General features: G+C 42.2%; 1 protein-coding gene across 1 annotated transcript; it reads left to right on the forward strand.

Annotated features, from left to right (window-relative positions):
* Window positions 1–7734: 7734 nt before the first annotated feature.
* Window positions 7735–62457, forward strand: IRS1 (insulin receptor substrate 1). The gene is made up of 2 exons (XM_080409928.1): window positions 7735–12537; window positions 61392–62457. The coding sequence occupies exon 1, from the start codon at window positions 8900–8902 to the stop codon at window positions 12512–12514; it is 3615 nt and encodes a 1204-aa protein (XP_080266054.1). The 5' UTR covers window positions 7735–8899; the 3' UTR covers window positions 12515–12537; window positions 61392–62457.
* Window positions 62458–144179: the final 81722 nt, after the last annotated feature.

Below are 144179 nucleotides of genomic sequence, written 5' to 3' on the forward strand. Positions count from 1 at the left end.
TTACGTGCAGCCCAATCCTGTAATTAACTATTTGCAAATCATGAAGTTTTTGAGATGGACTTATTTTGGTTCTTACTGGCTAGGAATGAAGGTTAGTAGATTGTGCTTCCTGACCAAGAAGAAGCTGAAGCATTTGAATAATAAGTTAAAATTTTAATACATTTAGATTACTAATCCCCATTGTGTGCCACGTGAATTTTCATTAAACTAAGCCCCAAATCTAGTCCTGCAGTCGCCTTCAATTGATGGTCCAATTTTGTTAATGCAAATTTTGAGTCAAATAGTAGCTCACAAGTAACAGTAATTCTTACAGACTGTCAAACTATAGGAGGCTGTGCACAGACTACATTGTGGAGAGCGTGAAGAGTTATTAAAGAACTCTTACAGGATCAAGTGAAATGAATCTTAAAAGCATAAGCAGGTGTGTGCTGCATCATCACAAGGTCCACCTAGGCTGCTATTTGATGACAGAGGTATGTACAAGAGTTAAGACCCGTTAATAGTGGCACTCACCCAGAACACACTCGCAGCTTCTGCAGATCTGTACCTCATGCAGTTCCGGAGCTGGCTGTGGTTCTTTGTATTGCATGGACAGACTTTCCCCAAGTATTTGCACACTGATTTTTCAAGTCTCAGCATCCTGTGGCAATGATTTCACAGGTTCATTGACATTGTCTGAAGAAGTAACTTTGTATTTGTTATAAACCATCTAGTTTTAGTCCACCTCTTTTATCTTTTATGTTGGAACAATTAATGCTTTTTTACCTTCTCCATGCCAGTAATTATATTTCTGGATATCTGTCACAGCCTGCTCAGGTACTCTTCCAGCCTGAAAAATCTTAATCTGCTAGCTCGGTTTGAGCTATCTTTGATATCTTTGATCATTTACTCTTATCTTTTTCCAATTCTTTAATATTGTTTTCAAGATCAGAAAGTAGAATTTTTTCCACAGTAGGCAAGGACAAGGTGCACAATAGTTTATACAGCTAAAAAATTTTGTTCTTTTTTTTTTTTCTCTCCTTTACATAATTCCTAATGTTCTGTTTGTTTTTTGACTGCACAAGAGTATCAAGGTGATGCTTTCAAAGAGCTACCTCTTACAGTTCCAAGAGCTTCTTCAAAAGTAGCCGTAATATACTCAGTGACAGGCTCTGAGTTACTAAAGTCAGAATTGCTTTTTCCTGCATGTGTTTACGCTTATCATTTTATTGCCCAGCATCACATTGTGTCATGAAGCTTTTCTGCAACTCTTTGAACCTTTCATAATTCTTTGCAGAGACGAAGAAAAGTACATTCTGTTTATGATCAGCAGGCCATGATTAAGCTTGATCCTATCACACAAGTGGAAGCTCAAGGAACCCTGAATCACGGCTGGAGCCTGTGAAATGAGTCCATGCCTCCCCAGGTCGATAAAAATCAATAAATTTTGTCTGCTATCACTGGACATAAATCAGGTCCTTAGATAAGCTCAACTGCTAAACTCTTGGGGAAAAAAACAAAACCAACCAAACAGTAATACTTCTTTTTCTCTAGTAATGATCGCTTACTCTTTTGTTCTGTTATCCCGTTTTGAGTCCCCCATTCCTGATTAACACAATTGATAAATCAGTAATGATCAGACACCAGCAGCACATCCTGCTTGAAAGCTGTCAGCCCTAAGACCAGACTGCAGCACAGACCAGCAGCAGCCAGGCAGTCACAGGCAGCTGCCTTTGACCATAAGGAAGGATCTTTGGCTTCATGCTACATGCTTTCCAGGCAGCTTCTGACACGGTGGACCCCAAAGCACACTTCACCTACCTCAGTGGCATGTACTAGGAGCAGATGGGTCAGCACAGCCTGGCTCCATTCACACCTCTCCAGCAGAGCAAGCAGGCAAGGAGCTGATTCGGAAGGCTCTCACCCATGGGGTCCCGTAGGGATCAACACATTTTCTCCTTTTGTTCTGTAATTGCTAAATAGCACTGCAGGCAGTAACACACACATTACCTTCTGCTTTATCTATCATTCATGGTTGAACACTGTGACACCTAAAAGATGAAATAAAGCTGACTCTGAGCAAGACCAAGACTTGCTGCAATCACCAAGTAACCATGGGCAAAACCTTCTATTTGGCTTTTATTTTCATACCTGCGTGGACTTTGCCACAGTGGTAAAAAACAAACCCAAACCCAATGGACTTACAAAACTCCCTTCCTCAGTCAAAAACTGCTTGAGATCATTGCTTTAAGCCATGAACAGACAAAAATTATTATAAATTGGATAAAAGATTCTGTAACTTTCCTTTTGAAATCTATGCTCCAGGCAATTTTGTCTGTGGTGACGGAGACAAAATTAAAACACACACACACACACAAAAAGCCTGTAAAGTATTGAAACCTTTTCTGAACATATTACAAGATGGAAATCTGAAGATAATAGATGCAGAGCTGAAGGTTGATCAGTGTAGTCTGGGAATTATCCAAAAGTATTGCTTAGCTTCCTGTTGGTTTAGTGATACTTCAGTGGGATATCCATATTCCCCAACGGAAAGCATAGGAATGGTGTTTCATCTTTTCTGGCTTCTTTAAACAGAGACATATGAAGGTACATAGGGAGGTAGAAAAAAAAATCATCTGTATGAATTAGTGGTGTGCTTTTTTCAATATGAAAGCTGCTTAATTGATCACTAGAACATAACTTCGATATTTCATATAATTAATGCATGTGCTCTGTCTAAATTCTGATACAAGTAAAACTGTGTGAACTGGGGAATATACTATAGAAACAATGCTAAGAAGTGGGGTATGGAAATGATGACTTAGGCTTTTCTAGTTCTCATTACTGTGATACAGTGGAATACAGCTGCTAACAATCAGATACATTTACTGTTCGTAATGTAATACATTTGAAGATTCTAATTAGTCATTCCGTCTGTGTTCTTGATTTGCCTCAGAGAGATGACAGGAGTCGGGGATGCAAGATCTATTGTTTTGCATTTATTTCCACTGTAATCATGATATTACTACCATTCCTTTAACAGAGAAATTAAACAAGTTGTTTACTTAAGTAATGATTTAACTAGTTTAGTCAGCCGCACTGTTTTTGAAGGAGGAGTTACGCAAGTTTCATCCTTACTGTTGAATGTAGAAAAGTAAATACTACAAATGAGCTTAAGCAAATAAAATATGCAATCAAATCAACCTTGGAACGAGGGCCAGAACATAACTGCTGATGTGATGGGAGGGACAGAGAGCTGGGCTCTTCTCTTTGGTGCCCAGTGTCAGGACGAAAGGCAGCGGGCACAAATTGAAATACAGGGAATTCAGGTTTAATTGTAAGGAAAACCTTTCTGGCTGGCAGGGTGGCCAAACATGAGCAGGCTGCTGAGGGAGGGTGTGAGAATCTCCATCTGTGGAGGTGTTAAAAACCTGACTGGACAAGGACCTGAGCAACTTGCTGTTCTTTACCCTGCTTAAAAGGGAGCAGGGGGCAAGCTAGACAATCTCCAGAGGTCCCTCCCAACCTCACGTATTCTTGTGATTCTGGTTTCTGTCAGTGGCTTGCCCTGCTCACCTTGTTTGGGTACAGCAGGAGTGGGCTGCTACTGGGGAGGTCGCTGCCCACCTGCCTCACTTGCCCCTTGGCACCACGCTCCCCTTCCCTGGCAAACTCATTCTTCCTGCTCCGGGGCAACTTGATTTAAATTCGAAAGAAGTTGAAGAAAATAATGTTCAGAAAATGTTGATTTCCTGACTTGTTATTTTTTCACGAGATTCTGCCCAGAACTGGAGGGGTTTTTACAACTGTTTTAACTGAAGAGTTGGATGTAGGAGATGAGATCAAGTGTTTTTGGAGCAGCTGGGAGTGGGGGTTAGAGTAAGAGACTTGTCAGTCAGTTGGGTCTGGAAGGTGAATTGACAAAGCTGATGAACAGGAGTCATGCTGCTTTTCTTACAGGCTCACAGTGATGTAACCACCACTGGGGAATGTTTCTTTTGGTTTGTGTCCTTGTGAGAGAGATTTTCAGTGGGCCCTAAAAGTCTAGAAGAAAGTAATAACAGGACTAACACCCTTTTAACGGAGCAGGCAGGTACACAGAAAAGTGAGCAAAGTGCATAGAGATGTGTCAGGGTGAGAAAGGTTGGGGGAAAAAAAAGAGTAATAAAAGCAAGTAACAGCAGAGGCAAAGATCAACAGCATATGACAGTCACCTGAAAAAAATGAAAAGTGGCAGGTTTTTTGTACTGTATTAAGGGTGCATATTTAGTTTTAACTCCTAATTTCATTCAAATGTGAAAAAAAAAAAAACCATACAAAAAAACCCACCCCAACCAAATCAAAACCCCACAAGGAGCTAGAAATATAACTTACCCAAACCCACTTCTTTGCAGCTAGCTGAAGGTCTGTATGTGAAAGGTAAAGGTGGCTTCGAGAGAAACTAGTCTTCATTGTAATTTAGAGCAGCACTACATCTTTAATTAATTTTGGATGCTTGCAGTGGCCTTCCTGAGATGCTATTCCATCATTGCAGCATTACCAAAACACAAGTTTTGATTATCTCATGGTGCTCGCCTATTTGCTCTGCCAGGTTCAGTAGTGACGTGATAGGAACTAGTTGTTTCAAGCACTTTATGCCTTGTGGAATTATCCTATGCTAAATTAATCTTCAACCACTTACTAAAGCAGATTTAAAAAATGGGAACTTTGATCCTTATATCTGTTCTATTATACTCCTTTCACTTCTCCACATGAAATACTTATATTGTCTCCAGAAGAATGGTTTGTTTCAGTATGTTCTGAGGTGTGTGATCTGAACATGGGGAACATGAAGGGTACTGCAGAAACTCGATTGTATGGAATTTGGGGTTTGGACACAGGTACTAAAACAGCAACCTCCACTCTGTTCATGTTTATTGAAACTGAGTATCTCGTATAGAGAGAAAGCAATGTAGTATGATAGCCATGGGTATTTATACGGGGAATGAAATGTCTTGTCTTCGTTTTCTGCCAGGATGTTCTAGTATGTGAACCCCTTTGCAATTAATTGCACAGCCTAAATTCTCAATAGCTCACTGTCAAAGCAGGGTGAGTTATCTAAATGGAAAAAGCAAGGGTACATTCTTCTCTTTGGTGCGCGGTGTGCAGAAGTGCAGTACTTCAGATCTTTGGAACCGAACAAGCAAGAAAATGATGCAAACTGTATTGAAAAAATAGAGTTTTCAAATTATGCTGAAAGTATTAGTTATTGCCTGTTGTTTCTGCTGGGCGAAGGACATGGATCTGTACATGGAGTTTGAAAATGCTTCTGGGACATTTACTGAATCTCCTTGAAAACAAGAACAACCAAATCTCATTGTATCTGCAAAATCAGTTGTTTTTTAAAACACATGTTCCCAAGATGAATGCAGCACACTTAAATACACTCTCTGCCCACATACTCTGGACAGAACATGGTATAATTGGAATGAAGCTGTGTTGGGGGACGTTCAGACTGGACATTAGGAAAAGGTTCTTCCCAAGGAAGTGGTCGTGACACCAAGCCTGTTGGAGTTCAGGGAGTGTCTGGACAATGCTCTTAATCATATGGTTTAGTTTTAGGTAGTCCTGTGAGAAGCAAGGAGTTGGACTTGATGATCCTTATGAATTTCTCCAAACTTGAGATATTCTCTGGTTCTAGGACTGTTTCCTGCTATTACCCTCAAATCCATGTTCCTTTGTGCAACACAGTGCAAATCAGGTATGTTATTATTCTCCCATCGAGACATCATTCCACTTGCATGTGGATATCAGTGTGCCACTTGCCAAGGGAAAGAACAGGGCAGAGCAAATACAGGTAGTTATTTAATATTAATAACATTACCTACTAAGTGCAAAAATTTTAATTAAAAATGTGCTACACATCATCAGTTCACAAACATTCATTCCCATGCTTGTGGAGGGACAGGGAGAGGAGGTTTAGGAGCTCTCCTCTTGCCACCTGCTGCCTTTTTAACATGCACAGTGCAACTTGTGTGTATGGTGATGGTGCTGTCTGCTCACAAAACATACCTTGGCCTTAATGACACCCACCATAGCTGATCTTAATATGCCTTGAGGCTGTGATGCTGGCCCATGGGTTGGATGAGCAATTTCCTGTCATTTTACTTGTTGAAGATGGAAGTATGTTTGGTTTGTGGCAAGCTTTTATCTCAAGGTATGTATAATGGATTCATTTTCAATGCAAATACTTGCTTTTCACATGATAAACCACAGTGTGAGGTAGAGGAAAGAATAAGATAGCAGTATAGGTTATTGTAGTGTGGACTTAACTGTCTTCTTATTTTTAGTGTCTTGCCTGTTAGACTTAACTAACTCCTAGGTTACAAATTGCCATCCTGTGTTTGGTGACCACTTGGAAACAAGGCTGTGTTTTATGGTGCGGTCTAGAGGATAAGAGGAGAGGATGCCTTGCCATACTGTGTGTTGTCTTTTCTGGGTTCTTCACGTTCTCCTGCAACTGTTTCTGGGGCATTTTTCACCTTTTGACCAGCTGACTTCTCACCTCAACTGTACCAACACGAGCTCTCTGACAACCACCTTTGTAACGCAGATGCTTTAGAAAAAACCCTCCAACTTATTTGTTCTATGTTAGGGCCTACATAAAACCAGACAGAAGTACCCTTTTGTGTCGTGTTTTAGCCCGAAGCGGGTATGCGAGCAGTGCTGTGGTGCCTGCCCTCGGGCCGGCTGGGGCGCAGGCTGCGCTGCACGGGACCCCCGGAGTCACCTACCGGGAGGCATGGCGCTCGGAGGGGGGGGGGGGGGGGGAAACAAACCAACCCCCCCCAAACCAAATAAACCATACACACAGAAAAAAACCCCAATCCAACCAGAGGCAAACCTACAAGCCGGCCGTCCCTGCCGAAAGCGGATGCACGGGGCCCGCGCCGGGCCGCCCTGGAGGTGGCGCCATTGAGCAACGTACGTTCCCGCTCGGCTGGCGCCGCCGGTTCCCTGCCGGAGGTACGAGTTACGCGTGCGGCGCGTTTCGGGCCCGCATGCAGCGGCTCCCGTTGGATGTTGGGTTTATTGTAGCACGTACCGATTGCGGGGAGCGCAGCCGGCCGCCCCAGCCCGCCCGGGGCTGTCTCTGCTGGGCTTCCCCACACCCCCTCCCCCCGGCGCCCCGCAGCGCCCGGCCTCCCGCTCCGCGCCTGCCCCTCCCGCGGGACCGGCCGCACCGGCAGCGCGGGGTACGCGCCCGTGCGGGCCACGTATCAGCCGGAAGCGGGTCCCGGAGCGAGCCCGGGGAGGGAGACACACACATACACACGCGGGGGGGACGCGCCCGCCCGGCGGCCTGCCGCCGCCCGCCCCGGGAGCCGCCCCGCCGCCGCTCCCCCGCTCCCGCCGCCTCAACCCTGAGGGGCGGCGGTGCCGCGGCCGGACCTGCTCCGCCGTGCGGGGCCAGCGCCGAGGGCTGCGGGCGGGAGGCTGCTCTCCGCCCGGCCGGGCCCACCGCGGCCACAGCCGCCACACTGCAGCGGGTGCCGGCGGCGGTTATAAATAACACGCCGCTGAATGGCGTCTACGCCTCCTTACTACGCGCCGCGCCTCAGCCTGGCCGGGCGCCGCCGCCGCCGTGACGGACAGGCGGCGGCACCAATGGGGGCGCGGCCCCCGGCGGGCGGTGCGGGGTGGCGCGGCGCGGGGCCGGGCCCGGCGGTGGCGGCCCCCGCGGCCGCGCTGAATGAGGGCAGGGAGGGAGGGCGGGGAGCGCCGGGGCGGGCCGCGGGGCCGCGGCGCTGGGCTGGCCGGGAGCCTGGCGGCGGCGGCTCCGGGGATGGTCCACGCACTGGCGCCGTCACGTGTTGTTCTCCTTGGAGTGAGCCTGAGCCGCGGCGGCGGCGGGCGGAGGGGGCTGGACTGGCGAGCGCGGCCCCCGCCGCCTGTTTTGGTGCGGGGCGCCGGGAAACTCCGTGAAGAAGCCGGCGGAGAGGGAGTCGCCGCGGCCGTGCCCGCTCCCCCGCCGGCCTGGGGCACGGGAGGGGGCCGCGCCGCCGGCCGCTGAGGCGCTGCCGACTGGAATGAAGAGGAGGAGGAAGAGAGGATGTTCCTTCGGCACTCGGGCTGCCTCCCCTCCCGCCGCTGCCGGGCTGCGCCGTGTGTGGAGACGGCACTTTCTCTGCCTAACGAGATGGGACTGAATGGGGTCGCCAGCCTCCTCCGCACGCACGAGCGGGAGCAGCAGCAGCAGCCGCCTCGGCGCTGATATTTGGGGAAGGGGGGGGTTGTGTTGCGGACGGCTCTTTTTTTTTCTTTTTTTTCTTTTTTTTTTTTTTTCCTTTTTTTGGGGGGGAGGGGGGAGAGGTGGTGTTGGTGGGGGAAGCAGCGTGTATTTTTGGGTGCAAACCCCGGACTTTGCAAAACAATCTCCGCCCCCAAGAGGATATTTAATCTGCAACAGAAATCGCTACTCGCGGAGGCAAACTTGAGACGGGGAAGGGGTGCCGAGCGGAGGAAGGGGACCCCCGCCCCCCGGCCGGCCCCGCGGAGCCCGAGCCCCCCGAGGGAAGATGCGTTTCTGTTTCCCGGCGGCTGCTCTCGGGACGAGACTTTCGCCTGGACTGATCGGGACTGGACTTTTTAAGGACGCGCTTCCCCATCTAAGGGCGATTTGGGCATAAACAGCGACGCAAACTCTGATTTGGTGCTGGAAGCTGCCTCTGCCACTGAACAGCTGCTCTCACCCTGCTTCTGGCCCTCCCCTGTCCCGTTCTCAAAAGAGGATCCTGAGCTAGTTTGCTTTTTCTGTTTGATTGTTTTTTAATTGTTGTTGCATGAATTTTATTTTAGGTGGTTGTCTTTCCCGGCTGGCTTGGCTGTTTTGGGGTCTTGCGGACTGCTAGCTGCAGTAACAGCTCCACCGCCTCTCATCATGGCTAGCCCCACAGATAATAACGAGGGCTTCTTCTCAGATGTCAGAAAGGTGGGTTACTTGCGCAAACCCAAGAGCATGCATAAACGCTTTTTCGTGCTGAGGGCAGCCAGTGAGTCTGGACCCGCCCGGCTGGAGTATTATGAGAATGAGAAGAAATGGAGGCACAAGTCAGGGGCCCCCAAGCGCTCCATCCCACTAGAAAGCTGCTTCAACATCAACAAACGGGCTGACTCCAAGAACAAGCACCTGGTGGCCCTCTACACCAAGGACGAGCACTTTGCCATTGCAGCTGACAGCGAGCCTGAACAGGAGAGCTGGTACCAAGCGCTGCTGCAATTGCACAACAGGGCCAAGGGCCACCACCACCTCCACCACCATCACCACCACCACCACAGTGACGTCACCTTCGGAGGCAGCAGCGTGGGGCTGGGGGAGGCAGGTGAGGATAGCTATGGTGAGGTAGCCCCTGGCCCAGCTTTTAAGGAAGTTTGGCAAGTAATTCTGAAGCCTAAGGGCCTAGGCCAGACAAAGAACCTGATTGGCATCTACCGCCTGTGCCTGACTAACAAGACCATCAGCTTTGTGAAGCTGAATTCGGATGCGGCTGCTGTGGTGCTGCAGCTGCTCAATATCCGCCGATGTGGTCACTCTGAGAACTTCTTCTTCATCGAGGTGGGGCGCTCGGCTGTCACTGGGCCTGGTGAGTTCTGGATGCAGGTGGACGACTCGGTGGTGGCACAGAACATGCATGAAACCATCCTAGAGGCCATGCGAGCCATGAGCGAGGAATTCCGGCCCCGCAGCAAGAGCCAGTCCTCGTCGAACTGTTCCAACCCCATCTCTGTGCCCCTTCGCAGCAGGCACCATGTCAACAACCCTCCGCCCAGCCAGGTGGGGCTCAGTCGCCGGTCCAGGACCGAGAGCGTCACGGCCACCTCTCCTGCTGGTGGTGGGGGTGGAGGTACGGGTGGCAAACCCAGCTCTTTCCGGGTTCGAGCATCGAGCGACGGGGAAGGCACGATGTCAAGGCCTGCTTCTGTGGATGGTAGCCCAGTTAGTCCCAGTGCCAACCGGACCCACTCGCATAGGCACCGTGGCAACTCCAGGCTCCATCCTCCGCTCAACCACAGCCGGTCCATCCCGATGCCTTCCTCACGCTGCTCTCCTTCGGCCACCAGTCCAGTCAGCCTCTCATCCAGCAGCACTAGCGGCCACGGCTCCACCTCGGATTGCCTGTTTCCACGAAGGTCTAGTGCTTCGGTTTCAGGCTCCCCTAGCGATGGTGGATTTATTTCTTCTGACGAGTATGGTTCCAGCCCGTGTGACTTCCGCAGCTCTTTTCGCAGCGTGACTCCGGATTCGTTGGGGCACACCCCGCCAGCTCGGGGCGATGAGGAGCTCAACTATATCTGCATGGGGGGAAAGGCCATCTCTTCTTGCTGCAGCCTGGCAGCCCCCAATGGCCACTTTGTCCCACGCAGCTGCCACCCGCAGCAGCAGTCCCGCTACCCTGGTACACCGTGCTGTCCTCGAGGCGGTAGCGAGGAGGTTGCCGACTTGGAGAAGGCGTTCAGGAAGCGGACTCACTCAGCAGGCACTTCGCCCACCATCTCCCACCAGAAGACACCCTCGCAGTCTTCGGTGGCCTCCATCGAGGAGTACACGGAGATGTTGCCTTCGTACCCCTGTGGCAGCAGCCGGCTGCCCTCCTACCGGCACTCGGCCTTTGTGCCCACTCACTCCTACCCAGAGGAGTGCCTGGAGATGCACCACCTGGAGGGCGGCCATCATCGGACCAACTCCGCCCCGCACACAGATGATGGCTACATGCCCATGTCGCCTGGCGTAGCCCCCGTGCCCAGCGGTGGGGGGGCCCCCAAGGGCGGCGACTACATGCCCATGAGTCCCAAGAGCGTGTCGGCCCCCCAGCAGATCATCAACCCCGGCAGGGGGGGCCGCCACCCTCCAGCCACGGTGGACTCCAACGGCTACATGATGATGTCTCCCAGCGGCAGCTACTCCCCTGATGGTGGCTCGGCGGGCTATGGCAAGATCTGGACGAACGGTGCCGGCCACCACCCGAAACTCTCCGTGGAGAGCAATGAAGGGAAGCTCCCCTGCGGCGGCAGCGACTACATCAACATGTCCCCGGCCAGCGGCTCCACCACCAGCACCCCGCCAGACTGCTACTTCGGGGGCGCGGGGCAGCCGGGTGTGGAGGAGGCCGCCGCCACCCACCACCACAAACCCATCTACTCCTACTTCTCGCTGCCGCGCTCCTTCAAGCACATGCACCGGCGGGGCGGCGGCGGGCCGGCGGCGGCGGGCGAGGAGGGCAGCCCCCAGCCCCGCATCGCGCTCGGCTCCGGCCGCCTCCTCTACGCCGCCGAGGACTCGTCGTCCTCCACCAGCAGCGACAGCCTGGGCGGCGGCGGCGGCGCGGAGGGCGGCCCCCCGCAGGCGCAGCCCCCGCGCAAGGTGGACACGGCGGTGCAGACCAAGGGCCGCCTGGCGCGACCCACGCGGCTGTCGCTGGGCGGCTCCAAGGCCAGCACCCTGCCGCGGGCCCGGGAGCAGCCGCCGCTCCTCCTGCCGCCGGAGCCCAAGAGTCCCGGCGAGTACGTCAACATCGAGTTCATCGCCGGCGAGAAGCCGGCCTTCCCCGCGGCCGCCCTGGGGCTGGGGTTGCCGCCGCCGCCGGGCGACGAGGCCGCCGAGGAGTACATGAACATGGAGCTGGGGCCGCCGCGGGGCCCCTGCCCGGCCGGCTTCGGCGCGGCGCGGGCGGCCAGCGCGGCCCGGCCCGGCCGAGGCGCGGCCCCCGGCGGCCGGGACTACGTGACGATGCAGCTGGGGGGCGCCGCCGCCGGGGGCTCCTGCCCGGACTGCGCCGACAGCCCTTCCCCCTGCTCGCCCGCCCGCCTGCTCAGCTACGCCGACGTGCGGGCGGGCCGCTCCGCCGCCGAGAAGCCCCCGCCGGCGGCGGCGGTGGCGGCGGCCTCCCCGGAGCTGCCGCGGCCGCCGGCCGAGCTGTCGGCGGCGCCGCCGCGCTCCTCCTCCCTGCTCGGGGGCCCCGGTGCGGGCAGCGCCTTCACCCGCGTCAGCCTGAGCCCCGGCCGCAACCAGAGCGCCAAGGTGATCCGCGCCGACCCGCAGGGCGGCCGCCGGCGGCACAGCTCCGAGACCTTCTCGTCCACGCCGAGCGCTGCCCGCGGGGCGGCGGCGGGCGGCGGCGGGGGGCTCGGGGCGCCCTTCCCCTGCGGCGGCGCGGGGGGCGCCGAGGAGGTGAAGCGCCACAGCTCGGCCTCCTTCGAGAACGTCTGGCTGCGGCCCGCCGCGGAGGAGGCGGCCGGCGCCCCCGCTGCCCGCCGGGAGCCGGGCCCCGCGCCCGCCCTGGAGAACGGGCTCAACTACATCGACCTGGACTTGGTGAAGGACTTCAGCCACCGCCGCCGCCACCACCTGCACCCCGCCGCCGAGGGCGCCGCTCTGCCGGGCGGGAAGCAGCCGCCGCCGCCGAAGCCCCCGGGCCAGCCTCGCGGGAGCGGCCACTCCAGCGACGACCTAAGCGCGTACGCCAGCATCAGCTTCCAGAAGCGGGAGGAGATGTAGGAGCCGGGCGCCCGCCGGGGAAGGTGAGCCGGGGTGTGTGTGTGTGTGGGGGGGTGAGCCGAGGGGCCGTCGGGCCGAGGTTTGTCCCCTCGGACCCCTGCCGGCGCCTCCGGGCAGGCCGCAGCCCCAGCCGCCGGCCGACGTGACGCCCCGGGCTGGGCCCGTAGCGCCTGCTGGCCCCGGTGTCTGCGGGGTGGTTCCGTGGGCAGGCAGGGCCCCGGGAGCGCACGTCCCCGCGGGTGCCCCCGCCGCGGGTGCTTGGGGTGCCCCCCTTCGCGCGGGGGTTCGGTCCTGTGCTTCCGCCTCGCCGCATGTCTCTGATTGTCGGGATTAGGTGTGTGTAGGGGGGAAAAGTGAGCTATAGCGTAGGGCGGGAAACGGGAAACTGCCGTTGGAATCCGAGTTTGTGGCTCATGTGGCCAAGGGTGAGGCAGGCAACCGTGCCAGCTCTTGCTTTGCCACGGGCAAAACAGAGTTAACGGCATCTGCCTCACCGGGCTGCGATGGGTGTAAATTCAGTTTTGTTTAGAAGGTGGTTTGAATCAGAAAAGAGACTTCAGAGCATCTCACCTGTCACTTGTTTCGGCGTGCCTGTATCCTGCATGAGAAACCGGTGGTGTGAACTGTGGCTTTGGCATTGACCGATGTATCAGGTTTTTCCTCAAAACTTTTCATTTTTAATCTGGGAAAAACTTCTGCCAGGCTGCTGCACATTGATTACAGGCGTGTAAGGTGAGCAGGAGTATTGTTACAAGCAGTGTGATGTTTCTGCTGCATGGGAACTTCATGCGGCACATAACCGAAATATTTTGTTGAGAGCTCATGAAGTACAGTGCACCTGTGCAAGTCCTTTCATTAAAGGTGAAGGTGATTTGGCTGCAGACAAGCCCTGGTAGATGGCTACCCAGTTAATCTTGTTATGACCCTTGATTTTAGTAGTTTTCTACGTACTTGAGCAGCAGCCATCGTGGTGGTTTAAATAGTTGTGATGGATATGTGCAACAACATCAGGGGATGAATCTCATAGCACTGTTTAAGTCCTAAGTGTAATAAACTTTCTATGTGTATTGCTGGTCCACTCTGCTCAAGGGAATGCTGAGGGCTGGTCTTAGTACAATACCTGGGATAATATGTTGTTTTATACTTTCCATCCTTACAACCTGAAAAAAAGTGAAACGGTCTCTTTGCAGTTGCTACTTAGCACTGGCTGCTGTTGCCTGTTAGAGGAAGGCAGTATTAGGTGTTAGTCTTATGTGACCTGTGAATACCAGGTTAATTTCAAAGTTTGAGGTAAGGTTCGACATTAGCACAGATATTGCTGGTCTGGTTCAAATGGTAACTGGTAGGAAATGATTATTTTTGTGGATATCTGACAGGAGCGTGTACTGGCTGTCACACTGCCTTGTCTGTGAGCAGACTTACACCACCACAGCCGTTCTGTGTTCTGGGATGTGCTTGCAAAAGCGTGTCTAGACTGTCTTCGAGGTACCTCTCATTACCCTGGGGATCTGTATCTGTCTAGGGCAGTGTTGGTGTTACAAGCTCTTCAGGAGGGTGTTTATGGCAGAGGAGGCAGCATGTTGTGCTGTTAAGTCGCATTGCTAGGAGCATCACTTTCCCCCTGCCTGCCCCCTGTTGTGTGCTAAGATTGGGGGAGCAAGCGTGAGAGAAAACCCTCTGTCAGCATGTGGATAAATAATAAACATGTGCAAGAGTATGAGAATGCAGGTCTGGGGGGGAGCAGTGTCATAATAGTTTGCTTGCGTAGTTTTCTTCAAATGCACTACTTACTTTTGCTATAGACAACTTAATTAATTGATCCTGTGTATCATCTTTAACATAAAAGCTGTGGCAATGTTCTCCCATCATGGTGGTAGGCAGGTACCTGCTATGATTATGCTGTTCAGTGGAGGATCAGGACGCGGAAGACCTGATACAAGAATATGCTGAAAATTAACACACAGATGTGTTTCAGGGCGGTGTTGTGAAAGGTAGTGTCTAATAAAGCAATTGCTGTTTGAAGTCGGTTCTTATTTCTCGAAATTAGGATTGGACCGAGCAAGCACAGCTTCTTCTGGGAGGCAGGGGAAGTCAGGCTATAATTATGTGGGCAGTTTGTAGCCATGGACATTCCCTTTCCCTTCCCACTATAAAGCTCTGTTAGTTGCTTGTAGCTTTCTCAGACATTAACCCTTTGAACTCATATTTCCCAGGCTAGATTTCTCGCTGTCAGCTGAAACTTTCCTTGCAAAATTCTGCCCAACTAGCTCATCCGTTGTTGAGCGTGTTACAGGAAAAACCCCAATGTTTTATCTGTGTTAAACCATTCTTACAGCTGTTTTTTGATACATCCTTGTACCTTTTTTTGCTTTGGAGGTGGAACTTAGGTTTGTTTGGCAGGGAAATTGGCCTGTGTAGGTTATGCCTTATGCCGTTCTTGAGAAAATCTGCCTGGAGGTGAGTTGATTTACAGGCCTGCAAACAGTGTGTTTGCACATGCCTGAAAAAGTTGTTGAGCACCTTCAGCTAAACCGTTCTCCTGAAAACTCCCATGGGTGAAGAAGGCGCTCCAGTTCCCCAAAGCTTTGCGTGCCCTTTCCAAGAAGCAGCCAAGTGGGCTGTGCTGCTTTGGCCAGCGTTCCCTTGAGCTCCTCCTGGCAGGTGAGGCTGTTCAGGCTGTGGCTGAGGGCAGGGAGGCTGCAGTTGGTTTTTTTCTGTTGCTGTCTGAGCAATATGAAAGGAAGGAAAAGCTACTTGGTTATGTTTGCAGGTATGGTGGAGAGGAGAGAATGGCCTGGGAAGGGAGAGGTGAAGCTGCAGGTATCACAATGAGATGGGGAACGGTCCATTAAGTATCTTTTCTTTGGTCTCCATCTCTTTTTTTGGGGTTACTAATTTACACTTTTAATCTCGGAAGTTGCAAAGGAATGTATGTGCACTCTTGATATTTTTGGTTGTTTTTTTTTCTCATCTTCTCCATAGAGAAGGCTTCCACTTCACCCCGAAGGCCAATCTGGGTAACTCCCATTCCAGAATTTTCTTGTGTTCCAGACTACAAGACAAGGACCCAGATGTTGGCCGTTCATCTCCTAATGTGTAAAATGATTGCTGCTGCTTTGCTGCAAACTAGCTAACTCCTCTTCCCTGCTCCTCTGTCCTCCCCAGCAACCACCTCCCAAGTTGCTCAGGCATTACATTCTGAAATATTTTTAACTTCTTTCAAGTGTACTTATTTCTCCTAATGTTAAAGATACTGGCTGAAATAACCATGTTGTTTTCCAGATTTAATTAAAAACCATTTCTCTCGCACCCACAGCATTCCTCTGCACTCTCCAGTCCCATTGCCTTCCCTGTCATACATTCTTGGCTGTTGGCTACCAGCTGGCCCTGCCCTGGCCTCTTTAGCTCTTCTCTCATCCTGTTAAAAATGTGGCAGTTTCAGCGCAGTCCTGCGTGCTCCCCTGCCCAAATGCTTACTTACCTCTGCTTCAGAGAATGGGGTGCTGTTGTGTGTGCCTGGCCGAGCTGGCAACTCTTTGGTGCTTGGTTCCTCGGATGAGTGGATTTTTCTGCTGTGGCTGGAAGGCTACATTGCTGCAGTGGCCAAACCGTACCAGGAAAGACCAGCCTATGACATGGTGAAAGCGAGGTGAGAGCTAGGGAGGGGGCAGAGCAGTGTTGCTGTAAGGCTTTTTCATCCTGCTTAGAGTTTGGCACACACAGATGTGGTGGGTTGACCCTGGCAGGATGCCAGGTGCCCACCGGAGCTGCTCTATCACTCAGCTGGACAAGAGAGAGAAAAAATACAACGAAAGGCAGAAAGGCTCGTGGGTTGAGATGAGGACAGGGAGAGATCACTCACCAGTTACCCTCCATGGGCAAAACAGACTTGCCTTGACAAAACTACTTATTTATTACTAATCAAATCAGAGTAGAATAACGAGAAATAAAAACTAAATCTTAAAATACTTTCCCCCCACCCGTCCCTTCTTCCTGGCCTTAACTTCACTCCCGATTTTCTCTACCCCCCACTCCTTACAGCAGCGTGGGGAGTGGGGATTGCAGTCAGTTCACCACACGTTGTTTCTGCCGCTCCTTCTCCCTCAGTGGGACGACTCCTCACACTCTTGCCCAGCTCTAGCAGGGGGTCCCTCCCACGGGAGACAGTCCTCCATGAACTTCTCCAATGTGAGTCCTTCCCACAGGCTGCAGTTCTTCATGAACTGCCCCAGCGTGGGTCCCTCCCACAGGGTGCCGTCCTTCAGGAACAGGCTGCTCCAGCATGGGTCTCCCACGGTGTCACAGGTCCTGCCAGCAGCTCTGCTCCTGCTGGGTCTCCTCTCTCCACAGGGCCACAGGTCCTGCCAGGAGCCTGCTCCAGCTTGGGTTTCTCATGGGGTCACAGCCTCCTTTGGGCATCCCCCTGCTCCAGCTTGGGACCCTTCCTGGGCTGTAGGTGTGGATCTGCTCCACCATTAACCCCCATGGGCTGAGGGGCACAGCCTGCCTCACCGTGGGCTTCACCAAGGGTTGCAGGGGAATCTCTGCTCCAGTGCCTGCAGCACCTCCTGCCTCCTTCTGCACTGACCTCGGGGTCTGCGGTCCTTTCTCCCACATACTCACTCCTGTCTGTGGTGGCAATTGCTTTTGCGCAGGTTTATTTTTCCTCTGTCTTAAATACATTACCCCAGAAATGCTACCGGCTGTCGCTGGTGGGCTTGTCCTTAGTGTCAGCTGGTGTTGGCTCTCTGGACATGGGGGCAACTTCTCACAGAAGACACTGCTGTAGCCCCCAGCTACCAAAACTTTGCTGTGCAAACCCAGTACAACAGATAAGCAGATGTTGTCCATAAGCTATGGGTCCTGCTTTTGGGATTGCTGTGCCAAGAGAAGGCTCCTAGAATGAGCAGGGGGTTTGAAGATGAACCGCTGTGTTCTGTATGTAGTAAAAGAAATATTCCAAAAAGGAAACCATTAGACATTGGTTCTGGAGAAACAGGAAAGGCTGTAGTAGGATAGTAGCGTGAATCCAGGTATGTGGCTTTGATCTCCAGAGCTTCAAAGCAAAGCCATTACTCGCCTCCCTCATTTCCATTTTGTTGATGAGTCTGAGAACTCGTCAAAGTGAGTGCTAATAACACTGAATAGAGTATGTGTCCTTCGAGCAAGTGGTAACTTGGCTCACTCGCAGCTTTAATGATGCCTGTTTTACCCAGTGCATGGGTGGTTTGGGGGTTTTTGGTGATGTAAGAAAACGGAATACAGTACATCTGTATTCATCTATACGGTTGTTATGCCTTTTGTCTGGTACCAGTTAAAGCAAAGCACTACTAAGGGGAAGAGCTAAACGTTTGGGTCTCATGAAAATGCACACAGAAAATTACACATGTAATTCTTACATAATCTACATGGATTTGGGGCGGGGGGGGGGGAGGGCATTGCTTTTTCATTTTATTTCTTCAGTAGTTTTCAATAGCTGGTTTTGTTTCCTTAAAAACTCAGGGTGGAACAGAAACACAGCAAATAGCAAAACGAGACGTGTACAATTAAATTAAGCTTTTTTGGGGGAGGTTGTTTCCAGAACTGAAAGAACAGAAGTTTCTGTAGTTTTGGGTCAGCACCAAGGTAAATACCAGTAAGTTATGAAAGTTTTCCATGCTTTATGGGTATTACTGTAGACAAAATAGTGCACACACCAGTTTTTCCCCATACCTAATTATTTGCCAAAATTGAGCCTGTGTCTCTGCATACTTGTGTATTTGCAGTTCTCCTATTTAACAACCACAGGCTTATAATTAATGTTTTTAGTTTTTTGAGGGTTTGTTGGATTTTTTTGTAATTTAGACAGTAGATTAGTTCCTTTAATCCAGGTACATTAAATTGTAATATTGATTATTTCCCCACCCCAACCTTGATTTTAATGACAAGTTTCTTGGGACTTCTGTTCTCCTGGCTTAAAAATGATTATATCATATATGATTATATGATTTATAAACCAATTCAGTCTATTATTAAGTACTATCTGGACTTCTTTAGCACACAGGTTTCATGTTTAGTCAATGTTTAAACTGATTTCTGAATGTGGTTTAAATTTGAGAATGAAACAGGACATTGCAAGGCAAGGATGATGGTCATTTTCAGCTAGCAGCTGTGGAGAGATCCTATGTTTCCTTAGGTAACACTCATAAATGGAGAGTTAGAAGTCTTAAATAAAATGCAGAAGGCAACTGTGGAGGGGAATGTTACTTGACCAGTATCTTCAGTGTGTTACATTGTTTCAGGAGTGCTTTATAGTAGCTGAAATTTGGATACTCATTAGGACTATACAGTTTTCATGATTTTATAAATACAGGAGTGCAAGTACTGGAAGTAAAATGTACTTCAATATTCTTTTGAGCAAGTTGCAGTAACTGTATAATAGCTTGTTTGTGAAGAAAGTGGAGTGTTTTTTTCCAGTTTATTGAAGCTCTGAAAGTGCAAGTCATTGTGTGAAGTCACTAGTGAACATAAGCTTTAAAAAAATGTGTTTTGGTGTCCAGTGATACGGAAGATAGATAGATATTCTTCTCCAAATCTAATTTGACACTAGATTTAACCTCTGTGCCAGGTTTCATTGAAAACTAATTATTGCAATTGAATGACAGTTAGGAAATACCTTACTCTTAAGATATCAGAGGAAAAAGCAGGGAAATGCTGTTCACAGGAACCATGCTGTGGCTAGAAGAGAGGCTATAGGATGCTGACACGAGATAATGGCGACTTAGAGGTGCAGGCTAGGGAGCAGTTGTAGAAACTGGTATGGGGACGGAATGGAAATGAGAGAGAGAAATTACTTAGGGGACACAGAGAAACTGTAGTGTGATGACATGGGTGGAGAGAATTGCAAGGTGTTGGTGATCTGAAGGGAATTGGGATGGTGGTGTGTGAAAGTTTGAGGATGAGTATAGAGAAATGCAGAGAGCCTTGAGATATACACAGCGGTCGTTTTGCTTGGTACTGCAGTTTTCTGAAGGTGTTTTTCCTTCTGAATTTTTCTTTTGGTCTTTATTACTGGGATAGACACTCAGTTTAGAAAGCACTTGTGTTCCTTGCTTATGGGTAGATTTATTTATTTATTTATTATTATTACTTGGGTATTCTGCTGACCTTAAGAGGATGATGTGCCTTGTAAGGTAAGCACAATTTGCTTCTGGCTCTTCTTTCCTGAATTCTTTGTCTTGTAGCATCCCAGTCACGACCACAACTGTAAACCACAGCTAGGAATTGGAATTACGTACAAGATAAATAAGAGTGAGTGAATTTTAACTTTAAAAAGCCTTGGTTTTATAAAAGACATACAATGAAAGGAGAGCTGTATTCACACAGGTTTTTTTACCTGCAGTATTTTCTTCATTACACTCTACTACTTGGACAGTTATAAATTTGATTAAAACTGAGGTTCATTAGTTTCATAATTTGTTTTATGGATTAGTAAGTATAGGTTCCCTTAACATTGTTTAAAGAATTCTTGTAAAAGAAAATTTCAAATGGCAAAATTATTTTGGCTTGATACAGCAGATCTTGTGTTTTTCAATCTGTGGTAAGAGGTGCAACACAAACATATTAATATTAACAAATACGTCTGAATTCCCAATTTGTGAGAATGCTAAAAGGCTCCTTTTGGTCATCTGTGTTGAGTACCTGTTCATAAAAGCAAACAGCATTATTGTATTTTTACATGACTCTGGGTTTTTGATAAATTGTCATCACAGTGATTATTATTTTGAATACGTGAGATAAATGTAGTAAAGGAGAGATGTCAGTAACTTAAGAAAAAAAAAGATTCTGAAGTTTAACAGCTTTACTCTCCACTTACGGAAATGATGGGTAATATAACAAAAGCCTAGGTATGAACAGATAAAGGAGATTTAAATAAGCCTGGCACTCTTAACTAACTAGAAGATGTCTTGATACGTATCTCTCTGATCATGTTTGACATATCTAGGTCATGTTCTCTGAAGACTATTATTAGAGATTTAACCTTGTGTAATTGCAAAGTGTATTTTTTCTTCAGAGTAGTTTTTGATCAGGTAGGTGAGACAGTGAAAGTTTGTGTGTGTTCAACTGTTTGTAATAATTCGGGAGTCTAGTTACAAGATGTGGTGCCAGCCACCTGAGCCGTAAGGTGAAACGTACTGTTCCCATGGTGTACCACAGATTTGCCTGTGTACATTTTGTCAACTGTTGTAAAATTCCGGGTTTTTTGGAAGCTGGGGATGTGGAAGAAATGACCTGTTAAATTTTCAGATAAGATACGCTTCAGGAAGAATGGAATTACATTGTACACTTTACAGTGAGTAGAGCTGTTGAAGTGTACTCGCACATTTGAACTGCCTGATGATATATGGTACAAAATGCAGGAAGGTAGTAGCCTGGGAACATCTACTGCTTTAATTGACTGTGTTTCTCCCCGCCCTGAGTCTGTGTAGGTTGGGTATTTGTAACCCACTACGGCACCTAAGCATTGAACGTACTTTCTTTGAAATATAGAGTGTGTGTGAATAGAAAAAATGTGAATTATCTATCAGCCTTTGTTCTTGCCCAAGTGGTCTGGCTTTCAGTGTGGTGCACAAATATTTGTTAAGAAATAACTACGGGGCAGGAACTCTGTATGCTGGCTTTGCCAGTCAATAGAATATGTAACTAGTCTGTGCATGGGAGCTCTGCTTTGATGGCACAGTTCCCTGAAGGAGTAAAAAACTCAAATGTGGAGTTGAGGAGACTGAGCCAGTGATTGTATGGGTTCCTTCTGCCCTTCCTTCACTAAATTATAGACTAAAAAAAAAGAAAACAAACAAACAAACTAAAACCCTACAGAAAACCCCCAAACCCCTTTCGTCCTCCTCACGAGACAGTGGATGTCTGTACTTCACTAGTAACATCCATGTTTAAACGCGGTGCCCAGAAGAGCTGTGAGGGCGATGTGTCTTGGTTGAGAGAGTGAAGGAGCCTCAGGAATGCAGATGCGGGTAGAAGATTGAGTTTGTTGCTCCTCTTACGGCATATCTCCGTTGGGGTCTCACTGTTTTATCAGTTTTTAAGTGACAACAGAGGAGTGGAAAGGAGGTGGGGAGCTCAAAACGCCGTGGCTGGAGCTGTGGCTTGCTTGCTGCAGTTCTGACTGGAGCTTCCCATGCCCTGCGCTGGGTGTGAGAGATGCAAAAAAACATCTAGAGCAACAGCTGACGCGTATCAGTGAGGGGATCTTTTAGATTAAAGCACTGGCTGGTAACCATCTTCAGCATAGCTGACCTTTGTTTTGAAGAGAAGATTGCTGTGTTAGAAAAGGAAGATTTAACCTGTAGTGAACAGGGAGCAAGCGACAGGGAAGACCTCAGCTCCAGAGGCAAACTCGGAGCTTGGAAGGCCTCTTGTATGACTGCACACCAGGGGAGTGCTGGTGCCCAAGTGTAATGTTTAGTCACTTTGCTGAAATACCTTGAAAATTACTAGAACAAGGAGTCTATGGTCTTCCAGTAACTTCCCGGTTTAGTTTGATGATTCCTGTGCAAGTGGTCAACAAAGTGTTCAGGAGTCAGTGCCAGCACTGATGCCCGTGGTGTGCAAGAGCCTTCATACTGATCCTAGAAACTGGGGGCGGGCGGGCAAGTATTCGCTTTCCTGGAGAAGATACAGGTGCACCAGAATGTCCTTCGCATGGCTGGCAAAGGCTGCTGCTTTCCCTGGCCTGGTACAACATGCTTTTTCATTTACTCATTCTCTAATGGTAATACCAGAGAAATAAAGTGTGGGCACTTCTGCTGAAATGATGGCTTCTGTTCCTTTTCTGACTCTTGAGGCACTGTAGGTAAATGATGGAGACATTGGCTGAACAGTCTCTGAAAGGCAGGATTAATTTTCATTCCCTCAAAAAAGCTTGTGCTGTCATAATTACTGGTTCCTCTGACCACAAATTCTGAATTACTTGTTACTTCAAAATAGTGGAAAGTTGCATTTATGGAGTGGAATGTTATGGAATAATGAGGAAATAGACTAACAAGTTGTTCAGTCAGTTGAGGCTAAGACAATGTTCTGATTTTTTTTTTTCTACTATGAAATATATCCATGAGGATTTTCCTTTTGTAGTACACTTGTATTTCATGGAAGTGGCCAAGGGCAGGTAGCCCAGCTACACAGTTCTTGAAAGAGGTAGAACAGCTTGACTTGCCCAGAGGTTTTGAAATGACTCATAGATGTCAGTAAGCTGATGTTTTGCTTGTTTTGGTGGGAATGAAGATCTGCATAAAGGGAAAAATGAGCAATACTCACCTTTTTGCAGTGACGGTAAATTCAGACTGAACCTTTTTCTTCTGGTGGAAATTAAAGCAACTAATTGAAATCCTTAGGAGGACAAAAGTAGATTTTGGACAGGTAGAACCTCTTCTGTTTAAAATGAGAAAATGGTCCCTTTCTAACCTGCTACATTTACCCTATTTCTCTTTTTTGACTTCTTTACTTGCAAAGCACAGGCACAGTATACCATCCCTTCATGCTTTGCTGGGTTATGGTGTTTTCAGCACTTGGTCCACATTTTGTGTTCTGTATTGCAGAACACGGTTGATTTTTAATAATTTTTTTTTAACTAGTGGCAACTAAACTGCAGAATAATAAATACTTTTTGCCCTTTGAAAAACAAAGGGAAGTGCAAGAGTACTGAAGTTACTTGCTTGATCACGTGCATAAATAAAATACAGGTAAGGAAACCCTGGCATTTCTAAAGCTTAGGTGTACTGAAAACCATTACAAACAAAGGAAACTTGCTGTCTACTTACTGTATGTCGTTCAGGAATCTCAAAAAGCAGGCTGGCTGGCACATCTAGGGTGTGTTCCTGCAAGATGTTTGGGCAGTTTTAAACAGCTTGCTTTACTGAAAAGGGTGGTCTCACCTCAGCCGCCTTTATTCTCATTTGCATACTCCCACTGTTTCACTGTGCTGGTTCCGTGCAAGTAAATGACAACTAGGGTTAGGCAGACGTATTATTTTGTAACTGTTTATATTTCCTCTTTTTGCATATAACGGCATTCAGATTTCTGAGCAACAGCACAATAGAATGGGTAAAGAGGAATTTAGTTTGTTTAAGAAACTGTAGGTTGAAAACTATAAATACTTTCCTCATTGAAAGTTAATATTTGTTCTAGTGTCAGTATTTTGGAAATAATCTTGTATTTTGTTGACTTTATCATCATCTGGTGAACATGATGCAGAGCGTTCTTGAATTCCTTGGGTATCTTCATATGGGCAGATAGCTACGTGGGATTTAAATCTATTTTACCAGTCTGAGATGAAAACAGAGGCAGATGACACTAAATAGAAGAGCAGCGATGGAAACCACTCAGCTCCAAACCATCCCTCTTCCTCATACAACAGCTGTGCGCACTCCTTCCTCCCACGGCTGCTTCTTGGGAGTAGAAGTTAAAGAACGGGTACCTGCTAGCATTGGAGTATGAACATTGTAGATTAAACATGCAAATGGTGGAACTTTATTCTAAAATGGATTGATATAGAAGACCAATTTATATGCAAGACAGTCTTGAATACTTTAAACTAAACAATTTAAGGGTACTTGAAAATGAAACAAAACTCTCAAATACATTTAATTCTTTTCTGTCTGAAACTTTGTTCCCTAGCAAGCTCTGATACGAGGGAAAAGCCCTTCTGAAGGTGTGCAGGCATGTAGCTAGGGCATGTTTTTTCAGGCCTTTGAACTAGGTTAGGAATGTGTCTCAAGATGGAAGAATGAATAGTTACTTGGTGCTTTTAGCCTCCAGGCTTGAAACTTGCAAGAGGAATGTTATTGTGTGTTCAAAGCCTGTTTCACACAAGCCTTTGTTGAGCAGGAACTTGGAGAGTCTTTGTATTATCATGCACACAACAAAAACAGCCAGCCACCCAACTTGATCTAATTGGGCGGTGGTGGTGAGATGTTTCTTCTGTCAGAAGGCTCTGGAAAATGGGGTGCACATTTTTAATTAGGAAATACCCTTTAGAGCAAAGGGATTGCCTACACAGACATTTACCAGCTTGATAAAACTGTCTAATTATACTGATGCAGTTCCCCATGCGCACATCCCCTCTTTCCCCTCCTGTCTATGTAGCGCTTTCCCAGGAAGAGAGCAAGTATTTACATTTCTTTAAAATTCTTTTTTGACACTGAGGTGGTCGTAGCACATCCCTAGAGAAGGCAAACTGAGGTTGAGAAAGTGGGGTGGTTCAGGTTGAAGTAATTTTTGTAATGCTTTCTTAAAAATAAACATGTATGCCGGACTAAATATGCTGCACCAATTCTAATGTTACCTAAGTTAAGACAGACCTTTCCATCAACATAACTATCAAGAGGAAATAAAACCATTGCCTAGAGAACATGGTTGGTGAAGTATCCAGAATTGGGATTTGAAGTGCTAAAATCTCATTTTTGAGAACAGTAGCTGCTTCAGTAGATATCCAGAGAAATTTATTTTCTTTTAAATATATGACTCGCCTAATGACCTGAGTAGTTTATTCCCAGTTGAGTGAGATGAGTTGAAACTGAAAAGATGGGAAAACAAATAACCTTTCTGACATTTTTTAGTTAAAAGAACGTTATGAACTCTACTAAATGTGAAATGTTGAAGTCTATAGTAGCCAAGTCCACTCAATTTCACGTATTAAATAAAGAGGAGGCTTAAAAAAAATGAATTCTCTTTAAAGGTAAGGTTTATTTTGTTCAGCAGCTTCCTCATCTGTTCAAGATATTTTGTTAGTTCTTAGTTAACTGATAACTAAATACAGAGCATACTAGTTTATGGTTTCATCCTGATTTTCATTCAAACACAACTTAGTGTCATAAATACAAAACTTAACCAGCTAGTAAGTAGTGACCTGTATTGGCTATTAATTTTATGTCAAGAATCTGCATAAATATACACTCAACATTATTATCTAAGTAGGGACCATACCAAATGCTAAATTAAAAGGTTACATTGCAGATCAGTGTGATTTAGTGGTTATCACTCATTGAGAATTCTCAGAAATAAACCTTTGAGAATGACCATTAAGAACATAAAAAGATAAGTTTCCTCATTTGGTAATCTAAATCTGATTATTTTAATCACTTTAATTTGAATTAATGCACCGTGAAGCCAAGTGTCAGTATATACATGATAATTAAATATATTTGAACTGATATGATCGTGCAGAAATAAAGTGTATGCACAGAAAAGACCTGGTTACAGGACCTCATCTGATCCAGGGGAGGAGCAGATGATACATGAAAGGATAGGAAGTTGGGAGGGTGAGAGGAGAGGACAAAACCACAAGTACAGGGAACTGGTGGTTAAATGTATTGAAGGATAAGAGCTTTGAAAATTGGCAGGCCAGTTAGTGGGTCTTTGGTAAGAGAAGTTTCACAAGGTTAGAGAAGGGAAAGTTGTGTGGGAAGGGCTGCAGGGGCTGAGTGAGCAGAAGGAGAAATTGAAATAATGCTGGGAAGCTCAGATTTCAGTTGATGTAATTGGGTTTTAATGGCTTGAATGATTCATAATCTCTTAGCTTGATAGGGTGGTATAAAATTTTAAACATAGGTATTAATGAAGTTACTTATGCTGATAACATTGTGGGGTTGCAGCAGTGGAAAGCGTTGATGTGCCAAGAATTGTTAGAGGAAAAAAATTGTATAAGATGTTGGTAATATTTGTGTAGACGTATTTTGGAGAAAGATTTGAATGATGATCCTTGTGCATGAGTGTACTATGAAGTATTTTTTGTCTTGGTGGGGAAAGGGAGGAATCTTCAACTGATGTAAATTGCTGCAGTAGGCTTCTTTTTAGAATGTGTCTAACTTTTTTTTACAATTTTTGTCTGTAAACTATTACTACACTGTTCTGTTTGAATTAATAGCAAGTCCCCAGTAATTTTAATTAGCTATAGAAATGAGTTAGTTCTTAAAGTGCTACAAAATGATCTGTAATTCAATGTCTAATTTATCTCCTACCTTGGGAATTTCATCTTTTCCAAAAATTCTTCTCCTGAAGGCTGGCAAGATGTTTGATCTGTCTTGATTCAAGTTTGTTTACTTCTATGTTTGTTAGAGTAGCTCGTCAGCTTTTATTCCTTTATCAAATAACTTCTGTGATGTTAATTATGCTTTATGGATTTGGGTCACATTTCAGCATTTGCATTTAGGTTGAAAAAACAGGTAAAAGCAAACGATTGTTAGCAGGACTGCTATATTCTTAGAATAAACAGGACTATAGAACACCTAAAGATGGCCTTTGCGTTATAGGACTCCTGTTGTTTCTAAAGCTTTGCAAGCTGTATTTTTAATGATTAGACCCCTCATAGTAGCTTCTTACTGATACTCACTGTAACTTTCTGAAGGTTTTTGCTTTGGTTTTGTGAAGTTGAAAGTGATTGAAGTCAAAAGTGATTAAAGTTACTGCCTGGAATCTGTTTTCAGGCCCCTGGCTTTATCTGCATATCCTAGAGTCATACTTGGAACTTACACCATCGTAGTGCCTTTCTCTGTTCTGAGTCTTTAGGCTTGGTTCACACAGGTACGTAGGACAGATTTAAGGCTAGAAAGAGCTGTGGTAAGTACAGGTAATTGTTCCACTTTAGAAGCAGAACACAGGGCACAGCTTTGCCATCAGCTTAAAATAACTGAAGGCCGTCCTTTTATTGCTGTCTCCTTGACCCATGTATTCCTCTGGAGAGTTGGCTTTGGCATCACCTGTGGTTGCTTGTGGTTGATGGTGCAGGGAAGCACTTGGAAATGTGTTTCAGAGGGAATGCTGGACCATTCCTCTAGGCAGCAGCTTGCTGCTAGTTTTGGTTAAAACCAACTGTGAAACCTCATCTGCCATATTCTTTCAAGCAGCATTTAAACTTCTCCCACCCCCCAGCCTGGACTTGGGTGGGTTATTTCAAACTTCAAGTAGGACACCTTATGTGATTAGTGCCTTATATTCTCGTTGAAACCACAGTTGTCTTGGCCTACACTACTGCTGCCTCTGGTCTGGGTTATACTTCTGCCGACTGCAAAAACTGTTTGAAATTGAAGTTGCTGTGAAATTGTGCCTTTAGTTGAGGTGGAATCCTGCCCAGCCAGGAGTTGGCCAGAACTGTCTGTAGCACCAGTCCCTCAGCCCCAGAAGCCTTCGCAGGTATGCTGGGGTAGAATCAGAGAGGGTTTGTGGAGATGGGTTTGCTTCTTCACTCGCCCTGGAGGTACTACTTTTAAGTGTGGAGGCACCAAAGGTTTATTTGTGCTGTTAAAAAAAAAAAAACCACCAAACGCTTCTCCATTATGTTTTTTTTCAGGTAAAAATAGTAAATTGTATCTGAGAAAAGACATCTTTTATTGGCAGACCTGCACCTGCTGCTTTACTATTCATACCAGTTCAGCTGTCTGTGTTAGTCATCTTCTCAAACAAACCTTTGCTGCCAAAACCAAAATCCACATTGACAAATTAGCCTCCCTAGTTTAGATAAGGTCATACATATGTGGAAAACGTTTTCAAGTGAAAATGAAAAATACATATAATGGCTTCAGACGGCTGTTTTTCAGACCTGATATAGTTACTCAAGATCTCGTACGAGAAATAGGCAGGGTTTCCACCTTTCAGCCCCCAGTTCTCATTCAAATCTAGTGATTATAGGAAGGTTTAATAAGTATCTGACTGTAATAGAAGGAAGCATCAGTTTCCCTGAAACATTTCCTACTGATCTCATAGCAACTCAGATGAGTCTGTGAAAGAAAATTTTTGTTCTTTTATTAAAAAAATATTTTGTGTGTTGTCCCCTGTGGTGTGATACAAAACTGAATGCATGTTGTTCAGCAGATGCGTGATTGTAAAACAAAACTTAGGTTTAACTATTCATTGAACTTCTAGAGTTCCAATTTATGTTGGAAAGTAACCTCTTAAAGGTAGCTCTGCCTTTCTGCTGCTTCCCGCAATGTTTCCAGATGTGTTTGAGTACAGTTGGAGGATTAAAATGCTCCAAGAGCTACTACGGTCATCTGTAGCTTGGCTTCAGTTTTCTACAGCTTTCTATGTTAACCCTTATTTATTAAGAAGTGTTACTGTGTTCTGGGTTTTTTTTAAACTGCTATGTCATTTATTTGGCGGGAGAGTGGGAAGGTAAAAGTTCCTCCTTTCCTCTCCTCCCATGCCCCCAGTGAAATTTTTGATTGTTCCGTTTAATGAGTAGTTTTCTCTACAGCTGAAGTTAATTTAGTGGCTTATCCAAACAATGAGTATTTTCTGAGTGAGGAGGTGAGGAAACTTTAGTTCTTTCCCCTTCTTTTTAATGTAAAGGTGTGTCTTGGGTGTTTTAGAAAAAAAACATGGAAGAGAACACAGATGCAGGTTTCTTACATCTTTGAAAAAAGCCTTAAATTTTGTGTTGCGTGAACAAGCTTAACTTACTGTGTTTAGGTTATGTTCCTCCTCTTCATAAGCTCATGGAAATCCACGGATCCAGATGGATGAGTAGTTTTCTTTCACCTTAAGCAGCTCTGGCAGTGCAAATATTTGGCATCTTCTAGTGGATGTGTTTGTCAGTGACAGGATTCCCCAAGTTCATTCTGCCTCAGCAACTGAAGGTCACACAGTGTGCACTTTTCGGTTGCCATCTGGCAGTTTATTATTAGCAATGGTGTGGAAACCAGAAATAAGAAAAGCTGGACCAAAACATTCAATGTATTGCTTCAGATGTTGAGTGCAAGCTCAGTTCACCTACACTGTGTGGTGGCATTTCTTTTCCAAGGGCCATCCAGTGCTGTAGTGCTGCTGGATGTTCAGAAATGCTCTTTTCCAAGGGTTCTTTATCAGTGTTTAAAAGCTGATAGTGAATGTCATTGAACTCTTACTTCCTCTAGTTCGTTCTTTCCTGCGAAGTGTATGTGTGCATTAGAGTGAGAGTTGAGTGCTTTGTGTCGTTTAAGCCAATCTGCCCAAGAGCATTGTTTTCCAGAGAAAAAGGGTAATCAAAGATTTGAAATGAAAAATCATTTGTGAAATATTTCTGATGTGTATGTCATGGATTTGTAAGATCTGTTTTATACTTCTGTTTGTTGAACATAGGATGCTCTGATTTGGGTGAATAATACCAAGTTATTATGTGTCAGCGTCCTCACACGCAAGGCTTTGATTAAGCAAGAAAAAAATGCTACTATATTAAAGGCTGGCCTACATACAAACTCGAACAGAGGAACAAAAAGAGTGGATTAAGGAAGTAAGCATTTTAATACAAGTGTTTTAATACCATGCATAGTAGTGACTATTCCGGGCAAAAGAAAATGATGACATAAAGTGAAAGACCTTTTTTACAACTGGGTGTAGTTTTAATTAGGGTAAGTTCAGTGACTTTGTTTACTTACGTGGACCGCAGGTATGAACAGCTATTCAAGGTTCAGTCACCAGCTCAAGTTCCGTTTGACTAAACCAGATTTGCCCTCCTCCCTGTAAGCCCTTCATGGTTTTGATCACAGTGTATGATGACACACTCCTGGGTTGAATCAGGTTGCAGAGCGGAACATGCTGTCTGATTTGGACCTCCTCTTTCCCAGGAAGAAGAACGAGTCATTGGAGCAGGTGTGGTTACAGACGTGTCTCTGAACAGCCTCTGGACAAGGGAGAGTTTGTGCCCTGTCAGTTTAGAGCATGGATGGGACTTGGACAGGAGAACCTGTGCGAGGCTTTGGGCTTGCTTGTACGCCATCCTTTCATGGCTACTTTTTAGACTGTCATTTTGAAGAAGTGTTGTTACTTCTGCTCCCATGCTGCCACCTCCAATGTCTGAGTACAAGCATTCCTGTAGCTGAGCAGGCAGCTATATCAGGGGCTTGATCCAGGCTAAAAGTAACCTGGCTTGTGGAGGGGGGAAATTTATTATTAATTCGGATCTAATTCATCATGCTACTATTGCAGTTCCTTGTGCCTGGGGATGCCGTGTGTGGTGGGGCTATGTAAAGTAGGTGGGAACACTGAAAGCAACAGCTGGACAGGCTTATACTGGCTTAAAGTAGACATCAAACTGTGGTCATCATCTTCTTGCATCATTTTGATTCATTTTTCAGAGTCCTTATTTCATTGGGGCAGGATCATAAACGTGCCTTGAGGCATTATGTTGATGGTGATGGTGTGAAGCAGAAGGGGCTTGGTCTTCTCCTGCCTTAGGATCATAGAAACTTTCTAAGTCTAATGGTTGGAAGTGAGCCTTATGCACAGAGGTTCTTTTGTTTTGTTTCTGTATAAACCCGTTTGATGCTAAGCAGCCAAATCTCATCCTTTATGGTTAATCTAGTGCATTTTTGAGAAGCTCCTGAGCCTCCGATTTAGCTTTCAGCCTGTGCTCTGGAAGGGTGTGCATCTCCTTGCATGGTGCTGTGCCATACCTGCTCCATCAGGGATACTGAAATGGCACTGGGCATCTCTGGTTAGAAGCCTGAATTTCTGCTTGGGAGTGTTAATCACTGTAGTGATTTTTTTTCTGACTTTCAGCTATGGAGAGTTTTGTGTAGTGTGTGGTTTTTTTTTTTTTTTTTTTTTTAAGAATTCCAGTCAATAACAGAAATGGGACTGATTGTGCTGAATTACGTAGTGAGGTAAGGGGTTTGTTGTTGGTTTTGTTTGTTTTCTCTGTGCTTGTGGAAGCATACAATCTCTTGCTCCTTGGGAAATCTGTCACACTAAACTCTGCAGAAGTTGGCAAGTAGAACAAATACAACATTTAAGGCTCATTCTGTAAGCCTGTCGTTATCAACAACAGATGAACTGGTAGTTTACCTTGCCCCCACGTATGATTTTGACATGCAGGGAATAGATCAGTAATTTACTTTGCTGTTAAGCACTAGAAGGGGACACGCTTTTTTGTGCCACAAGGCAGAGTCTAGCTTTTGCTTCTCAGATGTACAAGCAAGGATTTTGATTTGAACTTTTTACCATCTTACTATTTATCTGAGAGTTAGGAACAGGTATGATGGATTGTTTTTGTAGCAAGGATTAAATGATTAAAACTCAAGGCGTTCTTTCAAAGGAGAAATAAAAGATTTTTCCTCATTTTTCAGGAGTAGAAAGATAGAGGAAGGGAAAAATAATGAACTTCAAAGAAAAACCATCTGAATCTTTTCAGGAAATGCCAGATAAAGAGCAGGTCCCAAAGACCAAAATTAGCATATGAAATGTTTAATTACAAAGGAAAACCTAGAAATTCATGTGTGGGATGGGTACCTGATAGGTGACCTGTGCAGTGGGCTGTTTGGAAGCATTAACCACATCACCTAAGGGCTCTGGCCATGAAGGAGTTAATAGAAGTCATTCCACTGTAAGGCATTGCTCATCTTCTGACCATCCAAATGCTAATCTGGTGCATCATAATAGTGAGGATTATAATAGTAAATAGCAAAGCTTAGACGACAGTCATTTTAAAGAGAAAAGGGTGAATGAAAACACCCAAGCCCAACTGCAGGCATCCTCTCTTTTAATGTTATGTGTCCTGCACTAGTCTGCTAACTGTAGTTAAAGGTAGGAAGCCTCAGTGTTCAGATGGAAGTTCTCTGATGTGGATGTAGGAAGGATGTTGAATAGTTACACAATTGCAGCCGCGTGTTCCTTAATTAATGAGAAATGGCCCGGCTGTGGCCTTTGGTAAGTTGTACCTGCTACTCACGACATGTTGAGAAATACTGTGCTGCTATTTCCCTGCGCTGTGATGTATCTCCTTGTCCTTTTCTTTCTTCCCTATAGGTCTGCTGGGGCAGGGACTGCCATGTCACTGTGTTCAGCAGCCAGGGGGATGAGGCCTTCAGCTGTGACTGAGGCTCCTGTGTGCTGTTGCAGTGCAAACTATGAATAATCGTTACCACTGGTTATCACTTCAGTTCCTATACAGCACTGGCTGGGCTGGCCCAGACATGTAGCATTCTGCTGCTGCTGAGATTCAAAGTCTTCATAAACGCCAAATCGATAAGCTTCCACCTTGCTCACAAAACTGGAGTTGTCAAACTTTCTTGCCTTCCTCCATCCTAGTGTAGCTGTTTCTGCTGAAACTTGTCCAGAAGTGCTGGCAGTGGGGTTTTTTTCAAGCCTGCATCATAAAGGTTGTAGCCAGCAGTATGATGTGTATACCATCTTCCTTTCCTCTGTGTTTAACTTCGAATCATGTGTCGTTGCTCTGTGATCTGTCTTGCTGTCTCTACTTGCTGATTGATATTTAAGAAATACAGCGATCTTAAAAGGCACATCTGTCATTATTTAATAAGAATTGGATCCTTTTTAATGCCGAATGATATTTTGTTATAAGGCAAATGACAGATGATCTGCCTCCCCAGAATTACTGCACAGCTTGTGTAGCGTGCTCTGTGTACCTTGTGCGAGCTACACGTGCAGCTTGTGCTCAGTGCAGTAGAGCTGAGGTAGATGTTGCTCCCCATAAAACAACCTGGAACTGTAGCATTTTGAAGAGGGGGGAAGAGCTTCTAATTCTTTAATTTTGTGATCGCAATCATCTAAGTTTAAATTTTTAGTGATTTCAGGGATGATGAAACCAGGTAGCTTGGGAGGTTCCTCTTTTGGGGGCACCAGAGAGAGCACCACCCAGACAACTGGTATAGACAAGTGAGAGCCGTTGAAACGCACAGTGCGATCACTGGAGCCACGCAGGAGGGAGATCTGTATTTAACAGATAACAGTGCTAGTAATGAGACTTAAAAGAGAGCACACCTTTTCCTTCCACAGCTGTGCTTTGCCATGCAGAAGAGACAGGGTAGCTTTCCCATGGAAGTTTGCTTCTTGTCTTTGTCTTGGGGAGGAAGTTCAGAGAGCTCTGAAATTAGCTTAGAATTTCAGAAAGGAACTGATCTACCAGCAAAACCCATTATTGTTTACCTAAGAGATACTCTTAAAGGATTGGGAAAATGGTGTAGTTTGATCTTGCTGAAATTCTTGGATGAAACTGTTTTCCCTTTACTCCTCTATACTGCGTTCATTACCTAGTAGTTAAGCATGACCAATTCATAAAAGATGTAGGGTAACAGATAATCATCTTAGATGCACTAAACTGTCATCATCATGTGCCTCATCTCCCTTAATAACTTAATGCCTTTAAAGATTAAAGTCCCAGTGCAGGAAACCTCAACTTAATAATTGGCTCAAAGAGAACAGAACAGGTACAAGTGAAAACATGCAAACACTACTAGTCAGCTGAGGGTAGATCCGTCTTCCATCCGACATTCAGTTTGGGGTTTGAGACTAGACTGACCACTGCAAAGTGACCTCTGAAGATGAGCAGGGTGGACTCTGTTCAGCTCAAAAATTCCTGAGGCAGCCTTTCAGAGCCTTGAAAATGACTGTGTTTCTTTGCCGCTGTGGATAGAGGTATAATACAAGAAGTATCAAAGTTATAAGCACAGCTTTAAGACAGTATCTTAATTTTGTTTGTCAGCTCCTCAGTTTTCTCTTATTAAGTGCTGTATGTTTTAAAGAGAGATGCAGATTAGAGAAACCAAAATTTTTGATGTAACGAATAGAGCAGAAAATTGGAAGGAGAGACGTGACCTGTAACGTTTGACACAGAGCCTTTGCCTGTCTTAAACATACTATAAATGATGTTATTTATTGGTTCTGAGTTATGTGGGGCCAGTTGCTTTTGAGGGGAGGACTAGATACCATGCTAAGGTAAATGTGATAACAGTAGGCTTTTTCTGCGTTACTGAGTTAAACAGACTCAGGATGTGCAGGATAAAGAAGCAAAAAACCTGGGTTAGCATGCGGTAGTGTTGCAAATGTGTGTATGCTGGCAACTTACTCGCTAACAAGTTGTTGCATATACAGGTTTCAAAATGTTCTGAAAATTTTGTCTCTGTACAAAAGTTGTAAGGAAAATAAAAGTTGGAAGAACTGAAATAGAAGCTCTGTTAAGGTTTCAGAGAAGGCGGCTTGTCTCTTAAGACTTAAACCATTCCTAAGGAAAAGACAGCAGACATAATGTGAAGTTAGCAGTGGAATTTCAGTTTATGGAATTACATCTAAGGTTTCCTGATGTCTTGTGTGATCAGATTGCACAGAACGGCTAGAGTTTGACAAGGTAGGAAAGAATTCATACAATGAAAGGAGCAGACAGGGTTTGAGAATGGCTTAATTTTAATGAACTAAATATTTGCACCTTTTGTTTAACAGTGGAAACAGACTTATTCTGAGTGCAGAGCTTCTTTAAGTTGTATGGAAAGTGGAAGATAAAAATTTATGTAGGTAGGAATGTTTGTTTTTTTCCCCAAGAGAACTGTATCCTTTAATATTAAAACCCGATTTTACTGAAATGTTGAGGCAAACACCATTCCCTATTTAGAATTGGAAAATAAAAGCACATTATGTGAAGAAGTAATGCAGCTGAATTGTTCTTTCCTGATCCTGACTAGAGGAATTTGCAGCTGCTGATTGTGTGGTCAAGATTGAGAGGCTGCAGTGCACAGCACCATGCAGCTTAATGCTTCAGGCTCTTCTCCCTTAAGTAGGAATTGCAACAGAGTTAAAATCTCCTTTGTAAAATTCCTTATTACACAAATCCTTCCTTTTTTTTCCCTTTCTTCCCCAAACTTACTGATGCTTTCCATGTTTGATAGCCTTTAATTTGTTCCTGTTCTGAGCTCTCCCACTCCTTCCACAGGCTGGTTTGCCTTTTTCATGTGCTTGGGAAACTGCAAGGCAGTTCTGACTCCTTCAGAAAAACCCTCTGGCCGTTAATGGTGGTGAAGAAAGAGGAGAGAAGCTGAAACATAGCTCCTACTTCAAGTTTCAGCCAGGAAAGCATCATAAAGAGATTTCTGCCTTGTTCTGTGGAAGTAGGTTACTAATAGCAAAGTCACTTAATACTTTTCTTTCCATTTAAGTGTAGAAGCATTTTTTTGATGTTGTTTCTTTCTCCCGGAGTATTTTTTATCATCCAGCTATTTGGTGACAGATGAGTGGAGAATATGCCAGTAGTTTATTCAGCAGAGCAGCCTGTGCCTCATTGAGAAGAGCTGAGAAAGAAAAGTGACATCACTGTGCGTGGCTGTCTGCATGGTCACAGCTTCTGTACTCTGCACTGGACAGTCCTGGTATCGAACGGAGGGCTTGCTGCGGTCACTGCTAATCAGGTTCAAAAGCTTCTGTGTGTTTAGTGTGACTTTGCCATAGCCGTTACTGGGCATGTTTTGTTGCTTCTGACTGGGTGACTTGCAGGAAAACAAACCAAAAAAGTTTTATTTAAGAGGTGGTGCACAAAAGTTCACAAGGTTTTTCACCTGTGAGCCAAAAGTCGGTTTTCCTCTTTTATAGGTTTTCTCCTTTTATTATTCATTATGTCCTACTTTACCTTCATATTGGGAAAACAGAGTTAAGATGATGGAAGCTACTCTAGAGTACAATTCAGACTAGGCTTCAGCACCCTCTGCAAAAGTGCAGTGCTTTCAGTTGCAGAAGGTAACACCTGGTTGGTACCAAGTACTACAGAAGCACTTGTTCTGGACTGCTACAAGGATTCTTAGCATTTAGAATTTCAAGAAAAGAAAGTACCTATCCATCACCTGATCACAAATGGAAGATTCTTACAGAATAGGGGTTTCTGAAAACAGACCTACTGAGCAAAATTTTCAGAAAATCCTCACGCACATTAGAGGGAAGACAGAGTACATTTCAAACCTAAATCTCTTGGAATCAAAAATTAAATTGGAATCTGGAAGTTAGTGGGCTGCTTTTGTTTGGGGTGGGGGAATAGGGCATCTTTTTCAGTAAGTATGGTGTATGCTAATTGTTATGTGTAGTGTATAAGCATCTTCAAAGATGAAATATACAAAATGAATGTGATGTTGATGTTTATGTTTGTTAGGAAGCAGTCTATACCAACAAACCTGAAATGGGCTCCCAGGTCTGCTAGGTACAGCTAAAAAATTGCTTTCTCTTGTAAAATGACTGTCTAATCAACAGAATCTGATGAAATTCTTTTTTTAAATTGTGGGTTTTTCAATCTGAAATGACTTGATGCTTGAGAGAACAGCCATAAAATTTTCTTCGATTCCTTTGACTGAGAAAAGAGGCAATGCAGTTTTGATAGTTGTTAACTTTTGAGTCTGAATGAAGGTGTTGCGGTTTTCCTTTTCCTCTTTCACAAAGCAAACTGCAGTCATATCCAGAAGTGGAAATTACCAGGTTGGGTTTTTTTAACCTTAGATCTGGTACTTTTACCACATGAAGCTTCTGTGATACGTTTTAGGGGACAGCCCTTGGCAATGCTGCACACGATAGATGATGATTCCTGTGGTGGGTGGTATAACAGTGCTTATGATGCAGTTGAGCCAAAATACATCTTTCTTAAGAGCTGACATTAATCACAGAAGTTCTTAAGGCTTTTGTTTACAGTTGCTGTGGTTGATTTTCTTGTGTGATAAGTTGTTCTAGCCCTCTTAATTTGGGCAGGTTTTTGTTTAATTTCTGTGATTCAGCTTTGCCCAAATACAGAATTCTTCAACAGAAGAATCCTGCTTCAATCTTCAGTATCATTTTTAATTCAAATAGTATTTTTTTTCTTCAATGTTACTTGGATTTTTATGTTAACTTTTTAAAAGGTTGTTCTGAAGATCGCCTTGAAAGTCATTTTTTCATTGTAAGTTAAAAGTGAGGACTGATAGTTGACAGATACAAAATGACAGACCCTGCTGTCTGGCTGTCCTGCTAGAATATCACCAGCGTTGGTGTTACAAGAGACCCCATTTCCTCCATCGTAGTGGTTAAGTAGCTACATTCGTGAACATTTTGGAATTCTATGAGAACAATCCATTGCAAGTTTTGTATTGTCCCCATCATCAGTCATGGAGGTATGATCTGTGTGTGGTTTGTGTTTTTTTCTTTTGGTTAAATTTTGCACCTGATTTCTGTCCTACTTAATTAATTTCCCATCTCTGGTAATTTCCCCATGATAAAACCAGCTGTAGTGATCTTGATTGATCTCAGTTGCCTTCGCTGTGGCTTCTAAACATCACTCAAACCAACAGCTTGCAGCAGCTTCAGAATAATTCCAATTCTGATGAAAAATTGCGTTACTGTTACTTTTGGGTAGTTAGATGCTGTGTCAGTGCTGAGGAATTCCAGAAGGCTGTCATGTAACTAAGTGGGCAAAAATGCAGTAGGTGAATGTCAGCATAGGTAAACATAGGTTTTTAAACATAAGTTTTTTCCAGTAGGGAAAAAAACTGTACCAAACCATGCGTGTGTGATGCTGAACTCAGAAGCGGGGGTTGCAACTTGGAAAGAGGCCTTGTGGTTGTCACTGACAGTTCTCCAGCATCATTGTCTGTGATGTAGAGCAGCAGGAACCCAAAAGAACCCAGAAAACCACGGGCAGTACGTTTTGGCGTCAACGGAAAAAGGTACTGAGGACAAGGAAAAGGTCATCATTTTGTTGGTGTTGAAACACAGGTGCGTCCACCACATTTTGAGCGCTGGGTGCAGTTTTTGCATCCTCATCTGAAGAAGGTAGAGTTAGTGCCTTTATAGTTTAGGGAAGGTACGGAGAAGGGCAACCCTCAGTCCAAGCAGGTGGTATCACTGCCTCGTGTGGGGTTGGGTCCTTTAGAAGATGAGAGGCTTAGAGGGGCAACATGATCAAGGTTTACAAAATCATGAAGTTGGTGGGTAGGGTGAACTCAGAATTCTTTTGCTGACAGAAACCCTGCAATACCAGAATTACAGGACACTTGATGAAACTGGTTGGGAATCAGTGTAAGACGGATCAAAGAAAGTGTTTGTTTACATAGCAGCTAGCAAATTTATGCAACTTGCAGCCAGAGGATGTTTTGAAAACAGGCAGTGTAGGCAGGTTCAAAACAGGGTTAGGAGAGTTCATGGTCAGCAGGTAGAGGGAGAGGGGAGTGGACCGCAGAACGTAGTTTATGGGTTGTCTTAAATAGCACCTTTTCTGCCCTTCTGGAGACACATTCTGGACTAGTTGAACCATTGGTCTCACCCAGCTGGGCATTTCTAATATTCCTGAGCTGTCAGGCTTAGTGGGAACTTTTTTGCCATTTACTCAAAATTATATTCTCTTTCATGGCAGGGTTAGATGGGAGACATGAAGCTTCTCTTTCTCTCTCTCCCTCTTTTTTTTTTTTTTTCTTTTTTTTTTAAATGTTCAGCAAGCTGCACCTCCAAGGGAGACTCTTGATCTACTTGTTTAAATTCATCGGTACTGCAAGATGAGATGGCTATTGCTTCATAGTAAGCTGGAAAAAATTTCCTTCTTCCTAGCCAGGAAAAAAATACTGGGAAGTCCATCTGGGAATGTGATTCATCTGGGTCACAGTCATAATTTTCCTTTCAGATTACAAGGAGAGGTTTGGGACAGTGCTCAGCTAGTAGTGATAAGATTTTGTTTAGACTTAGCTGCCTTCAGTTTGTGGTGGTAAGCAGGTACACTGCTATTTATGCAACAAGACTCCAAACACACTTTTTATCACTTCATCAGTGTGACATACTCCTTGTTGTTTGGCTATGTCCTTTGTGTGTGCTTTGAGAAATTGGAGTTATTCATCCCCTGCCTTGTCTCAAAGTTACCAGTGCTGCATATTGATGCAAGTAAGTGGGTGGACCTCGCTCATGAAGCTAGAAGGCATTGAATTATAATCTGAAGAATGCATTTCTTTTGTTAAGAGTCTAGGATAAGTATATTACGCTGTTTTCAAGTAAATGTGTTTCTTTACAATCCTCACAAAGTTCACTTCAGTATAGCAGTGGTGAGTGGTAACCACTGGTAACTGGAAGACAGTGAGCCTAATGATGTTAGTGGCTTTCTTTGTTATATTTTTAGAATTAATTTGGGTGGAAATCATCTAAAAGAGAGATTAATAAAGAGGACTTGGAGGTTTTGCGTAATTTTAAGGCTGGAGAGACTGCAAGGCTGAAAAACAGTGATTTGAACAAGTACTAAAAATGGCATAATAAGAAAAATAGAAAAAAACAGTGAGCATTCCTTTCAAAGGTGGTGGTTTTTTGTTTTATTTTTTATTTCAGTTAACAGAGAAATAAATATCCCATTTTTAATGTAGTGTTCTACGATACATTTTATCCTGCAGGAAAACTTCATTAATGAAAAGAGCTTGGTTATATCTAAATCTGGACACAGTTGAGCTTCATCTTAGTCTAGTTATCAAGCTGCTCTAGAATCCATCACTAAGGTAGCTACGCTAGCAATGGTTATTATTCATGTGGATATATCCAGCTGAATTTTTCTTGCTGGGGCATAGTTGTCTTGGAGGAACACTGAGTATGAGCCCAGTGAGAGCTTGTCCTGCTTTCTTCCTGCCTTCCCTGTCCCCTTTTTCTCTTTCCATAACTGCAGTAAAATTTGATCACTCAAAGTGTGAATTAATCCTAAATTATATGAAAGTCTTTCCTTTAAAGAGACTATAAATCTCAGCAATACGCTTCTACTTCTTAGAATACAGAAAAAGAGCTTCTGTTTGGGGGGGGGGGAGGTGCACTGGATTGATTATTAATTTTTTTTACAATACTGAATGGAACCGTATAAAGTAAAGCTTGCTCAATAACTTCAGAACCAAACAAACAAAACAAGAACAACCCACCCACCCCACCCCAGCTTTTCTTCTCTGGCCAAGAGAATACTTTGTTATTAAATTATGAAATTCTTACATCAAAAATGTCAATATTTACTGTTTTAGCCAGCTCTGTACCTTTCTTGTTTGTTTTTTGAGAATGTCTAGTGTTTCCACCCAATGCAATGAAAATAATCCTGAATGTCAATACTGTATTTCATGATCAAAATAGTATTTTTATTTGCATTAAATGAGTTTGATGAGATGATCTAAAAGCCATTTTTGAGGGGTGGGAAAAAAGCACTAGAAGAATACAAACAGTGGTTTGTAATGTGATGAGGGCTGACACTGGAGACCTGAGCTTAGAAGTATTAGGATTTTGGTTGGTTTGGTTCCAGTCATGGCCTGCAGCAGGGAAAATCAAATTTATCGAGAAAACCTGCTTCGCTTTTTGTCCCTTTCTGGGATGCGTCTGCCTGAGAACTCTAGACAAATTGGCTTTCCCTGCTGTCTTACCATATTACTACTCTAGTGATGGGAAAGGAGGAAGATGATGATGTAGATTTTGTGACTTCTTTTTGCTCCCTAGAAATTATCAGCTGTAAAGAGCGAAGGAACTGGTGGGGAATTAAGTCTTCCTCAAACCTGTTTGGTTCTTTCACGAAAGGCCATAGCGTAAAGCTCCGTAGATTGCTTTGCTGGTACATTGGTAGGCAACATTGCTACAATTTGGTCTACGCAAGGACAGGGTCCTGGTGATGGCTGGCCAGCCTTTGAAGGTAATGTGGAGCCCACCTCTGTAGCACAGGAAAGTGCAGCGGCCCACCCGATCCTGTGTATAGCGTACAAGTACTCGGGGATGAGCATCCACATCTTCTGATCAAGGGGAGCTGAAAGTGCATGTCTGGGTATGCTGAGAAAGCATGTAACAAATGCAGCATAAGAGGTGCAAGATGCTGAGATTCTCTCTGTGGCTAAGTAAAGTTGTAAACTGCATACCAGCAGTGGTGAATTTGGTGCTCTCAATATCCATTCAAGTGGCCTCACTACGTAGAGCGTAGGTATTACTCTTCTGTGGATGGATACTTGTGGATAATGTTACAGCCTGATCACTGCTGAAGGAAGAGAGCTAGAGCTCACAACCTAGAAAGCTAGCAAGTTTGTTCAGTTTCTCTGTTTTTGTTGGAGTTTTTTCCAACTGTATTTGTAGAGCAGAAACTGCAATCCAATCCAACTTCCTAATGTATACCTATTCCTATTGGTAGCTGGATTTGAAGCTTTGCTTGGTGATTTAGCTTTGAGAGGTTGGCAGAAGCTGGCCGAAGTACTCTTCTCTATTAATAATGAGGTTACTGACCGCAACGTAGCATGTCGGGAAGGCTTCTTGGGCATTCTGTAAGCAGCTCAGGGCATAGGAGAAGCAGTGGAAAACATGGAGCCCCAAACCAGCCAGAAAGAGGGGGCAGACAGATCTACTATCACCAGCTGCTGCTGCAGGCTGCAGTACATTACCATGAAAAGAAAAGATGGAGCTTGGTTGTATGGAATGTAGAAGGAGCCTGTGAGGGATAAAACCATCTGATAAACTGTCAGATAAGCTGTATTCTGAGTTCTGACTAGCGTGGGAATGGCATCCTATCTGTTGCATTGAGGTCAGAATTATTTTTATGAAAGGATGAAGTGCTGAAGGCTACAAGTCTGCAGGCTGGATCCCTGTCCTCCCTGTTGTGGGTTACTGGTGCTGTAGAACGTCAGACATCATGGTATTCCCATGGCAGCCTCATTAATCCAGCTGCTGCAGTTAGGAGTGACCATACCCCAGTCACATGCAGTGATTGCTGAAGCTACTAGCTGGAAGTCTTGCCACTGATATTTTGCACGGTCATGTTCTCAGTCCCTGAGGTTCTGTGAGTAGAAAACTCCTTCTGTTACTCTTGGGAGAAATACGTCGGGTATCCACATACGCTCTTCAGCCTTTCTGTTCCCGCAAATCATGGGTGCGTTGATGGGCATGGTTGTCCTTTCCTGGGTGTTCTGCAATAACATATTCATTATGAGAAGGCTGAAGTCTTGTTAGATAGTTTCAAAGTTAACTTCCAAGGAGGTTAAAGTTATTTCAACCTGTCGGATTTGTGGCTTTTTATATTAAGCTCAAATTGTCTGCTACAATTGGCATTTAGACTATTACAGAAGGGTAGCTGGCTCCCCATGAAATGCACTTGTATTTCACGTTACTTAAAAACATGCATCTGTATCATCTAAAAATCTGCTTTGCAGTGTAAGATTTATTGGCATAACTCTTCAATTTACTTTATTTCCTTACTTGAGTAAGAATGAGATCAGGCTCCCCCTGTATCTTCTTACTTGGCTACACACTTGTCTTGACACCCCCTACCCCCCGATGGTGCTCGGCTTGGCTTCTAACTTTAGTTTCACATAAACAGCCAGCGCTGGAACCTCGAGGTGTTGGTTTTCATGGAAGCGCTGCTGAAAGAGACACACACAGCTGTGCTGCAGGGTATGCCCTTACGCGGTGCTCTGGTGGCATGGTGACTTGATGTAGTCTCTTCCCCAACGTACTGTATCTTCTAATTATAGAAGAAAGCAATGTAATTACATAGTTCCTTGACTTCAGCTTTTTAAGAAAAATGAAAATACCTCTGTGGCCCTGATGTTTTATATTGATAATTGTTCTCAATGCCTTGTTTAGGCCTTTGGGTGATATGGAAAGAAAAATCTGGTTAAATTCCTTCAAAATACTCTGTGAATGTTGTGAAGACAAAATACAGTGAACGTCAGAAGTTTGTCTTGTAAATTTTTCTTCCCCAATAAATGTTTTTTATTAACTTGCAGTTCCATTGCAATATATCAAGGGTAGTTGTAGTCTTTCCAAAATTACAAAATAGATGGGTCTAGAATGATGGTTCCCAACTGATGTGCAGGGACATGCAGAAGAGCCAGCAGGCTGTTAGATGCACTTTGAAATCTGAAGTAATTATAGCTGTCTCTCTGAAGTGTGCATTCAGTTTATAAGCACACATATGGATGATATTGGCAAATGCGTGTAGGTATATCATGGAACAGTTAATGAGCAGTCAATGGATGGAGAAGAACGCTGGAAAGAGCAACTGCTCAGGAAAGTTAAGATGCACGGGTGTCAGGTACTTACCTTATTTGATGCTTTGTTTTATGAGGTGGACTCATGTTGTTTCTTAGTACAACTTAGAGCTCTTCATGCAGATGTTTGCATATTTGTGGTAACTAGAAAAATTGCAGCATAATGATCATATTAGTGACATGCATGATACTCTTGCTTGTTCTTTATTGTATGTGGTTGCTATAAATACCTTGTTGTACATTAAACAGAACTAACACCGTCTTTTCACTTAAACAAAATTAATCTCCCTCATTTCATGATTATGCACAGTATTGGAAAACTCGATGCTATGGGTTTCTAATATTAATGTAATTCTTCCTTTGGAAGAGCTGTCTGGCTTAGTTACACTGTTAATATGATCTTTGTTCAGTTGTAGCGTGGAAATATTTGTTAGTGTATACCGAAGCATGCAGGATGTGCAGCAAGGTTTTTGAATTTGATTTGCTACAGCTGCTGAGCAGTGGTTAATACGCCCGGATGTTTACCAGCTGCTGATGCGTGCAGATAGGTGCATGCGTGCACGCACCCCAGTTTAACTCAGTATTGTAGCCTAGGGCTTAGTGCTTGTCTTGTGGTTTGAACCCCAGTATCTGCTTTTTCCACAAGAAAAGTATACATGAAATGACGGAAGAAAAACGTGAAGCAGAGGACTTGTTATAGTTGCTGTTCTGCATTGTGAATAGACCATGTTTAGTAATGGCCTTCCAAAATTACAGTCAGCATTTTTCACAAATGATTCCATTAAGAGCTAAGTAAACCATTCCAGTATTTTTGTCTTGCCACCACCCAACTGATAAGTTTAAAAATAAAGAAGGAGCTGCATGTTGTGGAGCGAGGAGTACAGTTAGTTTCCCAAGCTGGAAAGGGGCCAAATCCACAGAAGGTAAAGAGGGGCTGGTGGGGCCTCTCTGCTGTAACTTAATCCAAAGAACAGATAAATTCTTTTCAAAGTCAAAGCAAGTAATGAGTTCCCTCCTGGTGTACCAGGGTTATACTGATTTATAAATGGCTGCTGTTTTCATGTAGTCTTTACAGCCTGTAAGATGCAAGGGCTTGAAATTAATTTTTTTTTTTTAACGTGCATAGACAGGAGATTAATTTTTTTAATTTATTTTATGTTGGCATGTATGGGTTCTAACACTTCATTTGATCTTCACAGAAACAATTGCCACCAACTGCAGAGATTGGTTTAAAACTATAGGAAGGCCAAGTACTGCTTGTTAACATAGTTTGATTTTTAGTGTTACGTTCACCAAGGCCTCTTCTAAGCTTTTTTTTGAGATAAAGGTTAAAATCATGGAAAGTAGAAGTCAAGTTGTGTTCTCACAAGAGATCTGAGTCTCTATAGAAGCTCACTTTTTATTAAGTTAAAACAAAAACTGTACTGGGTGATGAAAATCAACAAAACTACTGGAAACTGGAAACATTGTTTGCAGCTGAATTGCCAACTCCGTTAGCTGCTAGCAGCAGCTTATTTTGTAGGGGGGTAGCTGAGATACCATTTGGCAACTACAGGTAATTCTGGGATACATGGGAACGAAAATCATCGATTCCTGTTGACTTCAGATAGGTTTGCAAACAGTGAATTGATGCTATTTATGAAATGTCTGAAATCCCAGCTGCAGGTTCTCTGGATTTGTGAGAGTCTGCAAATATAAAGCAGATTATACCTGTGGGTCTGTAACCACATCTCTTTTCCCCTTTTGAGGAAACCTAGCTCCTTGGCTAACCTGGCTTCTTTCGGATACTGCTCTAGTGCAGGTTACAGAATCATACTTGAACACTGTTCTGTGGCAGGTGAAGGCAAAAGATAAGCTAACTCCAAGTACTTACTGTGTTTTGAAGCACTGTTGATCACACTAAGACTCCCTCAACTGTGAAGTGATTTTAGGGTTTCTGTTTTCCTCTCAAAAGGTTACCCTGTAAGCTGCTTCAGGACGAGAGTGATGAGAGCTTTGAAAGCTTCTGGATCATCTGTTTTGAGCGCATTATTTTCTGATGATTGATAAATCTGTGCACATCATTTTTACCTGTAGTTGGTACTGACGTGGAAGATGGCACATAGTGAAGGCGTTTGAAGGAAATGCTGAAATAAATCTTGCTTTATGCTAACATATATCAACAAAGTAAGAGTGCGTGGGTATGTTGGGCTGTGTGTGTATGTATGTATACACTTACACGTATCAGTCTGTGTGTGTGTGTACAGAGAGAGGGGGAGAGAGGTGAAAACTATTTTGTGGCAAGTGAAGGCAAAAAGTGGGCTAGCTCATATAAAAACACCCCTGTGTAAGTGATTGCAATGTCAAGTGGTGGTGGTATGGGTATTCCCTTTTCTCCCTGCCATCTGACAACAGTAACCCTCCTACTTGCTATACCCTTTGAAGAACCCTATCTACTCAGACCGCAGGCTGCAGTTTAATTTGCATAATATTGCGGGAAATGCAGTGTTTTAAAACTACTGTTGTTGCTTTGTCCTTCATTTAGGCACATCCTTTGATTTGTATGGAGAATATTTTAAAGAGTGGATGCTTGAGAAATATAAGCAATTGAAAAAGGAAAATGCAGCTGTTTGCCATTACTACTTAATATTATGCTCATCTGTGGCCTCTAAGTAATGGGTACTTGTTTACATATTACAGAATATGGATTATAATTTTATGAACGTATTGTTTACAGTTGCCTGTTGGTTTCCTAAATAAGAAAAGCAATATTGGGTTGTAGAAATACTTGCACTAAGACAGTCATTGAAATCAAAAGAAACAGCTGGTATCCAAGGATGGGAGTGGGAGGAATCTGTGCTTTATGGACCGCCCTTCCCATAGCTTAGCTACTGCCTCTCTTTACACTCAAATCCGTTTGTTACTACCAGTGACTTTTGCTTACTAAATTTTGCATTTGTTATAAATGAAGATTGCAGCATTGTTTTCCTGTAACTGAATCTGATTTCTAAAACCTTAAGTGAAAGGAAAAGTTGTCTTTAAAACTTTTAAATCAAAATGTCAGTAAATATCTGTGTTCTTCCCTGGTTTAATTGCTACTGTCTAAATTGCGACTGTGGGATGTTTCCAAAACACTGTTCTCCTTACTTATCTTTCCGTTAGTTTTGTGATCTTACTTTCAATACCATGGATTTGTTCAGTGGAGTGGATTAATATTTTCTATATCGCATATATGCATCATATAACTGAAGTGGCCAGTTCAACATCTAAAATATACAGCTTTGAAATTTTACACATCTGAATATAGTACTACTTCTTGTTGTTGTAAGATTGCTCTGACTGAAAGTGCAGAAAAATTTGGTCATTTTTCCTTGCATTTTAAGCTGAGAAATAATCTAGCAGCAGCAAGGAGGCAACTGAGCACAGAAAAGGAAATAAGAGTATGGAAGCGTATGTGGACATATTCTTAAGCCCATCTGGAAGACACCTGACAAATAAAATTAGCAAAAGAGGGAGGATTGTGGTTTTTTTTTAATAAAAAGCTGTGTTTACAGTTATGAAAGATTGTGCTGGCAAAAATCTGATTGTCTAAGATGAGCTAGCTTTAAAACAATCAGTATGTTATACCCCATAAAGGAAGTTGAGGGTATTTTAGCTAAGTTGCTTATTCTTTTGAAATGTGCATTAAAAGAAGATTTTTCACTTTAAAAGTCATGTGAATATCTTTATTGTCTATATTTTGGATGGTAAAATAGCAGAGTATCTAATTTACTTAGATTTTTGACAACTTTCAGTGCTGAAGGCTGAAATTTCCCATGCATGTTACCAGTTCCCTCCAGCTGAAATTTATTGGAAGGCTTTATCTAAAAGAATTTAACAATCCTCAATGAGATGAGAACACACTTTCTTTTTCATCCCTTCCAACCAATGCTTTGGACAGCTCTGATGTTTTGCAGATTTTGAAATGACCTTGAAATTTGGAAGGGAGTAATCCCTACGTTTCAGGTGTTGTATTAGTTCAAAAGCCATGCTTTGTTGTGTCAATACTCTTAAAAATGCCAAGTTACATTTACGATAAAACTTGCTACGCCTTTCAGTTATTATTGCTAAAAGCTGTGGCTCCCACTGTGTGTGCTTCCACGGACCCTGATGCATGTTCTCCTGGCAGCTAGGACTTCCAGCTAGAAGAGAATCACAGACAAAAAGCAACACTTGAAAGGTTGCCCTACCTTGCTGAAATATCAGGACTCTAAGAAAAGCTTCCTGTGTTTGTATTTCATCATACTGTCTCTGCAGAACAAAATGCCTACAGATGCTGCAGAAACTCTTGACTTCTAATGGTCATGATTCTAAATTAAAATTAAACATTGTGTTAAGCATTATGCATAGTTGGTAGCTAGAAATCAAGTAAGTTTGAGAAGTTGAAATGAATATTTCTAAAGAGAGATGAATATGCAATTATTGAGACTCGAGAAAATGTAATGGAGAACAAACATTACCTATACAGGATGTATTTATCTGTAGAAAATGTGTTCTTTGTGTTTCCCTTCTCCTCCTTCTAAGATGATTCTTATTTCTAAAAGTCCTCAGAATTTCAACTGGGAATCATAACTTGTGTCTGACAATATAGAGGTTTGGGTGTGTGGGGGTGTGTGTTTTTGTTTTTTAACTGAAGCAGGGACATGTCCTGGTTTTGGAGGGTTTTTTTTTCCAATAATGCAATCAAACTTTTTTTTGTCATGCTACTACAGCTTACTTTAGCTCCTTTTTGTATATATGCATACTTACAGGCAGTGATGTTACGCTCTTAACATTTTGTACAATGCATGTGGTAAGTAGAAAAGTCATGGTGCAGAAGTGTGATAAACTATACCTTCTGATAAAATTGTAAACCACAAAATACATATTTTTTCAATATGACAGTGTAGTTGCAAAGTGATTTTCTTTTGTTCCTTATGTGATTTCAAATGATGAAATGTACCTTCAAAAAAGCTTTTTAATAGTATGAGTAATCTGCTGTTACTGGAAAACAGATGGACAAAATAACGTAGGCTGAGATCTCTCTGGCTCTGTGCTGTGTATGGGTGGCTTTTTTTCCCCCAAAGGCCATGAAAGTGGAAATTTTATGCAAAAATTTATGCTTTATCTCAATTAAAGCCTTCAGAGAACTGGACCTAAAATTACCGTAATTTTGGCTCTGGCATGAAGATATGGATGGAAAGTGGAAGTCAAGATACTTTCTGCCATTCTTCATATGTTCTCCTTACTGTAGCGAGGACATACAGAATCCCTACCGCTGGCACTGCAGGGAGTTTCCAAATATATAATGCAATATTCTGTTGGATAAGGGGAGGGATACAGGGAGAGTTTCATATAGATAGCTTCTGAAAGCAGAAAAGGTTTTAAAAGGGGCAGAGCTGTAGAACCTCCTTACTGTGGAGCATTTGCTTTGGAAGTAACTTAGTAGTAGGTATCATCAATGGCACAGCTGCTTAGTTGCAGTCTTATTGTGGTTTGGGTTCCCTTTATCACGAAGATCACAGTGACAAGAAGTTTCTTGAAAATGGCACTGTTGCTTGTCACAACCACTGATAACTTTTTTTTTTATTACTTTTTCAGTTTAATTTTATTATTTCCTCTCTGTTTTTCAAGCTGCCTGCTCCCATCTCTGGCATATCTGTGCTTGCTCCTTGAAGTATAATGCAGGCTTCTGTGTTTTTCAGTTTTATCTATAGGGCTGAGTGGAACATTACCCTCCTTGTTTGACCTCCCACATGTGATACACAATCCATTAAGTCTCATGTAATATTAAAGAATTTAATACATTCTTTGCATAACAACAATAATAGTACTGACATAACACTGCTCCGAGCAAAACTGCTTATACAAACAGATGATCTGTCAGCAGTGCAAGTCGTGAAGCCCTGTTTCCTATAGATTTGTCTTACATCTATTAACTGGCCCTTTCGTGCCCGCTGTGCTGCTTTTCCTGTGCAGTATCTGCTGGGGCTTTTGCAGAGATGACTGTAGGGGGCTGATGGTGGGTGCTGACCAGCCTGCTCTCTGTGGAACACGTGGGTTAAAACTGCCTCAGAAAAGGAATGCTTTACTCAGCCATGGATTTTTACAAAGCGTACAGCAGCTTAGTGTATCTGAAACTTTGTTTTTGCCAAAGCTGAACTGAATTTTACATCCTGTTTGGAAGGTCTGCTCTCTGTTCCACCAATTACATAAGCTCCGTTGCTTCAGGAATCGAGACCAAAGAAGCCAGTGCAAGTTATGAGTATGGCGTGACATGTTTTATCTTCTTGCTGTCAGTTGTGCTATCCATACCTTCCTTTCCTCTCCTGTCACTGCATTGTCTTTGGGTTTTGTGCTGACTGTATTTCTGCTTTGCAGCAGATGAATGTCTTTGCCCTCTGACTGGCTTATGTTTAGCTGCCAGTTGGGCAATCCACTGAATCATACAACCATAGGATTGTTTAGGTTGGAAAAGACCTTTAAGATCATCAAGTCCAACCGTTAACACAAGGCTGCCAAGTCCACCACTAAACCACCTCCCTGAGCACCACATCTACATGTTTTGTAAATACCTTCAGGGATGGTGACTCAACCTTTTCCCTGGGAAGCCAGTTCCAATGCTTCACCACCCTTACAGTGAAGAAATTTTTCCTAATATCCAATCTAAACTTCCCTTGGCATAACTTGAGGCTATTTTCTCTTGCCCTCTTGCTTGTTACCTGGGAGAAGAGTCTTACTACAGCCTCCTGTCAGGGAGCTGTAGAGAGCGACAGGGTCCCCCTGAGCCTCCTTTTCTCCAGGCTAAACCCCCCCAGTTTCCTCAGCCGCTCCCCATCAGACTTGTGCTCCAGCCCCTTCCCCAGCCCCGCTGCCCGTCTCTGGACACGCTCCAGCCCCTCTACGTCCCTCCTGCAGCGAGGGGCCCAGAACTGAACCCAGGATTCGAGGGGCGGCCTCACCAGTGCCGAGTGCAGGGGGACAGTCACTGCCCTGGTCCCGCTGGCCACACTGTTTCGGATACAAGCCAGGATGCTGTTGGCCTTCTTGGCCACCTGGGCACTCTGCTGGCTGAGCAGTCATTCTGAAGGAAAAAAAAAAAAAATATCTGTATGCCTAGAATAGTTGTTTTCAGGGTATTTTAGCCAATGGCTTTTCTATGGTACAGCTGAACATAGACTTCAGTAGTGGGATACACAGTTGTTAGAAGACCTGATGTTGAAAGGAAGCGCAAGGTAACGTCCGACTCAGTAATCAGTCTTGAGGACCTTTACTTCCATATGCTGGAGTTCATCCTTTTTCCTAATCTTGTTTGCTTTTCCTTCTAGCACATTTTAGTTATTGAACTGCTAAATGCCAAAAGTATGCCTAATTTTGGATATCAAGGAAACTATGCTTCATCATCAACACTAATTTAAGCAGTACTGTAGTCGTAAGATGAGCAGTTTCAATAACTACTTGTCAGAGACTATTTTGTCAAACCATTTCTAAGACAGTTATTGGTGCTTAACTAGTATAATAATAAACGCCTTTGTGTTTCAGGAAGAGACCTTGTTCTGCGTATCTGTGTTTTCAGTAACTTTTTGAATTAACTTGATACTAAAGGATGAATAATGTAATTTATTATGGGAAGAGGTTTAAATGTAGCATGAATTATTTTTGTAATCACTGAGTCTATTGGCAGTTCAAGATACTTAAAAATTCCTCTGTTGGTTAAGAAGACTAGGAGGTCGATGGTAGAAGTCTGTGTTGCAGGTTATGAGAACGTGAAGAACTTCCCATTTTGTGAGATTTTATAGTGCAGTCATACAGTGCAATAAGGCTGAATTTTTATACACTTTGTCAAAGTTTACGTTTAGTGGTTGTTTTCAATCACTGATTAACCAAGAGATCTTAACGAGATGTGATACAATGTACAGATCCTTTTGTGTGCGTAATAAGCCTTTAGTCTATATTACTATATGCTTTTTATTTTCAGTTGACTTACACTAATAGCTTCTAAAGGGTTATCCTTAATACTAGGTTTGGCAACTGATGGAAGATTTGTGTGTCACAATAATACAGAATCTATCATCTAGTGAGATTCTTAATGATACTGTTGTGAGCAAATTTATATGGGAAAAATTTCCACTTTTTTTTAAGAATTTAAGAATTATTGCATTAAAATGTCTGACTGCAAGTTCTGAGATGAGAAAAACTTTTACGTACTTTGACTTCTGCGTGTGTAATTATACAGTTTCATAATGCTAGATTGGTGTTAAATTTGTATCAGATAATTAATGTGACTGTTGATTAGTTTCCCATTTGAAATCATGGCAACTGAACAAGGGAAGATTAGTCCATTTAAGCTGTTAGTAACTTTAAAATATAAAATTGGCAGTCATTCAGGCTTTTAGGATTTCACTGAATGAAACTCAAAAGAAACAACGGTAAAAGACTTGGTTTGTCTGATTGGTCTTTATAATTTGGATTTAATTCACAGCTGTATCCAAATAGGGGTCCCCCCCACGAGAGCCTGCCAGGTGCTGCTTCAAACTTAAGATAGCTCTATTGTTTTGAACAAGAATTACATTTCTTTTGTGCTCTTTCATCATTCTATATTTACTATTTCTTGTTACTATGGTTTCTGGAAATCAATTGGATGACAATTGTTTTGAAAACCTATTCTTATATACAAACAAGTATTTCAGTCTTTAAATTGTACAATGAATAGTTTAGGCATGAACTACCTCAGAGCTCATTAAAGTGCTCGGCGTTGTTCTTGAGATTAATCCCATCACAGTCCAGAGTATCTTGATTGCTAAATCAGTGAGAGTAGAAGGGCTCTTGCTCTACCAGCAAAGGCTCATTTTCTTATGTTGGAATTTTGTTTCTTTTTCAAACTAAAAATTGTGTTTGCATTTAGAGTGTACGTAATTTTATAAATCTGTTTTAATGAAGAATAATGCTTAGCAATATATAGTCACAAAATTCTCAAATGTTACTGATTTTTTTTAAACATTGATACTTTTGCCCCCACCCTCATGCACGTATGTGCATTCTCATAGTCTAAGACCATGTAGTAAGAAACTAATATTTCCCATATGTAATGTATTATTCTTCAGTTTGTAGCCAGTGTTCAGGGAATGAAGCATGTTTTCAGTTCTTTTTAGTCTCATCAGTGTATGACTGGCCCAATGTTTTATTTATAGCACCTTGTCCAGATGCTGCCCTGCATCTGTCGTCATGTGGGCACTGTCAAGGCACTTATCACTCTGCTGTCTGGCCCCTGGCACAGTCTGAACTCTTCTGTCAGGTAGCAGTTCTCATCTCACAGTCAAGACACTGAGATACAGGAAGATGAAGGTGCAGATCTACTTCCCTAGATGTTATTATAGTGACGGTGTGTGTTTGAGACGTTAAGACTTCCTCCTCCTCGCAAGAAAATTTCACGTAGGAAATAGATGAGGTAGACGTTTTACCTGTTTTACGTGAGACCGAGTCAAAGTAACTTGAGTAAAACTCCGCAGCAAATCAAACCAAGGAGCAGAACTAGATTTCAGGTCTTTCTGCATGCAGTTGTATGCTTGTCCACCTGCCCTAGGTTCTATACCCCAAGCACAGCACTTTATTCTTGCAGAGCTTTCGAGTGTGGCTGGTGCTTTGGATTTCAGTTGTCAGCTGAAGTGTCAGAGGATTCTAACCCATCAGGTTTGAAGTGCTGGGAAGAGGGAAATGCCACGTGACTACCTAGGGAAGTTTTGGAATTTATGGCAGAGAGAGAGAAGGTAAAAAGGTCAGGTCAAATGAGTGCATGTTACTAGAAACTAGAAATAAATTGTGAATATATGTGGATGTACATGAAAACACATTTACTGAAACAAATCTGTGTCAGATGCCATAGCCTTGTAAGATTTGTTATCATTTTCATCTACAAAGGAGAAAACAATAAGTCAAAGCAGTTAATGTAATTCATTTGGTGTCAGACTGATGGTGCTATCTTGGTGAAAAGCTAAATCTGTGGTTAAGTAATTGTTTTCTAGTCCAGCTTCAAGTTGTAACAAACTTTACTGTTGCTTTTTGCCTTTTACCAAAGGCCGCCTCCTTTTCCTTTGTTAAAGCACTACCTCTAATCTGTTTTCAACTCTTATTTCTGCTGTGTGGTACATCTCTTGTATTAAGGCATAGCAAACAGCGTCAAAATAATGGATGTTTTGCTTCTACTTTGGCTTTCCAAACTTCTTGCAGAATTTTGTCGATTTTATGACATTGTATTTGTTCTTATCCCCTCCTCTGTTTTCTTGGCATGTTTTTCAGAATGTGTTTTCCAGCACCTCCTTATTATCCTTTTTTGATATTTAATGCGCTGTTGTGGGGAATTGAGGAAGTGTTTCATCCAAAGTCACTGCAGAACTTCCTTCCCATGCTGCTGCCAGAAGTGCTGCAGACTAGCTACTTAATTTGCGCTGGCAAAATTTCAAAGGGAAGGTCAGCTGGCCAGGTTATCCCCCTGCGGGGCTTCTGTATGTCTTCCCTTTAAATGCCATTTTTCTTCTGTCTGTTCTACTTTTTCCCCTTACTTGTCCATTGGGAGGAAAATGGCTCCAGCTAAGCCGAATGGTGTGAATCCTGGCTTTAAGGAGGAACTCTCACAATTCAGCATGTATCTCGAGAATCATTTCAATGTAGTTGAGACTTTATGTAGGATTTTTTTACATGTCGTCAGAGAAAAGAAAAGGTGCCAGAAAAAGAGCACTATAAAGTTGGGTCAGGAAAGTACAGGAGAAGGTGGCAGCGTTTGGCTGCAGGAATGGGGAACCAGACCACAATGCCAGAAAGACATGAGAGATGCACATTCACAGAAGGATAATGAAAATGAAAACTGAGCAGCTGAAATGTGTTCTGGTTATGTGGTAGCTGCACTGGGTGTTAGGTGGTGCTGAGCTCCACTGCTGATGTAATTTAGTTAATACAATACGAGCACTGCTTCAGTGTTCTCATTTGGTTTAATTTAATTGTGTATATTTAAATGGCTAACAAGCTGAGGGTGTGGGAGTGCATCTAAAGGCACATGTCATCTCCTCCACAGGCAGAGCAGGTATAACAATTCTCAGCATTGGTGAGTTTTACTGAATTCCAAACTACCATAAAAGTAATTTTATTTTTTTAAAAATAAAAGTGTTAAGAAAACTCTTTTGAGGAAAAAAAATGCATAATGAAGTTCTGTTTCTGGATTCCCATTATTAATATGGTTGGTATGTGGTTATATGTGTGATAAAGATAAATGCTGAAGCGTTTTCCTCTTTCAAGGGTACAGCCATATAAAGGGTATTTCACTGTTGCTTTTTTGACCTGTGAGTGGATTATTGAGTCGTCAAGGGATGCATGAACGCCCCAAATTTGTCAGGGTTAGACTCTGTAAACTTGATGAACTGAACAGTACAAATTCCAAAATAATAAATTACCTTGGTGTTTGAATTTGCATATTTCCTTGAATCTTAAAAACAGAAGCAATGTTGGACTACGAAGGCTGAAACTATTAACTAGATGATACACATTTAGGTTTTGATATCCCTTCTCATTATTGCAGTCTGGGGAAGGGGGGAAGACCCTGGGCCAGCAGTGGGTCTATCTGGGGGACATCAGACACAAACAATGCTGCCAAGAGTATTAAGAGAAAGCTTATGAGAAGATTTGGGAGGAACTTGGAATATTGATCTCATGCGATTCTGCATTCCCTGGCTCCATCATTATTTTCAGTACTGAAACAAGGGAAACTTCTCTTCGTGTAAGCTGGACTCAACCTTTATCTTATTTACTCAGCTGGACTATTAGTGAAGGAAGGGGAAAGATCCAAACCTTCAGTCTTTACAAAATTGGAAGAAAACCATGAGAATCCCACTTATGATGTAGTGTTTTTTAATGAGAGATATTCTTCCCATATTTTCCATGTCATGAAAAAAAACCCAAACAGAAATCTATGGGATGCATCTTAGTTTTTTGTAACTTGCAACTGTTGGAGAGTTGTTTAGCTTTATCACTTAGCTATATCACAGAATGGTTGGGGTTGGCAGGGACCTCTGGGGATCATCTAGTCCAACCCCACTGCTAAAGCAGGTTATCCTAGAACAGGTATCGCATCCAGGTGGATTTTGAATGTCTCCAAAGACACTTCACAACCTCTCTGGGCAGCCAGTTCCAGTGCTTTGTCACTCTCAAGGTAAAGAAGTTTTCCCTCATGCAAGAAAAGATCACTGCAAGAAAAGTTGTAGAATTGCTTTACAAAACACTGTTGAATTTAAGCTCACTCTTTCTGGATTTAATCATGTCTTGTTTCTTTTAGTCTTCAAGAAAAACAAAACCTCAGTAACTTTTTTTCCAAAATTGAAAAGATGGACCATTTAAATAGAAATTCAGTACTTGGGTCAAGTCAAGTTTTGTTCAAACCCTTAACTGATGTTGTTTTTAAGTAGGAGATCCCTTACGCAAACTTGATGAATTCTTTTTTTCAGTATTTTTATATACCAGTGCGGAGAGCTGGCTCGTTTCTTCCTCTTTACAGGTGGAAACAGACAAATCTGACCTTCAGCAGTGTCCCTTTCCTGTGCTGGGTGCTTGGGGCAGGCAGTCCTTGACATCGGCCGTAGCAGCAGCCTTTCTTGCTGACCTTGGTGATGGGTTTAATTTTGTCTTTAGTGAGTTTAAATCAGGTTGACATGCTGTGAAGTTGAAATCAAACATGATTTTTTTGTTGGGCAGAAGCTCATCCAAAGAGTGTGTGTGGTCTAGTTTGTGTTTTCCCACTGTACTTACCCCCAGGAAAGGGGTCCTTAAATGTAAGAACCTGGTTCTGCTCATTATCTTATTTTAAATTCTCTCTGTTTTTGTTTTTTTCCACCTTCTCTTTCTGGGTAAAAGAGCAAGATCTTCCTCTGTGGTGAGGATGACCTTTTTGCAGTGCTATACATAAAGGGACTGAATTTTGTCTAAACTCACAGCAGAAAGACTGTACCATCTGTTACTGGTCCTTAGGTTCCTCCATCATCTATATGAAGAAGAAAAAGGGGATGAAAGCACCAAGTCCAGTTACTTGGCCTGATAGGAAAGGACTTGGTGAAACCAAATAATCTAATTCCTCACTTAAGACATTCACAAGAAGGCTGGAATAGGCATTTTGGGATACAATGCAGAAAAGCTTATCTAGACTTATTAAATGTGGATATACCCTGTCAAGTTAAATGGCAATGTTGTAATTACTTTTTAGTTCTATGTTGAATTCTTTTTGTTAGTACTCGGGCTGCAATTAACATACTACAGCAACCATTGTTTATTCTTGCATTCCTTTGCTCTTTCAGTGGTACATGTGAGATTGGGGGAACTGTACAACATATTTGCATCTCTTTGAAAGGAAATTATTTGAGCTAGTTTAAATTTTGGTAGATGTTTTTAATTTATCCAAATGGGATACTTGCCGTATCTGTGCACATGTTAGAAATGCCAAGGAAAATGTAAACAGACACTACTTGTGATTATCAGCGTGGTGAACACAAAAACGTGGATGAATTCTGCTTTTAAGTAGGTGTGCACAGTTTCATTATAATTAGGTGTTGATTCACGCAAATGTCACCAAAACAAGAGCTGTAAGTGAGCTTTTCAGGACTACTTAATGTGTTTACTTTGTAAAGACACTTGGTTATACCTGCCCAGAGAAAGGGCACCCAGACTGCATGCAGACCCCGACTTGTGAGATTCTGCAGGAGTCGGCTGGTGTATTTTCATAATGGCTATCTTTTTATTTTGAGCTTTTGGTGCTGAGCTTTTTGTTTTTTCTTAGGTAGGTGTGTTCATTATGCAGTAAATTGCTGTTTAATCTACACCGAATAGGATACTCTATATGATCCTGAAGTAAACAACAAATGCATTTGTTTTCAAAACCTTTTATTTATAACCAGGAATATTGACAGGGAGTCTTCAACCAGTCCTTGTTGTTCATTGTTTCAAATGAGGTGCTGGGGGCATAGGTACGGTTTTGGAGAATACATTTGGTTTAGCAAGGTGGATGGCAGAGTTGGGAAATGATCCTCCTTTGGTAGAGCTGGAAAATCTGTTTTCTTCAGTCAGGAGTCATCTTTTCATTGACCTGGCTCTGTTGCTTGTAGAATTGTTTCCTAAACAGATATCCCACTAGCACTGGAAAGGTGTCACCGTGTACTAAGCAGGTCTGATGTGTAGGAGCTGCATTTTGCCTTGGTGTATTAATCAGTGACAAAGTAGTTGCATTTATTTGCTGAGGTGATCATGGAGCTTCAACAGCAATTCTGCATTATTTTACTCATTTTGAAATGAAATGATCCTTTGGAAGGGCATTTGTATTGGTGTTTTAGGGACAAGACACTTCACTGATCCTTAATAGCAAATAGACGTTTAATCTGGTACTGGGAAGTCTTGAAGATTGCTTGAGTTTTCACTTTCATTTGATGTATTTGTTCCTCCCTGGTTACGTAAGGAAAGGAGCAACAGTTATATTTTAAGTGTATTCTAACAACACATCTATTTTATGTATGAAAATTCAATTAACTTCAGGAAAGATCTATTACTGAGTTGTCTAGACACTGCTCTTAGTGAGTTCAAATTTTAAGTACTCCTTCTCCGGCTCCCTGATAATGGAAATAAAATGAAGTATCAACTTATTTTTAGTTACTGGATTTAAGAATGGGACTTTAGTTGTAATAGGAACTACAGCTAGCTGTGTCATACCCAGCCTGGACTAATAGATTTGAGAAGAAAGTGTTGCCAGCTGGAGCATGTGTGAGTGTTATCTGCATGTGTGTTGTAACAGATGTTGAGCCAAGACTACTTGTCAAAGGTACCTTGTAGTAACTTTTAAAGATGCTTGTTTGTTTCAGAACATTTTTCTTGCATCACTAATTTTTTCCATAAAGTCAACCACAGACTGCATTATTGGGGACTACAACTGAAACTTGTGGTGAATAGGAAATAAATTAAACACAGGTTTTCCCTTTTCTCTGGTTGCCAGCAGTGATGTCAGTAGTTTTAATGATTCTTACCTCAGCTCGCTGCAGTCCTAGCACTAGCTATTAAAACACTTGTCCTCAGCACTGTTTTTGTATGTTGTTAAGGAAATGCTGATGGCTGTTGATAAGAAACAATGAGGTATCCAGCCGATGACTTCCAATTCCGAATAAGGTACTTACGCCTTGAAGCATACTGTAATAGTTCACTGAGAAGAGAGGAGATTCAGATTACTTTGTCAAAAATTTCAGAAATATTCTTTTAAGACCAGCAAAGAACATTTTTATGCTAAAATTGAGGATGAGGCTTTTGGCTGTAAGTTATGCGCAAGCAAGAATTTTGTGGATCCCAAGACCTTGTAGGTCATACGCATTCCCAGTGACCTTGGAGGAGTAGCTTTGCGGTCAGAATGGCTGTTTTCTAGGCATCTCTGTGCATTCAGACAAAACAGGCACCACTGTCCTGGAATAGTAGCATGGGCTATCGTTCTCAGTTACATAATTTTTATTTTCTGCAAAGAGATTTGTCGGAGGAATTGGGGATGTGAAAACAAGTAATTGCAATCCATAATTTCAGACAGTCCATACCAAAGAGTTTAATATTTTTTTTCCTTCACGAAATTAGAAGAAAACAAAAGCTACCAATACTTTTTTTTGTTATCAAAGGGTTTGATGACAGATAGATTTCCATGTTGTACTGCTGAAGGTCCTGGAAGTGTAAGTACAAGCTCCTTGCCCCTATGTCCTGTCATATATGCAGCTGAAGTTTGTATGAAATGCAACCTGTACCATTTCATGTCTTACATGATTCTGGCTGTTCATCCCAAGTCCTAAACTCTTGGATATTTCAGCCTGCTGTGTTTTTTCACTCCTTTTACACGTGTGCAGGACTTCAGTATCAGAGTGTTTGTGTTTCTGTGAGTTTCCTCAGTATTATTTTCTTAGTGGATTCCTCTAGGAAGCATTTTGTTTTTCAAATAGACTTGTTACTTTTTTTCTTCCTTTGCTCTTCTGACTTCTGAATCCAGGAATGAACGCCCGCTAGTAGCAGTTGCGATGTCATCTTGACCATAGTGGTTGAATTGGTGAGGAATTGGATCAGACAGTCCGTTTTGTTCAATACATGATGTATTTGAGTTCAGATGACCTGAATACTAGTGAAGAGGTGTAATACTTGGCCCTGATACTGCAAAATATTACTTATGTACTTAAAATCTCTTAGCAGAATAAGGTCTGGTGATGTTCCTTGCTTTCCTTCCGCTTGCCTTGTACGTGCTGGGCAGGTCAGGCTGTGGGACCTTGCTGGTGGGCACCCAACTGCTCCTCTGGCCGTGTTCAGCGGAGCTGGGTGTGAAACACCCACCTCAGATATGCAGCACGCAAATCACATGCACTTTGCTCCTCCATGTAAATGAAGCCATTTCTCCTTTGTTGCTTGTCTTATTAATAAAGTATGGCATTACCAGCTAATTTTAGGTCCAACATAGCTGAAAGCTGCAAAGCTATGTGAAGCTGTATATAGATATTTGGGTAGGAACATTCCAGTAGATCGCAATGTGAGTGCAGAAGAAAGTTGAAAGTAAATAAGAGATCTGTGAGATAATTCTCCGGGGAGTTTTCACAGCATACCACACATCATTTGCAGGGATAGGCTTTCCTTTCACTTGAAGGACCACACAAAGTAAATTCTGTTTCTTGGGCAATTAAAGAATATAGGACAGGAGGTCTTTTCAGGTTTTTTTACTTCAGTGTGTCTATGGGAAGCCTTTATTTGTACTAAGGAAAATGCACTGTTTACCTATCTTTTCTGGAGCATAGTTAATATCAAATATAGAAATAGACACACTTTTATGTAAAATCTAAGTCTTGCTTCATCAGATTTTAGGCAGAACTCCTGAAATGTAAATGATGGCAGTCCTCTAACCCCAGTTAAAACAAAAATAGTATTCATTTCAGCACTGTGTTGTTCAGTCCCCCATGGGTATGGCTGCATGCGACTGTAGTGCGAGGAGCGGAGGACGGGGCTGTGGTCTGCGGTGGCTCAGGGACCGCGTGCACGTGTGGCTGCCCTGTGGGCACATGGACTGACACTGGTGGCTAGCGGGAGACGCGTCCTGTGTGTGTGTGCCCAGCCATTGCAGCAGGGCCTGGGGTGCAGCGGGGGGGCACCCCATGGCACCCTGTCCTGTAGCTTCATCCCTGTGTCATCTAGCAGGGACACTGCTCCCCGCTGGGGGCCGAAGCATCTGCCACGGGATGGGCAGCATGAAGCAGATTGGCGCCAAGAGAGCACCCCGCTGTGCACTACTACATCACTTGTGATCAGAGCCCTTGTACTGATGGTCTGCCTGTGTAAAATCAACGGAAAATAGGGTTGAGAGGACTTGTTGACAGAGACAGTTGCACAATGTGCTAAATCAGGGAGGCTGGAGCCAAGAGATGCGGGAGAACTTGGGGAGACAGGGTCAAAGGCAGCTTCTGGCATTCGTTCGCCAGTAAACCTTTGATTTGCATTATTAGGGCTGCAGGACCATGCTATTCACCCAGTCCTGTCGCAGAGGGAGAAGCAGAATGTAGATACATTCATGGACTTCAGCAGGATTTTCTGGATACAGTTGTTTGGGGTTTTTTTGTAACTCTCCTTAGTCAATAGGGAACCGTAATGCTGCACCCCTAATGCTCCATTCCTTGGTTATTGTTTTCATGCGAACTGTGACATTTGCAGGTGGCTGGGAAGTCCTACAAGGAGGCCTGATACCTAACGAATCTTTCTCATAGTGGGTAAAAACGCCAACAGCAGGCTAGTGGTTTGAGCTTTTCTTTCTCTTGTCACAGGAGCTTGTCAGAGTTAATCAGTATGGACACTTAAATTGTTTCTGCTTAGGTGAATCTCTTGCAAGTTTTAAATGTATTTCTGACTGCTTTGAATTTTATTGCCAACATCTGTTTTAAATGCTTTTGGGATTCAGATGCTTTAGTACGGTTCAACTGTGTATGCCGTAATTTTTCAAGGTGCTAACATTTTCAGTTTGGATGATAACTCTTTTGAAGGGGGGGAGGGGGGGAAGGAAAAAAAGGAGGGGAGGGAAATAAAGAAAAGCTTTCAGAGTGCCCATGATGCTAATTTTTTTTCTCTTTCAATTTCAGAATGATGACCTATACAACCTCAGCAAATCCTTCTTTTAACTCATGGGTATCAAGACTATAAATGTTTCGTGCTATCACAACTAGGACCTCACCTCCTCCTCCCCCTCCTCTTCCTCTGTAAATGGGTACGATGCATCCAGTTCAGTTTGTTTACTTTACACAAACCTCAGGAGTTAGTTGACTGAGCTGCACATCCTGTGTTGTGCCAAGCAGAAGCACTGTGACACCTGGACAATGAGTCTCTCTTACTTCATCCTCTACCATAAGGACTTAGCTGGCCACAATGAACTGATGTGCCCACCACTATGTCATGGTGAGAATGGGTATTTTACTAGCACATTTACACAACTTCATTTGCTGCTGAAAACCTGTATGACAAATCATCATTGTAAATTATTACATACAAAACTTAATGTTGGTTGAAGAGTATTAAATATTTAACATAGGTTTTGATTTATACATGTACTTTTTTAATTAAAATGTAACTTTTCCTACAGCACATCTTTTTTGATGTGGAACTGAGGTATACTATATTCTGTTGTAAACAGAGTGGGAAACCTGCTTAAAACAAGGCTTCTAAGAATAGAGTAGGGTACTATTCTTGTTTTAAGATTGTAATTCAGAAAATAATATAATATGAGTCATTGGTCCCTGGGCCTTGATTGTACAGTCATATTTACTGATACTATCAGTTGTAAGATAACCCTGATGTTGAGTTGAGTTGAGTTCTTTCCAAAAGAAAAATAATTTTTTACTCCTTGTAAAATACTAGTCTGTATTAACTGCAATGAAGACAAACATTACTGTACATGGTATTTACAAATGTCAACTTGAATTCATCAATTGCACAGGAACTGACAAAAAAAAAATCAGAAAAAAAGAAATCAAAGTCTTCCATTGTATATATTGTAAAGAAAAAACAACCAACAGAGAACCACAAAACAAAACGGAAACAAAAAAGGGTGAACTTTTCAAATTGACTCTTTCCCTGGAATGAAAATGTGGGTGTTTGTAAATTCTGGAAATCTCTTTCTATATGTAATAAACTAGATACTGTTTTATCTGCTGTAGTGGTTTTTGGGGTTTTTTGTTTTCTTGGTAAGCTGTCTCGAATATCTCAAATTGTCCCACCAGGTTTCTTTCATGTTTCCGTTGTGTGTAATTGAGAATGGCTGTGGGTCACGATAGCTTAAGAATAAAGTCAAGTGTAATTAGGTGTAGTAGGGAGTATGCTTCCTTGAATTACTTCACTAAAGCTCGTTTCAGTTTTCAGGAGAATCTTCAGGGTACAGCCTTCCTTCCAGTGAAGTTGGTGGAAGAGTTCACAGCAAGTGAAATCACTGGAAGCTATAGCAAAACTTCAGCATAAAATTTAAACAGAACACCCCAGGTGATTGTCTGGAAATCAGTGCAAGAGGAAGGATGAGGAAGAATTCTTCTGTGACTCTCCTGTGCTCCACTCTGGTTTTATGCAGATAGAAGGTCTTTTGTGCATAGCATTTGCAGAACCTTAATTCTTTTGGGGACTGGGAAAATACTGAGATCATGGATTTCCAAGTAATATGTTGCTGAAGTGATAATTGAACTTGAAGCCCTGTCAGGTTCCTGTTGGTCCCTCCTGCTTCTGTGAAGCAGCTATATGGACCAGGCACATTCAACAGGATTCTTGTAATCAGGAAAAGGCAGGCACACAAAGCATCGGCTCTCCCTGCAGGAAGGCTGTCAAGCCCTCAGAGAAGGGGTTTCTTTCCTCTGAGATGTTAATGATGTCTGGGGTTAGGCTGCGGTTAATGCAATGTCCTCTTCTGACTGCAGTATAGATGAAGGGGCCGTTGCACAGCTATTTTCACCTCTCCTTTTGCTGGAGGCTTACCCTTCCCTTAGTTTTGCTGGTGTTATTGCACATGTATAACCACTTCGACCCTGTCAAGTCAAAATACTCACTTAAGGAAGGACTTGCAGGTTAAGAATACTTAAATCATTCCAGATTCCTGGGAACAATTGTGTGAGTGGTGATGCTGGCAGATTTGAGGGTGGTGGTGCCTGGTGAGGCAGCAGCCTGAGAAGGACTTGTGACTGCCCAGGGTGCTGCCTTTGGAAATCTTGGCTCATGCTGGCAGAAGAGTCTCCTCCCAAAGGGGCTGACTCCAATCAGTAAAACACATGAGGCTTTGCTTCTTTTTTATGTAGGAAGAAGGAAGTCAATCCACATTAACTTGCTTATTACCCTTGATGAGCACTGGTATGTATTTTTCCAGAGAACCATTAATGTCTAAGAAGGCAGCACTTGCTTTAAAAAGAAATCCACGTGCATCAGACCAGTACTTAAATTTGTAAGTTACCTATTTTCATTTTGTCTTGAGATCCTTCTTTTTGTGTGTGTTTGTGTGTGGGTTTAGGTGGTTTTTTTTGGGGGTGGTGTTGGTGGTTTTTAATGGGGTTTAGTTACAATGAAAACTTGCATATGTTCTGAAGTGAAAACATAAGAACTCACTCCCAACCCTTTAGCCCACAGCCTTCTCCACCTTAATAAATTAACATAGATGTCCACTGTATTTATTTGGTTGCTAAATATTAGCCCGTGTTGATGTTAAAAGTGCCTTGGATAGAACAGTATTTTATGGCCATTGTGCTTTGCATTGTTTCAGATAATTTGCATACTCTAGCAATTAATGAAATAATAAGTTTGTAGGTTTGGAAGCTGATGTTAAGTTTTAAAAGGCATTAGTGAGTACATTTAATCCTGGCAGAAGTATTTCAGAGTGATACATCTATGAGCAAATTTTGTTCATCAAATATGAATTTTAATAAAAATAAAACCCTGCAGGAATTGGCAATGGTCATTTTGGAAGGGAATGGTCAGGGGAGGATAGTGCTGATCTGCTGGGTTTCCATTCGTATTAATAGTAACGTATGGCCAGGGAAAGAGCTTGTTAATGATGTTAACTTGCATTGGTTTTGTGTTAATCATTATCTTATTCCTAGTAAAATTAAATATGCCTGTTTAGCAAATGTTTTGAAAAGGCTTTTGAAGCAAAATGCATTCATAACCAAACCTGAAACTCTTGATTCTTTTCTTGCATAGATTTTTATTCTTATAAATTGCAAACTTTAATAAATAGACCATTATGAACCAAACCCTTTTAAACTGAAGTATAAATGCCTCAAAAATACGGTACTCTACTATCTTACCTTTTTATGAATTCTTTTGTTCTGTCTGCCACAGAACAGATTATCATTTCTTTAAGTTTGAAAATGAGCAAATGGGTTCAGTTCTACATCAGCTAGTAAAACTCAGATTCACAGGAGTTTATTTTGCTTTGAATTTTTTTCAAGTGGAAGTTGCTGGTTATTATTTGACTCCCTTTCTGGCTCCATTATTGGGACAGCTTCAGTTTTTGAAAACTGTACTGAATGCATTTATTAGTGCTATTGGTTGAAAATGAATGGGGTTGGAAAAACCATTTCAAGCAGCCTCTAGGAGCACAAGCAACACTTACATACTTGGGTTTTTGCAGGGATTGCTGTGTTCAAGCTCAATTTGATGCTGAGTTGACGTGTATGTTGTGGAACTCTAAATAAATTTTTGTCCTTCTAGTCTTTGATACTAACTTCTTTTAATTAGTATTTAAAATGTCCTATAGCGTTTATTAATATTTTTTTCCCAGTCAAAAGTACAAATTCGGAAAGCAAAAAGGAAACTGGCCACATTTATAAGCATATTCTAGTGCTGTAGCCTTCCTTTCTGCATATTGAAGAGCTAAGCATCTATGTCCATCTTGCTACCAGCTGACTTTAGCTGAAGCTATTATTCATGCCCTCTGTTACACTCAAGGGATGTGTAATGAGTAGTATGTGCTTAAATGGGTCCTGTCAACTCAGTGTGTGCCATATTTCAGTTACATAACTCTACTCTGCAGGAACAGATTAATGCAGCAATACGAACAGCCTTCACATTTGTTTTTGAAACGATTAGCTGAATCTAGTACTTTGTAGCAGCTTAAGTACAGCATGTCAACTGTTAATTGAATCAGTCTGGATGTTTTGAGTGCTTTGTTCTACAGCTGCATTCACCTCAGCTAGCTTAGTTTAAAGAAGCAATACTGAAAATAAGGAAGTTTTGGTAAATTTTTTGCTCATCTCTTGTGTGACCTGACCTCCAACCTGTCTTTGGGTGCAGCCAATGATTTTTTGTTTTGTGGTTTTTTTCAGCTTGCAATCCTTGAGACCAGTTCACTGGTGAGAAGTGACAGTGTTCGCTCGTGTCCAGTTCACCTTGTATTTACCTGCTTATTAGTAGTTTCATTAAGTTGTGACTTTGAAGATGCCATAAACAAGTTCGTGAAATTACTGGATGCCTGTATGAAATTATTCAGAGTATAGGATGGAGAATGGACAAGAGTGGAACTGGAAAAAAAATCAGGACTTCCAGTTCCTGGAAAACCTCTTTCTTTTTTGCCTTTGTACCTCTGAGGTGATACTATTCTCAAAAAAGATGAAATGAGGAATCTGAGATAGGGAGGACCATGATCTGTCATATTTGCTTCTTTCCAAATGTATGTTCTGAAAGAACATTTATATGTAAGAGGCAAAGGTAGAGGCTAATCAATGACTACTTGAGGAAGCAGGCATTATTCTAACTTGTGTATTTAAATACTTTCAGGTTGAAAGTTTTGTATTACACATTTGGACTAGCGGTAATGGGATAATCAAACAGTGTATGCTTGCAGTGGGCAGGCTCAAATGTTACAGAAGCAACCCAAGAACTCTGCATCTGTACTGTAAGACAGAGTAAAGCTGGGTGCAAGGCCCCTCAAGGGGAGGCAGCGGGAATTTGAAACACCTCGTGCCTCGCGAAGCTCACTGGGATCATGTTTTCCGTAAACAGTTCTGCACCATTCTGAACCAATCTGAATTGGCAGATGGCTTGAAAATTGGTACTTTGCATTACTCAAGGGCCGTGAAAAAGTAACTGCTGGGAAGTCCTAACACTGCACAACCTATAGAAAGGTTCTGTTTGGTGGGTATCCCTCTGGCTGCAAGGATCCTTGAAACTCCCTTTTCTGCTCTATTAGGATGCTTGACAGTTCTGTTTGGAGACAGTAAGAGAATAAAAGGAAACCTATATGCCTCTTCTAGATTTAAACCAATTGAATACATCTCAGAGAAGTGAAGTTATCTGTAGGCAGATAAACTATATTGAATCAGAAAAACAGAAAGGGGGGTTAATTCTGTGTCATGGCTTGAAAAAAAAGGTTCTGCTTTTACAGCTACTCTCAGGCCTTGTTTCTATCCACCTAGAGCTTGAAGCACGGTTTACTTAGAGGTAAGAGACCTGACTGGAGAACTCGCCTACTATGTTTGTAGAGGGTAGAGTGCTGCAAGGAAAAATCATTAAAGCAACAATGCTGCTACAGAATTGATAAAAATACCAGATAATGTCTGATATTTTTGCCAGTAATTTTTTGAAAAGGAAAAGTTCTGCCTTACAGCTCTGTTGCTGTCTGACTATCCAAAGGCTTGCGGCATTACAGTACATTGTATGCGGCAGTCACAGTCTCTGCCTTTCTTTTAAACTTACATTTTTTAATTTCAGAATCAGTCTGGCACTGTTTGGCTGTTTGAGGTCATGATTGACCCCTCCTGGTATGAAGCAGGACCAAGTCCCCCCTGCTGTGCGGCGCTGTGCTGTGCAGGGCCGGGGGGGGCCTCCTGTTGGGCTGGGAAGTGAGAGCTCCCGCCTCTCCTTCCCTGGGTTGTTTGGGGCTCTTTGTTTTAATAACTCATTAATTAGACTGAATAAAATGTTTGTTATGCCATGAATTATTTATTTGCAGTAAAATACAATAAAGTTGAAACATTGGGTTTTCTCCTCAGTTTACTGTGGACAGCGGTGCTTGCCCTGTTCAGTTTCCTCACCACAGGGTTAGTGCTCTGGTTTTCCGCTTTCTTGAACATTAACTGAAAGAAGAAATGCTAATTACAACCATTTACCAATTAACTGTTTCACCTTCAGCTGGTGAATTTAGAACAGCATTTCATTTTTCATTAACCTCTTGTTCTGAAATTTGATTAAGGCAGGAGTTTGAGAACAACAACAAAATTTCTCATGTACCCGGATTGTCTCTGCAGCCAGCTGAGGTGGGTGCAAGGCAAACTTGTAATTGTTTTTTTCATTGAGCTGTATCTTCTGAAATCAACAACAGGTTATTGGCTTTTGTTTTTAAAAGGCTGATGGAAATAAAGTGAGTGTCCAGTTGCTGTGGTCGCAGCCCCAATCCAAAACATGGATTGAGCCCATGAAGGGCCAGAACGTGGTTATTTGTCCGTTAAATACAACTATGACTGACTTTAGAGGAAAAAGGGTGTCCTCTAACAGCCCTTAGATACTTCTGCACTTTCAAATAATCTAGAATTAGATTATGTTTTTACCAGAGTAACCTGAAGGCCTGTGCGCTGACTCTGCGTGCTTTTATCTCCTCAGAGGAGGAAGCCATTGCCGTCCTGCCAAGCCTGCCATTTTACCACAACATCTGGCTTTCCTCAGCTATGTGGCAGAGTAACCTAGCTCATTCTGTCAGCGGGCCTTTATCAGTAGCATGTTCTGCATTAATTCCAGCTCCTTCACAGTGCCTGTGACTGCGGTCATGCAGCCTGCTGGTGGAGTTCTTGCCAGCTTCCTTTGGTCATGCAGCCTGTCCCCTCCGTCTGCACTGTCAGTGCCACCTCAGCCGCATCCCCCAGGAAAAGGTAAGCTGAAATTCTCCTTCCTAAATCTGCCAGGAAACAATTTGCCTAGGCTTCTTCCTTGCCAGGCTTTCTCTGTGTGAAGTGGCCTGGTAATCTGTTGGCTCACCACCGGTCTGCCAGTCATGTGGCTAATCCTGAGGGTTGTCTCTCGTCTGAGGTGAAAGATAAGGAGAAGGGTCTGAACGTGGCACATGTATGTGAAAGATCAAGAGACTTCTGCCTGCTGTGTTACGAGACATGAGTGAGCTGTTTGTTCTTACCTCTTCCAAAACGTTGTATGAATGTGGATAAATCATTTACTGTTATTGCCTTGGTTCTGTGTATGCAAAATGAAAATTATTTTTACCTTCTTTACCAAGTTGCTAAGAGGATTGCGTAAAGAAGTACTCGACTCCTGCAGTGTTGGGCAATTTAGAAATGCTTGTAAGGAAACTGCATAAACTTTGCTGTTGTAGAGCAGCAGTACTGTCCAACCCTTCTCATCTCCTCAGTTTTCAGCATCCACTGTAATGCTTCCTCTGCTCTTTTGAACATAACTTGCTTAGTCAGAAAACTTGGTTGCTGGGAGGCTTCGTTCTGTGTTTAGCTCAGCCGTGCCTTCCACTCTTTGAATTTCATTATAACTGTTGCACGCTCAAGGTGTTCTCACCAGAAGATAGGCATTTTAAGCCAGGTCTTCAGTCCTCAGAAAACCTTCTTTGTCATCTGTTAATGGAAGTCACACTTGACCCTGACTCAGGAGACCACTGCTGTTCAGGAAGACCAGTGCAATGCCTGCTGAAGATGCATTCAGGTGATCTTTACTAAACATAGCTTAGAAACTAAATACAGGAACGTAAAGCCAGTATATCCTTAAATTAAGAATGGCTCCATACACACATATGTAAATGTTTTGGGGTGTCTGTGTTTATTTTTCCAGCAGTCATTGTGACAGCTAGGAGCTCTATCAGATTAAGATCTTCAAAGCTTCCTTGAAGATACGATGCTCTTCTCCACTAATGGCTTGACTTTGCGCCCTGTCAAAACAGAAGCCTTTTAGTCACAGTGAGCTAGTCTTCTTCCATCCCTTAATACCTCTTCCCATGGACACTTCAAGGAGGGAGCTTCATATTGTTGAGCTCCTCATCTCTTCACCTTACTAGTGAGCTCTTCATGCCTTCCTGATGCAATTTTTCTTTGCTTTCCTCTTACCTGTGAAGTGCTTTTAGCATCTGACTGTTCTTTGGCCACTATATGCTGACTTACGGGACAGTGCTACTGCCCTACCACAACATCCCAGCAAAACTTTCTGGAGATGTACTGTGAGCAGTATCGCTGAATGGACTTGGACTTAAATGACCCATTAATAGGGGAAAGTGTGAAATCCGTAACTTGAAATTGCCACTGAAGGCAGTGGATCCTAAAACTACAGCATCTCCACTTTTACTGCAAGTAGATGGACTTGTAGCATTAATTTTTTTGGGGGAAATAAGACTGTTTTTCCACATTACACAATTATTTTGGTTTTAAAAGCTCTGTCCTCTCTGGTAGCTTTGGCTGGGAATGTTGGCCTGATGGAATACTGGGTGGTTTTATCTGGTTGATTAATTTTGTTCCTGACATGTGGAATGATTTCACCTGAAATAAGACCTTCAAAAGAAAAAGCTAATTCACTTTTTTTTTTCCTTTTAAACATTAATGTAATATATACAATTTAGAACATGATTACACAAGTAACAAAACTACTCAAACAGCAGAACCTTGAGTGTGAGACATAGCAACTTTGACTTTAGAAGAAGAGAAGCAAGAAGCTAGACTAATGGCTCAGAAAACACGCTACTTTCTTTTTGATGGGATTCAAAATTAACTTAGTGTTTGAATGAGAGTCTCGTTCACACAGCATATGTTACACACCTTGCTAGCTGGCAGTGCAATGAAATTGTTTCCTAATGAAACTTCCATCACTGTAAAGTAATCACATATCTTTGCTAAGTAAATAATATTGTCCTAACTGTAATGTGGGTTTATCACTCCATTTTCTGAACACTGTTGTTATTTAAGTAGGATGTTTGTCATATGTAACAGTAATATAAATTGATACCGAATAGATAGATCTTTTAAGGAAAGCTGTGATCAACATCTCGAAGAATGTAATGGCTTTTGGGGATTTTTTTTTTTATTTGTTTGGCAGGGCTCTCTGTGTGTGTGCTGCTTATTACGTTTGTGTGTGTGCAGAGTAGAAAACACTTTCAGAAGCTTTCAGTGAAGAATCGTTAATTGCATAGCAATAGACATTCACATAGGTGCTCTCTAATAAATTCATACTTGATCTTTGTGTGGACACTTCAAGTGCCGCTTTCCAGCAATCAGCAGCTCTTCCAGCTCCACTGATCACCAGAAGTTATTTTGGGAAATTACAGGAAGTGCATACTTAGTCTGAAAATAGTTAAGGCCAATTCTTAAAAAGAGGTGTTAAAGCATGAATGACTTACAATTCACATAGATAACTGAACTGTCATTGTATTATACTACTTCCCTAAAAAATATTTCAATAGCTCTAATGGGAAGGAAGCAAGAAATGAAACTCAAAGGAAATAAATCACAAGTCCAGTGTGCTCAAATCCCCCCTTTGTCATCTTTATGTCTTTTATTGTTTTCAGTATTTCTGCATACTCTTTTTTTGAAGCAAAGTTTACCCAGCAAACAAGAGCCAGATTTCTCATACCTATCATTTGCATTTGTTGGTTTCCTCTCTTTTGTTTTCTAAGGCTGACAAAGAGAAATGTACAGTGACTTTCTTTGATTTAACAGTTTTAATGTTCTAGTCCAGTTCCACCTTTAGTGTACCTGTTTGGTGCTATTGCAGTACTGTGGTATCCCTAAGTATAACACGGTATGTGTTTTCATTTATTATGAAGAAAAGTAATTCAAAACCAAAAGGGTGAGAACTCGTTAAGGCCATGCTTTCAGAAACAGGTTTTACCTCCTGTGTTCCATCACAGGAAATGAAAGGTCAGGATAGTTAAAACAGGAGTGCTGCTTTTGCTGCAGTAAAATACAACGCTTCTGTATGATCATTATTTTAAATTACTTCTCCAACTTTGTCACTGCCAAAATTAATCAGGGTAATGTATGGCAGACTGAACTGAAATACACACAGTAAGGTACCCTGACTTCCTAAGACAGGAAAAAAGTATTCATTTCTGAGAGGGAGCTGAATTAATACAAGATAATACTCTACTGTATCAAGTAGTGCTTAAGATGTGTGTTGTTTTGTTTAAATAGTGGGCCTTAAAATGAGACTGCTTAAAGGAAGAGGGAACTCAGTGTCATAAGGATTCTTTCTTTGGGGGCATGGGGAAAAAATCGTGGTTCCCAGCCAGTGTTTTTTTAATGTGATAAGGGGAACTGCACACAGGGTGGTGTGGGAGTATGCTGTGCACAGACTTCCATAAACCAACATCATGAGGCACACAGCAAATAAAAACAATTCCAGATTATAATTATTGTTTAGTTGATCCCCTGGTTTAGAGCTAATTTAGACAGCAAAGAATAGAGGTAACCCTTCCTCACACCAGCAAAATTGGAAGGAGCCGAAACCTAGGCAGTAGGCTCAAGCTTGGATGTGGATTTATGCAGGGTTGAAAAAAACAGCCATCAAAGATTGGGAAAACCCTAACAAAATCCACAGTTGCGATCTTTGCCCATGGAAACAGCGTGATCGAATGGAGCTTGGATGCTGAACTTAACCCTGCTCACGCCAGAGGGATGATCCTCTCCTGACTGGCTTTATCTGATCTCCCATCAGCAGAAGTGACCTCAGGAGCAAGGTGCACCACGCCATCGGAGGGCTCGGCCGGCAGTCACTGCTGTCTGTGCCCGTGCTGTGGGCACTCCTCATGGAGCACATACGCTTGCAAGGGTGATGTGATGGACCTGCTGCCCAGGGAGTGGCTGCACCAGACCCTGCTCTAGTGGGAAACCTCTGAGTGCTGTTAATCACTTATCCCTGGTGCACGGAGTTAGGGGCCGCTGTTCAGGTGTATGGTGGTAACATACCCGATTAATACAAAAGGGAATTTGGCTGCAAGCTTCTGAATGCCTGCCTTGGTTGCAGTAGTAGGCAGAACATGTCATGACTAAGTGAATTCCTGCAGCCCACACAAAGTGGTCCTCTTTCAGTTTTATAATTTATGAATATGTTGCTGGGAATAAACATAGGGCTTGTGTGCTCCAGGCAGTGTTTAAAGCTCTATCTTGCTCTTGTCTCACTGCATAACAAAATCCCCGTCACAGATGGTAGCCAGGCCAGAGACAAAGCTTACAATGAATTGATGATGTGATTTTTTTTTTTTTTTAACTTGTACAGTTAGATTTTTGTAAACATTTCTTTGTTCATACCTTCTTGTGTATAGAGTATTCCCATGTCCTCTGCACCTGCATGGAAAGTCTGCCAGTGTTCCTAGAGTGACGTGACCTAGATTTTAAAACAAAAACTGAACACAAGATGTTTTCAGCTGTAGGCTTACATTTTCACTGGAACTGAACTCTCCCAAAAGTACATTGGCCTTGATCAAGGTCTGGAATGGGTGAGCCAAGAAGGGAATTCTTGCAACTCAACCCTAACTTTCAGATCCAGCTAGCATAATTATAGTTTAGCTACTGGCCGGTAGTACTGCTCTGGATAGCATCAAAGCATTCTTGTAAAACATTTTGAACTACTCCCAGTGACCACTTCTGTGGTTGGTATATAGTAACTTCTGAGCACATATTTAATTGTGCCTTGTCCAAAGGGTTACGCAGTTTCTATATACAGACACCAGCACAGATCTGTGTGAGTTACCCATCTACCAAAAAAGCATAGTTGTAAAGACTGGATAATTTGACTACCCAGGCATTGTGGCATTCATTGCGTAACCGTACTTCAAACGCTGTCTGGAATCCGTGGCAGCTTCCCAGGCAGGATCTATCATATCAACTAATGCATCCGGAATGGGCTGTATCAAAAGCTTTAGCAAATCAATGCATACAGAAATGTAATTTGACTTTAATCAATTTTATTGTTAGAGCAGAAGAGGAAAACATAGATAAAAGCTTTAAGAGTACAGAAAGGAAAACTTTAATTTGTAGGAGGCTAATTAATTTGTTTTTAAGATGTGTTTTTTCCAGTCCTTTGGTGAAGTGCAGCTTGTTTAAATAAACTGACTTGCTGGAAGGAAAAGACAGCACCCATAGCAGTGTTGTTCTTGTATGCAGAGATTAGTGTAAATTATTTGTATTTATTTTCTTCTTTCCTTAAGTACCTAAAATACACTAACTTATTCAGAAGAAAATAAGAAGGAAAAAGGGAATTAAGTGGAACTGTAGAAGATAAGGAAGGAAGAAATGGGAAAAGCATCAGAGTAACTGTGTCTAACTGTGTGTGTGTGTGTATATGAATATATGTGTATAAAACCAACAAATGCTCCAACAGCACTGACTGCAAGCTAACCAAAAGTCACAAATCACTCTTGAAAACTCAGTTCTATTTTTATTCCACAACGGCCTTAACTTCTGTATTTAGCAGGCATTTATTCATTAGAGAGTAACTGATGGTTTTTGTATGGAGTTCAAGTTAGGGTTTGCTTTATGTTGTAAGTCTGATGCACGTGTTCTATGGGATGTATTTAAAGATGAATATCTCTTGGAGGAAATGTTGTATTACTTGTGTTTGAGATTATGTTAAATACTCACCCAGGACTCAGTTTCAGTAGTAGACCTGTTTTTGTGAGGTGGGGTACAGCTCAGCAGTCTTCTGTTGAAGCAAGGTAATTTTGGGGTTATTTTCCTGCAGGTGGTAGCCATCCTGGATCTCTATAAGGATAAAAGAGGTCAGTATGTGATACTTGCTTCTATAGCAGGCTGCTTAGTAAATTAGATAATCCTCTTCTGTTGCTGTTTGATTTGAGTGATATCTATTCTGGAAAAGACAAATACAGATAAGTCTGCCTACCCATTTAGATGATACCTGAAGAACGTCTATGAAATTAAGAGGCCAAGTATTTGCATTTAACTGTAGTCACTGCATATTAATTCCTGTTCCTATTTATAATAGTGTGTGCAATGGAAGAAATCAAATAATGAAATTTCCTATAGATGTACATAAGACTATCATAACTGTCAGTCAGCCTATTCTGATAATACTGTGAATCTGAGCATTAATTTTCAAGCGCTCTCCTTTTCCTAGTTTTCTGTCAGCTTGCTGCTGCTATTCTTAACTCCTAAACAGTCAGCATTTGGGTTGGAGGAAGATGAAAAGTAGGTATTTCATGTCTGTGTTTCTTATTGAGGACAGCTTAAAAGTTGGAGAGGTGCATCTGAACATTTGTGGGGAAAACTATGTGAATACAAATCAGAACTAAGCACTATGAGATTTCCATTTGTTGTTTTTAAGACAGGTAGGATTTTTAAAAAGTAATTAGGAATTACCTAAATGGACAGACAAAGTATTTTTTGTTTCTAGCTTTTAGAATTGACCTGATTTCCACAAGTGCAAGGCAACGACAGACGCTGTCTTCTACATTGGGCTCTCAGGTTATGGCGCATTTCTGAGAACCAAGCCATTTGCTGCTACTTCTGCACTTCTGAAACGAACTTCTTAAGGTATTCAGGACTATAAAAAGTGATATGTATAATTAGCAGATATTGTGAATTATTTGCAAAACCTTGTATTTTCAGGAAAAATATTGCAATTCTTACAATAACATTAAAGAGCAACAGACCTAAAAAAAAAAATAAATCATGTTTGCATGACCTATCGTGCTTTATTTGGGGATTTAAATCTGTCTTTTTGTTTTATTATGATTTGCAGTGCTTTTTTGTTTTGTTCTGTTGAAGGGAGATAGTGCTGATAAAGAAACAGCTCTCTCCTCCTCCTGCTTGGTGTGAACTCTTGCCTTTAAGTTAATACTACACATCTTTAAAAGTGGGCATCTGTGCACATACATGTGCATGCACATAAATAACGATTTTCAAAAAGAGAGAGAGGGGGATGCTGTGAGAACCACCTCAATAACTTTACGAACTTAGGTGCTGACTGCTCTTAAGAGATATGATCCTTCTGTTCTATGGTGAGCATTGCTGTAGGGTCATATTACTATTCTTTGTGCTGTATATATTTCCTTGCCTTCTTGCAGTAAAAAGAACCCCTGCTTTTATTGTAAGCATTTTCAATTTGTAACAGATCAGCAACCCAGTGTTGTTCCTTTGGCAGGGTGAGGCCATTGAGACCTGTCCTTTAGGGGACTTTACAGGTGATTTACTAGCTATGGCTTTCCCTTCATATGAAGGGAAACTTGAAGTTTCATCAAAACAATTCGGAATGTACTGGGACCAAATAAATGGCATAGGCTAAAGTATCTGTTTGCCAAGGAAACCACAGTAAAACTTGCCAAACCAAACATTATTGTTAGAAGCATGGCTTGACCATAATGCCTATCTCTGAACTGGAGTGGGAATGGTTTCATGGGAAAAAGTTTGCTCAACAATATATGGTCTCATAGACCCTACATTTGGAGAAGAGACAGCATACCTAATTTGAATAAGTTTAAACTGCAGCCAGCACTGTAGTTTGTGGCTGATCTGTATTACCTGCTATCTTTTCAGATTCAACCTTTTAAAAATTTTTAAATGTCATCTCAAGATAATTCCCTATTTTTTAAAAAAAACTTGTTTCCCCTATCACTGTTTTTTAGGACTCATTAGGGAAAGCAAACTATATTTCCATCAATGATTCTTCTTCCATCTTGCCTTTGAGTTTTGTGACTGCAGGATGCCTCACAGAACATACAGCTGATTCATGACCTTACAGTGTTTGGGTAGTTTAACTTGAAGCATCATTGCAACATTTGAAGTTAGGAAAAGGTAAAGGTTACATGATGAGATTATTGGAAAGGAAGGGGAAAGAGAGGGACTGGATGTTGAGCTTATCAGCTTTGCATTCAGTACTGGAGTCAGATTCCCAAATTTAGTAGCATCATCTAAGAACAGCTCATACCTTTTAAGTGGCTTAAAGGCTGAGGCTCTGAGAGGCAGTTTCCACACTTTTTGTAATCTACCTGAAGTTTGTTAATAGAGTTATGTTGGTCGTGGGTAGGAACGACAGAGCAGGGTAGACGCCTCAGCATCCAAACCTTGCCCATCTCCACAGAGGAAAACGAGCACAAGTTGATAAAGCCAACTGCCAATTTAGTTGGAAAATCTTTTCCCTTCATTTTTGTGAATGAAACACTCAGGTGAGACAAGTGCTGTGCGGAGGATGGTGGCAGCGGGAAAGCCATGTGAACAGTTTGTCACCCAGGGACCGAAGAGCAGTAGTGCAGCTGCAAAGCACCAGATCAACAGGATAAAAGGGGATTAAGTAATCAGGGTAAATTCCTTTTCCTGATAAACTCTGTGAAAACTGTTTTGTTTCCCCTTGTTCTTTAGCAAGGAGAGCTACGATTAAATAGCAATGCTGAGATTGTTTCTCCCCTGTATGGAGTTTGTTCCAGTAGGTTCTGAAAAGGGAGAGGGGATGATGAAGCATTAGCCTGCTGTGCTTTCAGCTGGCCTTTCCTTTCCCTTAAGCTTTTCTATCAAGGATCATCCAAATATATGTCATCTTGCCTCATGAATGCGTCTAGTGTTTCATTTTGTCCTTGGTTCAAATTCTCAAGCAGTTTGTGTTTGTTTTTTTCCAAGCACCAATGCAGCTCATGTTTTGTTCTTCCCATAGTTTCCATCCCACTTTGACAAATTTTGACTATCCTTTCACCGGCTTTATTGTCACTTGCCTCTGTATTACTGTTTCTCAGCTTGTCATTTAATAACTGAAATACTAGGACATATAAGAACATGGGAAATGACATATATCACCCAGTTGTCATGTTTGGAATTGTAGCAGGTCTGTTGCACATGATACAGTTGTAAATTAAAATTTTCCATGGACTTGGAGTTTAGAAGGGTATTCTTGGATACAGTATTTGCTTAGTCAGTTTTATTGCTTTTGATATATCTATATCTGTTATTTTTAATATTAGTATTTCTTATTTCATTTTTCTATGCATAGTAAAAATCTATTTCTCTGGCATGCCCACGCTTTTATGGGAGGTGACATTTGCAACCATTCTTGAGATGGGTGAAAGGTTTTGATCGTAAACTGATTGGCAAAAAGTATACAAAGTCCTGTGTGTTTTATCTGTGCAGGAAGATAGGAAAGTTGGCTTTTCTTAATAGCAAAGGAGAAAGGAGAAAACTGTCCTTTAAAAATGGCTGTATGTGAAATACTTCAAGGTAGGAAGGTTTTATGAGACCTGTCTTTATACATTCTGGGATTGGCGTATTTGTTTCTTTAAAATTTAACTACAGTCAAGAGAAAAATTAAAGATTATATAGTTTTGATAGTGTAATACAGAGCTATTTTTAGTAACTAAAAAAAATCTTGTCAGAAGCACCTGCCTTCCACCAAGACTAGCACAGTGAAGCCAATATGGGATTTGAATCCAACCCATTTCTGAGTTGTGACAGACCCAAGATCTCTTTAAAAACTTTGAGATTTCAGATGCTTTCTGATTTGCTTCAGACTTTACAGGTAAGTTCTGCAGTGGTATGAAGTCTTGAAATTTCAGACGTGTTGGTGTTACTTTGCTGAAGCTGAGCCTGTCTGTGTCAAAGTCAGCTTTGGAAGGGGAAGACTGTGTCAGCCTTCACTACCGAGAGGCTATTGTCTCTTCAGAATAAAGTAATAGATATTTCAGGAGTGCTTTGAAGCTGTGCCAGCCTCCTCACAGAGCTGTGAAATGTGATACCTCCGCTTTTAAGCTGTTTGTGAAAGTACAAACTGTAGTACTTGTGGAATTCATTCACTGACTTCCAAACTTGAGTCTGGCCTGGGAATGGGAAGAAAGAGTTTAAGAGAAAGGGGCGGGGGGGAAAGACTTCAGTAGTATGTGGCAGTTAACTGTCAACTTTGGCATCTTTTCAGATTTGCGGCTTCATGCTTTCTAGAGATAAACTGTGACTTTTCCCTAAGGATTGGAGGATTTTATTTTCTTTTCCACTGAAGCTCTGAGGATTCTATGACTGTAGGAGCTAAGTGAAGTGCAGAACTACCAGCGAGATGCCAGCCATGCTCTTAGATAGTTAATTTAAAGGTTGCAGAGCATTTCTTGCAGCTTGTTCCTATTTACATTAGTTTCTCAATATTTTCTGTTTGTAAAACAGATCAATAGGATCCCTCTGTCCATATTACCGTGCTTTGTCATGTCTCATCTGGGTTTGCCTGAAACCTTTTGTCTCATTAACAGGTGAAGATTTTTCTGTGGGCTCAGAGCATCCTGTGCACTCTGTGACAGAGGATCTTGGGTAAAAGCAGAGAAGGAGCGACCCTGGGAGCAACCAAATCTTCAGAGAGTCAAACTTTCTTATACTTTTCGTTCTCATTAGAGCTCAGACGTGAGTGGGCAGGGAGGTGTGTGTTTCTGTTATGCAGCCTGTTGCTTTTGTTTTACTTCAACAGAGTTGAAGGGAAGTATCCCCTTCTGTCTCTTCGTAGCGCTCTCTGGGCTTGTCCAGACTATGCAGTACATTTGAGTCACAACTTCAGTTTCACCCCAGCTCAAGTCTTGTCCAAATGCAGAAACCTTTAGGATGAGGATGGTGGTGTTTTTACTTGAACTGACTGGCTTGTCTGGTCACATAGGCTACAGCTCGAGTTAACACAGTTTGTCAGCTGCTAACACAGTTATTCTGTGCAGTAATCCAATCCCTCTGTGCAATGCAAGGGTTATTTTGCAGCGCGGCTGCTCTCAGCTAACGATCCCGAGGAGAGGGCAGGCCGGGAGAGATGAGCATGGCTTACTCCATAGCAGGGCGGTGGAAAATAGAAAACGTGCATTTCTACTTGCTGAGGACTGATACGACAGATTTCATGGGCCTGTATGGAAAAGTGAGAAAGCTCAGACTAAAACTGAGTTGCAGCTGCCAAGGAAGGAAGAATAGCAAGGAAATACTTGAGTAATCAAAGTGGAGGGAAGTAGAAGTTTATTACTCTATGTGGAAATGAGCAAATAATAGGTGATCTGTTTCATGTCTTTTTTCCTTTCAAACCACCACAGAAAAGGTGAATTATGACCAGATGCTTAAAACAGTTAATTTTAATAAAAAGAGGACTGAAAAGGAACAGATCAGGTGTACTTGAGAGATAAGAGAGATTGTGCAAGTCAGCAGGACTTGAAACAATATCCTATAGTATGAAAAATTTGCAAATGCTAAGCTGTCTGCCATTCTCTTTAAGAAATGTGGATGATGTTGAGAAGGCAATGTTTGAAAGTGCAAGGGCAGCTGAGAGGAAGGAAGCCGTGGAGAATTTAGAGAAAGCTAATGCTTACTCAGTATTGAAAATTAATAATGCCATCAATCATTAGATGATACTTCAAATATCTTTCTTGTCCTTACAAATATGATAAATAACTGACATTGTACTGTGTACTGGTGCTACTGGTCTAGTAGATGTGGTGGAATCTTTTTTCAAAGACAAGCTAGGACACAGTCCCACACGGCATTCTTGCAAGCAAATTAGGTTGGTTATGTCTCTCATGAAAGCGTGGTAAGGTGGGCACACAGCTGACTGAGATATCCTGGATGAATGGGCAAGGGGGAATTTAGAATTTCTAATCTGAAGACTGCCCAGGGAGGTCATGGTGACTTTGCTGCTGGAGTCTTTTAAAACTGGTGTAGATATATGGCACTTGCTTGTGCCTCAGAGGTGGGATATGGGCTAGATGATTTTCTTCAATTCCTTCCACGTGTCTGTTCCTGTGACTCCATGACGTGAGGCTAACTGGGGAGGTATTAAATGCAAATAACTCAAGTTAACGGTGCACTGAAGACACAACCCTTAGCTTAATAGATGTCCTTTTAAAACCTGGCTGGGAAAACATGGTTTCATATGTGGAAATAATGTCCCAAGAGGATATCCCAAGATGAATGGTAGATTCAGGAATGATATGGACTGATTGGAGAATCTCCAAAGTATGAATGATCAAACAGTTAGGAGACAAACCTAGAAGGCAGCCTGAAACAATTTGGGTTGGTAAAAGACCAGAAGAAAAATTACAAGAGTCTTCAAATACAGAACAGGCCGCTGTAAAGAAGAGCAGTAAGTTGTTTGCAGAGTAAAGGCTCTGCAGTAGGTGGAACAAGAATTAGCAGAACTAAACTGCAGCAGAAAAAATTCAAAGATTGCAATAAATAAATAATAAATAAAAAAAGACAGGGGGTGAACCCAACCTTATAAAGCGGGGATATCAATGCACTGGTAAAGATTGCTCAGGTGATTATGAAATCGGTGATGATCTTTAAGAGCAGGTTAGAGAAATACTTCTCAGAAAGGACATGGAGATAGTTGTTCCTACTTTGGGACCTGGGGTGGACTGGATGTCCTTTCAGTGTCCCTGTCTGATTTCTTTTTCAAAGATCTTTTTTTCTTCTGAGGAGAAATGCTTTGCCTTGATACTTGAGGCACCTGGGGATTAAATCTGTTCATTTGCTTTTCAAAATGGAATTGTTACTCACCGTTCCTACCAAAATTGTCTGCCTAGCAAGAAGGAAAAGTAGCCAGGACTGCATCTAAGGTTTTCACCTTTCTGTTCCCTGTTTGTCTGTGACAAGGAATACGTGGAAGATAACCTGTCCTCTACCCCATTACAGCCTGCATATGGGAAGAAAGAGACGCTGTTTCTTTGCATGAGGTACCAGCACTGTGAACAGGTAAGCCATACTGAATATCCAGACATTGCAAATGAAACTTGTATGCGGTTGTTTTGTATATGGATTCCTAATTAGTGTTTGCAATGGTCCTTCAAATAACAGCTAGACTTGTGTTAATTGCACATATTTAGATTCTGTTACAAGTAAAATCCTCCCATAGCTAGAGCATGTGTCTAGATTTCCTTTTGTCTTTTGGGTACTAAGCTGCTGGAGAATGTGATGTAAATTAAAAAAAACCCAACAAACCTGGTTGCAAAATGTAGCTCATATTTAGGCAATGTTAGATAAGTTTTCTGAAGCTAGATCTGTTAAAAACTACAAAATGATCTGTCGTTTCTCTTTAGAAGTTCAGAAGGAAGCAGACAGTTTGGCCAGGCAACTGTCTGCAGTGATGTATCCAAAACAAGAGCTTTTGTTCCAAACTGGGCTGATGCATGCCACCAAATATGCAAAGAATGCAGGGCCGTTTGTGGTGCTACTACAGATACCATCACTGGAAAGCTAAGCACCCGAATTCCTGTTGAAATAACATTGCAGTTAAGATGGAGGCAACCAAAATAAGGGAAATCCAAAGCAGAAGGGTGCCATTGCCTGCAGGTACACTGAAGTCTGATATAAAATGATCTCTGTTTTTTCTTGAAATCCATCATTTGAAGACCTCTCTTTCAAGCCAGTGCACTGGCTCAGGCAATTAGCTGTGAAACCTTTCAGGGTCTAAGGGTCAATGTTAGTTACAAGAAGGGGGCTAAGAATTCTTGAATCAGCTAGCGTGATTTCAGTGAAAAATCTACGAAGGCTGAGTCCCTTACATCAGGAAATTATGTTTTTCCAGTTCACATAATTTCCAAAATCAAACATAGCCATATATGTGAAAGCTGTGTGTAAATGCGTGTGAATTGGAGTTGTCACACTGGCCTGTGAAAAGGCTCTACGAACTGCTCTGAGCAATTTTCATACCTGTTTCAGTAGCATTTTCGTAACACCACAACAACTAACAGTTAAGATTGCATACCTACTTTAAAGTGGGGTTTATTTCTTGTTGTTAGTCATGAAAATAGTGGTTGAACGTAACCAAAAGAAACTCTGTTCTTAGGGAAAAAGTTTTGTCTTTCTGGAAAATTGTATGGAAATGTATTCATTCCTTTGGGAATTCAAAGAAGTTCAGAATAACTTTCTTGAGATTTTACAACTTCTGTGTAATGCTTGAACTGTCAGGACATTTTAGTGCTTGAAGCTTTAGGCAGGCGTAGATTGGAATCCTTCCTAATTGGTTGACTACCTTGAAAACACTTTAAATGAGCAAAATTTCTAACACGACACTTCATTAGTAGTAGCTGAAGTAGCTAAAGAATTAAAAAAACCCCAAACCCACAGAGCACCAAATCTGCCAAATGGTACATCTGAACTCTGACACTTAGCAGTTTTGGAATTAGCTCCTTTGAGCAGCTGGTAGAGTTCATCTTCAGTAAAGCAAATATTTTGCAGAAGTGAGTTCATCTTTTACCCCAGAATTTGAGGCACAGTAAGGAGCTGCATTTCACAGGACCATGACTCGAGGTTGCTCTGTGTCAAGATCACCATCTGCTGATGTTTGTCAGCGTGCTGTAGGGGAGGTGTTTTTCATCACCTATAGGGGAGAGCTAACGTAAATCTCCTCTGCTTGTTGTGAGTAACTTTTAAGAGCTAATAAGCACAACTAAGCACATCTAGACAATAAGCGTCCATGGCTATTAAACACCATGGTCTGGGCTGGTTACAAGCTCTCCTCCTGCTGGAGGGACCCTTGGCCTGACCCATGCTGACACTTCTGATGCTGGAAATCAAGAACATTACAAGTGTGGAAGTTACCTGAATGGGTGTTGCAGAAAAAATGGCCTGGAAAGCACCGATTAATATGTAAAAACAGGCTGCTATTGCAGCAGCAGGGCTGGCACCAGTGGTGAAATGGGAGTCAAAGCAGATTAAACTCTCTCTGGAAAGATCAGTTGGTAAAGGGGATAATTTGGATCCTAAACTGCATATTAACCCATCTAGAGGAGTCACTGCAGAGGATTCCCCCAGCCTCTGTTTTGATGTAGTTAAGTGGTATAAAATCACAAGTGCAACACAACTGCTATTTTGCTGTTTTTCATTCAAACCACTTTTCAATTATGCTTCTTTTCTATAAGTTCTTAATACATGTATCAGATTAACAGATTTTCCTGCCTTTTTAAAAGGAAACTGTGTGCTGATACTAAGCAAAATATTTAGGGAAGAAGGACAGTTTGTTTCCGGTGTCTTTATCGTCTGTCAGTGACAAGATGGATAGTAAAATCTTTTCTTTCTTTGCAGAACTGAATTTGTGTTTTAATGGATAGGTCTAGTCAGAGCTAAAAGGAAATTTCACAATATATTTTTTGTAGAGAAGACTCCCAATGCTAATGAGCAGCCAAATCTGTCTCGGGGAAACAGTTTGTTACTAAAAATAAATTGCAGCCGAACTGTAACTAAAATCAGATCGCAGAAACCAAGCTACTCTGATTTCTGATTTCTATTGCAGCGGGAGATGAATCTATTACAAACAGCTTTGATTATTACATATTTTAAAATGTGCCAACTGAGCCCTGTTTTGAAATTAATCCACTTGTGAGCTTCTAACAAATACGCTTACAGCATTCTCTGGAGATTTTCTTCAGACTCCGCAAAGCCAGTGAGGAACCAGTTCATAGTTATGAGGCCAAAAGGAAAAACAGTGCACACAAGCTATTTATAGAATATGAAGCAAAACAGTGTGATAAAGGGCAAATGAAAGCTTTCAACGGGAGGTGGCTTCTCATTCCCGGTCACGTGGTCTTTACATGCAATTTATTTTTTACTATACAATTTAGCAGGGAAATTAAATCACTTGACAACAGCCTTTTTCTGGTTAGAAAAGAACCTTTCAGTGTTTCTTTACCATTTGTAATACACATAGTCGTGGCTGTCACTGTTTGGGAGGGTTTGTTTGCAGAAGTTTCTGCGGGGGCCAGTACTTTTCTAGCAGGTGCCAGCAGAAGTGACCAGAAATTGCCCCAGGGAGCATTTGGTGTTCAGCACTGAAAACCACTCTGCTGCCCAGGACAAAATGCAGAGTTCTTACTCGTGAGCCCCAGATGTTTGGGACAACAGGACAAGGGTCTATCTGCTTTGAAACTTTGACAGTTAAAGGCAGTAGTAGAAGCAAGTAAAGGGGAAGCCAACCTTTGTAATTGCTTTTGTGTCCCATCATTCACTGAATATAAATGTCCTTGTTCCCTATTCCTGCCCTTTTGTTCTCAATGCAAAAAGCAAAGGACATTTCTGTCCTGGGAGTTTATCAACCTGCCTCATCCAGGTATATTTTGAATATATTTCTTTCAGTCCTAGTTAGTTCAAGTCAAGTGTCTGTGCTCCATCTTCAGCCCCACCCCCCCCCCCTTAAACAATTCTGACCTTAAAAAAAACTCAACTTGATCTGGGTGCCAATTTGTGGCTTAGCCCCAACACCATATTAAACTATTCCAGAAATTTAGAAGTTGACAATTTTTTGACACTCATTTAAATTAGATACTTTACTGCCCTAGTGTGATGTCTCCAAGAAGGGGAACGGTGCTGAGGAGAAATTGCATGAACTATGTCCCAGAGGTCCAGGCAGATAAAAATAATTGGCTTCTCAGATACATTTAATTCTGTTATCTTTCCTTTTTCTTTGTGTCTATGACAAAGTTTAAGGGAGGCTGAAGAAGCCGGATAGTTTATTTCTCAAATATAGAGAATGATGATGTCATTTCAGAATATTTTCACAGACAAGGTGATTTATGGCAGCAGCCTCGTTTTTTTGGACATTAGCAGCACATTTGTGGGTTCACAGCGTGTGTGCTACCCTACCTGAACTCCTCACTGCTCTGGTAGGTCAGGCCCTCGCCCAAACAGGCAAGTCTCACATTTGCCAGATTCCTCTTCAGTCCTGGAAGCTTGTGTGTTTTCTTAAAAACACGAATACTTCACAGACTCATTCTGCATTGTGACAAGTGAAAGAGTGGATAAAATACCCAGGATTTAACACCTGGTGATGCTGTATGGGAGCTAAACACTGCAGCTAGGAAGCCGGGTAGCAAGGATCAATGAATGTGATACATCTATCTGTATTCCCATGTCAGTCTCTTGGACAATTTCACAGATTTGCTAATGGGAATAAGGTTTTTCAGTAAAGCTTCTTCAGGGCCCTTACAGACATGTCAGTGTACTTCAGAACCTTGATGAGTGATAAGAGGAAACACTGAAAGACAGATTTCCACTGCTGCTTCTCAGACACATGAATTCCTTCATAAATCAGGAGTCACTCTGAGTTTAAAGGAATCAATGCTGGCTTCCTCCCAGGATGCAAACTCTTTTAAGAACTCTTTTTATGTGTGCGTGTGTGTCTGTATGCATATACATACATAATGTTATTTTCAAATACCCAGTGGAAATTTAATGGAGTTGCAGGAACAGAAGAATGGAGAGCTAATTGTACATCCAGCGCATAACCCAAACACTGCTGCTTAGTCAATCCCCAAGAGGAAGGCAGGGCAGTAACACAAAGCGAGAGTTGAGAGGTTGGGGGCTGCCCTACAGAGCTTGATCCAGTCTAATGGCTAGAGAAATCCCCACCTTCTCTTCCCTGCTCCTCTAGTGTTCTTGCTGGACACAAAAAATGACCTGAAAAAAACAACCAAGCAAAAGGAGGAGGAAAAAAGAGTTATTTTCAGCAATGTATTCTGTGCAAGTTTCACTTTACTGGGCAAAAATTAAAACAGTGATTTTGAACTTCTGAGGTATGCCACAACAGCTCGTTGCAGTTGTTCAGGTAGGTCACGCTCCCATTTCCCTCCACATCTTGAACTGCCCGGTCAGACTTGCAGCCTCTCTGGTGAGACATTGCCTTTCCATGCAACACACACAGAGATGAAGCAGAGGAGTGAGCTGCTGCTTTGGTGGATGGTTGCAGAGCATGCCTGGCTCTCTTGTGCAAGGCGGGAAGATGTTCTGGCTGTGCAAAAGCAGCAAGGTCCAGGCACGCTAGTCGCAAGAGGTGGTGGTAGGCATGCAGAGCATGGGTCTTTGGAGCTGCCTGAGCTTGGCTCTGTTCCCTCACATAGGTGTTTCTGAGCGTGTTATGAAGTCTCAGCTCATCTGTTCCTGTCTACTGTGGCATTGCTGATATTACTTCACTTGTAGTTATTTGTGCGTGAAGCCAGTACAGCTCTCCTTGTAAGTTAGGCTGTGACCAGGCTACAGTCAGCAGGTTATAGATGGAAAAACAAAACAAACCCCCACATGCTAGTTCCCTTAGCAGCAACCTGGAGCGAGGCTGAGTACCAAGAGAAGGGCTTTAAAGCTGTGGTGCTGGGGCATAGGTGGACACAGATCTGCCTCACCAGACTGCCTGTCTCAGCCTGAGACTCATCTCTTGCTAGTACGGAACAGGCTGATCCCATTCATTACCGTCACCTTCAAATATAAACCTGCTGAAACAGATAGCTCTTCACAAAGCCACCTCGTACTCCCACTAGGTGCTAACAAACAAGACTGTGCTTGTAAGAGCACACCATAAAGTGGCAGAGTGTTCTTTTATTATTTTTTTTTTGAAGATGATCAAGAGGGACAAGAGACACAAGAGACTGGCTTGAGGGTATTCAGATCACAAGGCTTTTTGATGAAGAGAACATGCAGCTGACTGCATATGCTATTTCAGAAAAATAAACACCACTTGTAAATATCTAGCCATCTTGCCATCTCTGAGAATTACTGCCAGCTGATGTAAGTATCTGAGGAAGAGTTTGGAAAGCTGTCACCCCTAGGCTGCCACCCTTGTGTGTTGGCAGGGCGAAATGGAGCAGCCTGCAAAATCCAGGGCAGGGGAGGATAAGCAGAGGGGACTGTCCTGCTCCTGGTTCTGCTGGATCATGTGTTGTGAGCCGTGCGTGCTACTGAAGCATATGCATGAAGTGTATGCACAGGCACACAATTTACAGTGAAGACTTAAAGGATGAACCTTAATGGGCACAGACCTGCTGAAATTGTGTCTTAAAATATGGGACTACCTCGCATGCTCTGTGTGCTCTTAGCTGTCTAAAACCGGCTTCTGTCCTGGTGCTCCAGATGCAGGGTAGTCCTTTGGCACAGAAGGGGATTCCCCGGCACATCTTAGGGGGGCTGAGTATGTGCAGAGCAGGGGGCTGGCTGGGAGGGCACCCAGCGCACAGATACTTGGCTGAGCCTTCAGCCCCAGGAACTCTTTGGACTTGCTGTGGGGTAAAGCAGCCTTTACTCAGAGACTTCTCTGGCACAAAGGCAGCACTATGACTGGGAGGCTGCCAGGTCTACAAGTTTTACTGTTAATAGACATGTTTTGAAGAAAGCATTGATTTGTAAAGTATTATGTAAAGTGATAGGTCTCTTTCAGGAAGAGTGGCTGAAGCTTCCAAACTTAGCGTTGTGCCTTTTATGTATTTTTCTTTCCTTTGTGGTTACTGTGACAAAAGCTACTGCAAGAAGAGTTTTAGTTTTGCTGTAAGAATTCATGTACTTCTGACCCTTGCTTCTCATCTGAAGTCAGTGAAGTGAAAATTCAAGTAGTTATCCAGGTGTGCTTACCCAATTTCTGGTCGAAGGGTTTCCAAAATACACCAGGATTGCTGGCTTTGTACTCCAGCCCACGAACACATGGGATTCTGATACAACACATCTGATGTTCTGCATTGTTACCTCCTTTTTCAGTGCTTTGGTTATACTGCAATAAGATTGAACTGAGCTTAACTATATCATGAGTCATACATGTACACATATGCAGGTCTGTATGTACAAAGAAATGTACAGGGAGAGAGGAAATACACTGGGATACTTACAGTGCTTAACAGCTCTATATTTGCATAACAAAATCCAGCTATTCTGTTTCCATTCTTACACAGAGTTGTCTAATTACTTAACACAAAGCCTCATCCTACACTCAGGTACTGCCAAGGGAAGCCAGCAGGCAGGAGGTGAGCTGAGTTGTTTGGTTAGTCCCCTTACAAGTTGTTCTTTCCTTCTTTCCTTCCCCTGCTCTGCTGTTTGCATGCTCTTCTTCATTTTTTGCTTTCTTTCTGTTTTTTTCTGATAGTTTGTTTGGGTTTTTTTGGTCATCTTTTTAGATTAAAAGCTTCTTGGGTCAGGAGGTTCTTCACCTACATGTTTACGTTGCACCTGGTGGTATTGGGCTCTGATCCGAAATGTGGATCTGTATGCTACTGTAATGTAAATAGTAAACGTTGCTGCTTTGGCATGCAGTCAGGTTGGAATCACTGCAGTTCTACTATGCTTGTGGGCACTACCCATTGCAAGACTGTTTTTTTTCATTTTTGCCTGAAAGTTGTGCTGTGTACAGTACAAATAACCCCCAGCACAGCAAAGTAATAAACAGCAACAGCATAACAAGAACTTCCAGCTGTGCCAATGGTGAAAGCATTTTCTTGCAAGAGTGTAAATGTGCTGTAAACAGCTCTTGGTTTGCTAGACATCTTGGGATGTGTAAATATAACTAAACCCATCTAGGATATCATAAAGGGCTGTTATTGGTGCGTGTGAGGTCAGAAACCCCCTAAGGCTCAAAGGATAAGGGAAACAAACAGGTGCTTTCCTGGAGCTGTAGAAGTTATGCTAAAATTAGTTTCTTCCTTTCCTGTGGGCTTAATAATATACTAAACTCGGTATATTATAGCTGTGGTAACATTTATAATAAGAAAATATGCAAATACAGCAGCAACATAATTTTTCCAGGCTGCTTAGCAAGTAAATGGTTGTATATAGAATGGCCTTCAATCCTATGAATATCTTTCTGTCAAAGACAGCTCCTGTTATTTATGATGGCAATAAAACTACTGATTATTATTGGACAAATTTTTCAGACATGAAAAAAACTTCAGACATTTTACTTTCAAATCTTTCAATATGTAACAAAAGATTTGGGGTTTCAGAAGTTTAGTCCCTGAGGATAAACAAATAAAGTTGTAAAGAGCACACCTTGCTAATATGATTGCTCCTTATTAGCATAATAGTTTTCAAATAAACAACCTGCTAATGTCTCTAATAAGCAATTACTCTATGATGAAAACTGCAAATGGAGCCCACTGGTGGGTAACAGATAACAGTAAAATCTGTCAATAAAACAAATATTGTTCTGCTTGAACAGCTCTCTTCTTTACTCCAAGAGAAGAACAGAACTGCCTAGGTATTTTTATAGGTTGATATTTGACAGCCAGACATGTTGCAGCGCTGCTCTTCTGATAATGCTGCTGTGATGTTATATGGAGTCTTTACTCTTTACAACGTTAGTATTGTAACAAAATAAGGCAGAGGCCTTTTCTCAGTTGGAAGGTACCTACTTTGAGTACTTGAGTCAAAACCACAGTAGTGTGAGCATTTGCCCAAGAGTAGTGATTTGCCAGATTATTAGGATTTTCTTTCTTCCATAAAATGAAGATCATAATTAAAAAAGTGGAGTCCGTCTTATCTCTGAAACATGCAAATTAATGGAAGTTGAGTCTCAGCATTCTTTTCTTCTTGCTCTTCTGAAACATAAAAAATCATTTACAGTGGCAAAAAGGTGTTAAATATATGTAACAATCTCACTTCCCTAAAACCTGAGAGGTGTGAAAAAAATTCATAATTTTTCAAGCATAGCTGACAAACTGTTTTCAAAACACTTGCAGATGTAATGTACATACTTGCCTTGTTGCTTTACCATCGATTAGAAGGCCATGTTGTGCTTGCTTTGGTCCCTGTTTTTCTGCAGTCATTTTTCCAAAATCATTTTGCATATGTTCTCTTAGTTTTCAGGAAATGAGGATATGGAGTATGAGGGTCACAAATCGCCAGACCTGGTCCTTTCCCAATTCCATGGTGAGTATTGGGGTTTTATTTTTTATATAGCTTTGTAGAAAGGGGATCATTTGAAGGAAAATCTTGAGCCGTTCTTATCTTTGTTCCACTTCTGGACTGACATCATAGTATGAAAATGCAAGGAATGTACAGTAAAGCCTGGTGTGGGAAGAGGATCTTGGCAGAAGGAAGATTAATGGTGTCTAAAAGAAGGAAAACAGTTATGTAATAAATACAGCCCATGAGATTCAAAATGAATCAACCATCACAGGTGCAGACTGTAAACAGGCCCCAGAGGACAGAATATTGGTCTTTTAAAGGTGGACTCCGTAAACAAACAGATGAGGCATAGGAAATATCCTTTCATATAATTTTTTATGGTACAAATCAGTACATGGAGAACATAAGCACCATAAGTGTTTATAAACTAAAAGAACATCCATACTGCAGTAAAGCAGCACAAATAGTGCTGTGGTGTAAATTTATATAGTGTGGGGAAGCTGTGTGGTCTCATGGCTCAGTTTGGTTTTTTGACTTTCGCAAATGACATGATTTCTGCCTCTCTGGTTTTGTTTTGTTCCATCTAGCTGCTCTCAGCTACATAATTGTTCTTTTAGCTTGTAAATATTATGGTCAACCTCCAGCAAAGTTTAGATGAGGCCAATCAAATGTAAACAAGTGTGTCTGCGCCAATGATGTGAGTAAGCGAAGCCATCTCTTGTGATATTTCCTCCCCCTTTTCCTAACTCTCCGGGGACTGCAAGAGCTTTGCAGAGCCTGCCGTGGTAGCACACAGCCTGCAGTTCAGTTTAACTGTCTCTCTGGGATTTTTTTTTTCTTTTTTGGGGTATTTGATGTAGGAATTATCCAGTGAAATGAGAGCAATGGACCAGAATAACTTCTGGGGAGTGTCCGCCTGTCTGCCCATGCCTCTGTCTCTGGCCCAGAGATCACTGTCTGCAAATGGTGGCACAAAGTTAATGCAGGTGTAACATGCAGCACTGAGGGGTCCAGAAGGGTTGAGGATGAATAGTGACTCGTGATCAGCTGTGGCCTTACGCAATGTTGCAATGCTGTGGCACAACAGGGTGGTGTTGCAACAATGCTGTGAGATGATCTCAGACCCTCTGGCTGTGCTGGGACTGCAGTTTTCCAGCAGGGCTCAGGCTAACCTGTGCTGCTTTGCACTGCAGCGGATAGGGGGGCCAGCAGCACACAAGTCCTGTGACTGGGCAGCACTGTCAGAGCTGTTACGGTGCAAGGGTCGCAAGTGCTCTTACGCTAGAGTCACTGAAGCCACTGCTTGAAAGCCTTTGAATTAAAAAGGTATATGCACAGCATGCTTTTTACCCTTGAATATTATAAGTAAAGAGGTTTTACTCCACATCGCTCTGCTGTTTCAACCTAAATTCAGCCAACCAGATTTAGCAGTGCACTAATCCACTGTCGCTCTGCACAGCCCCCAACCTATAGGACATACTGTCAACACATTAAATGAATCCCATGGGTTTTCTGCTGCGTAAATGAAAACAGAAGCATGCAGGTAGGTTTTCCCTGCACGTCAGCTCATCCCTGTTGCTTTGAAGCCCCTTGCTCTTGTGTGCTGAACACAGGCACTGCCTGCTCCCCTGCACCCAACCTTTATGTCTCCCTGGCCTTGCCTTCCCGTCCCAGCTTTGTGTCCTCTGAGTGCCTGAATCCTGCTGCTTTTTCCAGCTGTAGCAGTTCAACGCCAGCGGCAACCTTATATCCCGTACCTCGTGCTCCCATAAGCAATGAGCTGTATTTGGTGGCGGTTGGGTCATGAGTTGTGATTAGATACAAGTTAACCTTTAAGGGAAAAACCCACCAAAGTAATCGTTGAAATGCTATTGATCTCCGGGGAACAGAGCCTGGGAGGTGTCTGACATTTTGCATTATTATCTATGGGAGAGGAAAGAGCTGGGCTGTTTTTTCCCACAAGAAATGTATCTATTTTTGAGTGCAAAAGTACTTTCTTTGCCATGGGACCCAAAACAGTTCCTTTCGCTGACTCATGGTCCTTGGAGGCTTTCCCCCTGAGTTTAGGAGGCAAATGCTTTGGTGATTTTGCAGCTTGGAAAAGTGACAACCCAATTAGCTAAAACTGTTAAAGGTAAAGGTGTTACCTGTTTACAGCTGTCTTGGCTTTGAAGAACCAAACAGTTTCTACTAGCCCTGTTCCTCTGCGTTTACATAGAGTTGCTTTAGATTTGATCATAATAGCTATTGGGTGAGAATCCAAAAGCAATGTATCAACAGCATATGATTTATTCTGTAGCTCTTGTGCAGAAAGCCAAAATATGATTTCATGCTTTCCTGTTTCTCTTTAGGGTGCTTTTTTTTTCCTTTTTTTTTTTTTTCTTTTTTTTTTTTTTGTCATCTTGTGGTATAAAAATCATTCATTCTCTATTTGCTATTAAATTTGTCCAGTAGCCTATTCACTTAATTATGGCTAAATACTTACTGATTAATCTTTCCTTCCCAAGAGGCAATCTCTCCAAGGCCCAGGCAGAAACTACAGGAACTGTATTTGGACAGTGTTCAAGTTGCATCTCTTCTTGTGGTGTATGGCAGAGCCAGTATGGGTCAGTTTGGCAGTTTGTGGCCTCAGATTGCTCCATAGGGTGCTTCCACGTGCTTTGGGTTTTTTGGAAAGGTAATCTGTAGTCAGCATTTATGGTCCAAACAGCTGAAAACTCTTTTCTGCATCTGTGGAAGGTCTGGTGGTTGGATCCCTGCCTGCCTTGTCCATATGGAAGGCTAGGACTAGGTGGCAAATGTACTCTGGGAGCTGCCAGTGTCTGTGCAGCCTGGGAGTTTGGGCAGGTAAGGGACACTGGCAGTTGGGACCAGACATCTAAGCATGCTTTTCTGTTTCATTCATAGATTACATGGAACTGTTTAACCTTTAGACAAAGTCTTTCCAAATAAAATGTTTTACCAAGGGAACAAATTGCCAAGGAATGGGATACAACAATATTTAGAATTCCTCCACATTGCAAAATCTGTGCAATAAACTTCGGATGAGTCATTACCAAATGTGCACAGTAGCACTTCTTCATATTTGGAGTTGTTTTTAAATCTATGTACCTAATCAGCTCTTTAAACTATGCTCCAGGCATAGTGAAGTAGAAAGAAATATTAAAAAAATACCGGCAGAGATCAAGTCTCTTGGTATTGTTTGTAAATATGCTGCTTTTGCTCCTCTTGGGGGTTTTCATTAGTTTAAATTGTCTGTTTTAAAGCAGCTTATAAGTTATTGACAGTAAAGGAGATTCCAAAATGGTGTGTTGCCATGGAATATTTTTACTGTTAATATCTAATAAAGAGGTAATGCTCATTAATTCAAAAGTTAAAATGCAACTTCAGATTTCTTATTTAGAAGACAATATCTTAATTGATCTCCACCTGGGAGAATGACTGGATAAAGTTCATGTGATGTTTTTACATAAGGTGTGACTGTCAGGTGCAGTTTGTTTTGAGGAACATAGCAAACAATTTCAGTGCGGTGAAACCATTTTTGCTGCCTGTTCACCAAAGCCCAAGTTTTCTGTTGGCTTTCTAGAACTTGGCTTGACTGAGGCTCTCTAGCACAGTATGGCAGAGAGTCCATGAGCTTAGCTACCTCTAGACATGTAGGTAAGCAGATCTACAGGACAGCACACTGGAGTGGGATCCTAGCTGTGTGTTGTAGTGTATGTTATCAAACAACTGAGAGCTCCTTGCACCACCTTTTTTGCACTGATGGGCAGGGTGTGGGCACACAGGGGCCTGGTGGATGGAACTGGCATTGAGTACCTCGTGCCTTTAGTGAAGGAGCATCTTTGATCCCAACCTGTTTGTGAAGTAACAACTATATGTTGGTTGTTAAAAAAACCTAATGTGGCTGATCGTGTGCTTTTTCCTCCTATTCTTTTGAATCAACCTCCTGTGCAGAATCTTTGCTCAAACTCCTTTGTACTGATGTTTCACGCTTTCTGCATCCCATTATTTGCCAATTACTAAAAGGAGGTCTTGTAACCAATGCAGCATTAAGAGTAGATCTTAGAACAATCAGTAGTTTGAGCAACTCTTTCTATTCTCCCTGCTTTTGTAGCATATTATAGAAGTGTCAGTCTCTCACTGCTATCTAACAAACAAACTTCTGCCCTGGATCAATTTCCTTTTGGGCAGTTTGCCAGGAATAACAAATTTAACTTCAGCTCTCAGCTTAAGAAGTTTCAATTCACTGAGTAGAGTTCAAGTACAGTCTATTACCCTGACTAAGTGATAGAGGACTTCTTTGATGTTTGCTTCTTGAGTGGCTTATACAAGCCAGGGCTTCCTGTAGGAAAAAAACCTGCAGCTGAAGGAAATACTTGATTGATCAGGTAACCTCTTCCTCTCTTATTGGAGACTGCCTGAGTGCCCAATGACAGAATTACGCAGATACAGAGACTTGGTACATGCCTCACCAGCAGAAGTCACATATGGTTTGATGATGTTGCTCAGTTTATCAGGTGAGAGGGAGCGATCCTGCTCCTTCCACCTTCCTGCTCCCGTCTGTGTTCTCCTGCTGCTTTCCCTGCATCAGCTCTGGTGCACTACCATGGCTTGCTCAACCTGCTTAGTCTGTAAGACTTAACAACTGGAGTTAAGTCTTCTGCCGTGCTAACAACCTGAAGTGGATAATTAGTAGGGCTCCTGCCACAGATGGGGCTGAGCTGCATAGGTGGCACCTGGAGTGGGACCACAGTGGAGGGGGGAATGACAGCACAGGGAACAGGAGTCCTCCATCTGCAGCTGCCAGCCAGCAGGTCAGCCTGGCTGTGTCACTGTCCCATGGACTGGGGGGGTCCTCCAGAGCCCTTTAACCTTCAGCTGGGTCCCACTCTGAACTCTTCTGAAACATACTGGGTTTGTCCTATTATCACCAGAAGTTAAGTTCACTTTATCACATAAACTGTTTCAGTGTCGTGTTTTGTCTCTCTGTAAGAAGGCAGAGTGATGCTTCATTCCCAATGATTCTGACATGGAAGTTGGAGGAAGAGGTGGAAGTTGGCTAGAGTATATAGAAGAAAACCAGTGCATTGAAAGATGATCAGAGCATAGGGACTGACTAAGGACATGGAGGAAAAGGAAGGGGTACCAGCAAACCTTGCATTGTGTAATTTGTTTCAAGACACCCACTGTTCATTGTTCAGTGGTCATGAACTGCTGTGCTTGTCTCAAGCTTGCATATTTAAAACCTCCCGTTGTTAGCTTGTCACTCGCAGATAATTGTTTTTTCTGGGCCAACGTGTGTTCATGAAAACTTTGCCTCTCCCTGATCTTTGTAACTATGGCCACAATGCATGTGGTAAATGCGGCATTGCTTTCCTGTCCTGGCTGGAGATTCTGGGCACAGTACTGACTTGCAGAACTCTCCCCTTTAACCAAGGAGAGAGCTGAGCAGTTTGTGAGTAGCACTGCAGTGTCAGAAGTAGCTGTGCTAACAGCTCAGTATTACTGGCAGGAGAGGTCTTGCTCCCCTTCTTAGCTCCTGGCCTGGAAATCCTGCTATTGAGTTGGATGTGTTGGGTGTTTGTCAGATGATTATTGAGCTGATTCAACTCACTAACCCAAAAGAAAACTATCCCCATGTAACATTGTCACCGTTGGCTGAAAGGAGGGCATGAGGAGGTTTGGAGGAAAACAGCCTTTATTTTGCAATTAGATGTTGCAATACCTGTGAATATTGCATGTTCCACAGTGTTGCAAGAAAGTCCCTTGAGCAGAGCCCATTGAATTTGGTTTGTAAAAGCTTCTCTTAAGTACAGGCACTGGAAGTTGTGAAATTATTCATTATTCAGTGTGTGCAAAGTAACAAGATATTTCCTAAACAATTTTATTACAACTTATTTTGGATTGTGTAGAAGTGACTTTTCCTTCAGCTATATCCATGTCCAAGTTCTGGAACAATTTTAATCCTGAACAGTCTGGCTCTCCTGAGCTGCTTTATTGTATAGTTAAACACTTTAATAAGATCTAATTATCTGTTGAAATGCACATGTTGGAGACCTGGGTGTTTCCTCCTTTTGCAGCTCTGATACAGCAGGCAGTTTCAGAGTACCCTCAGGATGACTGAATAAACCTGAGAATTGTCTTTTTTCCCCAAGTGATCTGCTGTTGCTATCCACCTTTCAAGATCTAGACTCACCCCGCAGAGAACCTCTGAAACATTTTGCAGTTAGCCCCAAGAATGTGTCCTGCGTAGCGAACACTGGCATTTTCCAATCAGCAGTGTTATTTTTAAATCTCTGCCATGTCATCAGCTGGTCATGTATCTTATTCCTTCACAGACCCTGTGGCCTGCTTGTGCCTGCAGGCAAAGCTAGCAGGGGCTAGGGGGAGGGTAATTCCTCCTTTTCTGTCTGCCCCTTCCTCTGTTACATCTTAGAGGTCTATTTCTAGCTGGGAATGGGGGCTGATTTTGAAAGGGCAGGTGAATCTTGAATCCAGACAGCTCTGCTGGGTCCCTTCTTCTACTACCTGGCTTCTCTGAATCTCTCCTGTAACCCATGGTGCTTCTTCCTTCAGTGGGAGTTTTGGCTTGAAAAGTGCTGTCAGTTTTCTTGGGAATTATTTCAAAAGGAATTATGGTTTTCCTGTTGTACACCCAAGATGTGCTTTCTTTGAAAACCCAATGCATTACTGCTCATGTGGGCTGCAGAGGTCACTTTTTTGCACCCTGGTACTCTTCCTGCCTTCCCATAGAAATGCTGCTCATCAGCTAGTTCAGCATTTGGGCATTCCTTTTCTTGTCCTAGAGCTCCATGCTACTTGTTTCTCAGTCTGAGGATGGATAAAGTGATGGTCCCTCACTAAATGGAAACATATTTTTCCCCTCAAGAGATTTGCTTTTATCCAGCTTGTTTCTTGAAAAAGACAAAAACTCCAGAACAGAGATGTGAGCTGAAACAATTTGTTTGCCTGACTGCAGGCTCACCCTTACTTCAAAGTACTGCATGGTTGTGTGGTTGGATTGTCAGGTGCACATCCTGAGTGTGAGGAAATGAAGTTTATATAATGACTGTAAATGGATAAGCTTTTAAAAAAGTTGAATTGGCCAAGTCTCAATAAAGTTTCTCTTGTTTCTACTCATGAAAAAACATGTTCTTACTTTCTCAGGAACTCTCTTCTGGATGAAATCTGGATGAAATGTTAGAATGAATTCCGTTATCCTCATCCTATGCAGGTAATAAATATTGCAGGACTCTTTTGGAAAAAGTAAGTGATAAAATTCTGGTATCTTTGCCAAGATTCTCATTTTTTTATTCAGTGAAGCACATTCCAAGGTGGTGGAAAACAAACTTTCTGGTTTGTTGAAAATGTTATTATTGGGGGGGGGGGGGGGGGGGAGTAATTTGGTTTATTTGGTTTGGGATCTCAGTTTTTGGGATTTTCAGCTTTGAAGCAGGAATCCAGGCTGGGTCCAGCTTCTGACCTGGGGCAGGTTTGGGACAAGGTATTTCAAATTACCCATGTTATCTTTGGATAAATTCTGACAATTTAAGATTCATACTGCTGGTCAGCTGGATCAGTTGTGCAAAAGAACCAGACTCTATCCCAGCTGCCTGAAAACCTTGTATTTTCCCTGAATGCACTCAGGAAAGACACAAGAGCAGGCACCTCAGCATCCCGTCTGGGAAGTCACCTCTGCATGCACAGTCTGTGGTATATCCCCTTACAACTGCAAGTCTGGAAGTGTAGCTTTTGTGGCTGGCTGCAGGTCTGATAGTAAACATAAAATATACTGACTATTTACACTGAGCAACAAAGCAGCCCTGCAGCAATAGGACTCCTAACTGTCAGCATTTCTTAACTGCCAATTTACTTCCGTAGTAACTGGGATAAGGCCTTAGGGGTGAAAAAACATGACAAGGAACATGGCAAAATATGAAGTCCCTTTTCATAGTAGCAACTGCTCTCTTCCCGCAGTTGGCAGTGAGGGAGCAGATATGAAGAGAGCCTGAAGCTTCTCTGTACCCAACATGTAGCTTTGTGATTGATTTCTTCTGCTAGCAAAGGGCGCATAAGAAATTCCTGCCCCAACAGATTGTTCCTGTCCCAAAGTTTTTAGCTGGCATCATGTCACAGAGCCAGCACACATGCCACCCGACAAGCAGTTGTATCCCTGTTGTGTCCCTGGCATGGTGAGCTGCAGCACTGCGGCTGCTGGTGGTGTAGCCACCAGTGAAAATGCACACTGGCAGCAAACCGGTATAGCCCAAGGGCATGTGGCCTTCCCATCCATTGGCATGTAGCACTGCACACCCGGTGTGGCTCTTGTTCATTGTTCTCCCAGGTGATTTCAGTCAGTATGCTGAAGAGTTGGACATTTCTCTTTAATGACAGGAAAGAAAACTATGATAGTCTTCTGTCTATGATAGACTTGCTTAACCCCCACCCCACCCCACCCCCCCCGTATGCAAGGAAGGATGGGCAAGAAGCACAGCCCTGACACCTCTGTCCACCAAGAATGAAAGAGGAAAATGATAGGTCCTTTTTTAGGAAGGCTGCTTTTTAAGAAAGCTTAGCTGCTTTCTCATGAGTTGCTCCCACTTAGCTAGAGGGCTTTGTATTGTCTTTTGCCCAGCACAGGAGGACATCAAAGCATCTACTATAGGAATTGCAGGCCTCACCAGCCAGTGTCCATTGAGTTCAGCTTTGGGAACTCCATGTTGTGCCAGAGGCTCCGTGTGCCTCTCTCTGTATGTACTGCTGATAAAGGCATTACTTGCAAACTGGTTTTGAGACTTTCTGGCTTTTTCATTTTTACTTTTGTGGAAAACCACCCCTCCTAAAACTTTGGAGAGAGGAAAGGGAAATCTGAATGCAATAGATGTTTTTACATCATTATTGAAATGTTAAGATGAAGAAAGAGAATCCTGAAAGATCTCTGATGATTTGAAACATTTTAATTTCATTGGAAAAGCCCTTGCAGAAGTGGATTCTGGTTTTTTTTTGGCTGGCGCTCCCCAGCAGCTATTGCTACTTTCTTACAGGTCTGGTAGAAAGCACATAGACTCTGGTGTGCTGCAGGATTGTGTGTTCCTTGACATTTTTTGTCTCTGTGGCAGCCCCCAGTCCTTGTTTCAAGTTTTAAAAGTTTGCACAAAGATGAAGGCTTGAGCATTACACTGCGCAAGTGCAAATGGAAACCACCTTTGTTTGACCCCCTAATGCCCATGGTCTTTGCTAATAAAGATTCACTGTGTAATTCCCCATTAAAAGTGGCAGTTGGAGGCCAGGAAGCAAATCAGTTATCCAATGTTTAAAATACACATTTAGCTGCTGGGAGCCACTGTTTGATCTTGAGCAGGATACTTAGATGTGTTCATTTTTAAGTGTCAGGTAGTTCAATGACTTCACTCAGCATTTGCATTTTATGGGGGTACATGTAACCTGAAGAGCAAAAGGAAAGTTTGCTATTTCCTGTAAACACTTTTATATAAAAGTGTCACATGAAAGGCTGTTGGATGAAAAAAATACTGTATTATTGAGTGCCTGGAAAAAGTCACTTAGACGTTATTTTAATCCTTGGCAGTAACTATTCCAATGTATACTGTTTGTTTAAGAAATCTAGAACACTGTTCCTACAATGACTTTCTTGGGACTCTGTACAGAGCCAGGTACAGGGAATCTGTGTATGGACGAGTAGAGAGAGGCTGTCCTCTTTGGGATGGTAAGAGCATGTAATGGTGCAGAAGGATTCTGACCATTTCACCTGGAACATAATTCAGACCATGTTGGCTTAGTAGTGTCATAAGCCTTTAACCAAAGCAAGTAAATCTGAAGGCTGACAGTCATTAGGTGATTTTTCTTACACTGCAACAATGTGCATTGACAGAGAATTCTCTCTCCTCATCTTCTCTTTCTCAAGCTTTTTAGATTTGTTGAAAGGTACTACTTCTCTAGGGCTTTCATCTTTATGGGAACAGTGTTATGCTGCTCTCCTCGTGTAATTATGGTTATGGGAAAAAAGAAGAACAGAGAAAGAAAGAACCTGGAAAAGCCTGAAGATACCCAAATGAGACAATTGAAAACACATTTTGGGAGGATGAGGTGTAAATCAAAGAACTTGGAAATATTCGACAGCAAGTTTTGTCCTTTCAGGTGGCAAAAGGATTTTGGTCATTAATTTTGTGAATCCTGTATCCCACCACAGAAATAAAAGTTGAAAGAGCGATCTCTTGCCTGACAACGGAAACAGATTGAGAATTTTGAGCCTTGGTATATCCCTAGTGGAAAATAAGTGCCAGTAAGAAACAAAAACAACCTTTTAACAGGGAAATTGGTGGCACAGGTCATCATCTACTTTGACAAGTTGTTTTCTTCTGTGTCATTTGTTGTTTTTGCTGTTATCTGTAGGAATGATCAAGGAGGCTGGTATGTCATTGGAGAGCAGGAGAGAGGTCGCACATGAAGCATGTCTTTTGTACTGCCTTTAATTGAACCTTCCCTGCTGCTTTTCCAGGCTGGTGGCTTTTCTGCATAGAATTAGCTGCAGGCAGTGCCTTCAGAGAAGCCAGGTTATCATAGCAGCTTGGCTATAGCAAAAGTCTTGAAAGATGGCAGGAGAACTGAAAACGTTGATGGGGAAGGATTTTTGATAATGATAGATGGAAAACAGATACATATAAATAGAGGAAGGCAGCCATAAAAGGTCAGTAAAACACATAATGGAGGAAGACTGGGCACAGTCTTTCAATGCTTAAAGGACTGTCTGTAACATGTGACACAGTTCTGGACACATGAGCTGGTCTTATGCAGCTAGACACTTTTCTCGGGAAGCCTTTAAACTATTTAAATGTCCTATTTTTATTTTTGTGGTGCTTTTCACAGCTGCTTATTTAAAGATCTCAGGCAGCCTGCAAGTGATGATATTAAGGAAAAATGAAGTGGCTGACAAAATGACCAAACGGCACGACTATGTTGTGTTTATTGAGACATACCTTTTCCAGTCTGTTTTAATTCAAGAATATTTAGTTACCAGTTGCTATAGTGAAGACACACAGGAGGAATCAGCATATTTGATACCTCCTGATGCCATTGCCCCTGAGGGAGGAGGGAGAGGATACAGAGCCCCTGATTTCAAATATCCCTCTCCTGGGGCAGTCTACTCCAAGAATTTTAGTCATCTCATTTATCTCTGTAACCCAGGTTTCACCTTTTCCTTGAATCCTTATTGAATAACGATGGCTAATTCTTATTTACCATTTCTAATTTGTAGCTGTTCAAGTTCTTTACAGTGAAGGTCAAGGTGGCCTTTCTTATTTTACAGTTAGGGGAGGTGTGCTCCAAAGAGGCAAAATAGCCTTGACCCTGTGATCCTGTTCATTCTGCCCCCTCTGCTGTACCTGAATGGAGGTTTTTGATAGGAAGTCTTCAGAGGCTGTTTTCCCACTGTGCCGGGGGTGCTGGGGAGAAAGCTCTCTCACCCCTTCTCTCCTGCTCATCAAAAGTAGCCACCTGACACATTGCAAATTGTGGTCTCTTTGGAGGCAGGTCAGGTTACGTGTTGTCATCCTAAATTTTCAAATGAAATTGATGCTGAAAAAGGTGAACATGTTCAAAAGGAGAATTGGCCCCCTGGGGATACTTCCTCTGCTGTACTTTTCTTCAGTGCTGTTATAGTGAAATGCCATGGGAAACTTATTGCTGTGTATGAGAGAAGTTGGGACTTGAAGTTGTATAATATTGACTTGTCTGGGCTAAATAACTTTGAGTGACTTAAAGCCTTCACTTTGACTCTGTGTGTTTCCAGCATTTTAGTTTCTTTCTTTCTTCCTTCCTTTTTTTTTTTTTTTTTTTTTTTGTCTTTTAATTTTTCCTGTTTTGCTTGTTTTCCTGGTATGTCCCTGAGCCTTCAGGAGGGATAAGGAGCAGTCCATCATCAGACATTTATTGATAGCCAGAAGTAGCAAACCAGAAGTAGCGTTAACTATCCAGTGTAGAATCATTCCTGTGCTTGAAATTTATTTTTATATAACCTGGATGAGAAAGAGCAGTTAAAAGCCACGTAGAAGATAAATATAAAGGGTGCATTAAATAGTCAGTACAGCAGTGAAGTCAGCTATATGGCTGGGTTGTCAGAAGCTTGAGTTGCTGTTGTGTGCTCTTACAGTGGACAACTTGCTCAATGGAAGCTTGATCTGAGCCCCGTCCTGCCCCTCATGCTTTCCTGCAGTGACTGTATCTAAATTGCAGGACTTCCCTGGTAGGTGCAGAACTGCCCTTTCTGGCTTCCTTCCTTCTGCAGGAGTAGCACGTCCTGCTGGCCATGGCCCACCGCACTCAGCCCCTGTGCACGGCGTTCAGTGCTGGGCTGAGGCGAGGCTGTGCTACTCCCTTGTCAGTCCCTCACCTGAGAAAGCAAAGGAGGAACCATTAGTCCTTGCCATAGGAAAAGCCACAGGGATTTTAGGCCATTTTTTTTATTCTCCTGGTGTTGCATTTTGTGCTGTACCACTCAGGACAAAGCCAAAGTCATACAGGCAGGCGGGTGAAAGCAGTTCTAAGCTTTTCCCTGTCACAGCAACTTGTCAGGGAATCTCTAATAGCTATTTTTATTCTTGCATCGGTTGAGTCAAATCCATTCCATTCAAAATTACTGCCCTGACATTTGAACCTTTCAGGCAGATTGCCAGTGGCAGCACCCTATTTTTCTGTTGGAAAAGGAGAAAAAAAAATCATTGACATGTAATTAACAGAACCAGATAGAATTTGAAATCTGAATGACACCCATTATTGAATAATGAGCTTCAAGTCCTTTGTTACAAATCACTTTAACATAGCAATGCTATGGGAGGATTCAGAGAGGATACTAACTTGTTTTGCTTGAGCGCTGATCTTGTATGCAGACATGCTCATGAGAGTCGTTCCATTAAAGATGTGCCTCTACAGGGCTGGCAGAGTCTTGGACCAAAATGGCAAAACGGAGCGGGTAGGAGTGAGCCTGTGCAGCAGTGAGACACCAAACACAACAAGTGAAACCAGAGCGAGCAATTAAAAATCCATATTTCTGTTTGCTTGCCCTGCAGTGAGCCCTGTGCGGACAGTGTCTGCGCAGCTGCCAGGCCCAGGAAGCCCCGTACACCCTGGGTGCTGGGCAGGCTGTGTGTGGAGGTGAGGATGGAGTGACACACTGTGTGTCCTGCCTGTTGCACCTATGCCGGCCTTGTGGCTACCAGATGGATGACCTGTGGGATGTGTGTGGTCTGGGACCCATGTGCTGCAACTAATCACACTAGTGGAAGGAGAGGGAGAAGGAGATGAAAATCTTACTTTGCCTTCTTCAACCTGCTGAAACCTTGCCTGGGCATCTGTATAATTTTTTTTAAGAATCAAGACTGTAGAGGTCTAGACAGGTAAACTCCGTCTTGCATCTACTTTTATGAAATATCTATCCACAAATGTGTTTCTGTCTGTGTAACAGTTGTCTCTCAGAATACAAAATATTACTAATGCATAGCTTCTAATGGAATACTAAACGATAATTAATTGTTCTATTCAATTAAGGGGAAGCTTCGATGCCCTAAGATCTCAGAATATTGAAAGTAATTAGTTGTAGATTAAATTAGAAGGCAAATTAGGCTTAGCAAAACAAAATTAAAATTTGAGAGAATGGTTTTATGCTGTAAGGGGTAGGCTTTATGGGGGGTAAATGGTCTAATTATAATCTGAATTATCTTTTTATCAGTCCCAAAATACCAAGTTTCTCCATTACACGACACTTAGATGTTTTGAAGGCGTTTTATATAGTGTTATGGGGTTCAGAAGAGATAGGCAGGGGGTGTCAGACTGACGTTGGTTAGAAACAAATGTAGGTTAGTTGAAATTCTAGGGCAGCTCAGAGATGTTTCAAGAAAGTGTGATTCTATAATGTTTTTAAGAAGATGAGAGAGGAAAAACAAATGTTTGCCTGTTTTAATAAGACAGTCTGCAAAGATTTTGACATCAGTTTTTAGTGGTAGCTGAAAGCTGAAGGGTTTGGGGAAACTGCTGTTACAGAGCTATCTCTGTGGGCAGAGTCAGAGGAATGTTCCTTAGTGCCATATCCCAGGATCTGAGTTGACAAAGCTGGTTTCTATGCAAAATGCATAAGACATAATCTTTTTTATGCCTTTTGTAAAAAATTACTGGACCTCTGGTGAAGTGATTGCAATGCTCCCAAAGTTCAAAGATTTGCTCCAGTTAGAACTCCTGCAATTCAGGAAACTATTGAAATTTTTCTTTCTTACCTCTGGACAAATCCCCTTGCCTGAACGCAAATCCGCCCCATGCTCTCTTGCTTTGACTTTCTCCTGAAATAAGTCAAAGATCTGAATCAGCTCCCACTCAAGCTCCTGTATTGCTTGAAGAATCTGTCTGCTTGGCCCGACATGCTGCTGCCATGTATCAGGCAGACTCACGGACTTTCCTCAGCATTAGAAAGGTACAAAATCTAGTAAGTGCCTCTGCTTGTGAGGAAGCCTGTCAGCAAGCAAGGTCTGGAGACAACCCGGTTAAGCATCATTGAGTCTGCTGAGACACAACTGTGTGTTTCACAGAATATCAGCAAAGGGACCCCCCCACACCTTTTGGAAAATAAATGGCTGAGTGATTATAGTGATGATATGTATCCAGGTGGACCTGTCTCCTGGAAAATGTGATTTGCTTTGTCTTGTTGAGAAAAGTCAGGTTCCAAGATAGCGTTACCATTGTACTCATAATTCTATGGTAAGTGTCACTCCTGACATAATCTACCTACTGTCCTTCTTGAATCTTCTTTTTGCAGGTACATTGGAGACCAAGAAATTAGAACCTCACTCAGCAAACTGGGATGGAGTGCAATGCAGTGAGCTAGTATCACGGAATATTTGAGTATCCCACGTGTCCTGGGGACAGATCAGTACAAAGCTGGTTAGAGAAGTCTTTATGTGCCTCAACTGTTGCAGTTTGTGTCAACTCGTGCACAAGGCAAAGGAAAGCAGCTAAAATGTAAAAGAATTAATTCACTTGTAGGAACAATTTCTGGAAGAGTCAACAGTAAGACTTTTACTACAGTCTTGCTTTGATACCTGACATTAAGTAAAAAAAAGCACCTTGTTTCATACATCTTTTTATATAAGCATGTAGCTTTCAGTTGAAATGGTTTTATATCTGATGCACCCTCTTAACAAGAACAGGTTTTCTTCTAAAAGGAGCGCAGGGTAAAAATGTCTAAAACAATGCCTTTATTAGTTCTTCGTCACTTAAAACAATGATACATACAGTAGTTCCTGCAATTGCATATGACATGTCCTTGCTAATGTACTGCAAATGTCTTGGGTAGTATGGAAATACTACTGGTCTTTAAGAACTGTGTCACCAATGAAGGGTATATTAGACAGCTGTGTTGTGTTCTGACATTAAGCTGTTTCAGTTTAATTTTTTTATCTGGTCATTTGTGGTATTCTGATGGGACTGGAGAAGATAAGGTTACAGGAAGAGACTGATAGGAGAAAACCTTATGTGCTACATTAGAATGAGTGGGTCAAATGCATGGCTTTGTATATAGATAAAGAAGTCTGTTCTTGTATGTTAGCAGTTACTTCTATTATGGAGCAGAGGAAAAGATAGTGCTGCTTCATCCCTGTTTCAATCCAGTAGAAGTCCATTCTTCATCTAAGCTTTAGTGATTGTTTATTCAGTCTGATGTGACGTCTTTGGGAAGAAGGACATAAGAGAAATATCTGGAGAGGAAAATGCCACTTGACCTCACAGGCTTGTCCCCCCTGAAGTTTCTCTTAACCCCTAGTTTTCTGTTTTGTCACTATATCCTTTAATCCCTTCTCTCTCCATAAAAGTGCCAAGATGTCTCCAAGCCACTTAGATTGCAGTACTTGTTTCTATGTTCTTACTTGGCAACTAATTCCATGAGTTCATTATTCTGACCCTGAGTGAAATAGTTTGAATTTCCGGTATACACAATTATTTTGGGTTATGACTTCTGACTTTTGAACTCCTCACCAGAATGCACCATTTAAATCTCTTCATCAGCTCTGAGTGCTGTTACTGGGTCACCTCAGCATCAATATTCCTCTAACAGCATTATGCTAGGCAGAATTTCTTCCTACATCTTCTCTTGGAACAACTGCAGCGAAATCTGGGATCTTTTGTTCAGAGGGCATGATCTATTATTCACATTCTCCAGGAGTCATGGGATTGTTTACAGCATATGAGACAGGTGCTTTATGAAAACTAAAACTGGACTCAGTAACTAATAGTTCTTGTTGTGTATTTCATGCTCTCTGAAACTGTGCTGGACTGTATTCTGATCTCATATGCAGTAATACAAATAGTAAGTAGCACAAGCAATTTTAGTACATGATCTGAGTGCAAAAAGATGTGCAACTTGAGAAAGCATTCAGGACTCTGGTATTCCCGATCTGCAGTCATTCCTCTGTGTAGTAGAATAGTATATATGTATTTTGTTTTCAGTGTTTAAAACATCTATGATAGAAAATGAAAAAATAAAAAAGACAGCAGATATTAAATATCCAGTCACTGCACATGGAAATAGATCATCTGATTTATTTTATTCTTTCTTTCACACATTCTGCTCTGTAGCTGTAGGAAGCAATATGATATTAAAGAGTGATTTTCTTTCCAGTTGCTTCATCCATTTATTGTACTGGTACTGTCAAGTACTCCTGTAAAATAAACTAGCAGCCCAGACCCACTTAATTCAGCCAAACGTTAGTCTACCAGTATATATCTTTAGCGAAGACCGATTTGGTGGAAGGGAGTTTAATTGAGGGTGCAAAATGGACATACGGATGGATTCCCAGCTGGAACTGTTTTGAAGTTTGTGTAAAAACTGATAATAATCTCCTAAAATGCACTCTCAGCCAAAACAGAGAAGAAAAGGACTTACACCACTGAAGTGGTATTTACTATTTTTTATTTCCTTCCTTAGCTTACGATCAGCCATGGGAATTTACAAGCTTTCCAACAAGGCTGAAGTAATCCAGGAAACCACAATGACAGATCCACTTGAAAAGACCATTCCATGAGAGTGAGTTGAGAAAATACTAAATATTTTTTAATCAGCGGCTGAAGATGTCTATTAGAAACATCACTAATAATACAAAGTTCAGTGTAATAAAAGGAGTGTTTCTCACGCACAGCTGGCAGACATTGTTTGCATCAATATTTTTTTTCACATGAAAGCCACTATAATCAATCCAGTTCTCTAAGAAATGAGTGTAAGGATACAGATTTTGGGCACATTCTTTAAATAAGCATTTGTTATTCTCTTTAAATATTAATTTATAAATTAGGTCTGCTAAGGAAAATCTCTGGGTTTGTGAGGTTTTTGGACTATGCAAGTACCAATAAACATTGTGTAAAAAGTTGGATTGTGTGAACAACATAAAATGTAGATTGGTATAAGAAAAAACCTCTTATTCTGAATTTGTTGGGCTTGAAAATTCTTGTTTCTATTTTGGCCAGAAATAAGAGGTAGGATGAGGATGGAAGCCTTTCTAGAAGCATGTTAGTAGCCATCAGCCAGAACCAGAAAGTGCAGAGGCACACAAAAATGAATTGGAAAGAAAAGGTAAGAAATTCCTTGCAGACCTCAAAGAAACAAGTACAAAATAAAATTAAAAACAAGTAAAAAAAATAAAGCCAAAACCCTTGGCTTGAGGTTAGGGTAAGGATTTGGTGCTGTTACTGTTTTATTGTTCCTATTTTTGAGGAAGATTTTTATCCCCAGAAGTTCTTTTTCCTCCCTAGAACAAATTCAGACAGCAGACTACTCAGATGATTTTAGAGAGAACTTCTGACGGATATGTTCAAAGGGAACAGGAGAGTTAGCCCGTAATACCTTGATCTGAAATATATGGTTACCCAGAGGAGTCAGCATTTGCCTGTTCTGTGCCCCTCTGTGTGTGGTACTTGTTACACCTCCCACTAGTCTGAAGAAGTTTTTAGTGTTGGGTTAAGTTGTGCTTCTCTTCTGAGATGTGACAATCCAGTGTATCTCATCTTTGTATTGTAAACTTGGTGGTTTTCATGACAGTGGTATTTCTGCTGCTTACTAATTCTATAGGAACTGTTCAGAGTCTGGCTTTGAGAAAGTGTGGTGTTCAGTGCCCTTTTGTATAACTTTCACAGAACTGTACACAAAGTTTCACCCAGTTACATGAGTGTTGGCATGGTGGCGTGGTGTTCCTGAGAGCATAGCATACATGCTTTGAGGCACTTGACTGCCGTATTTCTGATGACTTGTGGTATGCTAGGAAGAGAGACTCAGACGTGGTGTGTGAAGGGGCTTGGCAGTGATCTGTGAAAAGACTTGGCTGGACAGTCTTGTGCATGTGCACCCATCACATAACCAGGTGGTTGGGTAGAAGTGCCTCAGCAGAAGCTGCTGATGTTGACGTGCAACTTTTTCTGCTCTGGAGACCTCCCTGTCCTCATCTCCCACTATTCTTCCACCTGCACCAGAAACTCAAAGCTCTTCTCTGCCCCTTTTCCACCAGTCACCTTCCCACAGCCCTTCTCATCCTAGTGGGCCAGGGCAGGGGAGGAGTACACAGTGTTAGTCCTCCACCTTGGGCTCAGAGCCAGTTCAGAAGAGTAATTTGTGTGCATATTGAAACTGGGCCTTAGAGGAGTTCTGGGCAAGCAAAATCATCTTCTCCCTTCCATTTCTAGATGAAATTCTGCAGCAGAAAACCTGGCCAGTATGGTATTCCAGTGCAGAGATGTAATCAGTGTTTTTATTTGTCCCACAAACTATTATTATGAGTTGAGATGGAGAAAGAAATTTGCCAGAGTGATTCTCAGATCCCAAGCTGAGCTTCCAAAACAAGCAAAATAAAATAAAATGAGAACAATTTATGTGGAAATCAGTAAGACACAAACAGTGTGGAATCTCAATGTAATAGTAGTGGGAATAGCTAAACTATTGCAGTTAGTGAGGTACTGTTGTATATCTGAACATGGGGACTGCAGATTGCTTCTCGAAAATGCTCTTTGTCAGCTATGCTGTACTTCTTTTTTCATGCTTTGCTGAGTCCTCAGCTTAGTCTACTTCAGTCTCATGAACAGAAGTTTCCTTGACTGCTGCCTGAAGGTGATAATAGGCAAATGGATGGTCAGTGATGCCCATCCCAAGTTTATTTTTTTGGTGTAAAGCTTCACTTAGAACAAGATTTTGGTGCAAATGAAGGCATATGGGCCCACACTCTCCAGAGTATTAGCTGGCTTTTTCAAGAGGCTTTTTTTTTGCTGGATTCCACAGCATGGTTTTCTAGTACGCTCAACACCAAAAGCTATTAATTTAATAGGAGTGAGATTGTTTCCCATAACACAGTGCTCCACTGCTTCCTTGTAAAAAATAATCATAGGGTTTTTGCAGGTTACATGCAGTCCTCAGGGTTTTGTAATTTCATTGGAAGATGCCTACAATTATCAACTAACTTCAGGCTTAATGAACTTATTAGCTTGTCGTGTAACACTGCCTGCCCTTTAAAGTTCCAGCTTTTTCCCAGCTGTTGCCCAGAGTGTCATTTTGTACTTATTTCAATTTTGTGGATGCTTGGTGATGAATGCTTCTTGGTTTTGAATCTAGTTTAAAAAACTATGCTTATATAGAACCTAGTTTGCTCTCTGTAATATTGTACCGGCACCAATGTAAACAGAGCTGAAATGGCTAACAGGCCACAGCATAATAAATCAGAATGATTAGTCATCCTCCTGGGACACAGATGAGTCAGCTTAGGTCAAGATACTTCTGGGAAAACTAGATAGCTGGTAAATGTGTTACCAGCTGACTATCAAAGTCCCTGTGCCATACCAGGAAATATCCCTGACTTGGGCAATTCTTCCCTTTCTGCAATGACAGAAGTAAACCAACTGCTTAACAACTCATTCTTCACCCTTCTATTCCTTGCTACCAGTTTTGGCAAGCCAAACAAATTGTTTCTTCATGACATTGTCTGTATTTGTGGGCTAACAACAAAGCTTTTTATTAGATGAAATACTATCTGCAATGTAGCATGCACCTTCTTTTTCTTCTAGTAGGCAAGAGGCAAGGTTACCTCATGATCTTTTAAAATTTATTTAATCATGTTTTAGTCTCTTCTGAATTGAGGTCCAGATTGTCGTTTCAGAATAAAGCAGGAACATTTTCTTTTACTGCACCACATTCTACCACGACATGCAGAATTAAAGCCTGTGCTCCCACCTGGGTAAAGATTACATAGTTTGCTCTGTTACTGGGATATGAAAAAAAACCCCACCACCGGTTGTCATCAATATCTCTTCCTTTTCATACTGTTAGTTTAGGGGAGACTCAAAATGCCTTCTTGGGGCTGAGCACTAATGCAAGGTAAAGGTGTTTCTTAATCTGAGCTGGAAACATCCACAGCTCATTTTTATTTTGATAGGCAGAGCTAATCAGCAGATCCACAAGGCTCTTCACCTGTTTGTTTTCGTAAGTTACTACTCTCCAAATAAAACATGAACTCCTTCTATCTTAGCTTTTTTCGTATAATCTTATTTTAGATGTCTCTAGATATGCCACAAACAGGTATGGCCATGGTGGTTTGTTGGTGACCTCACCAGGGATGCATTTACTAGGGAGTCTGCTAGTTCCCTCATCTCCCTGCCTTCCGTCTGCCTGTGCCTATTAGCACTTCTTAGAATAACGTGTCAGCCAGGACCTGTTAAGCATCATGGCTGGATCCAGGCCTAATCTAATCGTTCGTCTCTGTCATTCATGTTGCTGAAGCTTTGGGCCATAACCTCATTCCAATGTCCTTTCTTTATCTTGTGTGTACCTGTGTGTCAGAGGTGTAGTACCACCCAGAGATTGGGGATGAACAGAGACAACGCGCGTGGAACTATCTGGAAATGTTCCAGTGATGCCAAGGTCTACAAACACAGATCTGTTGAGGCTGAAATGTTTGGAATTGCATGCATTTTTTTCTGAATTGTTGCAGCTTTGCTAAAGGATATAATCTTCCATCTGGCAAATGGCTATCTTGGGAACGTGGTCTCAATGCCTCTTGGAGACTGAGATCTCAGGCTGACCGATAGTGGTCTGCCCTGCATCAGGAGACTTTGGGAACTCAGCAGAGGAGCAGCCCATCTAGGGGATGTGCTCTGGAAGGCGGGTTCCTTGTAATTTGGTGCTCTTTCCAGCTTTGGAGATGTAGATCTCAGAGGTTCCATGTACTCAGCCTCACATGTCTGAGTATATGCTTTGGCAAAGCCCTGTACAGTGTCAAAACAAGGTACTGAACATGTTTCTATTCCTACAGTGTGTGACCTTTGTATTTTTTTTCTTCAAATTCTACCAGGACAGGCATTTATATAAAGAGTAATCATGACTCAGAATTTTACTAGTGAATATATATATTTCAGAATTTGTGTTCTGTGAGCTATATTAGCCTTGAAGTGGATGAAAGGCTCATTTAACTTACCAACACATGACTGATGCACCCGTCCCCTCTTACAGTGAGGGAGTTACAGCTAAAGACACATATCTGACAAATACTTGTTTTAACTTTTAGCTGTTTGAGGTGTAAACATATATGATCTTTCATGATACATCTGAGAATCTTTCAACGTGTGGACAACTTGCAGACATGGAAAAAAATCATCAAATGACATAGTCAGATCCAGTCTGTGCATGCCAGTGATGTTCAGGTAATAAATAACTGTGCAAATAGATAAAATTATCTACAATGCAATGTATTTGTATACATAGTCCCTCATTGCTGTTTTGGTCACTTATCTACCTTGGCCAGAGCCACACTTTCTAAATCTATTTCTAAACCAAATTAGTTTCAGAAGAGAAAAAAAAGTTTTCTCACAAAAGGATTTGATTATCCCACTCTGGTGGACATCATGAGGGATTTGATATTTCTCAGTTAGGTAAGTGTGATTCTTAGGCTTTTCTGAGTGATCTTTTTGAACCTCAGTATTTAGAGAGCTTGGCGATGGGCACTTTACAAACCTTAAGGTAAGATATATGTCCTGTGGCCTTCTGTTTCCTAGGCTGGATGGGATTCCAAGCCTTCAGACAGATAAATCATGTATATGGCTCCTGGGAGATTCAGATGTTAAACTGATCCTCTCCTGATGATAAAGCTCAGTTAAGTATCCCTTAAAGATTTTAAAATGTAGGCCTTAGCCCTACAGTATAAAGCACATCGATTCATTGGCTTCAGCTAAGGATTTACTTGAAAACAGGTGTCCTCTAGCACATAACACATGGCAGGATAGAAACAGATTCTCCCTTATTTTAGTTTCTGTGAAGCTTTTACCTGACAATAGGGAAAACCGGTGTTGCAGCCATATGGATACTGTTCTCAATGGCATAAAAATCCTAGTGGTCTGCAGAAATTGAATCTGACTGGTACTTTTGTCTGGCTAAATAAATCTAGTTATCACCTACTGTTACTGTTTTTTTCTGTTGCTGCCATTGTGAATGGGACTTTGGAAATATAGGCAATAATGTCAATGCCACAGTCTGTGTCTGAAATGGGAATGCTATCTTGGCCCTGTGGATTTTAATTTGTAACATGGCTCTTAACTGTATAAAAAAGTCCAGGTAGAAGTATGCTTATGGCTTCACACATCTCTCTTGGACTCATTTCTTGCAGAGAACTGCTCTAAGCCCCTTCCACAGAGAACTCTTTGTAGGATTAGGACTGTAAGCAGGCTGTGACAGAAATGCCAGCTGTGGCATAGGATTGCATGTCAGTGCTGTGGGAAGATGGCAAAAGAGCCTAGTTCCTGCGCAGCACTTCTCATTCATAGATTTTGAGGACTTCAGTGTCATTTTACAGTGATATCCTAAGTTACTCAGCAGATAAGTGACACAGCTGGGAATGAAGTCCAGGTGTCCTGAGCCCCAATCCACTGCTCCATCCATTCCGCCTCCAAAGAAGTCAAGTTTGCAAAGAACTGTGGGAAATACCTGATTTGCCTGTGTTTCACCCCAGGAATGGAATGCTAGGTCAGCAGTATTTATTTTCTTATCTTGATCCTCCTAATTTTCACTTTTTAAAGAGCTCTGTCTGTGATGGAGCCTCTTGCAAATGCAACACATGTTGCTAGTAGAGCTTGGAAAATTTCTCACAAGTTATTGACGCTTGTAAAATGGTGGTTCCCAAACTTTCTCTGTGTAGCTTGGAAAATGGTGGTGAGAGGAATCGATCTCCTGGCAGCATGTCAGCTGTGGTCCTGTGTGCTGTTCCAGTCCCCCTGACGACTGGATTTGAGAGTAAAGCACGGCTGGTCCTGCCTCCGCCCTGTGCTGGATTTCACCGTTGCCCTCGCCCTGAAGTTACAGGCTTTAGAGATATGAACTTGCTGTGCGTTTCTGGGTCTGGAGCTAAACAGATTGACGCACTTAAAAGCCCCACCACCCATTGCTACAAATCTATTAAACATCTCCAGTTAACCATACAACCTCCTGCTTCAGCAGCTGAGCACGTAAATTCCTGTGACCAAATAGCTGCACAGTTAACTGCTTTCACATGTGCTCCTACTGTGGCCATCTCAAAAGGTGAAATCCTAGCCCAGCTTTGCCCCATGGGCACCGGCCGGTGACCAGAACATGGCTGTTTTGGGGGTTGGATGGGGCACCCTGGAGTCTTGCTTGTTACAGCTCCCTGGGAGCAAAGCGGAGGGTGAGTGGGCAGGGGCAGCCCAGGCAGCAGCAGGATCTCTGGGTTGCTCGTGTCCTCCTTCCCCACTGGCACCCAGCTGGTGGCCGCTGCCAGAGGCCAGGCTTGCCACCAAGCTTTCCCAGGACCCGATGCTGCCGGAGCCGGGCGATGGGGTTCACACATGGCTCAGTGTGCTGGGGTGCTCCCTCCCACAGCCCCACCACGCTTACCGGAGAGGAAACTCCTTTTATTTTCCTACCTCCTAGGTTTTGGAGAGGTTTTTGTTCAAAGTGAAACAACGTGTATGCGGGCGGAAAGCGCTGTGGCAGCTCTGAGGGGCAGGCAGCTGCCTCCGGCTGGTTGCCAGGGCCCTGCCACCCTGCCCTGCACAGCCATCTTGAGTGGGACACGGGGGTCCCGGGACACAGGGGCCAGCCCAGCACACAGCCCCGGCGGTGGGTGCCGGCGTGGCTGAGGCGTGCCGGCAGCGGTGCTGTAAGTAACTGCCAGCATTCGAAACCAGAGGGCCGCGTCCCCGCCAGCCTGTAGAGGCAAGCCTGGAGAGCCCGCTCTGAAAGGCAGCGGTTAATTTGAAACACAGGCGAAAATCGCGGCGGCGCTGGGAGCATGTTTGCCTTGGCTGCTCCGAGCCCCATGCTGCAGCACCGAGTAGGCCCCTGGCCACCAGCCAGGCTGTAATATTTCCTTTTGCTGTTGTTCATAAAGGCATTCAGGAAAACAATTGAGCGCAATGAGGGCTTTCCCATTCCGGCGAAGCACGGGGACCCCGCCTGGCCTGGGGGCTCGGCCCTGTGGCGGCTCTGAGGGGGCTGCCCACTGGGAGCCATTTCTCCCACCCCTCAAGGCACGACGGGGGTTTCTCCCCGCGAACAAGAGGTAGTGCCACAGCCGTGTTTTGGGGTGGGGGCTATGGGCACGTGGTTGGAAAGGATTTATCAATGCAAGAGCTGTGGCTTTGTGAAGTGCGCGCAGGTAGAGGGGGCCACACATCCCCGGCACGCCTAGCTGCAGCCAGTGGAGAAGATGGCGCCGTTTTCCTCAGTGGGAGGAGGAGGAATAAATTGCAGTGCTATGAGGCACCCTCATAGCTGGGGCTGTCTGAGAGGTGGTGTTGAATGAGTTGCTTTAAAATAAAAAAGCCACTCACCTCACGCTGTTAGTTATATGGGTATAAAGTCTGCGTATGAAGCAGACCTCAGGCTACCCAAGATGTCAGCTATGCAAAGGAAATCGTATGGAACATAAACTAATAAGGACAGAAATGCTCAAATTACATGCCGATTGCATTACCTGGGGCACGGCAGCAATAAACGTGAACATAAGGGAAGCTTGGCAAGTCTCTCCCTCCTTGTGCATGTACAACCGCACCAGCTGTAATGCAGCCAGACGGGTGCTGGGAATGCCTCTGCGCAGCTCGGGGACTGCCCGAGACCTTGCAGGATCCTGGCCCTTAGCACCCAGAACTTGCTGAAGTGTTAAAACACCGTAGACTTAGGGAAAGCGGCTTGACATCCTTACACAAATGGGGACAAACCTCTCGAGGCCATGTTTATTCCCGTTAGTTGCCGTGGCTCACTGCTGGAGGGTAGTCCTTGGTGTATCTGTGACAGGACAAATCTCAATGTGCAGAAAGTGCCTGGTGGCCTTGTGCTGTTGAAGTTAATGGAAAGTGAGGTCAGCATGTCCTGGATGGATGATGGGATCTAAGAGTCCGATGTTTCACATCTCGGATGACCAACTGGGGGTCCAGGAATTGAACCAGGCCACAGCATGGGATTTTTTTCTTCTGGCTCTTGGGAACACTGGCCAGTTCACAGGAATTCTTCAAGGGGCTCAGGAGGAGGTATGTCGTGTTCTACCTCTTTTTTAAAGACAAGTAAGCTGGGAGCATGGCAGTTTTCATCTATTGAAGCCTAGCCCAAATATATTCTCTGGTGTTCTTGCCTGCGGAATCTTTAGCTGGACATAGAAGTTCCCCCTGCACAAGTCAGCCATCCATGGTTTAGATGATGGGAGGAGAGGGGGGATTGTCTGCATCCCAGTCACCCTGCCTCTGCCAGCTAAGCCACTAGCACCCAATGCTGCAGCTAGTTAAGCTAAGGCAGAAGGGGATGATCAGCAGTAAGAGGGAATTGTGTAGGGCAGAGGACTAAAGGGACTTTGTGATCACCCGTGTGAAGCTTGTTCAACTAAACTTTCTGGTGTTCCAACTCTACAGAGCATTTTTTATTACGATGGCCTTACTTTTAGGTTTGTTTTACAAATCATTTGGGCCTTGTCTAGACCCATGCCTCTCAAAACAAACTTCACAAAGAAAATCAATACCTTAGGTGGCAGAGTTCACGCAATTCAGAGCCTCAGATGGGCAAGATGAATTATGTTTTAACATGTGTGAATTTGTCAAGGAGAATGCTGCAGGGGAGTCACTGAAATTTTTATTCTGGACTTAAGGAGCAGCTGAGATACGTCTGTCCTGAGCTTCCTTGCAGATCTGAGTTTGTGGGCCAGATCAGGGACAAAAGGCTACAACATGTTGCTGATGCCAGAGTAATCCCATATGGGCCAGGACAGGCAGAGGGGTTCATCAGCCCTTGCTAATGTCACAGGGAGAGATGCCCACCTTGACTCGCTACAGCCCTGAGAAGCTATGTGGCTTAGAAAGAAGCAGCTGCCTGGGCTGCTATGTAATAGTAAAAACTGGAGTCAGAAACCTTGGCTGCAGCATGTTTTCTGGCCTCTTTCTAGCTCCCCCCACCGTAGCTGGTGCCTGCTATCTTGCTCGAGAGAAGTAACTGCTTGTTGGGTGAAGCCTTGCACATGCTGACGTGGCACTTCCACTGTTGTTGCAGCTTGAGTTCTTCAGTTTAGGGATCGAATTTAAAGGTGTTTCCTTGTTCAGGAGGCAGGAATGATAAAACTGAATCGCTAAGTGATGTCTCTTGTCAGAAGCCTGTTAGGATTGGATTGTGCACAAATGACCATTGTGAACAGAATAAGCTTTTTCTTTTGGGCTAATGTTCACCTGACATCTTATTACAGGAATTTGTATTGGAAGGACTGTAGCCTTAAGGGCAGGTGCACTGGTTAGACGGAAAAGCATCCAGCCACTACACTTCCAGTGTAGCTGACAAAGCCGTTGGCATATTACAGCCTAAATAAAATTTATTTTAATGACATTTGAAAAGCACTTGAACTATTTTTAACTGGGTTTCTTTCTAAATGCCTTCAAAATGTTTTTTCTTTTTTAAACATACCCCAAATTCAGTTGATCCTTTTAACATGAATAGTTTCTGTGAGACCTTCGGGCTGTTCCCAGTGTCTGCAAAATTAGTATTGGTTGCTTTTTTCTTCAATGCCAGCAATTGAATTGTACTGTTTTGTGTTTTAAGACTATTCTGCCAGGGGAGGGCCTTGAAAATTTACCTGCAAAAGTCGTCAACATAGTCCCAAGAGCACAAGCTGCAATTTTCAGGTGCATTTTTCTTCTTCCAGATCAGAGACAAGCAGCAGGTATATACTACCTCAAGCAAAAAAATTGTACGTTCTTGTTGCTGTTCAGACTACAGAGGGATGTGCTGCATGTTTCTCTTCTGGGCAGAACAGTTGTATCTCACATCTAGCAATACCAACAGTGGGGTTTAAAAAGCAGTCTCCCCTGAGTGTCACACCTTATCATATTTGAAGAAACACTAGCGACTGTGTTTCAGTTACAGTGGGTTTGTAATGCTCCTTTATCTCTGTGAAGTCTTATATTTTCCTAGAAGTTGTGGTAGCCCATGAAATGGACTTCATTTTGGAGTTATAAACTCTGAATTCAAATTTTATCTCTTCTTGGAGCTTAACAGAGCACTAGGTTTGTGATTTTATTCACAAAGCTATGGATCATTGCAAATTGTTTCCTACTATTTGACAGCTTCCTTTCTAGAAATTTCAACACTCCAGCTATCGGCCTTCAGCAGTGTATGATTCTAATCACTGATTTCATAATCCGCCTTTAATTCAGCAAACATTCCAGATTATCAACGTATGCGATTTGTATTTTGGGAAAGCACAGTGCAGCAAAATTTTCCTGTTGTCAGGCTTTTAGGTTTTGTAGCTGAAAGATGCATATTGTTAACCAGGGGTAATTTCTTAGATATAGTTTATAAATATATGTAACTATTTTGGATTGTAGAGATGACATTCCCTCCAATGAATGTAAGAAGTAAAGCTGCAGAGTTTAAAGCCAAATTCAGCAGGAAGAAAGAAAATTACTTCCATATATCTTCTGTATGTCATTAAATGGAAAATGAGATAATTCTTCTGTACATCTGAAAACTAAATAAAGAGGTCTATTCTCCTCTCAGTTTCTGTGGATAACTTCAGCTAATTTTTGTGGCAGTTATGCACGTTGATTGGAGAAAAGATGCCTCGAGTAGGATTATACGGTATACATACATTACTAAATAAAATGCTCATTTTATTTAGGATAATCCATCTTTGTTCCAGATATATGTATGCATTCTTCTTACAGCAAGTATTTCAGTTGTCAGGATGACTTGATACATTTGTTCTTTGATGTCAAATTCAGTTGCATCACTGTGGAATGGCTGCTACAGAAACCCCAGCTTAGTTTTTAAATGTATTGAGTTCACTTCTTTTTACTTAGAGAAGCTGGATTTGATTTCTTTCCTGTAAAGAAGTTCATAGTAAAATGGGTGAAACCTCTAAAACTGCAGCAATAAGCGTGGCAAAAATACCCAGATAGTGAGATCAGAGACAATAAGGAAAAAAGCAATCTGAAGTCCAACAAACAAAGTCTAATGCTCCCCATTGTAATTGAAACCAGAGCTAAATTAGATCAATACCAAAATATTAAAGTGTGCCAAACCTGTTTTCTGTAGGCTTTGCTATAATTGGATTCTGATGCGAGAGATAGCTTAAGTAGGCAAAGTCTGTTGACTCAAGACCATGATTATTCATAGAAAAAGAGCTTCCTGCTAAGGTATACAGTACTTTTATCTGCTGTTTCTTGAAGAATTAATATATTTCTATGCTTCCCTTCCATGCTGATGCATTTGAAGTCCGTATCTTGCCTACAGTAAATCTCTGTCTTGCTTAACAAGAAACTATTTCACTGTATAAGCGAGGCATATTGACAACAGATTTAACCCAGACAACTCAGCTTTATTCAATCAGAAGAATGCTGGCTTGGTTTCAGGTTTCTGGGATACAGGCACAAATGGACATGCCCCAAGTAGAATCCATTTGTTTTCCCATGAATGTACCTAGTAGGAGGTCAAATAAAAATAAATATTTTGGCTGTTCGGAACAAGATAGATTACTGGAGTATTTGTGATTCAGACTGGAAATGTGATTAGAACAAGCAGAGGTAGCATCAGAAATATGTTCTGTTGAGAGTAAAAAAAAGCATTGTTTTCTCTCTCTCTCTGTGTTTTAAGCTGTGGTTATTCCTTGTCTTCACTAATCAGATTTATGAGAATAACTGCGTACATCTTAATGCCCCTCACCTCTTTGTAGAAGTTGCTCTGTTCGTGGGTTAAGGAAAAATAGCTATTTATGTAGCCTGTTAGGATTTTTTTTTTTTTCATGTAGTATAACTTATGCAAAGGAGTGGTTTATGGACTTCCCCTGTGATAGTAAGAATAAATCAATTTAGATCCAGTATATCAGGGGCCCCAGATTCTCTGTGGAGTTCCACCAAACAATGAAATAAATTGTGCAAGGGCAATTTGTCCCTAATGTTTTTAGCTATTTGATTTTGTTGAGGTTTTGCTGGTATTATTTAGATATTCACTGTAATTTATGCTGCAGTGTAAAAAAACCCTGCATATTTGCCTGCAGGGGAGTGAGTGCTCATTGAAACAATCCTTTGAACATAATAAAAATGAAATCCCCAGGTAATAAAAAAAATCCCCAGCTTTTATGAATAATGCATTTGTGGAGTGGGGGGAGGAAGTGCTTTTTAGATTTATTCCCCTGTCTTCCCCCCACTCAACCTGTTGGCAGAAATAAACTGTAGGTTGGGAATGGGTTCCTACATTGTGAATGTGTTCTCAGGCTTTTTTTTTTTAAGGTCCTGGCCTAAATGCTGCAACAAACCCAGATGCTAAATACTGGTAATTCTGATTTATTTGTTTGTTTGTTTGTTTGTTTGTTTTTAAAGTCTGTGGGTGTCTTCCCCTGTGTATTGACCATCTGGTTGTGGGTTAGACTGTTTGGGATATGCCTGGCATGCTGAAAAGCAACTCAAAATTGCAAAGTGGTTGGAGGCCCATTGATGATGGTTTGTTTGGGGTCCTCAGTGAGCTTTGACAGAGAGCAGGTGTTGTGATGATAAATTCAGGATGGGGCTGAGGATTTCTCTCTTCAGCTGGTAAATGTGTGGGAAATGCTGTAGGCGCACTGTAAAAATAAATGATACTTATTCAGGAGATAGTGAAATGGAAACACTTTTGTGTTGCAGTCTCAATGGAAAAGCTGTTTGAGGATTTTAATGGATTTCACCCCGTAGCAGTGGTTTGGGTTCAGTGCAGGAGGATCCAGACTTAGAGCTGAATTATGGCTGCTGAGCCTGAGACTTAAAAATGGAGTTTCGGTATGGTTCCCACGAACAAGTGTCCCAGCTGTGAAACCTACCACAATACCTGTTGCTGTGCCTTTGTTTTTTGGCAGTGCAAAGCCTGTGCTCCGCAGCCGTCGCAGAAATCCCATACCTTCTCCATCATTTCATCGAGTGACTTGGACAAGCTATTGGTTTCCAGTTCTCTCTTTCACTGAGATAGTTGCTTTGTAGGGTGGAAAAATAGAAAAAAAGCTGACAGTTTCTGAACTGAGGATACTGGAGGAAATTTCTGTCATGTGTGTGAGGGGTGTACATCAGGCAGTAGAGAATCAGTTCTCTCAGGGTTCAATTTCTAAGAGTCTCAGTGGATGTGGTGCTCTTACAGCCAGTTAAACTTTGAATAATCCTTTCAGGAATAAAATATATTTTCTGTGACTATGATGGTGCCAAATCAATTTATGTTGCCAAAAAGCTGCTTTGGAAGGACTTGAGGAAACCACAGCTGGGAATTGTGTCACAGATATAAAATGAGATTTATTTACTTTTCTACATCTAACACTGAAATAATAGGGAAGACAGGAACAGATGAAAGAAACATTTACTTTTTACAGATTTTATTTCTTTTTTTTTTAATTTAATTTACTTTTTATAGAGTTTCTGTAGCAAGTCTGCATTTTCAACAGGGACTTAACGCTCTTCTCACTGAGGTCATTGGCCAAGTGAGTACTAGGAATGAGACTAGTGATGCATTTTATAACTTGGGGGTAGGGAGAAGAGTGCATGTTCTTCATGACTCAACAGCAGCCTGAGGATTTCAAAGCACCATGATCAGTTTGCAGAGCTTGTTTGCAGGCCCATGTTCACTGATACTTTTCTCTGCACTCTTGTTCTGCCTGTGGACCCTACTTATCTTGTTTCCCAATGCCAGATTTCAAGTGGTGCCCAGGGATTGACTTCTACTTCCACAAATAATGAATTTATCACTATGAATTTTTAAATGCCATAAAATGCTTATGTATTTTGTGGGTTGCAAGGATCCGTGCTTATGCTAGGAGGGTTTGTGAACTGCCTGTACTTGAGCCTTCTCTCTTGGACAGTGCTTTGGAACTGTAGCCATATAGAAAACCTGCAGCTTTTGTTTGGACATATATACTGAATATAGACTCCCTCCTGCCATTCTATCTCAATGGAGCCTATTTTTTTCAGGGTAAATTATCATCTGCAGTTCTGTTTTTTTTTTTAATTTTTCATAAGTCTTTACTTTTTGGTGTTACTTGTATTTGCATAACTGACCAAATTACAGAGTGAAGCATAAATGGTATGCTCTCTTCTGCTTTTCTTTATCTAATCTACTGAGATACATTAGCAAGAAATTTCTCTTCTGTCCTGGTGCAGGCAGGAACTTTCATAGATCAGAGATGATAAGGAATGTTGTAATAAAGGGAATCTGAAAATACAATACAGCTGCATACATGTGTGTGTACACATCCTATCTCATTGTATCCATGTTTCTGAAAGTATTAGGCCAATAAATTTTGTGTGCTGTTAATATGAATTAGTTTTTAAATAGTCTTGCTTTGCATCAAATGAAACATATTAGAATGCAGTGAATTTCTTCCTCAAATGAATGCCTGTTAAAAAATAGCACTTAATTTATTTTTGAGTGACTGATTTAAGCACTGGAGAAGTATCTACTTTATAAGCAGCAACTGGCAGGGGAGAAAAAAAATGAGGCAGAGCAGAGACAAGCAGAAACCGCTAATTGTTATAGGTTCCACGCCACTGGAAAAGGAATACAGAGAGCAGATTTCCACTGGAATGTAGAGAGAGCAGTAAGCATGGTAAGGAAACTGCAATACAAGAAAAGGTATTTTAAATAATGAAGACATTTTTAAGGACTCCTTAAGAAGCAGTAGAATTCTTGAAGTGTACAGCATGGAGGCCTTTGTAGGATCAAGGCCTTAGGATTGTACATTTTCAAACACTGAGATCAGGATTTGAAGAACACGCTTCTTACCAAAAGGCTTGCTTATATTCTACAGTTATTAGAAACTGCCTAAATTTGACTAATTCAAGAGAAAGGAGCCAAAATTAGGCAGGGGAAGATTGGCATGATTGAAATGAAATCATCTAGTTTGCCTTGTATCTTTACAACCCATTCAGATGTTTATGGTAGGATTTATGTGAGCAAATGTATAATCCCTGAGGCGATCAGCTCTGTAATTGCTGTATGAGATGTACTTGCCACCATTTCAGTGAAGTTCCATCTGCTTCTGCTGGGGGTTATTTTGTCCTGGTTTATGGACAGCTATTCCAACAGTTCTGAATTAGCTTATTTGGGATGTAGGTGGTGTTATCAACACTTGTGTTGAATGTTTTTAAGAAAAAAATATTTCACTAACAGGGGAGCAATGTTTCCACATTACCATGCTGCAGACCGGCGTGCCTTTAGAGGCTAGACCACCCAGTTCATCTTCCTGGAATGAGTGTGACCCTCTCACATGGCAAAGGGGTGTATGTAGCCTCAACATTAAAAAAGCAAACTAATCTGTGGTTTGAGCTCGTACTGCATATACAGCATCTTCAGGCACTGCAGGCTTTGGGACTCTTTCTGAGCATTTCCACTGAGTATAATTGGTTGACGTTTTCCTCAGCTTTTGCGTAACTGTGGATCTGAGTGGAATTGAGTGCCTCAGTATTATTATGAGGTGGATTAAACACTTTCTATCAAAGTTGATTTTTCAACCAAATATTGGGTCTTAGAATATTTATTTTTTTTTTAAGCATCTGGTCCTTACAGACAATTTGGAGCTTCTCTTTCTTGTTCTAGCTTTGGAAAACAGAACATTAAAAGAACAGAGACTGAACTATCATGATGCTCTCCTGGTAGAAAGGGCCAGCGTCTCCTAAGAAGGCTTACTACAAGGCTGAGTTTCGTTGTTTGCAATCCCTGCCTTATGCCCACTGCAATTGTTGAGAGATGCCTCATGTTCTCTTTGAGAGAGATGAGGGTTAAAGGAGGCTTCAACTATTTTATTGCTACTTTGGCAATCTCAGTAGATCTTGCTATTTATCACATGCATGCAAGAGAGGTATTTAGCTCTTTTTTTAACCCACATAATAGATTTTCTTGTTGTGATTTTGTAAATTGATTTTTCAGTAAAGTTCTGAACTTTATTGTATTCATGACTTTACTAGATACCGAAGCAAGCAACCCTCCGAAGTGAGGCTTTAGATGTAAAATACTAACAAATTCCTTGCTGGACCTAATATGTCTCCTGACAGACTACTCCATGTTCCTATTCCTTATAGTACTGAGTTAAAAGATCTCGGATAAATAACTTGTCTGCTGTTCTCACATTTTAAATTAACTCCTTGTTAGTATAATCAGCAGCAGCTCCTCCTGTAGTTTTGGAGCCTTTTCTTGCTACCACAATCATTGGCTTCTGTATGACTTAAAACTCCCTTGGAAAATGCTGGTTTCTGTGATGCTGTTTTCTTTCCTCTAACTGAATGGATCTGTGAATAGTCCAATGAATGCTGTATATTGTAATTGGCCTTTTTCTTGAGTTGGTGATAGGAGTCAGTTGCCTTCACTTCTCACTTGCTTTTCTGTTCTTTGAATCCTTCAGACTTAGTGCAGTTACAGTATGTAGGTCATTTATACTCTAACATCTCCTGGAAAATACTAGCCTTCTAGTTCTGTTGTACAAACTGTTGGTGTCCTAGGAAATGTTGCAAGGGCCACTCAGACTCAGATGCTGAAGTAAATTTCCTAGTAGGTTTGTACAACTTCTGGGGATACAATTCAGAGGAAAAGTTGATTTTCTTATGCAGTGCTAGTGATATTTGTGGGAGAGATATTATTAGTGTTTTGAAATACTATGTAACAGATCGCTTTCATACATCCAGAAAGTGTGAAAAAATAAAACCAAGAAACACTGTATCCAAGACTAAATGCTTGACATTTTTTAGTATTTGGAATAAACCAAATTTTGTTGCTAAGAAAGCATGCAAAAAAACGCCAACTTTGGAACTACTAACTCTCACTTTTTATTTGATTTATCTGTATTATAAATCAGTGTCATGTGGCAATTTTTAGAAGAAGACATTTGCATCTACACTAGCAATTTTATGTGATGCTTCAGCTGAGTAGGTCTTAAATGGTGAACTAATAAAGTGGTTTTAAATGGAAATTGAAATTATGTCTTTAAAGAAAATTATAGTGATTATCTCTAATACTTTAGTAAATTAAACAAATATTTGCTTAGGGAAATATGTACAGGATGGAAGAATTTTCTAAACAATTTCAGAAATACCTGTCTGCCTTGCAACACATTCAGGGGCTTGGATTGTTTCTTACAGCATAGAATGTTCAGCCTTGCCCAGAGGATGAAAACAGGTCAGTGTCCCAAAAGATAACATTGTCCAGGAACGAGTAACAGTCCTCCTGATGATCTGAAGAGAGACTACCTTGGAGGGTGAAAAAACTGGCAGAAGAATTTCTATTTCTAAGCTCTGGAAGCTTGGTTAGTCTAGAGTTACTTGCAAAGGAAATTCTGTCATTTAAAAACAAAGAAATCCCAATGGAGCTTAATTTGACATTTTGTAAATCAACTGTACAACTGTGTTTATGAAAACACAGAGACTGTGCAATTCTCTGACGTTTTATTATTTTGTAAGGGTAAGAGTTCATGGCTAGCAGTTTTCAGGGATTTTCCTCTACAGCCATGGAGTCTGTTTGCTTGAAGGAAAGCATGCAGTAAAGACTGCGAGTCTCTTCGAAAAATGTCTCATCAAACTTGTTGCTTGTTCATTATAAAACCAGAAATCGCACACTGCTCTTCCTGTAGCCGTTTTTTCTTATTACCTCTGGAGGTGCTATCCTCAGTTTGCCGTAGGAACTTCTATCAAGGTCTGCGTTGGTGTAAAGTCTGTGTAGAACAGCAGTTCTCAGTGGTCAAAGGGTACTTTCAACCCCACTTGCTGGCGTGTAGCTAGTATGACATTGAAACGAGGTAGCCAGCAAAACAGCGAAGGATCGCAAAAAGTGGGATGTGTCAGTTCTGAAATCGCAGTTTACAGCACATTTTCTCTGAGGGAATATGCCAGAGGTGTGGAGGCCTTTGCCCTGGGGGGGATGCTGTTCCCCACCTCTGTACTGCTGACAGGGAGCTTTTCTCACTGTTCTCAGGCTGCAATGATATCGTGCTTCACTGGAAGATGTGCTGAAGCATTCATTGGTGATTTTTCAGGCTTTCTTTGCTGAAAGTGACTTGCATAATTTTGAGTGAGGTCAAATCTCAGTTATAAGTGGCCACCATGGCCTGAGGAAGCCTCTTGACTGAGAGGACCGTTAGGGCAGAACCACAGCTAGCAATTGCCCTCTCTCAAGTGGCCTAAAGCTGTGTTGACCTGCCTGTTTGGATTTCAAGGAAAGTGAGTAGGAAAGCTTGTCTGAGGTATGACAGCCCAATGAGAGATTTCCTAGGGTCACAGGTGAACGAAGTTGTGTCTGCATTAACACAGGGGTGTTTTAGATAGAAAAGCTGTGGGTGGAGTAACTTTTTACTTCATGTGGTTGCAGAACTCAAAATGTACATAACCTCCAAGGAACATTTCTGTGTCTGGTGTAGTTAGTGGGACAGGGAAAGCCGGAGCTTGGGTACTGTGGCATACAAAAGGACCAGTGCTATGTCTCAGGGATGTGAGAGACTGCTGGATGGAGGAGTAGGGAGACACACAAACAGTGGGGTGGTAAATGAAGGTGCAGATTAGTAAGAAAGGGATTCTGAAAGTATCCAGTGTGAGAGGGCTCAGGAGGAGCTTATAAATGAATGGAGAAAGAAATCACAATATAATGAGGAAGAGTTGCATGCACAACTGTTTGTATTGGTTATAACTTCAGCACGTACTTTCAATAATGCAGCTTTGTTTCTTTGAATTAAAAATGGTGGCCTGATCTCTCACTTGTTCTGCAACTTTGTCTTGCATTTGAGGGAGAAACTACAGATGTGACTGCAGCATGCTATGGAAATATTTGAGCTTCCTAAATGTTAGCTAACTCAAGTACTGGAAGCAGTCTTTCCACAGGAGTTTGGAGATCAACCCAGTGAAATTTATTTAGCAGGCAGGTTGTTAGTGTTTTGCAGCCTTTGTAGGGCTTCATACTGCATGATCAACCTACTGAACTATGTGGCTTGGTCTTAACTATGTAACAGTCCTGGGCTTTACAGAAGTATCTTGAATGGAATGTCTTGTCCAGAGCCAGTGTTTACATAAGGGCATGAAGACCTACTGTGGCAGTGAGACTGAAGAAGTCAAGGAGCAGAGGAGTCAGGCTTCCAAAAATACCTCTGGGGTTGAACGGATTTCAAGGAATCTTCTTGGCCAACATCGACATATTGTGGCAACCCTGAGTCTAAAACAGGGACGTTCTCATTCTCTGTTCTGGTACAGTATCTAGCACCAAGAGCTTTGTATTTGGTTGAGCCTTAAGCGCCAGCTTAAGAAACGCCACGATGATTTGCAGCTTACTGTTCAGTTGTGCCTGTGCAAGGCTACCAGCTGCTGTTTATAGAGTAACTGTGGTGGGCACGTTGGTCGATACATGCCCTGTTTAGGCAGCAGGCTGAGAAGGTGGAATACTCCCTTCCCCTGCCACCCCCCAGAAGGATCAAGTATTGAAAGAACCCTTGGGAAAGTCTGAAGTGGCAGTAGGGAATTGTAAGCCAGGAGGAAAAGAAGCCTTGCAAGGGAATACCTCAGCCCCTGCCAGGAGAGGTGTCCGGTGGGCACGGTTCGGCACCCTGGCCAACACTGTGCCCAGGCTGGGCCCTGGGGGGCTTGCTGGGGAGGGGCAGGTGCCCTGTGCTGCCTGGCACATGCCACAGGGAGTGTGTACGTGTGGGCAGAGCTGGGGGATGGAAGATGCTCACCTTCTCTGTATTCCTTCTCCCTTGTGTACCTAAGTGTCGAGCCTATTAATTCTTACACCTGATAAAACTCAGCAGGGATAACATCAGCTGATGATGACTGCAAACACGTGGAATTTATAATAAATAATGAGCCTGTTTAACCAAGCTGGAAACAACTGGCTCATAAGAGTGCACAGCACACTGATTATAGAAGAGCTGGAAAATCCTGGTTGTGGAAAACCTGCATCGTTTCAAATAAATAGGGGGACTGGTGAAGTCCTGTGCTGTTTCAGAACCTAGGTTCTACAGAAAATTTGGAGCTGAGGTTTTCCACTTACTTCTGCATCTAATTGACCTATCTGATCTTCTTGCTTACTCTCCCCTCATTGTGCAGCTGTTGATGTGGCTTCCAGCTCCCAAAAGAGTGCAGAAGGGCACTTTTTTTTTGAACACTCAGCTTTTTGGACACATGCTTTACAACACGAACACCTGTGTGTATCCAAGTGCTGGCTTCCCTCTCCTGCAAGCCCAGATGTCACACTCGGAAAGTGCACTTGCTGAGTTTGTGCTGCAAAATAGCACGGAACCAAATGAAGGCAGCTTTTGGAAAGCCTGAGGTGAGAGTATCTCCCCACAGCTCTGGCATCCCTTGGAAAGTGAATGGAGTTGTTCACATTATCACTGAGGGTCCATTGTGCCCAACTAGGTGAAATCATTGGCAGTTTTTTGCTAGGCTTACCAGACTGGATGTCTCTCTTCCATCCCTTGCTTTGGTCTCCCTCTAATTGAGGGGAGATAGCCAAGGTCCTCTGTGTAATGTAATGTGAGTGCCTGTTGCAGCTACTCTGTTTGCCAACATTGTGTCTATTCACCACCTATCAGAACTCTGTGAAACAGATAACAGATAACAGAAATCTGCTCCTAAACTTCCAGGATATGTCTTCTTCCTGGTGGGAGTGTGAGGAAAGGCCTTGCTTTTCTGAGTGTCACTTATCTGCCTGTTAGAAACAGGAGGTGTTTATTTTGCAGACCTCTGCTTTTCTGGCAAAGTTGGTTAAAATTGGTCAATGGCTTCAGAAGTTACTGGAGGAGAGGGAATTTATAATCAGACACAGACAAGCTGGCTTTATGTGACTGTGTAAGCTTCATTTCTTTAGGAAACCATGGTAAAATATGTGGATAAAGTTGCAGTAATATTAAGGTTAGAGTTCATGCTGGCCTGTATTTCTCTCTCAATTTTTCTAGCATGACGGTATTAGTCAGCTTGGAGCTTTTTGAAATTTTTTATTCCATATGCAGAAATTTTTCAAACATAGCTTCTCTACCTTCCTTGATTTTTCCTTGCTGAGCTTAATCATTACGTGGGAAAAGCGATCAATTTAAAAATAGAGGAGCCTGTGCAGAGATGTTGCTGGCTAGATTTTTTTGTTTGTTTGTTTGTTGGTAAAAAACTTCCTGTTGGCAGAACTTTGATTCATTGTGGTCCTAAAACAGCATTAAAGTGTTCGGGCTAGATAGATTCCTTAGTGGCTTGCCAGGAGTCCCAATCGCCATGGCAATGCTACTTGAGAAAGGAAACATGCTCTACATCTGGGAGCTGGGCTGTGTCCTGTATCAAGCACGGTCAGGGAGAGTGTTAACTGTGTACTCTCAATCTTATTTTTTCATTTAAACCCTGTCTACTGGACTATAAGGTGACTATAAGAACTATAAAGACTTGAACAAAAGGGAGATGGAAGTATTTCAAGGGGGAGAAAAAAGCACCGCCTGACATATGTGGATTCTATCTGCAGTGCTGGAACTAGGTAGAATTGCCCACGTAAGAATCAATTCCCAGCTTTGTGCTTGCCACAGCATATCAGATAGGTACAGAAGGGATGAATGGAGAGGTACCTATCTGGGCACGGCTTCCCCATCAGGTTCAGCGTATAGGGGAAAAGGCAACCCCTCTGTGTGAAGTGTAACCTTCACGAGGCCTTGGCCTTGTATATTGAATAATGGGATGATAGCAGATGTGGCAGGAAACATTCAGGCTTATTTGCTCCTACAAATGAAACAGCTCTAATGGGGCGGGGTGGGGGGTGGGGTGGGAAAGCCTTAACAGAATTAGCTAAAAAAAAATGTGTCAGACAAAATTGTGCTTTGAATGCATTATAAGAGCTTACTGTTTTGCAGTGAGAAAAGACAGTCAGGTGTTGATAGCATGTAGGAGGCAAGAGCTGTTATTAGTGAGTGGGAAGAAACACACTGAGTGTGGTGTGGGAGTAGGGCAGATGGGAATGAATCTAGAGGCTCTTTTGGAATTACTCATATTATGAATCATCTTCTTACAAACCTACTCTCAAAACCTCCGGTGCAGAACCCCGTCATCCTCCAAGGTCCCACAATATTGCCATGCTGAGCACGGCATTGAGAAGGGTGTTGAGTCAGCTTTGTGTGCAATAGCAGTATGAGATGTTCAGTGAGGAGTTCAAGTAACTACTTCAGCCAGGTAGGTTGTGACTGTGGTGCTTAACAACATGGTTTAGTGATGGACTTGGCAGTGCTGGGTTAATGGTTGGACTTGGTGATACTAAAGGTCTTTTCCAACCTAAATAATTCTGTGATTCTGTGATTAATTCAAGCCCTCTGTGGGATGAAAAAAATGGTAGTATATTGTTATTAAGGTAGTTAGGAGTGTCCATGCAGAACCATTAATGGAATAATTTCCACCCTCATCCGCTTGTGAATGCAACAGCTTTGTTGCCAAGAGTCTAGCTGTGCATAATACTTGGTGGGAGCCATATAAGCATGTCCAAATGGTTGAAAGTGTGCCTGAGAATGTCTAATGAGAGAGCTCTTCCTTGGACTTGACATATACATTGTGTGCTCTGACTGGAGACATACGGTGATGGCGTTATAAATCTGATCCTGTCCCTGCAGACTATGGTTTTGCCTATACCATCTTTTGAGAGGCAGTGCAAGCTGTCTGTCCAGGCTCCAAACCACCACAAAATGAAGAAGGCAACAACAGATGGACTTAATCCAGCAAGTTTGGAACTGGAGGTGTAGGCATACTCAGACTTACGCAAACGTGAGCATGCCACAATCTGGGAGTGCAAGCGCTGTGAAAAGTGCAGAGCTGCTAAAAATGCCTCCAACCATTCGGTGACAAGGTGACAGCTCAGCAGCTTGGAAGAAACAGCAGCAGCAGGACTTCTCCAGGACTCTCTGACCTCCAGGGCTGTACTGGGTGTTCATACACTGAAGGCTTCTAATGTTTTATCGCTGAGGCACAGGGTCCTAGCTTGTGGTGAGGACCTCTTGAATTGCCCTTCTGGCAGTATCTGTTACCAATTGCCACCTTAACCTGCCACGACACAACAGGAAAATTTCAGAAGGAAACCTCCTTAGAGGGATCTCTAGAGCAGGTTTATGACTTCAGCAAGTATACTGTGGTTTTTGTGCTCAGCTGTGTCTTGTAACACCCTTAGCAATCTGGAGAAAATAGTAGAAGCTATGAGGATGTTCTCCCTTTTCCTGACCTCTTCAGGAAGAGCACTAAGTCACTGGGTTAATGCCTGACTTCTGCCACATTAGGGCTGCACTGGGCCAGCTCCAGTCTCCCTTTAGATATTAAAGGTAGGCACATTCTTGGTGAACAGAAAATACTGACAGAAGCAGATTGATAGAGAGCTGAACACAATGAAGCCTGTTCTCTGGGCTTGTCACAAATCCATTAACTTTTTCACTAATGGATTCTAATTCTGAACTTTTCTGATTGTATTCTGAAAGAGAGGAATATATAATTTTACCAGACTATTGCTTGCAACTAAACACCTTCCTTTTTGTTGCCTTTATTAGTTGCTGAATGTTCTTGTAGCTATATTTTTACTTCTGCTTTGTCTACTAATCTAGTTTACCCCCAAAGGACTAAAGAAGATTTATTTTACAAATTCACACTTGAACTTCCTAGCACGAAGCAGTGGTTTTGCTCTCAGGTTTTAGGAGTAGTGATGAAAGGTATTTCCCACAACACTTGTGAAGTTTAAATGAAAATGAGTCTCTGCATTAAATTTTTATTGCACTTCATATGTAGTATTAAATTTCTTGGATACTCTTTCTGAGGCTTATTATGGTAGGATTGTTTGGTATTTCCTGACCTTTGTCATCAGTTTTGACTCAGATACACACATGTATGTAATGTTTATCTATATACATGGATGGGTAGCTAGCTCGCTAAATATTAATATATTTATAGTTTGCTTCTTGGCAATTGTTGTCCTATCTGAATAGTAACGGGAAAAAAGGAAAAGAAAGATAACAGGAAAATAAATTTTCATTTTCAAACTATCAGGTGGCTGAGAAGTGGGGACAAGACAGAGGAGGCAGAAAGTAAGGAAGAAAGGAATCAGTGAATAGTCATAACATACAGGTGAAAACATAGGTCTTAAAAAAAACAGTAAAAGCTGTAGATTTCTTCTGTGTTTTTCTGAAGCCCTGAAACAATTTGAAATATGAAAAACTTAGGCTAATTAAGAGCATTATATTGATTGGCCTCAATTTTCTTTCTTTCTTTGTTTTCAATCCAGCTTCTCTCATTATAACCTTTTAAAATAAATAAATAAAATTTCTATCTCTATAAATATCTGAAAGAGTGATTCTTATATAATAGCCCTTTCTTGCAGCAAAATTTATCATTGTAACAATACTGTAGTAGTTTTGCTGGCAGAATCACAGCCAATCAAAGCTATTTCAATAATGGAACATTTCATGGTTTTGGAAATTAAATGTGTAACCATGGCACTGAAATGTCTCTTAAATCATATTTGGAGATGTATTTTTCACCAAATGATTTGCACATTATCTCATTCCATCTGATTTTTTTTTTCATCAAAATTACACCATTGATTTTTTTCCTTTTTTGTTTCTGCGGCAATTTTGCAATACAACTTCCCATCTGCTTTCATTTTTTTGTAAGTTTGATCATGTTTGTTCAAGAAGCAGATCTAAACCTTATTTTATCATGAGGCATAATTTAACAGCTGAGTAATGGTCAACCTGTAAATAACTAGCATGCTAAATTGAAGGAGTGAGAAATACTGTTATCAAAATTAGTAGCTGTGCTAGTTTCAATACATAAGAAAGTGGTGAATGCAGTGATTGTTCCAAGGTCTGGGATCAGCTCAGGGACCTGTGAATCCTCAGGAATTTCATCTATTGAAGAACCGTGGGAACCAGGCATTTTTGAGTAAGAAAGGGTAGAAATCTGCAGGTATTTGTTCTCTATACACATATGGATTCTCTCCTGAGATGCTCACATGCACCTGGGAGCTGATTTGGTATTGAAGTAACATGCAATGTCATCTTTGCTATCAACCATATCTGTCTTCTGTTTAGGGGAACCTTATAATGTTTGTTAGTAGACCTCTTTGGACAATTGGAAGGAAAGGTGAAATGGAAACTGGAAAACACAGAGAAAATAAAAATATGGAAAGAAGATAAAATATACGTCTGTGGCATTCTAACTTGTAGACTTAGGTGGAACATCTTTTCGTTGGAGAACAGTGTGTTAGTAAAATCAGTGTTCGCAAAGCATTCACATGAATATATAGCTTTGAACAAAAAGTTGAATGAGGAAATTAAGTAAATTATCAACTTGGTTTTCTTGTTTTGGTCATGAGAAAATGTTTTTTCAACTTCATAACTTTTGTCTATATGAATTTTAATAAATTTTGTGTAAATATAAAAATACATTAATATAATGTGCATTTTAGTAACATTCTCAAAATGAAGTGACAAAAAATAAACAGAACAATTAGTGATTATCAAGATGTATGGATTCCTTTAGCCATATGTCCCATCCATGAGAATGCCAGTAGCTTGGGTGCAATTTGGGGTCCAGGCACACTCAAGGTAATTCCCGCTGGAAAGTAGGTGCAGAAACACTAGGCAGTGTTGTTGTGAGTTGGTTTTGTGAAAATGGTCCAGGTATATCAGAAGAGCAGCCGGGTTGTTTATTAGTTTGGGTGCAGGTTCACCAGCATGCAGGACTTCTGGGCTGGTGCATCCACAGGCTGCTGTGTGAAATCAGGTAGACTCACTGCCAAGAGTCACTGCCAGTGTGGAGGTTTCCTTGCCTTTGGTGTAAGGTTTTGAATGCTATTCCAGGGCACTAGCCTAGTGATGGGGTTGTTGGCTGCTCTTGGGGCATGATTCCTCTGATCAGAAATTCTGTGTTGTACCCAAAAAAATGTTCCAAAGTTAGTGTGTATGTTCCTGCCAAAAGCTTTGTTTTCAACTAATTGACATTTTCTTTTGAAAAACAACTTTGTCAGAAAATGACCAACCAGCTCTGGTTTCACACCCTCTGATCTGTCATCTTTGATCTGCTTAATGAAATCAGGGTTCCAGTAGTACTTGCTGCTGGGCTTTTAAAAATCTCTTAAGCTGCCTTCTGCTTTCGTCTAGATTTCTTTCTTACTCGACTCATCTGCAGCTATTTTTCTCTCCTTAGGGAGAACCCTGATCCTTTTTCAGTCTCTTTCACAGAAGCTGCCTGCTGGTTTTCTGGCTTTTCTCTCTGCTCTTTTTTACCAGAAGTGCCCGTAACTAGAATGTAAGGGGAAAAAAAGCATCCAAACCTATTTTCAAACTCAAATCAGGATTTAGGAAAGGTTCAGATCATGATTTCTTATGAGAGCTGGATCTGGTTCCTGAATCCTCTGTCTGGTTGGTGCATGCAGTACTGTCTGCAAACTAGTACTTGCAGGTAATTTAGCAACCAAACCACTCATCAGTCTGACTTGTCCCAAGCTAGATTTTGCTAATTGTGATTCTGACTTTTTTGGGGGGGACTAACTTATCCTGGATTTAAAATCAATAAAAAATTAGTAACTTTTACCCTGGTTGTCACAGCATCCTATTGCCCTAAATAACCAGGTTTTTGTATTCTAGACTTTGGTGTTTAGAACTGTCAAAGTTAACTTCTTTATATGGTATTTCATATAGAAAACTAATAACAACAAATTACAGGTAAGGCAAATATAAGGATAGTTCTGGATGTGATATGCTTCAGTGAATAAGAGCATATGCAAATCTACTTGCTTTGATACAGTAGATTGCAAGAACACTTTACACATATCTTTTTCAATGTGCCCATAAGTTACACAGGGAAAAAAATCCCAATCTAACTAAAACTGGCAACTGTTCAGAAACCACAACTATTCAGTGTATTGCCTGACCATTTTTAAAACGTATTTTGCACTTTTGGTAGATGTTGTAATGCATTCAGCACAGTGTGAAGTCTTGGCATAGATGCTGGGTTCTAAAATAAGATGAGCTCTGCCTTTTAAAAAAGAAAAGTTTGCCTGTGAAATACCTTTGCTATTAAGGGTCTTTGGGAAGGGAGCAGGAAATGGTGATGATGCTGCCAAAAGCGAGAAAATGGAATTATTTTGAATTTTAATAAATAATCACAGCAATGGACAAAGCCCTTCTTAGTGAACACTGGGTCGGCAGAATTTTATCCTCTTTGTGTGTTAGTCTGCTTCCCCAGATAGCTCTGAATGGTCAAACATACTCTTGGTTTGTGCATATGAAGGTGGCATTTGCTTTGGTAGAGTGGGCAGAGGTCTGACCCACAACATGCTGTGTTTCTGAGTTTGGTTCCTCCTCATCAGCTGCACATCAGCAGCTCCTTTCATGGGGACTGGGCTAGCCAGTGGCCAGGGGAAGACTTCAGAAATGCTGGGAAGTTAGCTGACTCTGTCAGACCCCTTTCAGTGAGCACAGATCCAGATAAAGGTGCAGAGCACCAGAGGCTCTGGCTGACAGCAGTGGGATTTGCTCACCTTGAGCAGGCCTGCAGCCTTGCTCTTGGAATCAGGTATGGAAATATGATCAGCATGGTTGTCCTTGTATGGGTAACACCTGAGAGGTGCTGTGCAATGTACTTGCCCCCTGTCTTTAATGTCTGTCACGGAATGTAAAAGCTACGCAGATGCTAAACATTGGTAAGGTTGAGTAGGTATTAGGAAATAGAAAGGAAAGGGGGGTTATTTATGCCCATGCAAAACCAATAATGAGCTCCGTATAGGTGAAATTCTTGCTGTGGCAGTGTGAAGAAAATATTTGAGTACAAATGAAGTGCACTGAGCAATTTGACATTGAGACCTGAGAATTCTTTCCAGCTCATGTCAAGTTGGAGATCTGTGGCTCACTCCCAGGTTCTGCTACGATGTGTTTTGTCTATTTGGTTTAGTTGTCTTTGTGGAGCCTGTGGAACATCTCCAGCCTCTCTAGAGAAATGAGAAATCAGGCAAAGTAGAGCAGGGCCTTTACTGAAGCTCTTGGGCAACTGCCCTCCAGACTCTGCCAGTACTGCAGCTTAGGAGGAGCAGGTGGGAATTTTATAGCCGCAATGTGAGGTACTGGTTCTTACTGGTGCACACTGCAGTTGCTGTTACAGTATTGTTTCACACAAGGAAAAATAAGTGTTAGCCCTGCTCTGTTTTAGATGTAAAATATAGTACTCCTAGAGCGACTCCCCTGAGGAAGAGAGGGAATCTGGAGAGTAGCTGTAATGTCTTCTGCAACAGAAGAGACTAGTTGCACCAAGTAACTTGGCGTCAGCACTTACTGTGCTGAGAATAACGTGGTTAGTGAAATCAGTGCTAAAATGAGGGCAGAGTGACAGGGCATCTTTATTCTCTTATAGTCAGCACTGACCCTCAGATTCTTTTTGGCTTAAAGTAGTCTTTCTATTACGCGTCATGCAAACAAAACAAAATGAGAAAATATAATCAATGACATAAAACACTGCAGCCCTTTCTAACTTTTTCTTTATTTTTCTCTATATTTTGGCTTCTTCTTAAGTCAAGTTGCAGATGGCTGGTGTAAGAAAGCTTTCTCACGCTGAGTGCTGACCACATTTGTACTTAGACCACACTGCTTCCAGCGGTCCTAAAGGGCCTTGTGAGTCCCCTGATCTCACTGCAGCATGCACTGGGTCTGGCTGGCTGCGTGTGGGGAGCATATGTCCTCCTTAACGTGGCATGTGTTGTAGCTGTAATGACTGCTATTCCTGTCCACCCTGGGCAGCGCCATGTTTTGTGCACTCCTGCTGTGCTTCATAGTGTTCTCCTCATTAATATGTTTTGACCCTGTTACCTGTGTTGTCTCCTTCAGTGTATGTTCTCTCACGTGTGCTCCATCTTGATTACAAGTGCAGGGCTAACTAGGAGCCAGCAAACTTTACAGTGCACCTTTGACACACGAGTCAAATTGTGGTGGGGAAGGGGGGTGTTGCACCACTGGTGTATTGTGCTGAGTCCCTGTTTCTCCTGCAGCGTGCCGCCGCTTGTGCATCTGTGTCATGGATCGGAATAAAGCCCTCTTGGCTTAAATTGCTTTGTTCATTAGGGCTCCAGGGAGATGTTTTGTGGCCCTGGAAGCTTGTCTCATGTGTTTCCCTTGCAAGTGCTGTCCCTCTCTCACAGGGTATGCCTCTGAAGTCCTTCCAGCTGCTGGCTGCACCTTCTGAAGTGTCCTGCTGGGAAGCTGCAACCCCATTCCTGGGTAGCATGGCAGGCAGCAGCCATTGCTACTTCAGGAGCTCAGGAATATTGTCCTCCTTTGGCACGCCCCCCGGGGCTGTGCTATGGCTTGGTGTTTGTGCTTGGAGGCAGGACTGGCTCCGGATATCTAGCCAGATAATGGCTGCCTGCGGTATGGAAAGATGTCAGTGCTTCAAAGGGGGTGAATTGCGGCCCTTGAATGTATTAAGTGTTGCAGCGAGGGTGGAGGTGCCCTGATGCATGGCTGTACAACAGGGGGAACGTTTGCTTCTGCCGCCATTGCTGTCTGTGGGTAAGTGATATCTGACAGGAGCCCTGAGGCCTGGCCGGGAGCGCACCCCAGGGCCGCCGGCCGGGCTGCCAGTGCTCCATGCACTCCCAAGGGCACTGAGCTGAGGCTGGCCCCTGCCCAGGTGTAGTAGGGAGGGGAAGAGGGCTCCATCTGGCCTCTTCTTTGTCTTGTGTACCCCTGGGAAAGGAAAGCATGATTTAGCTCCAAAGCATTAAACAAAAACCCCTGAAAGACTATCCCTCCAGAATTGTCTAACCCTTTATGGCTTAATATAAGCATGCCTGAGGATTGATGAGGAAAGGATGTTGCTCCTGTTGGTAATTACAAGTTTGCTCCATTCAGTGTTTTCTATTCTATTTGTTCCATTTCAGCATTTCGACTTTGTCTTAGGTGTGTGCAAATGCTTTCTGCTGTGTCAGGAGCTTTGCTTAGCTATTCATGTGCTCAAACCCTTGGTAAGGTAGTTAGTTATCCTCTCAGGCAGATCAAAGACATATGTTTGGTCGTTTGGAATACGTAAGCAGGAAGAAAGAATTCTCTTAAGAGTGATGACATGGTATAACTGCTAAGTAACAAATACAGTTATGTACATATATGTGCATGTCCCCCTTATAGTCACTGTTGCCAATGACACAGAAATACATAACAATTGAAATCTTCTAGTTAATTGCAGTGGCTGTCAGTCAACCTGTCTTGCCAATGACATTTTTTTCTATTTCAGTGATCAGCTGCCTTCTATTCAAGGGAAGAGCTTCTGCCAACAGAGGGAGAATATACAAGTTTCATTTTAAGAAACAACATTTTGACCTGGGTGATGAAACTAAAATGGAGACTTCTTCCCTCTCCACACAAAACTAAGGGCACAAGAGGTAACTGATGATTACTGAGACTCATTCAAAACTCTGTATTTCAGGCACAATATAAAGCATGTGATGTATTCGATATAGAATAGGAAATGCGGTGAGATGCAGGTGCTCTGTTTATTTGTAGATTGCAATGCGTGGATAGATAAATAAGTTTCCATTTAGGAACAGACATTTTTGCTTACTGGAGTGTTTAGAATTCAGACAAAGAAATGTCATTCAAACAGCAGTGGGTCTGCAGGAGCAGGATTGTGATATATGCTGCAGATAACATTCAGTGGTGCAGAGACAAGTTTACTCTTTGCAGTGTAGGGCTCTACAGAGCTGCAAAGGAGCTAGCTCTGGATCAAAGCAGTATAATGCAGAGCAGGCCTGAGCTCATTAGCCTGGGCATAATGCCATGCTAATATATCTATACTACTCCCAGGACCCAAGCTAATGGCTCAGCATGGTGCTATGCTGGGTACTCACACCAGCTGGTGCAGGGATTTCTGCATTGTATAGTGTAGACATGCCATAAGTTTTTTCACACCAGCTCTGTAAGCAAAGAAAAACGAATTAAGGGCAAGATATAGTCCAAGACTTTGAAAAGCAGCAATGTTTAAATTTGGGTTCCCGGATCCTTGTTCATAGCCTTTCGGAGGAGTCCAGTGTAAACATTATGGAAGTCAGGGACACTTTTCGCATTGCCTGCCACAGGCTTTGGATCAAACTCAAGAACTCGAAAGTCCAAAGTACCTAGTAATTTCTACTGATGTGATTTTTCAACACCATTTAATTGTATCTCTGGAAAACAGGCTTGCTGAGCTAGTCAGTCAGCTGCTGTGCTGCCTTTTGAACTTACCAGGACCGAAAAGTGATTCCCAAGCTTCTACCTTTGTTCAGGGAATGTTTATATGCAACATAAAAATAATAGCCTGTTCTCCCTCCCTCAAAAACAAGGAACAAGTCATACATGAACAAGAATTAGATGGGCTAGTTGATATTATTTAATAATGATCTAACTGCCCATCTCTGGCTGAAGCTTTTTTTTTTCTTTGGGAAAAAAAAAAAAAAGAAGCGAGGGCTAATGTTTGAGTCATATTTTTATTGCTGTTTTCACTGGCTTGATTATCTGCATCAACTTGCTATTACTAAGGCTATAACTGTAGATGCCAAAAAAACCAGAAAAGCGACAGTTCACAATGTAATTGTGGCCCAGATGGAATTGGGAATTACTGGAAATCACAGAATGGAACCCACTGTCATAACCAGAAGACCCTTAGATTGCTCAGTGAAGAAGAGCATAGGCCCAGCAGTCAGTGCACTGTTAACTCCCAACGCAGGAGTTAGTGTTAGCCAGCTGACATACATAGGAAATGCAAAATCTTCCAGTGGGAGTTCTGCACGAGAACTACAAGTTCTGGCCTAAGAAGAGCCTGAGATAGGCAGTTTACATATTATTTCAGAAAATACCGTACAAACTGTAGAACTCCAGTACAAGACATTATTATCACTGCGTGACAGTAATAAAAGGCTTATAATTTCCAGTTGAAATATAAATTGTTCTAAAATGTAATCTGTAGGGATTGAAAGAATGAGTGAGGGGCCAGAAGTGTGAGGGTCAGAACTGAGTAGGGCTGTCCGTCATGAAGAGAGGCATTAGGTACTTTTTCTTTGCTAAAACTCACGGCATTTAAATTTTTTAAATGTTACTGAACACCCTCAGGAGGTAGTTAAGAAATTAAATACTTAATATGCCAGTTTTACAGCTGAGGAAACTGAGGGACAGAGATTTTCCTCAGTAACTTGTGTCTCACAGGAATTCTAGACTGGGATCGCTGTGTATGTGGTAACACCTCAGTACTTCTCTTCCCTGTCATCAATGTCATTGATAGTGTAGTGAATAAAACCACACTAGAAATCAAGGTTGGTGTATCCCTGATTCTCACTCCTCTCACTCCGACAGTAGTATACTTGACTTTAATACCTGCTTTTTTATTCCTTGGAAATTATGGCATGCTCTTGTGCTTTGAACTAAATGAGAACATCTAGTAGTATAATATACAGTGATAGAAAATGAAAAACATCAAATTAACAGATGTATTTTCCAATAGCATTCCTATGACTTTAGAAACATGGAAGGTACATTTCTCTTAGAAAAGTCAGTTCTGTAACACTGTTAATGACTGAAGCAGGATCTGTGGAAATATTACCTGCTACAGAACTTTATGAGGGCCTAAGGTCAGATCCCTCTTGGGAAATGGTAATAAATGGTAGCTCAGCTGCTATGTTCTAAAAATATTCATCAGAAAAAACTGTTACCTACCCAACAAAGATTAGAGGCTTCTGTGGCACAGATGGGAGCATGCAACTGTCTGATTTAACACATGATTAAGTATATGCCAGTACCCAGAAACCTGTAGTCTTAAAATGAAGATCCTGCAGCATCAACAAAATTGTATTTCCAATCTAAACAGAGAGCTGTAAACTGTCGTTGTAATAGCAGTAAATGCTAGTGCTCTAATGTGCCCCAAAAATTGCTGTGACATGTGCTATGGGACATAGAATATAAGAATTATTGAGTATGGGAAGATGTTTTCATCAAAATAGTATTCACAATAAGTATTAATCTTCCATGTGATCCTAAACTACATTTCTGATGCAACCTTGATGATGACTCTGTAGTGCTTTGGAGCTTGTAAAAAGTTCTTATTGAGCATAATATTTTTAAAAATACCTTTGTTTTTTCAGAGTATAAACTGGTTGGAATCATAGAATGGTTTGGGTTGGAAGGGACCTTAAAGTTCATCCATTCCCAGCCCCCCTGCCATGGGCAGGGACACCTTCCACCAGACCAGGTTGCTCCCAGCCCCGTCCAGCCTGGCCTTGGGCACTGCCAGGGATGGGGCACCCACAGCTGCTCTGGGTGACCTGTGTCAGTGTCTCACCACCCTCACAGGAAAGAATTTCCTCCTAACATCTAATCTCGATCTACCCTCTTTCAGTTTAAAGGCACTCTCCCTTGTCCTGGCACTCCATGCCCTTGTCAGAAGTCCCTCCCCAGCTTTCCTGCGGGCCCCTTTAGGCACTGGGAGGCTGCCATAAGGTCTCCCCGGAGCCTTCTCTTCTCCAGGCTTAACAGCCCTGATTCTCTCAGCCTGTCTTCCTAGGAGAGGTGCTCCAGCCTCTGATCATCTTCGTGGCCTCCTCTGGACTCGCTCCAACAGGTCCATGTCCTTGTTACGTTGGGGGCCCCAGAGCTGAAGGCAGCACTGCAGGGGGGTCTCACGAGAGCAGAGTAGAGGGGGAGAATCCCCTCCCTCGACCTGCTGGCCACGCTTCTTGTGATGCAGCCCAGGATACAGTTGACTTTCTGGGCTGCAAGCACACATTACCAGATCATGTTGAACTTCTTGTCAACCAACACTCCCAGATCTTTCTCCTCAGGGCTGCTCTCAATCCATTCTCTGCCCAGCCTGTGTCTGTGCTTGGGATTGCCCCGATCCATGTGCAGGACCTTGCACTTGGTCTTGTTGAACTTCATGAGGTTTGCACAAGCCCACCTTTCAAGCCTTGTCAAGGTCCCTCTGGATGGCACTTGGAGAAGGAAGTTATCATCAGCGTATTCCAGGAACCTGCTTTTGATCATCCTGGGTTTTGCCCCAAAATACAGATCTGTTGGCACCAAGTACTTTTGGCAAAACTTTTGGTAAAACATTTTTGGAGGATTTTGAAAACAATCTGTGGTCTATTGCACTTTTTGAATTTAAAAGTTTGTTTTCAATTTTTCATTTCAACTTGAGCATTTTATTTCAGCTTTTCCATTTCATTTCATTTCCTTAATGCTCTATTTAGTTTCCCACTTGCAGGAGTTTGTGGTGGGACTTGCGGGGGAAGGGCACTCCCGCCCTAATTTTTTTTTCATAGGTTTGAAAATCACTTGGTGTTGTTTCATATGGGCCAGCAAATCTCTGGAGCTGTATGATTTAAAGCAGCTTCTCTTTGCCACTGCGTTTGCCTGTTAGAAGGTGTGTTGAGGGCAGAGCAAAGCTGTTAGGTTCTTTGGAAAAAGCAGTTTAAGGAATGAATTTACAGCTTTTTCAGTTTCAACAGACAATCTTGTGGTGTCCTTTTTCTCAAATATCCGTTACTTTTTTGTGTATGCTGACTGATGACTGCTCTTTCCAAAGGCAAGAATGGATTGCAGAGTTTGCCATGTGCCCAGGCAGTCTACCATCTATGAAGCTGTTTGTAACACAAAATGACATCTCGTAAAGCCATAGCTAACCCAGAAAAGAAAATGCAATGTGTCTGCTGCTGCTGCCCCTTCAAGAAGCAACATTGGCTTATTGGTCACAGAGTCTGAATCTGAAGAGTTTTGACTAGCTGGCGGTGATGGCCATGGTGTGCCAAGGCTGTAAAGAGTGGTTGTGTTGTTCAAATGCACTAGGCAAAGCTGAGCACTGTTTGCCAGTTCTGGCGCTGTGGACAGGCTGCTTAGGGGCAGTCCTTCAGTGCCCTGCAGATGCACGTGACTTTTGACAAATCCCATGCAGCGGCCTTCTTTCATCTGAAAGGCCCACATGCCCTACTCTCTTGCTGTGTGTGACAAGACACCCAGCAGCAGAGACCTAGGGGCTTGGCTAGCGAAGGGCAGAAAGAGGAGGATCTGTTGCTGGGAAAGGGAGAATGACTTCTTTGCCTCATGCTTCTACCTCTTAGCTTGGCTAAGTATTATGTAAATAGTTACTTCTTTTGCTCTTTAATAGCTTTGTTTAATATTAAGAGTTTTGTTTATTGCTAACAGAAGATGTGTTGCTGGTATGACATTGGATAAGCAAGCACCTTTGGAAAGGACACATGCCTTTTTCCTTTCTGTTTAATTCTAAACAACATGGAGAAGAAAGAGGTTTTGCATTACATTTTGCTGACTCAGTGTGTTCACGTTCACAGAATTAACATCACTGCTGTTTCTGGTTCTGAAAAATTTGCTGAGGTTTGGGAGAAGGTAAGCAGGGCAATGGTGAGAACAGGAAATGCAAATATTTTCCTCCTTTTAATCATGGTTTTTCATTTAAAAAGCACTAAGCAGCAATTGGTTTGGCATTTCCTTTATTTTGCTTATTGGTACATCAGTCTCAACACTCACAGAACAATTCCATGAGAATATTTTGTCTCATTTGGATCTGAGATGAGTTATTTTGTATGACATACTCCACAGAGAAATAGAAGTTAGAGGTAATGGTTTTCATTTGCGGTTTTGGTAACCAATTTAGAAATAAAATAAAAAAGACCACATCTGAATCATTTTGACTCCAGAATGATTGATTTCAGAATGACTTTAGAAGCATAGTAAGAGTGGTAAACAAGGGGTCCCCTAGATGGTCCATCTAAAAGGCAGCAGTAAAGAAAGATGCAAAACAAAACAAAACTGCTGGTGGTGTGAGGGGTGCCAGCAAGTAAGCCTGAGGCAGATGCCTGTGGGATTTTCAGAGAGGACTGAGAGTAGCGGTGTTTTCCACTAAGTATCAGATAAATTTCTGAACTGGATCTTTCCTATGCTAGCAGACATCATTCAAGCCAAGATCCAGCCTTTGTGATTCATACTGTGTTCTTAGCTGGTGTAGTCCCTTGACCCCTTGGCTATGGGGAGGCAACTGAAAGAATGAACATAATGAGCAATAATACAATGAAAACTCACACAACTTTAAAAAGATTAATATTTAATTTTTCTTATAAAAGAAAACAATTCCTTAAATAGCATAAAATCCCAGACAAATCCTTGTAGTCTTCTTTGTTTGTAGAATTGTGGGAGACTTTGACTCTTAAGAAAAACCACATTTCAAAGCTGGTCAGCAGCCTCAGTGCAACCACACTGGTACTTTGGTACCACATAGTACTTTGGGCTATGGAGTAGGACCAGTGGCACCCAGAGGCTGCTGCTGCCCTTCCTGGGCTCCAGCACCTACATGGCTGCCCTCCCTCTTTTCAGCAATGAACTCTATTAGATAAGATGAGATGGGTCAGAAAAGTGAGGCATTAAGAAGCCAGCTTGATATTGATATCAGTGGACAGTTTTCAGGGTCATATCAGCAGAAATGATGCTCACAATTTGGAGAAGATGGCACTAGTTCATGTCTTTCCTTTGCCACTGGGAACTTTTACTCTAGGAGAAGCTGGCAGCTGTATTTTTTTTCCTATCCATTCTGCTGGATCACATCTACTCAACCTCAGCTGTATTTCTGTAAATATGTATATGTGCATTTGCATACATTTGAATTTGTTTATCCCATATGCTATTCTTAGATGTCTGAATGAATTAAAGAAAAAGGACTAATGCAGAGTTAACAAGGAGTTTTAAGATTATTTTCTTTGTATGTATTCAAACCATGAAGAAATAATTGCTTACTTGAAAGTATCCAGTACCAAGGTGTTCAGGGAATATTGTAACCTACAGTTGTGTCTCTGCTGATATA

Source organism: Falco punctatus, assembly GCF_963210335.1.
Source record: "Falco punctatus genome assembly, chromosome: 13".
Classification (NCBI taxonomy): domain Eukaryota; kingdom Metazoa; phylum Chordata; class Aves; order Falconiformes; family Falconidae; genus Falco; species Falco punctatus.

Bases quoted from the DNA above. Each gene is read 5' to 3' on its own strand.
- IRS1 (XM_080409928.1), top strand. From the start codon at position 8,900: ATGGCTAGCCCCACAGATAATAACGAGGGCTTCTTCTCAGATGTCAGA.